We start from the raw sequence: 144,179 nt of genomic DNA, 5'->3' as shown, positions 1-144,179 counted from the left end.
TTTTTTTCTTCGTATGCTGAGTAGTGTATACAGGTTGGTTACATTTCATCATCAATGCCATTCTGTATCATTGTAATTTGTTGTACTTCGGTTTTTAATCACATCTCTTTACCTTTTCTAAATCAATATTCAATCACTGCTCCTTCAGGAGAAAAAAATTGCAATTCATGAAGGCTTGCCTGAAAGAAGAGTATGAGTTTTATCTCGATAATGCACATGCCAGTGTTCATTGAATCATTTAAATCTTTTTCATTGTTTTCAACTTCTGAGTTGCTGGAAATATCATTTTGGAGTTGACTGAGAGCAAGATAGCAAGACTAGAGCAGAAAACCCATTTATAAAACATGTTTGTACGGGGCATCCTATCTCTACAAAATATTTTCCCATTCTTGAAAAGGTTAATAAACCTGATGTTAACTTACCAATCACCAACGCATCCTTTTATTCATAGGTTAAAGCTAGGTTTTTTGGTTCTTGAATAACAGAATCTTTCAATATTCTGAAATGTTATCACTGTCAGAATAGTGATATTTACCTTTCTCCCTGTCTGTTTCCTTTGCATAAACTGATGTTTTCAGCTGTCTAAGGGAGAAAGCTTTTTCCTTCTCTAGAGAAGACAGAGACTGTCTCTTTTAAGTAGTACACTGGTAAAGGATGAGGGCAATGGACATAAGCTTCCCCGGGGGGAATTGTAATTAGACCTTTGACAAAGAAATCTTATTAAAGACAATCAGATATTGGAAATGGTTGCCTCAAAATGTTGTGGAAGATGCTTGAAAATACTCTAAACTTAACTGGGAATGGCCCTGAGCTACCTTATCTGACGTCAAAACTTCTCCTTTTCTGTGGTTAGACCAGATGACTTCCTGAGGTCCCTTTCAACCTAAGTGAGTATGTAACTCTGAAATGCTTACCAAGAAATAAGCAAGATGCTTGTGCTGACTGCGGGCTGTCCTTCTCAGGCTGTACTGCCCCTATTTCAGTCAGCAAATAACTTTACCTGAAAAAATGTTCAACATTTTTCTAAGTCTAGGGCAGTTACCTGTTGCACAGTAAGGCTCTCTAAGTTGATATAAGTGGTCCCTTTCCCCTTAGTCATTGCCACTAATGTGCAAAGTAATGTCAGTGGAACCCAAGTTAGCAACAGAGCTGAGCAGGTCTTTCTGGCATTTTCTGCAAAATTTAGTTCAGTCTCCTAAAAGACAAGAAAAATAAGGAGACTTGAGTCTTTGACTGTGACATTTGAGGCTATTTCACATATGTGGTTCCACATATAAAATTATAAAGCTTCAGGGATCAGTCAAATGAAATATAAAACCCTGTGTATTGGTACACATTTCATTTAAATCTCAAAATAATTAGAAAAATGAAGAAGCTAGGCAGAAATAGTGCAATAATTAATTTATCACTCTACACTGTAAATTCTTGAGGCACAATCAATTATAACCTTTGGGGAGAGGAAAGAGAGCACCTTAGGCTCTGCCCTTGTCTATTTTTTGTGGTTTGGCAGTGTGGAGAAACTGTAGAAAGAAAATCTTGTAAGCTGAGTCCATCAATTTATTTTTAGTTTTCTGCAAAGCATTTGCTAATGGCAAAATGTCCTTGAGGTTACAGAGAGGTTTTACTTGGCATAGCCGAGTCTCTGCATTCCAATTTTATTTTGATTTGCTCTTTGCAATTAATAATAAAGCAGTTTGAGAGGAAACAAAGGGAAGCTGTGAGACTATAGAGGCCAATTTATTAACTCACTCTTGTCTCGCCCCACCTTATAAACAAGAAATATTGTCTAGGGTGCACAGGTTCCATTAAGTTTATCCCACAGATTGTGTCCTATTTCTTTCTACTACAGATTTATTCTCATGTACCTTCCTTGATTTGAAATTATTTAAAAATGCAAAAACTGCAGGAAAATGCTACTAGAATCATCAGACAATGACGAGCCAGTCTTTCCAGAACAAGTGAACTGAAACAGGCTGATTTAGTCTAGCAAGAGAAGACCTGGTTTGCATGGTGAGAGAACATCTAGGTAAATGCTAGGGAACAGGAGCTAAAGGAGAATGGTAGAAGAGGAGCAAGAAGTATTCATTTTTCCATGGGTAAAGTTAGTTTAAGAACTAGAAACATGTTACTAACCTTCATTAAGTCGCAAGCTTTTAATGCATTTACTAAAGGTGAAATAGCCTCATTGATTCCACTAGGAGATGCTGGCCTTGATTCAAGAGGTCTTTCTAATCCATATCCTGAGGAATTACAGCAGGGTGTGGAACAGCGTGTGACATTCCTTGCCCCTCTCCAGAATCTTTTGCAGTCTGAAGAAGTTTCAGTGTGTATGAAACTTTTTTTTCTGCCTTTGATAATTTTTTTTATGGGAAATATTCTTTAAGCAGTAGTATGCCATTCACTACAGGGGACACAAGGTGCAAAATTGTATTTTGTTTTGCAGAAAGCTTTTTGGTATGTTCATTTACCTAAATCAGTCATTATCTCTAATCCTAAGACAATTTCCCATTTTTTCCCAAAAATTTCAAATGACTTCAAAGGTATTTTTATAGCATGGAGAGAATACTTTTTGTTACTCTCACTGAGACTGAGCTTATATAAGTTTCTAAGCTTTTTTCTTGCCTCCTTGTACTTCAGTAGAAAAACATGTTTTCTGTGGATGTACTAGTATAATGACTTCTTACTGTTTTTAAGCTGGTTTTGCATATCACTATTTGTCTTATAGTAGTTTTTCTTGGTGTGTGGCTTGCTATCTTTTGGTTAGTTTATTTGTCCCTCAGGATGCAAATGTGTTTGTGTTCATTGGGTTGAAAACTTGCCATGAACTTGAGCTTTCATCTGCTTTCTAATCCTTAATTAAGCACATTTACATATTGTTAGCAAGGATGATATCTTCCTGTAGAATAGCTGGCAACAGCACTGATTGTGTTGTTATATTTATTTATGAGATATCAGGGTAGATGAAATCATGACTTTGAAACCTTTGTAAATTAGGAAGAATCTCTTTCCAGGCAGAGAAACTGTATTATTCCCATTCTGATTCAAAGAGATATTCAGAAGTAGGTAGGTGTCTGACATCAAAGGTCTGGGGAAAATTACTAGGTGAGCTTGATATGCTTTTTAAAGGACTTTTAAACACATCATGGCAGATTCTCAGCTGGTGTAATTTAGCATCACTCCACGTAAGTGAGGAGAGCAAAAACAGTTTAACCAGCTGACAGTCCCTCAGGTTATGTATTTCTTTCTTGGTTTGCTACTGATTTTGAAGTGATAGGACTCCAAGTGAACTTTTTGTTCAAATTATTCTGTGGAGGGTCAGAGCAGGTCATGAGTAAAATAAGAGTACAGATCAACTCTGAGCTCTTTCCACATGAGTTATACCCTAATCATGGCCTCATGCACTCCCAGAGCTCGATTCCCTGCAGCCACTCTCCTGCTCCTGCCTGACCCTGCTCTAGAATTAAATTATTAGCAGAATCACTGTAGCATATATTGTAGTACTGTGTATAGCAAATAAAAGTTGGAAGTGTGGCATATTCAAGACTAGGAACCATCTCATCTGCCTTAAAGCACTTTCAGGGAGCAGTTCATGCAGTGAAAGAGCCAACATCTACAAAATGCTCCTACTAACAGGACTATGTTTTAATATTAATAACCTGATGAAGTATAAGACAACATACGATGTAGCCGGTCAGCGTGCAAGTGAATTAGCTCGTATTAACAGCCCTGATCAGATTTCCTGAGGAGTACGCTGTGCTTTGTCAGATGACTGCCCTCCTCTGTGTTCAACTAAGCGTTGTGGTTTTTTTGTGGCATATTTTGTTATATTTAAAACATTATTTTTTTTGAAAAAAAGGAAAAAGCAAAAATTTTTTTCTCTTTGCTGCCTGGAAAGCATGTTAAAAATGATTTTGCAGACTTCCATTAAAATTTAAATCTCAGTTATATGAAGTATGAGAAAAGAGTAGTTCTTTTTGGAAAATGACAATTAGCTTCTAGAAATACTTCTTCAAAGCAAGTTCATACTTTAATGATTTCTTTCATATAAATAGTTTATAAAAATTAAATACCTACCTGAATTAGGCCTGTGTTTTCTCTACTTATTGTAAGAAGTATTTCAGTGTGGATTTTTTCCGATGTTTGCAACAAGCAGAGAGTCTGAATCTTAAGTGTGTGGTGAACTATATCCTTCTAGAAATTACATTTTATAGGGGCAGGACATCTCTGTGTACAGACCTCACAACATTAAAGCCAAAATAGCATTCAGAAGCATGACAAAACATGATTTCACCATCTGCTGCTGAATTTTGGAAGGAAAGATATTGAAATACCAGGTTGGTCCTTAAAGTACCAAACCAGTCTGTGCCTTATTTCCCTTCCTTAATCTCTACCCACAGTATTAAAACAAAAGATGATGCAGTCATTGATTTTGCATGAGTTAGATTTTGTTTGGCACCAGTGAAAGAAAAACTAGCTGTTTCTTCCTCTGTAATTTTATTGATTATGCTTTTTTTTTTTAATATATGGTGAACATTTAAACACTGAACAGCTTGTTTCAACCTTTGAAAATTTAAGACAATGAAATATTTTAATACAATAGTCTGTAGTTCTTGCTGAGTGAAAGAAAATGAAAGTGCAAAAGAAAACCATATATTTCCTTTTACTTCTTAGAAATTAATCTTTGCCTTTAGAAAGGCCAATGTTCTGCCACTTTGCTCTTAGAATTTAACAACATTTTCAGTGCTTTATAAAAAATGCAAATAATTGACCCAGGCCTAGTTACTTGATAATTTTTGCATTTTAGAAATATAGCATTCAGGAATAATTTCATTTGCTTTTCCACTTCATAAACTCTGCAATTTGAACTGCAACAGCAAAGATTCACTTCTGTTGCCACTTGAATAAGCTTGTACTTCACATTGAAGTCAAGAGTATGTCTGCATGAGGGCTGAAAGTTGTGTGGTTTACACTAGTGGAAGGATTTATATTCTGCAGTGACTAAAGAGTTTGGAGATCAAAATGAAATCTGTGGAATTACAGAAGAAATGGAGCACAAAAAAAGCTGGCTTGATGCTGCTGCATGGACTATCTTATGAAAATAGCATGCTTCCAAACACATTAAATAGGAACAATCTCAAATTCTATTTCTTTGACCTAGTTTGTCTTTGGATTTTTAGACACCCCTCCCAAAGTCAGTATGAAGCAAAATCAAATTGAGTGGGAACAGACTGAGCAATCATAAGTATTAATTTACCTAGTAGGACTAGTCTACTGATACGGTCTCTTGGTATGTCTTGGGGAGATCTCTTTTGTGGCTTATGACTTCAACTCAGGCTTTATAAAGTGCCCTGACATGAAAGTGGCAGCACCCGATCCACACTTTCATCAATGCTGATCAATGTTGGCATTAATCCACAGGCACTTCTAAAATAAAAGTTCTATCTGCTACAACATTCTTCTGGGTCATTACAGTTAATGGCCATTACTGAGATAGGCAGCAGGAGTAACTCAGAAGGCAAGGACTCATGGCTGAACAAGAGGACAGCTCTCTGTTTTTTGAAACTTCTGTGGTATTTGCGTAGTTACACACTCATGCAGTCTGACTTCAACTGCCTTGAGTACAGTTGTTTGAAGAACTCTCCTGTACAGCTGGATCTCCACCCTTCAGCAGAGAGGAATGATTCTGGGCTAACACCACGGCAGATCACACGATGACTTTCCTAACCCCTTGGTAGATTGGGGACTCGAGCTTGCCTCTCATGAATGCAAAGACATGCTGTAACTGAAGAGCTTGTTCTCCTCATGGATAGGCTCATAGATTTAAAATAAATTGGTGGCTTTATTTTTTCTCAATGCTGATTCCTACATGTACTGGACGATTCCGTGTATGATTTGGAACAACATGTTTTGTGTTCCAGATGAGACTGACTCCCCAGGGAATTCATCAGCACAGCAAACATTGATGTACTTCTCTGTAAGTCTAAGCTAGAGGCGGTGGAGAAATCGCTATAATATCCATGTCCCACTGGAGGGCTCCCCAGCACTGAAGTAATCCTCCTTTTTAATGGCTATCTCAGTTCTAGGGCTGCTTCTTGCCTGCAGCACAATGCAGAGTTGCTCCCTTGCAGGAAAAGAAATAGGTTTAGAGATGCAGGGGGTGCAACATTCAGGCTGGCACTCCTCTGTGTGTATTTTTAATCACAGCCCTCGATACTGTTATCAAGCAAATGATGTGCTAAATGCAACTCAGAATTTAGTGTTGCTCATTATATTTTGAACTTTGTCTTGATTTCTGAGTAAGGTTGGCTAAATATCATCAATGCTTCTTAACTGATTACAGCTGTAGAAAGGTAACACAATTATTCAGGAAGTGTTCCCTGTGTTGCACTTCGATTTTTAATAGATGCCTTTAGCAGAATAGAACTACTCAGAAGTGCTCTAAGAGGAAAGTGACTACCCTTAAAATTGGCTGCTTTGCTCTTTTTCAGTTGTGTTGCTTTTAATTTCCTTTAGAATTTAAATAAAATCATTGCTCAATTTAATTCATGAATGGTTTTAAGTTTCTGTTGAGATTTCAGATACTGTTGAGTCTAGAAGAATCAAATCCTTTAGCCGGATACTCTAATGAGAAAGCTTGAGTGATCTTGCAGGAAAATGCATGCAGGCAATTTAGTGGTCTGTTTTGTGTGCAGCAACGGAATAGCTTTCCACAGTCATCCTTTTCATCTGAAATGATTTAGATATGGTATGACATGCTGGAAAATCCCAGAAACTGTGAATGAACTTTGTGACTGTTTTAACTTTTCAGCTGCTCTTAAAAATATTAATTTTTGGCAATTTCTGGATTTTCTTTACAAATGCATTATTATGTTTTCAGATTGGATTTTGTAGTGACTTACCTCATAATTTAGCTAATGTTCTTAGTTACTTTTGAAATTTTGATTGTTTTTTCATTCATCAGTTGCATATTATTTTAAAAATCTTTTATTTTAAGTTGCATACAAGTATCAACTTCTTTGAGAGACTCCCTTTGCTTGGTGTAGCATGCTAAGTCATCTTTGGTCTTGTCTTTAAGAAGGCAATAATAACATGTTCCCAGTACATTCTTACTGTCAGCTGGTGGAAAAGGACTTCTCCTGGGGCTGTTGTATCTAAATCATGATTCTTTCCTAAGAAATTCACTACTATGATTTGCCTGTAGGTATCCAGAAATAAGCTTTCAAATACATCTTTTCAGACACACTGACAATTTCTTTTAAACCATCAGTGCTACATCTTTTATCTTGCTTTCAAAAGCAACTTTCTGCAGCCTTTTCTTCTCCCCAACCCACTGCAAATGTTGAGGCTTATTCAAGGATTTAAAAAGAATTATCTTCTTTAAATTCATTGTGTGCTACTTGAAGGGGCTTTAAACCATAATTTAAAAAATCTTCACTTGTACCAGGAGTTGCTCAGCTGTGAGGAAAACTATTATTGGTGAAACTTCCCTATTCAGCCAAATTCTTAGCCAAGGCATATTTTGTGAGTTTACATGAATGAATTTTTGTTCATCCTTCTTATATTCTACTGATGTTATTTACTTCTAATTTACCCTGACAAAAGAAAATATACATAGTGAGGTACAGTAAAGCAATGAAAATGTTTAATGTTCCTCATTTGGAAAGTGAAAGCAGTGTAGAGAACATTTCCTAACTATTCTAAGCATGGAGCTATAAAGTTTATATATTAAATAGAAGGAAATAGTAGCACGGTGACTTGTCTGATGAGGATCGCCTGAGGAGACTGGAGCACTTTTTTTGGTTTTTCTACCTATGTGTTTTGTAATTTATGTTCCATCCTAATAGGCCACTAAAAATACAGCAGTTCATGTTGACCCTTTACAGAGCTGATGAAGAGTACCTCCGTGGTCTGAAAACCCTGTTAAAATTCACATGGCAATAAAAGTATCAGGATTCCTTTCCATTGGAGACATTGTAGTGCCAGTGAAGTGTAATGTACAAAACAATGATGAACAGACTGTACAGTTTGTAGCTTCTGAGCTACTTAAAATATTAGATCTATAAATATATTTTAAAAGACCTACCAGCAAATATTTAAAAATAACTGAAAATTCTTCACTGAGGTGGACACACAAATCAAGGAATTTTGCTAAGGCAATTATAGTGTCTTCTGCTGCTGTGCCAAAAGTATTAATATGAAACACAAGACCTCCCACTGTTTGCAGATCTCTATGGTAACCAGAGATTTAAGGTTTAGAACTTGCGGGTGAGCTGAAATGATGATGTAAATAAATACATGGGTTTCAAATCTATCAGAATGACTAATACTACTCTAATGCTGCTACAGTTGTCCAAGAGGATTTACCACTTTCTATAGAAGCTTTGGGATGGCTTGTCTTTGTAAGTATTGCAGAAACATTCAGGCACATGGTTGTTAATGTGCTTACAGACTAAGGACCTGGGGAAAAATATGTACTTCCAAGAGCTTGAATGGTTTCTGTGTATCCCCTCAAGAGTTGATATCACTTAGTTCACAGAGCAGATTGGGGGAAAAAAAGAAGTCTTGTTAGGAGCTAGCCTTGCTTCATCTTTTCTCTAACACAATGAATTTGTTGCCTGTTTTTTCTGAACATCTCATGACACCTCAAGGCAGAAAGAAGTGCTGTGACAGCATTTTACAGAAGGACAGCATAGCACCTTTTCTGGGGTCACAAAGGCAGTGAACAGCACAGACATAAACTGAACCTGGTCTCCCCTCTCCCATCCCTGTATTACTTCCTTTTCCCAGCTGGCAAGCTGAGAATATCATGGATACAATTAAGTAAAGAAATCTTGGTAAGCTGCTTAAATGTTTGTGACTTTTAAGTTTGTACATACTTCTGTGAAATAAGAAGGAATTAAAAAATGTGCATAGTTTCTTGAAGCTATTTATTCTTTAAGTTAAAGTATCTTGATTTCCTTTTTTTAATTTTTAAATAAATTTGGTTGAGTCTTTAATCGTGTAAATTAACATTTCCATGTTTTCTGGATGTAAATCAAATAGTGAGTGTTTGGAACAATGTATCTGAAAAAGTAAAGAACTGAATCATCTCTGAAATTTTTCTTCAATGGTCATTAAAATGAAGCAAACAATACAGCTGTCTTTATCAGATAGTTTAATATACATCTTTTAATGAAAGAATGAAGTTTAAAAATGTAGAGAATTGTTATCTCCAGGTATACTTAGGTGATGTTTAGAACATGTCTTTCATTTCATAGGTACTTTGTAGGCATTTCTGACTTCCTACAAATCAGTTACATCATGTGAACTGAACTGTGAATGTATCCAAAGCTTGTGAGTATTTAAATCTCTGTGTACAGCTTAGGATCACCTATTTCACCAAAACTTTAACCTGCTTTGGAAGACTTGGAAACAGCTTCTTAGAGGGGGTCAAAGTGTGCTCTCAGGTATGTAATGGAGTTCAAACTATGTGTGCAGGCAGTGTCTTACCATGTGGGTGGAGATGTCAAAGCACATTTGCTCCTGCCCTGTAATTCTGAGTTGGGGAGGAGTGTGAAAATAACGTGACCAGGTTGAAATGCTCTGCCTAGAGTTTATCTTGTTCACCAGCATTTTATTGCTTAATAGGTTCTGGTACTTCAAAAGACAAGTTAAATTTTCAGGTTTTTATTAGCATATCATTTTATAAGAAAATGTGCTTCCTTCTCTGTTTATTTTTGACATTGTTCAAGTGGAGAGTTGGTCCAGCTGTAAATTTATCAGCTGTAAACAATACTCTTTGCCTTTGGCCAAATTTTAGTCTCCTAGTATTTTCGCTCTGCCTGGAGTGACTCTCTGTGACCAACAAATCCCTGAGAATAAGAACATATAATGGAAAAGCTGACAAGAACCTTAACAACAGTGAAGCCATGGGCTTTGGTATAAACAGCATAATAGCAAAGTGGATTTGAATGTCATCCTGGAATTTCAGTGTTTTGTTGCTTTTCTTGTCCAATTGCCTGCATAACTATTTCACAACAATATTTACTGGGGTATTCAAAAAATGATGGTTATTTGTCTGCAGGCTCCTGCCATAACCCAGCAGTAAAATGTACATTGGGATGTTAGCTGCTCTTTTATAACAGGAAGTAGCAAAACCAAGCTGGCTATGGGATAAGGTAGTAGCTAAATTATACCTAACCAGGTAGTTCTCTGGTTGTGTTGTGCTGCAATATTGAGGTTTGCCAGCACGAGGTGCTGTCACAGTGCTGAGCTGTATTCTAATAAATCACAGTGAGAAGTGTAAAAAAAAAAAAAAGCATAATCCTCTTTATTCTCTTCCTACTTGACCCCATGCCTTTGTGTAGAATGAAAGAACCTCGGACTAGATATACATGTAACTACCACTCAAAGACAGTCTTAGTTCCAAACCAGGTATCTGGAATTCTCTGTACACACTCTGAACAACCAACCACCTAAGAACAGGGGTCTCAAAACTTCAGAATCTTTTTAGAAGGGAATAAAGATGGAAAAGAGAGGAAAGTAGCTTTGCATGTAGCTATCTCCTTCTGGTCTTCTTCCCCTCCAGGTCAAGGGCTCTGAACATTTTCCTTTGTTGACTGCTTGAGGTTAGGGGAAAATAGTGTTATGAGTGTGGCCTTTCTTTTAAAATATTTGTAGTAGTTCTACTGCTGTTGCCTTTCTCCCCTTCACATCTACTTTAAAGCCCTACCTACAAGCCCTGCAAGGTCCTGAGCATAGACCCTCCTCCAGCCTTGAGAAATGTGGCTCCCAACTGATACCTGTATACCTGGTGCTGTGTGGGCCATCCCATTGTAAAAAAGCCCAAAGTTATTTCGATGACACCAGCAACGGAGCCGTGTATTAATAGACTGGACCTGTCTGATCTTTACAATGTCACCGCCCGTAACAGGAAGGAGGGAGGAAAAAAATCACCTGGACCCCAGATTCTCTCAGTAGCCATCCCAAGGCCCCAGAATCTCTTTTAATCACCCTTGGGCTACGTACTGCACCATGTCACTTCCCACATGGAACAGCAGTAACAGGTAGTAGTCTGATGGCCTCACCAGATTGGGGAGTTTCCTAGCAATATCCCTCACCAAGGCTTCTGGGACGCAGCAGACTTCCTTGTGAGCAGAGTCTGCTGGACATATTGGACCCCCCCATCCCCCTCAGCAGGGAGTCTCCTACAACTATGACTTGCCTTTTCCTCTTCATGGCAGTTGTACCAATCCAGGGGGGGTGTCATTCTGGTCTTGGCCGTTCCTCTGATGTAGGCAAGTCATCATCCACATTTTCCCCTGGTCAGTCTTCTACATCTAGAGCCTCATATCTATTGTGCCGAGGCACCTGGGGAGTCATGGGCAAGGAGTGGGTTCATTTTCTGCCATGCTGGTGGACTTTCTTCCACTCACTAATTTCCCTTTAAGTCCCTGCCTACATCCCAGTGAGGGGAGGATACCAAATCACTTTGATTAGGGGCTTTTTCTTGTGGCTGTGTCCGTTCCTGTTATCCAGGAGCTCAGGGTGTGTTTCCACCAATCTATCTCTTGCTCAGAAATCCTGATGCTCCTTGGCCTCTCTACTTCCTCTGCCACCAGGCTGAGAAGATCTTCCACGTGTTTGCACCTCACACAGCTGTTCCCCTGCTGCCCTCTCTTTACAGTGTGGGCTGGTGGCACTCCCTGCAGCCAGAGACCTGGGCGGCTGCATTTTTTCCTGGAAGCTCAGTCTGGGCTGATGTGTTCCTTCTGGCAGGTGCAGAGGATGCAGCCTCCCACCAGTTGGACACCATAGCTGGGCTCCCTCTCACCAACCAAATTCACCTCCTGAGCATGGAGTATGTGCCCTCTCTGTGTGCCCTGCCTTTGTGAACTTCTCTAGCAAGCTGCTGAGCCCATCCTTATGATGAGGCTTACTCCTGTTCACAGTGCTCCTATGGAGGCCGTTTAAATCTCCCACAGCTGCTTCCAGGACTGCCTCCAACCCCCTACAACAGCTGCCACATAGCAGCTCCTGAGATCAAGAGTCAGGAGCTGCCTGCTCCTCGCTCGCTGTTGGGGAGTTCCCTTTCTCCACAGAGCACGTTTTCTCTCTTGATCTTGATCTAGACACTTACTGTGTCTGCTGCCATCATTCACTGATTGAGCATTGCTACTGGCTTTGCTGCGTTTGCTGCTGGCTTTTGCTTTCTGTAATCTATGTGTCTGTTTCTCCCTACTTCAACCTCCCACCTCTAGTCACATCTCTTTTTTTTCTGATCATTTTTGTCACTCAGTTTTGTGCTCTGCCCTCCAAGCGACTCACTGCACTTCAGAACTTTATGCGAGCAGAGTGTCAAGGAGAGGTAACTGTTGTTGGAAGAAACGATTCTCAAGCTATAATTCTGGAAGTATCAACGGTCCTTAAAGGCTCTCCTGAAGTTATGTAAATATGATGTCTTAAGAACTAAAAAAGAAGAAAAATAGCAACTGAGAGTGCTAGGAGAGAATTCTATGATATTCTCTGATGAAGCCATCTGCAGATGAGCTGGTGAGAGATTTGCTGTGTTGAAAGAAAGGCATTATTCCCTCAGGTGTTCCTTTCTTGAGTTACAGAGCCATAGTGTATGTTGCTGGAAGATACCACCTATGGTGCAAAGACAGATACAGCTCTTCATAGAATCACAGAATCATTCAGCTTGGAAAAGATATTTAAGATCAACAAGTCCATATTTTTGCCAGCTACCTTTGGAAAAGGCAATATTGTGTACTGCCTTATTGCAAATTCATAGAAACCCATAGTATATTAAAACCTCCATTGTGATGATGAAAATGATTAAGCATTTTTCTGGGAAACAGTTAGAACTTTATTGTTTTGATAGCTGAGGGTTCACTTGTTTGCTTTAAAAAGGTTGTCACATAATTAGGCTTCATGGAACTTTTGATAGTTTCTTTTAGTAAGGAAAGAAGAAATTATAAATTATATAGATCCTTGTATGCATATGTAAGTTTATATACGTGCACACATATCTAAGAATGTACGTATGGATGTGTATGCATTTATATATAAAACCAGAGCCATGTAAGTCTGTATTATCTAAATACCTATATGCATGTGTGTATATACACCCAGTTTATACACAGAAGTGCATATATTCCTCATTCATATTATGGTCAAAGTTGCTTTCCTGAAGATTTTGCAAATCTTTTAATGAGATAAATTTGAATCTTTTGAAATTGAAGCTATAAAAATTTAAAATAGAAATTAAGAATTAACTATTTGAGAAGCAACATTGCTTGGAGAATACTCAAGAGAAGTGACTTTTACCATCTCATTAAAGAGATACTCAGACATTTACTGTATTTATACAATAATACAGTATTCAGTAGTCTTATATTTGAGGACTACATGTGAACTGTTATGATTTAATATTTCCCTTAATGTTAACAAATAGTATCTTCTGAAAAAAAATTATTCTCTGTTATTGCTTTATGTGCCTCTTGTAGATCCTGAAAGATCTTTTGGAATTGTAAGCTGCTCAGGATCAAGAGTCTAGTATGTGTTTGATGCATTTCATTTGATAGACTTGAAGGGTGATTTCCTAGTGGGGCTCAGATAATGGACTAAGGAGGCTTTATCTCTTCTTCCTCTATAATACTATGCAGTATGATACATGCTCATAAAACTTAGCTTTAAAAAAGAAGAAGAAATATAAAGATTGAACACTAATCACTTCTGCTCATACTGCATCTGTCTTTCTATTCAAAGCTAAATGGCCTCATTTTTCTAGGTACCCAGCATGAGTCGTTCAGGTAGCTGCGGATGTGAAATCTCCCTCTGTCTAGTTGCTTCACAACATGAAGTTTGGTTATTATTTATCTAGGTATTCAATCTCATGGGTTAAGGAGATAGAAAGGCAGGGGCTGTGAAGTTAATCACTGCAATCTCCTCTAGAGAAACAGCTTGAGAAGTGGTAGGCTCTGCTACACATCTGAAAACAGAAACAAATCTGTGTGCTGGAGAAAGGAAGAGATTAGAGGTGAATGAGTTCAAAAAAACAACGTTGTCTTCCAGAGAAAGTCCTGACAACAGCAAGGGGATGCATATAAAGACTTTTTATTGCTTTCTGCTGTGGCTATAAGCTATTTTTCATATAATCATATCAGGGTAAACACTTAAAGTCTTACAGATTAAAGTAAAGATTTTACATGAAAATCCAGCAGGATTGCTGGGAAAGGAATTGGAAAACAGAGCTCCAAAGCAGTGAGTTCTCTAAAACCAAACTGCAGTAATATGTGCTACCTGCAGGTTCAGACTAGTTCATGTTTTGAAACAAATCAAAATCTGTTTGGAAAGGCCCAGATACATTTCTTTCCAGGAATAAAACACGTACTTGTCCGTTGCAACATTTGGGTAAAGGAGTAACTCCAGATGTAACAACCAGTCACACATCTGCTTTAGTGTAGGTAAACATGGTGTTCATGATTATTCCAGATTTTTGAGATACTTTTTGCAAAAAGATAGGAAGATTAAGTCTGATATGGACAGTTTCTCTGCTGATTTCCTTTTGGATAATGCAAACATTTAATCCTCATGGCTGGATGCTGAAATGTCTATAATTAGCCCAGAGTAGGGAAATTATTTTATTGTTTACCTCTTTGCATCAGATACTTTAGTACATACTTTGCAGCCCCTGTCTTATCTGTCCCACAGAGTAAAGAATTGCTAATATTAATAAAATTATTTATGCATGAGAAAATCCAAAATTATTTTTCTTTTTTGCTTGTACTAATTACTATGTTATGTTAGGCTTCGCATTTCTTTTAAAAAAATTGATTAGATGTCAGCTGCACAAGGGGAAGTTATGTAAAGCTTAGGAAATTTTGTCCTTTTATGCTTTAATTGCATGTTACTGCCTACAGGCTTAATAAGAAACGCCATGGGATGCAGGTGAAAGAGCATTTTGATGATTGTATAAAACTCATTATGGGATATTTTAAAGAGATTGTGGCAACGCATGGGACTTACTAGGGCATGTTTAGGGGGATTAGCAGCATTGGATTGTAGAAGAATGGCGTGGGGAAAAAGATGAAAGGGTTAAAGGACCTAGCTGAGGGTAATCAGGTTGTAGGTCGGTACACATGTCTGACTGAGCCCTATGCTTAATCACCACTGTCTGCCGTATCTTCTTATTAAAACCTATTTTTGCTGTCTGTGTGTGTGAGCTCTCTCCATCCTGAGAGAGTGTGTATATATGGGAGAATTAATTAATTTAAAACTGGACTAACCAGTGAGTAAGAGAAGAGGTCTTAGTACTAGCAGCTGGAGTGGGACAATCAACCTTTAGGGACCCACAGGAGAGACTGTAGGATTGAGAACCAGCTACTGGATAGACTGAGCATCCTGGCCAGCTCTGCTGGAAGGATGCATTTTCCACATGGAAGTACACCAGATGCCCATATTTAAAACTGTGCACACAGACACCCACAGTGCTACATTTTACTGACAGACTTCAGTCCTGATCAGATGGAGAGGAGGGACAGGGATCAGGCTGTCTGTTTGTGTGAATGCTGTGTGATTTTGTCTGCGTTGATCTGTGTGTTGTGTGTGAATATATAGGTATCTATAGATGTACATTATATAATATGCATATGTGCTTATTGGGAATGAATACTCAGCCTCACTGCTGGCTGGGGATAGGGTCACAGCATCTGTCAGGCTATGGAATTTGGCAATTTCTAAGAGAGAGCTCCGCTCTGAGCAAGCAAGGTTCTTTTTTTAAAGAAAAATTCCTTATGTGCAAGCGTATCTTTGGAAGTGCTGTTACTGCCAAACAGGTTTAAACCTCCTGCTTGTAGGGCATGGTTCATTCATATATCCACAAACATTGCTCTATAATCCTTAGAGAATTTCTTTTCTTGAGATAGTGTCACAAGCTATTTTCACAGAATAAGGAGACTTCAATGAACTGACAAGCAGAAGAATCACAAGTCATGAAATGTAAAGAACAGAGGAACTCACTTTATTGAACTTCCTTTTCTGAACAACAACACAAGTAAAACTTCCACTTCTTTATATGTGATATTGTAAGAATGATCACTTTCAATTACAAATTAGTACCATAGTTGGGGAAATGACCAGCTGAGGTTCATTTTCTGGGGTGTGGTGATGGAGTGGGAGGCTGCATGCTAAGTTATAGCATCTAGATTTTTGTTTCCTGGGAGTAAAGGCTGAGTATGTTTCTGTGAAACAGAAAAAAAAAAAATCCCAAACTTGTTTATTTGAAGTGCAATTATACATCTCTTTCTCCATTTGCACCCAGACATTAATATGGCAAATGGTAAATCTGTTCTCAAAAACTGTGACTAGGTTTTCTCAGTGCTTACAGAGTATTTCATGGTTTTAAACATTAGAATTGAAATCACAGCACATAGAAAATATTGACCCAAATTGTTCAATTTGTTGAAGTCATAAAGTAACAAACCTCACATTTATATAACAGAAAGTATTGCAAATCTGAGTCCTCTGCTTTGTTACAGTCATTCAGGAGCTGTAATTCCATATCTGTTTAAGACTCAGAGGGTTCAAAATTCTTTATCTAGCGAGGTAAATTCTCGAAGGAGTGGGTGCCAGTTATTCAGCTAAACTGGCAAGGGAAGACAGTTTGTAACTAACAAGCAAACAAAAAAAGCACTGACAGTTACAAAAAAAAAAGAGCTCTGTCTTTGAATGGGTGAAAAAGTTGTTAATTTGAGTCACAAACAGTGATCATTTAGGTAATCATATTAAATTATGATTAATCTAAGTAATCATAATTATTTAATTATGGCACAGTTAGTCTCAGCCATGAGATATGTCTGATACCTTGCCAGTATAGAGGGAATACTCCCAGACATAGCATCTCTATATATTGTGTGAGCCACTGCATCAAAAACTGGCCCAGAGTCACTAGTGTGTTTGACACAGCTGGAAAGCGATGGAATGAGAAGCAATGGGAACACAAAAAGAAGCTACTCATCTTGCCTCCTAGCCTATGAGGGTTTGCCCTGGTAGTACTTTTTCTAACTTTATGTCTGGTGGAGTTTCAAATTCCTGTGTGCTGTTCTGCTTTTTATTTTCTCCAAATGTGTATGCCACAGCTTAATAGTTCTCCTTATCAGAACAGGTTTTTTTTTCTATTCAAGGTTTTTGTTTTCAATAAAGTAATTATATGTATTTTTTGTATTTACGGGATCTATTTTTCTTATCTGACTAAAACAGAAGGGGTTATTTTCTCTTTAATTCTCTGATATGATGCCTCAATTGGAATTGCATTGCCTTTTTTTGTTTTCCCATCGTATTACATAACAATCTAATTAATTCCCAATTAAAATCTCCAGATCCCTTTTGGGATCAGTGCCTTTCAGGTTCTTCTCACCCAGAGGCTAATAGTTAAATTATTTTTTCCATATTTTTCAGACTCCAGTCCTACACAGTGACTTATGCAATTGCTCAGTTTTATCCTTTGTGACTACTTCCATTGAATCAGGCAGGATTCCTGAGTGCTTTAATTGAAAGCAAACAGACAAATCTGTGTGATATTAGTCTTTTATTAAAATGAATCTTGATTAAAAGAAAAAGTGATGCTATGACACCAGCTTTTAGATATGTTAATCCTTTTATGAACGTGTTCATAATTTGTCTTTGTTAAATGTAGTTAAACATGGTATATCAGTAATTTCTGAATGAAATCATGATGAATCATTTAAATTAGTATACAATGCTATAATACAAGAATATTTTATGTCTCCTAAGGCATTTTTATTTTTCTGAAATGAGACTGTAAAGTTTAGAATTCTAGCAAAAATTCTGCTTATTTTTCTAAGGAAGTTAAAATTTTTTTTTACCTCTTCATGTATTATACAAAACAGCCAGATGCTTTGGGTATTCTGGTTGCCTTTGGAAGGAAAGTAACATTTCCAATTTAGGGTTATAATTTAAACTGAAATATCTAGGTCTAGCATAGTTAGTGTACTTTATTGCTTTCTATCCGATTGAACACATAAGACTGAATTATTTTTACAACTCTTCAGTTTTGGTTTCTCTCATGTTCTGGATTCTCTTGTCTTTTGTATCTCTAGGAACAGTCATTTCCCAGCAGCTTCATAAAGTTTAATATTTTGGCCCTGTTTCCTTTTTAATTCTTTCTTGCTAAAACCTTTTTATATAGCCTGGCTCAACCACAGTTATTGGACATAAAGCAATATTTAATACCTCTGGCCTGTGTTACATGGCAGAATTGACTTTGTTATAGCAATGGTGTCTCTTTTACCCTTCTCTGAATCTCAGAGCTTATGTAAAACTGATTTATAAATAAGTGTGGCTGTTTGAACCCTGATTCAACCAACCATCCTCACTCTGCAAATCTCTAAAGCATGTGTGTATAATAGAATGCTTGCTGAACAGAGAAGGATGAAAGGATGTGCTTATATTTTATTGAGCAATTATATAAGAAAGGTTAGAATAGCTGAAAGTCAACAGATGCAGAAATCTCTTGATATTTTTGGTAGTTCTTGGGAATGTCTGAGCTTTTACTTCTTAAAACAGTTTAGATGAGGGGATGAAGAACAGGCTTTAAGAGGTAAGTGAACAGGTTAGGTAACTAGTCCCGAATCCAGAGATTTACATTTGTATCTTCACTCAGATTATAAAAGTAAGAGATGCAGGCTAAATGTTTTTCTGCTGATCTGTTTGCTTGGTGCATGGGAATTTTCTTTCCATCTCCTCTGTGCCTAGGGAATGGTATAAATGCTACATCTTCTTTTCTCTTTGGAGCATCTCGCTCAAGTTAGACTTTTCTTTTTGCCATTTCTATTTTCCTAACATCCTTATCTAGGTTAACTCTAGCAAGAGACAGTGACAGATTTTCTAGGAAGTGAGGGAGAATCCCCAGTCTGGTAACACTATTTAAGAATACGACAATGAACATATAACACCCATACTATGTCAGAGTGAATATCTGCTATCCAACAATAGCCTAAGGAAGAGTACGTGAAGAAAGTCAGTGTTTGATACTTTTCAGAAAGTTCTCCCAACCTCCAGTTATTTCTCACTGATGAGCTTATAGATTGAGGGTTGTCTTTGCACTTACCAGTCTTTGGTGGATTTCCGACCCCCCCCATGACTTTGTCCTGTCAGGTTTGCACCAACCTAAAGTTATAGCATTGGCAACCCTTAATAGCCAAGAATTCTATACTATGGGGTCACACATGGAAGATATAGGAAAGTGGTTTATTCAGACACCTCCAGTTTAAACTAGCTCTTTTCTTTCTTGACAGAAATCTTGGATTCCTCTCAAGGAGGTTATCACCTCATCTTTTGGTACAATTTTATCACTGTGGGCTGCTGCTGCAATCTTTGTATAAACACACACACATTCTTGCACAACACTTCCCAATTCACACAAATCTCACCATACTTTGGTGGCCAGGAATCAATTTCAATCAACTCTGCCTGTCCTAATCTGTTCGTCTCAGACTGCAAACCTTTTCTGTCAGCTGCTGGATGAATTCTCCTGGGCAGCTGAAGGAGAAATGAGCCAGCTGCTGGTCCTGACCTGTTAAACACTAGGATATGTTGCTGTGATTCAAGCCAATTACTTCCTTCCCTGTGTGGAACTGTCTCTGTTGAGCAGAGAAAATGAAAGTGGAATTTGCTTTTTTTTTTTTTTTTTTATTTATAGAATAACCATTGTAGGGGTGTGTTAGGCCAGACTGACTTGGACCCAGCTGCCTAGTTTTAGATACATTTAGGAACACTGTTGCTGGTCTCTCCCCAGTCAGCAGAGTGAGATAATTTGTTCCAGGGAAGTATGGACCTCTTCCATACTTTGGATCCTGTTCAAGTTGCTCTGTAGAAGCTTGCCTTTTCCCACTGACAATGAAGGGAGCGAGAGGAAATTGGACAACTAACTCGAATATTAGAGTCTGTTAGATAAAATTAGGCATAAGTAAGTGTGGGCAAGGGAGGACATAGGATATTGACCATGACAGTGAATGGGAAGCTATCAAATGCATTAATTATCTGAGCTAGATTACTAGTTACGGGATGTGAGCCTTCTAGTACATTAAGGACCAACGCTGGCTTTTAGCTTCTTCTATAGAAACTCATGACTTTATGTCTAAAATCCTTCAGCTGGTTCTGTTATGCTGTCCAGAAGGGACATATCTTATATATCTTTCTTCTCTGCTCTCAGCAAAGCATCATGCACTCTTTTTTACTGAATTTGCAGGATAAAAATTTCTTTGAAAGCAGAGTTCTATGTATTTGCTGCTCTGCTATTTTGATATTCTCATCTCAATACTGCTTCCTGTATCCTTTTAATAATACATTATAGTGTAATTTGTAGGTTGCACAAAAAAAAGTGAGATCATAGCACAATGACAATTTAGAAATTTAAAGTTTAATTAATATCCATTCATTGTATATTAAGTCTATTGAAAGAGCAGTACACTGGATTGATTGTTCTCTATTGATCTGTGTAGGAGAAAAGGTTTAGGCAAGTACAATTGAGCCTTGTTCTGACTTTTAGCATCATGCCATAAATTATCTGTGCTGTGTGATGCTGCAAATGGTATATGTGCTATTTTTATTGTCACATTTTTACTTTTTATTTAAATCCTCTTGTTGCCCTTTATAATCACTTGACAATTCATAGGAAACCAAAAAGAACATTCAATCCTAAAGGCAGGCTTTTTTTTTTTTTTAAGTGGAATATATTTTTATTAGGTTGAGCTGATCAGAGGTACTAAGAATTAGAACTTTGAAATGAGGTGCATACCTCAAATCAAGAAGGCATTAATTCTGCAGTTTCCTGGTGATGTCAACAGGAGAAGATGTATAAAACTTATCTCTTTGGTAAATATACTTTTAATCTAAATAGCTAGAAACTAGACTCTGCAAGTGTTCCATTGAAAAAGCTTTCCTGTCAAGAGAAAGAATAGTTAGAAAACAGACAGGGAGTAGAAGTTACTTGTTTTAATTTTCTCTTACATAAATTGTAGTAGATGAAAAATATGACTCAAAATCAATCAACAGCAAGCTGTAGATTAGTTCAATTTCTTTATTAAGTTATGCAAACTATTATATCTTTGCTACTAAGCTGTTTGTACTTTGGATCTTCTAAGCCTGACAAAACATGGTTGTATTCTCCAACATTTTTGTCAATATTAATAAACAAATCAATCTGTTCAAATGTGACTGCATTGATACTCTGGACATTTCAACAGCTCCTTCATCACTAATCAAGTGCTACCAACATACCCAGAAAAAAGCTCAAGATTTTTCACCCTACTACTTTGCAGGCAGCTATTTTTATATTTTATTTTGACCTGGACTTGTGGTTCTTACCATTCTTAAAATTCTTACTGAGTGTAAGCCAAAGCTAAAAAGACTTCATATTCATGGAAGGTCAAAGTCTACATGACTCAGTCCAACTTTTTCTCATCTATACACCTAGGATTTGATCACTGAAACAAAGTAACCATCGAGCTGATTCTTCATCAGAAGTAATGTGGTAATTTGGATGATACAATAAAATATGATGAACTATGGAACTCAGTGGAGAGACATCAGACAGTGCTACATCACCCCTGGTCTCTTCAGCTATATGGTTTTGCTGGACCCAAGTTAACTCTTGCAGAGCTTTATACGCAAGGTTTATACCACTAAATTAAGAAATGCCCAAGAACATGTCCAAGCACTGGAGATCCCTTAGAAACTGTTCTACAGAGTAGAAACTGTTTTACAGAGTAGATGGTGTGCTGTTTGCCTGTGCCAATGAGCATGGTCTGAACTAATCTCTGAGCTAGCTACCATTCCCAATAGACAGTTTGCATTCAGCCACAGGACTTCAGAGGCCAAGGAAATTTGAAAATAATGTTGTGGATTGTTCCATGCTAGATTGCCTTAGTGCCAGAGAATCACCACAGGCAATTTTAATTTATATATGTAGATATATGAGTAACCTCTGTGTAAAGCCAGAATTCTGGGTTGCAGGATGCCTCCTGTTTTGGACAAAAAACCTCATTGTTTACATAAATATGTATAGAAAGAGAGTGTCTGTGCCTTTTATTTTCTCTGATCAAGGACTTTTTTCAATGGATTAAAAGGGATAGTATGAAAAGGAGAATGCTAGCAACTGGAGCCAGTGGAGTGTTTAACCTACAGCTACTGGGGCAGGAATGGTGTGAGTCCCAAAAAACAACTGCTGAGGGGATGAGTGTGAATGAGGTGAGTGAGGGGCTCAGCACTGGCAACTGGAGCAGAACTGTGGGTCACAGCCCTTGTACTGGGTGCTGGCTGCTGGGGGTGTGAGTATATGTACCTTCCCCATACTTTGTGTGCATGTGGATTCGCTGGCAAACTTCAAGCTGAACCATATGGTGAGTAGGAGGACCCAGGTCTGGACAAGGGTATCTGTGCTGATGTTTAAGGGAGCATGCGGGTATGAAATGCCTGCAGGATGAATGTGTGAGTGCTGTGTGTGTGCAGTGAGCACCTGGCTGGACCAGCCGGTGATCTGTGGACCCACGGAGTAGGTAAGGGTGGGCTGGGATCTGGGCAAGATTGCCAGGCTGACAGGGGGGTTGTGTCTGTGTTTGAGGGATACTTGAAAGTGTCTGTACTTGTGAACCTGGAGTTGTGTGCATGCTGCACTAGTGACCTTTTGCCTCTGCCAGCCCGAGAGGAGGAGGAGACGTGGCTGTCTGTGCCCATAACTGGTGTGAGTCCTGAATGTGGGCGTTGCTGGAGGCAGTGCCTTGTCTGTGGTTATCTGTGTAACTGGCATGTTAGTGTCCTCTGCGTGCATATGAGATATGTGCTCAGCTTCACTACTGGCTGAATATGCAAAAGAGACAGCAGAAGCTGCATCCCTCAGCCGAGGCAGATAGCCTGGGTCCCTGGGGTACTGGGCTGGGCTCTGTCAGCTGGGCAGGAGGGGTCTTGGACCAGGTTGGCTGGAGGAGTTGACCACACTTAATTGTATGAGTCTAGCCCTTGAGTCATTATGGGGCTAAGTAAGACCTACTGAGTGTAGTTAGGCAAAAGCTAATTATTCTGTATGGAGACACCTGCATTTCCTTCCCTTCTCCTACTTCAGGTTTTAAGTAGAAGGTGAACTAAGATGTGGGCTTTCTCAATGAGGTCTCTTCTGAGTTAAGAAGCAACAAGAATGTGAGCCAAGGTCTGGGTGAACTTCTGTTCCTATCTGATCACGTGCATCATTATTAGCCTTTTTCTTACACAGGCCGTCACAGACAACCTTCAGCAATAGAAGGAAGAATGCTCTTAATTTTCCAAACAGATGAATTAAAACCTTTCTGGGAATTATTGCCTTTGTAAGCCTCATCTCTGGGGTGGTCAGCTGACAGTATGAGCTAACTGGTTGGCAAGCAGCATTCCCAAAGACTTTCTAAAACTGCTTTATGGCTAGTTCTACTCACTGTCCACACTTCAGTCACCCCTACTCTGTTACATTAGCTCTACACTTAAGGAACTGTTAATGTCTCAACGAAGACTAAACCGAGAACTGAATCTGTCAAAACATTATTTTTCCTAAGCACGATGTTTGCTTTGCATCTTCAAACATCTAGTTGCTGCTAGAGATAAGACACATTTCTGTTGTCTCTTACCTTCACATAAAAAGATATTAAATCAGCTGGTTTGTGCATGCTATAGGAAAACATCAGAACAGATCTGTCTGAATTGAATGACAAACTTTAATATCAGACATCTTGCCAAGAAATTACAGGAAGAACTATATTGTTCTTTTTTTTAATGTAAATTTTAATTCTATCTTAAACTGCTTCATATCTATCACCTAAGTGAGAACATGCTGCAGCTGAAAAATCCAGAAAAGAGCATTTAGATGAAACATTTATTGATAGGCATTTGGAGATGGTTTGTGGTACTTAATACTCAATATATAACACACAGGATGCCATCTTATCATATGAAATTGCCAGAAGTAAAAATATGCATAGTAATAAGAAACAGAGGTGTAGTAAGTGAATAATTTCTTTGTCAGACAGTAAACCCATTATTATGATCTTTTACAGAATGATCTACATGTATAGCCATGTCTCTTCATTTTTATTTTTCCCTAAGACAATTCAAGGAATGTTATTTCTTCAAAGCAACATCTGTAATTCCCCCTTAACTGGCAGAGGTTAAGAGTATGCTAAACTGTACTCTGAAAAGAGAAGACAGGAGGAAATGAAAGAAGGAATTTAAATATTATAGCAGTTTAAGCAACTTAAAAGCCTTTGGTTTTATGTCAATGAGAACTGATTAAACTTGCATCAAGGAATTAAAACATTGATGTGACACACTGAGTAGTTGCACACTGCAGCATATATTAATAGTACAGAAAAACCTATACTGTTATAACTGTCAGTGATCTGCACAATAAAGGCAACAACATTTTTGTATTTTCTCCTGTGCTGGCAGAGAATGCGGCATCAGTTTCTTCATTAGTATGCATTGTTGTATGAATTGATTCCCTATTGTAGCTGTAGACTGTCACTGGCAGCCACAGGAGACCTAGGAAATTATACAGTTATGGAAGACGGAATGATTTTTTGTTAAATGTGGCAAATAACAAGGAATCTATGGTTTATTTAGATTGATTTACTTTATGGTAATATTATTCTATTATTATTACAATGACACTTTAATTCAAATCTCTTTTTTTTTGTCTAGTAATTCAGATTTTCAGTCTGCTATCTATTTAAACAATTTATATGTGTTTAGTTCTATCTGAATTTTCTGTTGTTCTAGGTTCATTTTCCTACAAGTCACAAAGCCTTAATTTTTCCCCATGTTTGTGACATTCCTATGGGAATGTTCTTGAGAACTGCATGTTCTGTGCATGCCTGAATCTATTTATTTTGCTTCTAACTTTATTCATCATGAGACAGTCTTTTGATTCTTCCTATGGCATTTATGTTTCAGAATTTGTTAACAAATACAAATATGAATCATCCAGAAAAGAAGAAAAATCCACATGGCATATAAAATGCAGGAAGGCAGTAACAATCCTTACAGGCATATTTTAGCACTTTATGCTGCCACATCATTCTGCTTGTTGAATTTTACTTTTAATCCAACGTTTAAGAATTTTGTCTTATGTTTTCATGAAAGCACTAACCGAAGCCATGGTGAAGTTTGCGTTGTAAACTTCTCAGGACATTTTGTTCAGATATGCATACGTAGGTATGCATCTATATAATCTGTATATCTTAAACAAATGAAAATAGTCCTAAAATACTGTCTTGTTCACATATAAGTTAGTGATGGAACTTTTATATTGTCATTGTGTTTCAATAGGAGGAGCTCTAGGGCCTCAGAGTGACATTCTTGCAATTTAAAATGAACTGTATACTTTTAAGAGCTGATATATAAACATACCTTTGGCAAAAGCAAAGGTATGCATCTCATATATCCAGATCTTAAAAGTATATCAGTTCATTTTCAAATTGCAAGAATAGTCACTCTGAGGCTAGAGCTCTCCTCATATTTGAAACATTTAAAGTAACATTTTCTGAAAAGATAGTGAAAACTGTCACCATACCTCCACCGTCCTTAATTTTCCATACAGTCAGTGTTACTAAAAAGTAGTAGCGCACTACTTCCTATAACTAATCTTTCACGTGGAAATGTGTCCTACTGTGATCGTGCCTCTACAGTCTATGATAGATGTCAAGAATTCCACTACAGTATATTCTGTCAATTGGTATCTGTCAATGTGTCAACTAGAACTTGAAACATGACTGAATGTTCTCCATGGTGTGGGTCTTTATAACACATTAGTAATAGTTTACATTCAGTATTTTCAGCATTCTCAGTCATTACAGTGTGTGTTGTGAATGCATATTAAGAATAATGTGTTATGCTCAGCTAAATTTTAGCATGCTTGTTGACTTGTTCCCCACCCTCAAACACCTTCTAAAAGCTGTTACCTGTTCTTTCTCCAACACGACAAAAGATACAAAATGCCACAACCTATATTTACAAAATTATACAGGTGATATACTGCCTTTTGCTCAGGGGTTTTGTAGTAAGAATACTAAGCCTTTAGCTGGCGGTAGTCACTTTAATTTATTAGCATATGAAGATCATAGGGTACTTCATGCAAATTGGGTTGGTGGTTTCAGTCCTGTTCCCAGAGGACAGATATCCATGTCATAAAACTGCCTTCACAATTGTTACTGGATGTGTTTGTTGAAATTCTGGCATGTACAGAGTGGAGAAAAGAGATATTCTGTGAGTGATTCTGAAAGTGAATGGCTGCAACTTCCTTCTGGAAGTGGTCCCAAAATAAGAGAAATGAGACGCATCGAAGAAAAACATGGGAAATCTATTTACCCATTATTATAGATAGCATAGTTCCTAGATATAGTGCAGTAAGTGTAGAAGAGATGATATATTTTCTGAACAGATTTTCATCACTTCATGAATTTCATTTAAAATAGAATATTTGTGTGAGTTTTTGACTAATTTATTTCAGTGATATCAGCTTTATGGAGGTCATTGTCATTGTGACTGCTGCTGTTTTTAATTGGATTTATCATGCATAGCTCTTTAATAGTGGTTTTATCAGATGACACTGAAAAACAGTGTACTGTTAAGTAATTTAGATGATGCTTATTTTGTTGAATTATATGTACTGTAGACATTCTTATTAAAGGACAAAATGGTAAAAAGAAAGGCATAATCCGAGCACAGATTATGAATATATTTAAGCTCTGTTCCTGGCAAACAAACCTTTCTTTCTACTGTTTCCTGTTTCTTCTGTTGCACTAGTGACAGGGAAGATCCAGAAAAGCAAATATGTTAGAATGAAGGAGCACAGATGTAAAATTTCTTACCAGAGATTCACCATTTCTGACGCCCTTATACTCTATTGTCAGGTACTGCCTGATAATAACCATTGTCGTTATATGTCATCTTTTCAAATATTTTTTTCTAAAGCTTACCAGATTTCTTGCAACATCACGGTCTATTTATAGCATTTATTTTGTATAGTTCCTTCCTTAGATCCAGAAACTAGACGTTCCTGTTATGTCCCCAAAAGAGCCTGACCTTTGAGAACGCCTAACAACTTTTTTCCATTGGAAAAATTAGACACTGTCTCCTTTCCTTATTTTGGAAAGGGAAAATGAGTCATCAGACTTTCCTATAACAACCTAGTGACTACCTCACTCATCCCAAAAATGGGAGAGCTGGCTTTGGTTGCTATGTCTGTCTGAGGAGCTTCACTGGAATGCTTCCTTTCCAGAGATTATGTGTCTTTCCCTTGCTTTGTGCTAGATCTGTGTGATTATGCAAAATCACATTCTATGTTGTGCTCCTTACTTATGGATTACCTACCCTGTAGGCCTCTGTCTTAATGTTCTTTGGTTTATAATAAAGATAGTTATGCAATACTTGCAAGACTGTATTTCAAAATACAGTGTTCATTGAAACACACTGACTAAATAACAGTAAAAAGATTCCAATTCTTGATGAGATCATTGGCCTCAAAATGAGAATTGTCCCTGTTAGGAATGAGTTGATTACTCTCTACCCATCTTGCTTATTAACTGCAAGAAAAACAATGTAGTAGTGTCCTGCTTCTGGAGATCAGTCTGACATCCAGTAGTTACATAAATATTTCTATACCATATATAGAATTTCACTAGGATATTGAATCAAGTTAGAGCTAGTTGGAAAAAAAATAGCCATAAACATGTAATATGGTAATAGTTTCTTCCTGTGACACTGGAACTACTTCTTTTACTTTTCTAACCATGATGAGCTATCATCTGTCATGTTGTTTTGGTGAGTTTTTACTGTATTCTTCAAATTCTAATGAAAATGCATGTATAGCTAACCTGAGAGGTACCTAATCAAGCACTAATACTTTTTTCGGCTTATGTAAGTTTATTGAAATTAGCCTTTAGTATTTCTTATTTATTTATGTCTACTTCAGCAGACAGATGGACCATTGGACCACATGGTCCCATTCACCCTGAAAATGACCTCATCGCTTAGGAGATCTTTAGGAGCAGTCAGTACGCTGTATGTAAGTGTAGGGGGAGTGGCGAGGAACTCTACAATGTGCATGGAAAATGGTAACAAGGCTACATAAACATGGTCGTACTGCCTTGAGAATTACGATATGCTAAAGAAAGTTAGCAATAATATGTTTACAGTAGGATAGCTTTATGTACAGAAAGAGATGTACTAAATTTAGCAAGGTAGACATGAAACAGACGTAGAGGCTTGGAGGGACTTTCACCCAGTTAGTAAAAATATTAAAGGAATTGTTTATTACTTTAATATTAGTAGGTTCATGTACCTTCTTCAGTTTTTTGAGGGGAAATGGTATCCCCTCATTTCGTAAAATCACAGAATCACAGAAGGGTTGAGGTTGGAAGGAACCTTTGGGGGTCATCTTGTTCAACCCCTCTGCTCGAGAAGGGCCACCTAGAGCTGATAAGCTGTGTCCAGATAGCTATTGAATGTCTCTAAGGTCGGACAGTCCATGACCTCCTTGGGCAACCTGTTCCAATGCTTTCCTGATTTCTCTGAGTTTACTATCTGTAATAACACAACATGACTTTTTTTGCTTGCTGCTCTGCATTCTGTTTAAGTGGTTTGAACTGGATTTTCCTTGAATCTTTACAATACCAAACAGTAGTTGAGAAAAGTCTACGAATGTACTATTCAAAATGAAAGAGGGAAATTACAGGAGTGACACATGATACGTATGGACATGAACATTGGGAACTGAAATAAGTTTACTTATAGAATGTTAGAATAAATTGTGTGATAACTTAGAATTAAGTTAAATGGTAACTCATATAGCTTAGCATGGGAAGGCTTTGTATAAGACTTAGCCTAAGTCAACTCATTTTTGCTAGCATGAATGACTAAGGAGGAAAAGAAAGAGAAGTATTGGATGTTCTGCACCACAAGATAAGAGAGACAACTCCAGGAAAAAGACCTTAAAATCTAGGCAGCAGGTGATGCATGAAACCTTGGTACAGATAAGCCAGGATAATTAACATAAGTTAAAGTTTTACAGAGTTACACAAAACAAGGCTGCAGGGCTGAATCAAGCCCTGAGGAAGATATCACCAGCTGCAAACGTTGAAAGTAATAAAGAAGACTGCCTGCCTATAAGTGGGTAAGGAATGTAGTGGGGGGTGAGGAGACTCTAGTCCCTGAAACACCATTGAACCAACAGTTGTGTTGACAGTGAGCAAAGAGCACACGGGGGTCAGGATATTAGATTGTAGGGGTATAATGGCCCAGAAGTTTCTTCATTCGGAGTCCCTCACAGGAGGTTCTCAGCTTGAGCTGAAATAAACTGACTCTGTGGCAGAACCTAGGGTTCAAATTCTGCATTACAGAGAGAAACTTGACAGAGTGAGTGTGTGTATGGAAAAGAGAGCCAAAAGGAGCACCTGTCAGTTCACAGGAGCCACCCACCGTGTACAGACTTTGGTCCTAGCATTTGAAGTCTCAAGTGGTGTGAGTGTGTCTCTCTGTGCACATTCAAACTTTATCTGACCGTTTCCATATACACATGGGAGACTGTGTATTCTTTAGATCAATCCTGCATCAAATCATTAGCTTCTTTCTCTGACCAGCTAGGAACACACGCTTTTCAATTATCTTACTTTTTTTTCCTGTTTCCATTCAGCATTGCCTACTGTGGTTTTCAGCTCTTTAGAAAAATTCTGTAGTCTCTTACTTTGCAGTTGTACCAAAGGTTTATTTGTAAAGTCAGTTGCCACATTTTCAGTTGAGTAACATCTCTTCAGAATTTTCTTAGCACTAAGTGCTGGAGAGATTCAATGCACATCTCTTCAGGTGCTTTGCTTCTAATTAACAGCCCATTTCAAACTGTTCTACCTTTTTTTTATGGGTGAATTGCATTGTGGCTTGCTGACTCAATCATTAAGGGCTCTGGGCTATTAAACACGTCTTGCTTCTTTATGGAATGTTGGATTTTGTGGCTGGGAGGGCAAATGACAGATGGCTTTAAGTTCATTTAAATCATAGCATTACATAAGTTGCTACATCTTATCCAGTATGTTATCTTTCCTGGGTTTGTCACTTCCCTGTCAATCTTTTTTATTATCTCATCAGTTTGTTTCATTTTTGCCTGACATTGTAGATTAAGTACTATTAAAAGAGATCAGTATATTAATCCATTACACTAAATTGAAGGCCTCACATTAAACCTAACCTATACTGTGATTTTCTTGTGCAGTGTTAATCCATAAGCTCTCTTAGGAACTCTGTAAAGCCTATCTTCAACCTATATTCATGATGTAATTTTTCTTTTTTGAATTTTAAAGAGTAGAAAATAACAGTAGGAAAAATAGAAGGAAAGAAAAAAAGTAGTCAACTTGTTTTTACACACACTTCATAAATGAAGTCAAAGTCTATCTTCTTTCTTCATATCAGTGGACTCTCGCAAGCACCGTTGTCAGCACTGTTGTGCTGTGTTGTCATGACACCCTAACACAGTACAGCTCTACTCTTAAAGGAGAGATTAGATTGATTATAAGAGTAAATCTTCTTTGTAAACCTCACTTTATACTGGTTTAGAATGTAACTACCAAAAGAAATCAGATGGATTGTAACTTGTTCTGCCTAGCTCTGAAATGCATATTTTCTTAACTAGCCACCAATTGTATCATTCTTTTATCAAATACCTCTCTGGAAGTTGCTTTCATTGCTCTTTCCCTTGCTGAGTGTTTTGAGGGGAAAAAAAATATTATGAAAATGAGCACTCTGAAAAGATTGTTATTTTGTAGGATGTCCACAGATATGTTTTTCCTGTCCTTCCATATATATATATTCAGTCATTGGAGATACTATGTAATTATCAGAAACATGATTGCATTCGGTAGCCATAAATTTTAATGATGCCTAATTCATATAGTTGAAGAGGGAGAAATGTGAGATAATGAGCTATGTAATAAGATGGCACCATCTGAGTTTGTTACAAAATCCAAGGAAAGCAGGAATCTCCTTTCTGACTCAGTCTGATACACAGACAGGTGAGGTTTATCAGCAGGGGTAGAAGATGAGTTGAAGCATTACCACATAATATAATGAAGGGAGTTAGGAAAGGGAAAAGCGGATTCCTGCAAGAGGAAAAAGTAATGAATAACTACGTTCAGGAAAACACTTACATGAAGATTTATATTGTAGTCATTTAAGTTAGCCATAAGGCAAATTACAGGAATTCTGGGAATTTTCTATGCTAGAAACGGGGCTATAGCAACAGCTGCTTAGAGCTACACAGTACTTGGTAGGGAATAAGTTTGTATTTTTTTGCCTAAAGTGTGTAAAACCAATCAAATACAATCAAATGGAATAGAGAAGTGCCTGTGGAGCACTATTTGAAGACCCACTTACCCAAAAATCTGTATAATATATTCTCAATCCAATAGGCAGAAGAGAAAAGTAAATGGACAACCCTTATCCTCACTCTACAGATTTTCAGCATGTTAGGATCTTTATTTTTTTGTTCAGAACATGGGCAAAGTCTTTCTAATACTCTCTTGGAAATTAAAAGAAGAGAAGGTAGTTGCTGAAATGTATTTGACCTGAATAAATACCTGATTTTTTTTTCTGTAGTCGTGCTCATTAACTAACAGAGAACCCAAATCCTGTATGACGAGTACTAAAAGACAGGCATGTGATGATAGTGTTAGAGAGATCCTGTAGAGTAAGCAAATGGGACCATCTCTGTGTTAAAAGGCTCCCACCACATCATGCTTAAGATCCCACTAATGAAAAGTTTTCTTTCCATATGGAGAGATCTGAAGAACTATCCTGCATTCAGCTCTTTGTGTAAGGGACATTTGGCTTAAATCGGGTAAAATCAGTGGAAAATAGTAACTGAATCAGAAAAAAAATGTGGCTGACTTAACACAGAAGTTTCATCTTTCAGTAGATTTAGTTGTGCATTCAAATACCAGTGTGCCAGTGGATTGCACAGAATTTTTCAGCTTTAGCTTGCAGTACTGTCAACTATTGCAGAGATCAAAATGAGGAATGGAAGGACAATATGTAGCTGTGTCATCCTAGATTACTTGGTCCTATAGTCCGCAACAAGGCATCAGTGTAAGTCTGTAATTTGCAGAAGGTGAACCAGTCAAGTACTGGTCGAGGGTTGTTTAATTTACAAAAATCTGTCTCAGCTTTACCCCAGTTCAACTTTCCTAAATTGCAAAATAAATAAATGCTTTCTGAAATTCATATAAACATTAATTTTTTGTCTTAATAAAACTAATGTGTTTTGGATGAGCGAAAAGCAGTCTTTTTTTTTTTTTAACTTTCTGTATCTTAAGTGCTCTCTGTATTAAGTGCTATGCTTAACTGAATATGTAAAACAAAAGCTGTTTGAACAAAGTATGTAGTTAAGATATAGTTTTCTTTGGAATAGATATTTTTAAATTTCTTTTAAAATTAGGACCTGTCAGAAACTTCATCTTTTTACTGTGTTGCAAATGCCTGAAATGTTATTTTTTTTTTTTTTTACGAAGAGCTCATTTGGGTGATATAGTCTATGTAATTTACCATAGCCAAAGATCTGTATAAACCATGTCTTTCAGAGTGAAGAAAAATTACTTTTCCTGCTCAAAACAGTGTTTCCACAGACAGTGGAGGAGAAATATGAAGTGATGAACAAGTCTTCACAGTTCAATGGATTTTTCCAGAAGTAGAGAAAATTCCATGTTAATGTTATTATTGGTGAAGTTCACAAGGAATATTTTGAGATTATTTTGCACTACTGTAATTTGATCTTCTGGCACATCTGCTACAGATTTGATATATCCAGATGTATTTTAGGGAAGGTCTGAGGAAAATAGATATTGTAGGAGTCAAGAAGATTCCTAAAATTGGTTCTTAAGAGTAGAGCAAGTATACCAGAAAAAACCCGGATGTGTCTGATTCTATGACTCTACGATGAAGTATTTTGGGAAAGCACAGTTTAAAGCTTTGTTCTGAGTTTAGCAAAGGCCTATATGATAGTAAGGTATGTCCCTTCTGGAGCAAAAGCAAGGTTTCAGACCATTATAAAATATAGGCCACACAAGCAAATTTGCTTTGTGATGACTTTTCAGGGAGGTAAACTTTTTTTTGAGCTTAAAACCATTACCCCTTGTCTTATTGCTCCAGGACTGCTAAAAAGCTTTTCCCTCCATCTTTCTTATAAGCCACCTTTAAGTATTTAAAGACTGCAATAAGGTCTTCCCAGAGTCTTCTCATCTCCAGGCTGAACAACCCCAACTCTCTCAGCCTCTCTTCATAGGGAAGCTGTTCTAAGCTTTTGAAAATTCGGGTGGCCCTCTTGTGCACCCACTTCAACAGGTCCATATCTTTTCTGTGCTGAGGGCTCCAGAGTTGGATACAGTATTGCAGGTGCCATAGAATCATAGAATCATTTGGTTGGAAAAGACCTGAGTCCAACCAGACCTGTCCACTACTAAATCAGACCCCTAAGCACCTCATCCATTCATACTTCAAATAACTTCCAGGGATGGTGACTCCACCATCTCCCTGGGCAGTGTTTTGTGCTTCTACAACACAAATATACTGTTTTGTATTGCCAATGGTACAATTTTGTAAGATATGTTCCTGGCACTAAAAAAGGACACTATCCCAAAAATATTATTTATGGCAAAGAGGAGTTAAATCATGTCTCTGTTGTTCAAGGTTCAGTCAAGTTTAAATGAACTCAATGATACAAAATAAAATTTACTGGACGTCCAATCTGGCCTTGAACATCTCCAAGTTAGGGCATCCATGACTTCTTTGGGCAACCTGTTCTAGTGCTTCACTACTCTCATAGGAAAAAAATTCTTCATAGTACCTAATCTAAATCTGCCCTCTTTCAGTATAAAACCTTTGCCCTTCATCCTGTTTCTGCGCTGCCTGATAAAGATCCCCTCTGCAGCTTTCCTGTAGGACCCCTCTAGGTACTAGAAGGATCCTATAAGGTCATGCCAACTTTTGCCATGAACTCTGTGTATTTCTCAGGATCAAAGGGTGAAGCAGAGTGACAGACAAAACCTGCTGTGTTCCATCATGCTCACTGTACATGCCCATGCTGTTCTGGAGAAGAGGGTCTTTTTTCCGCAAAGGGAAGCCTAGACTCAGGAACAGCACCCAAGCAGCTGTACGAGGAGAAGCTGGAGCGCTGCTGGAGCTGTGTGAGCTGAAGGCGAGGAGGGAGCAGAGCCCCTGTAGTGCAACCAGGGGAGATGGGTAGTTGGGCTGTGCCAGCTGCTGAAGAAGGGCTCCATGGAGAGTGGACCCTACTCCTCCCTGCCCCGCGGCACAGCCAGTAAGAGAGATATCCAAATGTGAGAACAGCAAATCACATGTGGAAACAGTCAGTGCTGCTAGAAATGGGAGAGGAACAGCAGAACAGTGAAGCATGCAGCCCAGCCACCCTGCTTACAGCCCCTGCTCCAGCAAGTTGCCCAGATGGTTTGTAGGCTATGGGCAGTGTGCTCCTGTCCTTGGGCTGGCAGAAGGACTGTTTATGGATGCTGGCTCTTTGGTGGGAGGGCAGCAGAGCCGAGCTGGTGGAGGCTGATGGGAGGTCATGGGGAGCCAGTCCTGGTGTGGGCAGGCATCTCCCTTACTGTCCAGTGCTGTATGACTTGATTATATTTACTTTAAATTTGCTTTAAAGTTGTGTTAGCAAGATGTATACTGTCATTATTGATTAACTTACTGGGTGCCAGATTGCTTGAGCAGAAGTCTTGAAACAAAGTAAATTTAAAACAAATAGTTCTTGCAAAATGTGGAGCCAGCAGAAACTGGCTGGGTCTGTCAATAACACTAGTTAGAGGATGAAATGACCAGGTTTTCAGGCCATATATGGAGACTTCAAAGCAAGGTTCAGCTGGAGGATGGCCACCAAGGATCACAAGTGGTCTTCCCCAGGGATCGGTGCTGGGTCCAGCCCTGTTCAATGTCTTTATCAATGACCTGGATGAAGGGATAGAATGCACCCTAAGTAAGTGTGCAGATGACACAAAGCTTGGTGGAAGTGTTGCTCTGCTGGAGTGTAGCGAGGCTCTTCAAAGGGATCTGAACAGGCTGAACTGCTGGGATGAGACTGATGGGATGAGATTTAACAAGGCCAAATGACAGGTCCTGCACTTGGGGCACAACAACCCTATGCAGTGCTACAGACTAGGAGAAGTCTGGCTGGAAAGTTGGCTGGAGGAGAAGGACCTGGAAGTGTTGATTGACAGTCAACTGAGCATGAGCCAGCAGTGTGCCCAGGTGGCCAAGAAGGCAAATGGCATCTTGGCTTGTATCAGAAACTGTGTGACCAGCAGGTCCAGAGAGGTTATTCTCCCTCTGCATTTGGCACTTTTGAGACCACACCTCGAATACTGTGTTCTGTTCTGTTCTTTTCTGGGCCCCTCACCACAAGAAGGATGTTGAGGCTCTGGAGCGAGTCCAGAGAAGAGCAACAAAGCTGGTGAAGGAGTTGGAGAACAAGTCTTATGAGGAGTGGCTGAGGGAGCTGGGGTTGTTTAGCCTTGAGAAGAGGAGGCTGAGGGGAGGCCTTACTGCTCTCTATAACTACCTGAAAGGAGGTTGTAGGGGGGAGGGATCTGGCCTCTTCCCCCACGTGATAGGGGACAGGACAAGGGGGAATGGCCTCAAGGTCCACTAGGGGACATTCAGACTGGACGTTAGGAAAAGATTTTTCACAGAAAGGGTCATTGGGCACTGGAACAAGCTGCGCAGGGAGGTGGTTGAGTCACCATCCCTGGAGGTATTTAAAAGACGATTAGATGAGGTGCTGAGGGGCATGGTTTAGTGTTTGATAGGAATGGTTGGACTCGATGATCCAAGAGATCTTTTCCAACCTAGTGATTTGTGATTCTGTGATATCCCAAGCTCCTTGAAGACTACTGCCTCAAATAACAGGACATGTGCAAGGTGGAGGAGAAATATTATTAGTTCTGGGAAATGTAGTTGATATGTATGATTATTCTGGGAATTCTAATGAGTACATGTTTTCTTGTAAAAAAAAAGGTATGGCTGAGGGATCCTGTTCAGCCTGCTAGGTAAATTAAGCTTGTGCATGTAAGAATTACAAACCACTCCTTCTATGGTAGGTGTAGTCTACCTGAACATGTCTCTGAATGTTGCAGCTGTATGGAACAGATATTTTCACATGGAAGAATTTGGGAGAGAAAGAGGGGGTGAGGATGGACTCAGTCAGATTTTTCAGGAAAAACAGTATGCACTCTGTAAAACAATTTACTACTGAAAAACCTTATAAACAAAAAAATTAAATCTTCCCTCCACAGTAAATTTAACAACAACAACAAAAAAGTACTTTAAATGGCACATTTAAATTCTGTCATCAAATGGGAACAGATCAGATCAGAACCTTCCTTGAAAGTGCATAATAACCAGCTGCTTATATAGAAGGTGGGGGTGGAACAGCCCTGCTTGGTAAGTCATGTCTCAGTGTTTTGCAAAAGGTTTGTGAAATCACAGCTCTCAAGAAAATTTTTTTTTGAAGGACACTTATCTTGATGTTACATTTGACCAGATTTTGCGTCATGTATGGGGGTTGTTATCTTGGTTTTTTAAAATCTTCTTTTATGCTACCGTTTCTTCTTTTTTCTTCCTAGAAGATATTTGTCTTATCCCTCAGTGCTGAAGAGGATGATAAGCTACCAGTATTCTCAAACAGATAATCAGGAACCACAGAGTAACACATTCATCAACTATGCCAATTATACATGTATTTTCCTAATGATTTTTCATCTTTATTGATAATTGGGAAGGAAAGAAAGAGGAGAAGAGTTATTAATTTTGGCCCTAAGTCCTTCTGCAACATGAGGCTTAACAGAAATTGGACAGAAATGGATCTGGAAAGCTTTTGTTGAAAACTATTGGCAGCTGCTCATCGAGGAAAATAATAAACTCTTTAAAACATTTTCATCCATTATCAAAGCCCTTTGTTGACTAGATTCAACACCTGGCTTACACAGATTTCCCAGGGCAACATCTCTGAGAAGTGCTCTTTGGCTCTGGTGTTCTAACTTCAAAACCAAACACTTCAGCCTCCAGGAACTAATGTCTCCCTCCTTCCATTTCTGCGAGGTGGGTTTCCCTTGCCTTCTTATCTTTTTTGTTCAGTTAGAGTCTCTGTTGCCTTACAACTATTTGCTGTTCCCTTTATGCCAGTGGTCACAGTCAACAGATGCCTTTGCTTAATTACAGTGGTTCAGAAGCTGCCCACTTGTATGACTTTTCTGGGCTAGATGCCCTGTGGAACAAAGTTCCCAATCTGAGGACTTTAGATATGAAGATGACAGTTGTGTTGCAAATACATAAGCTAGAGAGCAGGACAGATCTGAATTGGATGGATGCAATGCAAGCAAAAAATAAAGCAGAGGGATGCGAGCCATGGTAGAAAGCTATACTGCCAGTGCACACTCTCATCTGCCAAACCATTTATTTTCCAGTATTAAATTGGTTCTATATCTGTAAGGCCTTTGATCCAAGTTAACCTCAAACCTACACGAGCATCTTTTGTATTTATGCAGTACATTGGAGAAGTAAAATATTACGCATTACCAATTATTTATTTATAGGTCACCTGATCACAGGACTGTTACTTCTTTGCTAAACTAAACTTACAAGAAAGAATTAAGAAAAAAGTCTATAATAGGATTTTAGGTGAATTTAGATGAAAAAGTTATTGATGTTATTTGGTTTTAGATTAAAATGTTTGGGTTGTTTTTGTGGGAATAAGCTTTGTGTAAATGTATCAAACTTTTACACAAAAATTGATTTTTTTATTTTCTGTAAGGAGTTGCAAACATTAAAATCTATTTATGACTCATATGCACCGACATTTATTATTAATCTTATGGCTCACTTTGTTACAGAGTAAAACTAACATTCACTTGTTGATCAGTGATATACATTCAACACATGGTGTATGCCAGCTGATTAATTAACGAGCACAATTAGGTTCTTATTTCTATTTGGGTGCTGGCAGTAGATGATGCTTGACAGTGAGTTTAGGACAGCTGCTTGCTGCCCTGGTGGAACAGCATATCTCAGAGTGTACTTCCAACCAACTGCCTAGAATTTTTTGAAAATTATAAAGAATTGCCTCCTCACACCATGACTGGTGGTTAGCAGTATGGAGTTTTTTTCCCAGACTTGATAATAAAACCCAAGTTGCACATTTATCCTACCTCAGTGAGGCATTTTGGTTACAAGTGAGGTCATGTCTCCCAGAGGCTGTGGAAGAGAAGAAAAGAGAAAGAGTGCAAGAGAGGTGACTTCAGATGGAGGTTCAGCTCTTAGGTGTGAGCGAATTGTTTCCTGGAGATGCTTGCTGTACTCTGTGGGTCAAACAGGTTTTGTCTAAGTTGGTTGGAATGGTTTCAGTTCCTCCTTTACGTGCTTCAGGTACTGAAAATTAAACAGGGATAAAGAATATGTTTCTGAGTCTCTGTACCAACTGTCTTGGGACACAGGTGTTGTGAGAGTGTGTCTGCATCACATCATTGGGTGTGATACTTGCATGGGCCAAGGCAGCTCTGAGCATGAGTTAAGACAATTCACATTCCAGCAAGGTTGCTAGCTCAGCTGCAGCCCTGCACTGCTCCACCTCACCTTCTAGCTCTGTGAGAGCTTTCCTATGAGCCTGGAGCTTCTGTTGGCACATCCTCCATACTGCATTATAGAGACCTCGTAGAGGATCTCCCTCTCATTGCAGGGAAACCAGTGATGAGAGGGAGATCCTCTAAGAGATCTCTATAACGTATTGCTGGAAAACCAGCAATGAGGGGTCTCCCTTCTCTCCTTGACTAAGCCCATCTTTATTCAGACACTTCACACGAGTTTGCATTGCTACGTCAGTAGCAACTTAATCTACCAAGACAGCATAAAATTGGCTTTAGGATCTCTTGTGCTATTAGTCTTTAGGATGTTCCTGCCCATGGCAGGGAGGTTGGAACTAGATGATCTTTAAGGCCCCTTCCAACCCTAAGTATTCTATGATTCTATGATTTATATGACAGTAAAAACATACTGAATTTCAAGACTAATTTCATAATTTGCCAAAGCATGTAGCTGGCTCCAACACTAGGATATTTTGGGTTGGGGTTTTTCTGTTGTTGTTGATTGCTTTTTATTATCTATATTTTTAAGTAGTGGTCAACTGGAGTGGTTGGTACAATTTCAAAATGTTCGATCGATTCTGGATAATTTGTTTGCACAAGTCCTTGTTTTATGCTTGTAAAAGCTCGTATGCATTTGTAAGCCTTTCAAGACAAGGCTTTACCTGATGCAGTGCGAGTGACTATTCTGAAGTTTAGAAAGGGAGTAACTACAGGAGATTATGTATTAGTGTCTTTCCAATGTGCCTTTTTATATGAGGGATTGCTGTTTGATTCAGGTTTATACTAACTAGGTGAAATATCATACCTGCAGGCCCTCATGGCAGACCTGGACTCTCTTTTGGTGGCCCATACAAGTTTAAATACTTGCTTAGATGAGGTCTTCTAGCTTCCTCTCCCCATTTAAAATACATCATTTACTTAGAATGGAGTCACTGCAGTGAGATTTACTTCTGATGCTCTGTTTGATAAAATGAGGATCTTTTCTTTTTCAGAAGGCATATTTATGCCCTCAAAGAGTGGTATTTCAATGTTTACATCTACCTTTTGCCTATTTCATTGCTCCTTTTGGTCAAGGGGAATGATGAACTATGCATCTCTCATAATATGTATTGATCTTCTTAGGCATGATTTAAACATCTATCAATACTATTTTCTGGTCTCTACGTAAGATAAAATGCTGTCCCTTCCCTCCATTTGTAATTCTTATTGTGAAACATGAAATACTCTCACAATTCTTTTCACTCTCTTTAGCAATAATTCCTAAATATCTGTTTATTTTAACAGTTAATCAATTAATAGAAAATCACTGCAATGGATTTAGGCTGTTTTTTTCTGGCGTTAACTTCATTGTGATTGTCCAAGTTCTCCTTTGTTTTGTGTAGTTCCACTACAGCTTGTTTTCTGATTTTCAACAATAGGACTCAGTGCCTTTGATACTGCTAGTTGAATGAACAGACCAGAATAAAATGTTGATACATTTTACTTTCCTGTGACTGGAGAATAGCTTATGATGGATTAACTGTGTTCTAGGTTTTTAATATAATGATGAGCTTTTATTATTCTGTTTCAAAGTCCTAATGTTCAATTATCCTCGACTTTTCTTTGCTGTTGATTTGGAAATCATGCCTGGATGACTGCATTCATAATTGCATTATGTAAATGATGTAAATACCCACAATAGCAAAGAAGTCCTGACCTTGAGCTCTGACCCAGCAGCTCCATGATACTTAATTTCCTTCCTTGTTCCGTGTAGGATGTTGTTCACTTGGATATGTTTTTGCTGGTTTGGAATATTTTTTTAACATGATTAAAATGCCTCTCTATAAATTGAATTTCCCATGTGAACTTTTAAAGCCTCTGGAACTTGATACACTTTTACAACAGAAGAAGAAATGTTTCATGTAGCTTTAAATCCTCCTTGCATAAAGCAGCATTTCATCAGCCACTGCCTACTTTGTTAAGCTCTGCTGGCACAGTGACACCTGAATTGCATTGTCTAACTCTAGCTAGCTGCTTTGTCCTTGCCTCAGGGTAGAAGTTTCAAGAAAGTTGTTATGTTGTTCAGGGACAGAATATATCGCTGAGTGACTGTATTGAGGTAACATTAAAGTTCCTCTCTTTTTTTGGAAAGAACTTTGCATCCCCTTTAAAGTTTATGCCACTCTCTGTTTGTGAGGCTCTTTGTTGTTTAAAAAACTCGGAGTAAATAGCAAACAGTTGAGAATTTTAGTTGATATAACAAAATGAAGGGAGATGAAGGAGTGTTAAACATATCTCAAATTAAATTTAAAGTGAAACTCAGAAAAAAACGAGATTAGGCTTCAAGCTCTGGGGCAAATGAGCATTGATCTCCTGGCTGGCTTAATGTTTCCAGCAAAACTGACAATCAGCAGGTAAGAATGAAAGCAAGCTTGCATGGATCAGGTACATTTTCCACCCCTGTCACTTTAGAATATGCCCATTTCTTTGTCTGATCTGCAGCCATGAAGTGGAAGGTGTGAATATTTTAGAGTAGCATGAAGGGACTGTAATTATGTTCTTGCAAGGGATGTGAACATTATGTTTTTATTATCTTCCCAGGAGTCAAATTTTCTCTAAACATCCTCAGCTGCTATAGCAAAAGTCAATCAAAGACAACTCTCCCCTTCCTTTTCTTTAAAACATGAGACAACTGAGGGAAAGAAATTAAAAAATTACAAGTGCAGGTCTGTTTTATGTTTCTTTTATTTTTTTGAATGGAAGATGTTTACACTAGATGGTTCTGTAATATCAGGCCTGGAGTTTGAAGAGTGAAAAGCAATGATTAGTTAATGAGATAGAGCTATGTGATGTACAAGTGTCTTTGGTGGATTAACTGGGAATGAAACACATTTTAACCAGTATCAGAAGAGAATCCACAGCTTTATACAAAACTGCAGAATTTTAGAATTTGCTAAACTTGTCTTAGTGTTGTTCAATATCTCATGTACTAAATAGACTTGAATCAGTTCAATACCTAATTGGGAGCCACATGGGCATACTTATGTTTTTCACTGCTGGTCAAGTAACACAGCACTCTCAGCTAGTATTAGACAGCATGTCATTGCTGGGAAGTAGAAGTTATTACTTCTAGGTAATATCAGAGAAAGTTTGCATTTGAATAAGAATAAAATTCTTAAGGAACTATCTTGTCTACTGAAAAATTTTAAAAGTAAGTCACCCAGAGCTAAATATCAGTATTTTTGTTTTCTATAAAATAGGAAAGGATGGACAATGATTGTATTTCTGTCTTTGAGGAGTCTGGGACATTAAATCCCTCTGTAAGTGATGTGGACACAGATAAGCTCTGAGAAGACAACATTGCCCAAAGCCCTGGTCTAGGTCGGAACTCTTGGTACTACATGTCTCTTCTCAGCAATTCCTTCCTCTGCTTTTTTTTTTTGATTATTACGTTTTTTTCAGTACTTTACTTTTTTGCATGATAATACAGGCAAGAGAATTGTGTTTGCAGACTGTAAAATTTCTGCATGTTTACCTTATTTATCAATCTAATTATTTTGTTATTCTTTAATCCAGAGGATTTATAGAGGAACCTCAGTTTAAGCACTTTTGTATTACTGTTTGGAGAAACTTCTCTCTTTAAGTGACTGACAAAAAATGTTGAGTCACTAGCTTTCAAACTTCAGTGAAAGTGAAAGTATTCTCTAAAAGAGGTTCAGTGAGAAAGAAGAAAGCAAAAATTGGAAGTCTGTAGAAAACCAGTAAAGCAAAGGGATATAAAAGCTTGCTATCTTTTGGATGTTTTTCTTAGTCTTCTTCTGAAGTGTCAAGTGAGGAGTTATCAAATTTATAATGTAGTACTTTTTCAAACTTAGGTCATTTGTAGGTAAGCTACTCTCACTGTGTACCCCATTGGACACAGAATCACAAGAAGTCCATTAAAATATGAAGGAATATTTTCTTTCTAGATCTCAGACCATGCATTTGTTGAGATTTATTGTATGCCTGAGATGACAGAAAAACCTGGAGCCAGTTTTTATTGCTGATATTTTTCCACCTGCAGTCATGAATAGCACTTGGTTTTACTGTCAAGTACAAGAGCATCAGAGTTCTGATGCTACACTGTGAGGAAGGACAACAAAATATGCGCAGGTGCTCCTCTGCCCAATTCATTGGAAAGTTGCCAAAGGCTCTGGGAAAGCACTTGTTCTAGCTTCCAGCAGAGAGTTTGAAAAGGCTTGCCTGCTTGTGCTTTGACACATGAGGGAGAGGGAAAGATGCAGACCAAATGTGCAGCCAAGTATATGTCTCACCCATTTTTGGACAGTGCTCCTGAAGCTGGTGGCTAGGTTAATTCAAAAGCTTCATCACGTCAGTTTGAGTGTCCATCTAGTTGCATAGTCTTTACTGTAAGAATTTCTTGTAGTATTGAAAAGTAGCCAAACATGTTTCCATTGGGCAACTAGCCTAAATTTGTCGTTTCTTAATCATTGATTCAATTCTATTTCTGTATTAGGAAAAAAAATAAAAGAAGGAAAAAGAAAAGAAAAATAGACTTCAAGGCCTGACTTCAACTCATTTAGGCAATCCGTCCTTCCCTCACGCTGAAAAACTGTGCAAAGCACAACTCAAGATGAAGGTGAGCAGGGTGGATGTTGAAAGCAGGGAGTACTTTTCATAAAATATGACACTTAGGTTCATGGTCTGTATAAAACAGTGTGAGCTCAAAAAAGGATTCAGAGGACATTTTCCCACCATGCAGTGAACATCCTCAAAGCATACCAGCAGGGAGTGTATTCTTTTCCAGTTTTACCACACAGGACAAAAGCAATTCTTCTGTTTAGAGGCTTCACGCTATCGATAATCGTTTTAACTGAAACAGACAAAAATGCCTAAGCCTGTTCTAGGAATCAAAGTGGATTCTGCAGGGTACTCCTTTAACTTCTGTTGCTATGACTTAAATGCATGTTTTGTGCCATCAGTACACTTTTTTTCCCCCTGTTATTCTCTTTACCCCTCAATTCCAAATTCCTGTGCAGCATGAGGAGTCAATGATATCCTTGCTGTGAAGCTATCTAGCAGTAAAATCTATTTTTTTTCACAACTATTCAGATAGAGAGGAGATGAGAAAAAGAAAAAACTTGATGTACAATATTTTTGTGCACCTAATGAATGCAAACAAAGGGAAAAATTCACATAAGCCAAGAGAAAAACGTCAACTATATTCATGTCTAGATTCAGTGCAAGGAGAGAAGATTATTTACTGCTGTGCCATCTGGGTAGTATGACATTGTATGATAAAGTTAATTCTTCTGCTCTCTGCATCATTCAGCAACCATATGCAGCTTCATTGCTTCAGTCACTGTATTACTCATCTTGTGAGGCGAGTGGTCTTTCACACAAGAAATTGATTTCATATTTCATGCATACCTTTTATATTGCTTTACATAGTCTTCAGTTTGTTTTTGTAAAACTGAATTGGCTTGCCTTTAAATTCTCATGCTTATTCTCAGGATGATATGGGAAAATAACACTTACCTAACAAGACTTTGTCTCCCAGCACAAAAATTGTGAACATTTTACTTCTCCCATTGATACAAATAAAAATTCACAGTAACTTTCATCATAACTGTATTTCCATGTGCTTTTTTAGGGTGAGATGTATTCCAGGTAGTGACAGTATTCACATCTCTCCAGCCAAATGAAATCAGCTGAACACCTTCGGATACCTATTAATTTCACTCCATAGAAAGTATCAGGCAGCCTAGGAACTGCTCACCATTTATTTTCTGCCATGCTTCATCTGACTTGAACAACACTGGGATAGAGTATACTCTAAGTGGATTTTAGATGGCCAAAAGGCCTTATGGCTGTGCCAATTTTCACAAAGGAGATTTGTGGGTGAGATGAGTTGCAGGAGCATGGTATGAGATAACAGGAAATTGTGTTGGTCTTGCTAGGAAATGAAGTGGGTGACTTTATGTCAGCAGCTGAGGATTCTGCATCCATGGGACAGGCTGTGGGCATTCAAGTCTGTCTCTAAAGCTTCCTTGCAAGGGCAGGAGTCTTGATTCAATATCTATGGGCTGCTGCACAAATGCAGGCTCCTAGGGAGTCTTGCTAGGAGGGATGATAGCCCACCGTTGGGTCACGTTCTGTCATAAGACCCTTCTTTTTTTTTTTTTTTTTTAACAGAGCCATTAAAAAACATAAAAAAACAGGTAGAATTCCTGTGCTAAAAGGAATGGTTTTATATGGTGCAGATGTGGTGGGATGAACTGCACATAAAATATGTTTCTTCCAAAATTTTAGCACTATTTTCATAGGGCTGTGACTGAGGTATGTTTTTCTAGAATAGAACAGAAGATCCTGAAATATGGTATAGCTGACCCACCCCAAACCAGAAGATGTCAAATGAGAATTTAGTATTTTCTTTCCTTCTGTGTATCACCTGCTACCAGATTATCAAGGAAGAGCAATAGCAGGTAGAATAAAATATTTTGCCCCTTAAAAAAGGTTATTTGGTGCATGATGGAAATAAGTAGAGGGTTGCACCTCTGCCCCGGATCAAATGCCTTCCCAAGAGTAGCAATCAACAGCAAGTTACGTTTGATATAGAAGCAGGTCTCGAATCCCAAGAGAGCTAGTCATGTAGTGTTCTCAGGGAGGCCACGAGCATGTTCTCTGACTATGCCTTGATCAAAAGCTTGTGATTTTGAACCTCTAATTTCCAAAAGGAAGCATTAAAGATAAATAATTTGATATTTTTTTCAATTTGATTTCTTTTACCATATTATTGGTATTTCCTAGCCAAATAATTTGGCTGCATTTGGAAAAAGTTTCTGTCTTTTAATGATTGGTTTAGGAAGACAAACTAGAAAGCACTTACTAGTCAATATACAAGATAAAAGAATTGGCCAAGCCAATGTAGGAAAGAATCAAAGTTCTCAGATAATTTATGCAAAGAAGGAAATAAAACCATACACTTGTCCCATATCCTGACCAAGAAACAAGAAGAATAAAAACTTTCAGTTTTATATAATCATTCAAAGTTGAAATGCTGCCATATAATTTTTTCTTTTGGAAATTAAAAATAAAAAAAAGAGTATTTTTTTCAGGGCAAATTGCCAATCTCTAATGTTTTTGTTTTCAAAGTGTTAAGGCAAGATATTTACATTAATCTATAATAAAGTGGAAATAGGATTTGTCAACAAAAAGTCATAAAACCCCTAAGAAATTAGTGTACTATCACATAATACACAAGGCCATGCTCTACAATAACAGCTTATGCTGAGGTAATACAAACAGTAAAGAGTGTATGAAGAGAACTATATTCTAGGAATAAGGATTTTAAGACTGGAAAGAAAGAGAATTATTAAAAGACACGAAAAACAATTTAAAATGTACTCAGTGACATGATGTCAGAAGAAGTATCTGTAAGAAAAAACTAAATAGAAGAGCTGAGATATTTAGTGCATATTAATAAAAATGACAAGCATCCTAAAAACAGAAAAAATGCAATTTGAGGAGAAGGAAACTGTGATCGAATGAAAGTAAACAAGCTGGAACAAGGAGGAAAGGTCTTTCTATAAATTGCTTTAGTTTGAGAATATGTCCTGCACGAATGAGATGGTTACGCAAGACTGTCAAGAAGAACCATTAAACCTATTACCCATACATTGTTCAGCTACCATATAATCAAAGCATGTTAAAGGATTCTTTCTGATTGCACTGACATTAAAATATATCAACAGATTCAACTACTACTATTGTTTTTAACAGATTCTCAAGTAATATGAGATGAAATATGCTCACTGAGATCAATGTGCTGCTCATCATTGCTGAGGATTGCTCTGTAATGTTGTTTTTAAACAGACTGTTTACTTTGATAGTCATAAAGGAATACCATATAATCAGAAAGCTCTGATTTATCCTCCAAATAGTTGACAGATAACATGGAATTAAGTCTGTCTTTCACTTCTTATCTTATTTTTTTCATTTTTTGTTAATATGACAGTGAATAAACTAACAGATAGATCTTAATTCAAATGCAGCTCAGATCAAACATAAACTGTCTTAGCAAGCTGTCATTTGCTTCCACTAAGCGTTTAGAGTGCTGTATCAAATTAGTCTTGTTGCTTACACTCTCTAGAAGAAAGTGAAAATTAAAAAAAGGATCCTCATTAAAGGGTTGGGGCTATATCAATCTGTATTCTTTTGAATTAATTGTGAAGAGTGAATCCATAGCAAATATCAATGAAGCATTAAAAATTTACAAGAATTTAATCTAAATTACCTTCATAAATAGATTCAAAGCTGAAGATTTTGAAAACCAAATAGAGCAATCTTGTGAGGGAATTGGTGCAAATAATATGATAATGGGAGATCTTGGGAGATAAATAAGTATCAGGAGCAGTGGTTGGTAAGTAATTGATTTTTAGGTTTTGTAGTCAAAGAATTAGTCTGATTGGAAGCAAAAAAATTCTCTCTTTTCAACAGAATGTAAAGGTTAACAGATTTAATCTGGAATACAATAGTTTCTTTTGGTCTGTTTTAATATCTTTGAGATATATTCTAAAACATGGCAAAACAAAGATACATGTCAACTTTACTTATATCTGAACCACACTATGGATTCGTTTTCTCTCTCAGCTGTAATCTCCTTTGACTTGAGCAGGGATTTAAAATTCCCAGCTCGTACGTTGACCATATTTAGACAATAAAGTGTAGGTGAACTGTATCCTATATTTTCATCATATACAGTTAAGTCTGTAGGAACTCCTTCCTATTCTTACTCTAAGATGGGATTAGCTGTTCTGTGGAGGTTACCCTATTTACTTCGATGGCAAGATGTTAAGTGAGACTTCACAACAAGTGATTTTTTAGACTAGACATTCGCTTATCAAGATGAGTATTACATTAATTTTCCTGCTCCAGGTTACATGTATCATATAATCATAGAATAGCTAGGGTGGAAAAGACCTTTTAGATCACTAAGCCAAATCATACCTGTCCACTACTAAATCACATCCTTAAGCACTTAATTTACCCTTCTTTTAAATACCTCTGGGGATGGTGACTCAACCACTTACCTGGGCAACCTATTCCAGTGTTTGACAACACTTTGAGTGAAGAAATTTCTCCTAATGTCCAGTCTGAATCTCCCTTGGTGTAGCTTGAGGCCATTCCCTCTCATCCTATCACCTATCACTTCGTCAAAGAGACCACCTCTCTACAACCTTCTTCCAGATGATTGTAGACACTGATAAGGTCTCTCCTCAGCCTCCTCTTCTTTAGGCTAAACAAACCCAGTTCCCTCAGGCACTCCTCATAAGACTTGTTCTCCAGATCCTTAACCAGCTTAGTTTCCTTTCTTTATGCTCCAGGACCTCAATGTCTTTCTTGTGGTGAGGGGCCCAAAACTGAATGCGCTATTTCAGGTGCAGCCTCATCAATGCTGAGTACAGGGATGGAATCACTTCCCTGGTCCTGCTGGCCAAGCTGTGTCTGATACATGCCAAGATGTCATTGGCCTTCCTGGCTACTTGGGCACACTGCTGGCTCATGTTCAGTAATCACTATTGACAAAATTTCAGTATTTACGTGGGAGAAATAGAATACAAGCCAAATGTTCCAAAAAGCAGGAATACAAAAAGTTCTCTGAACAGTGGGCCCAAACATCATGAAGCAAGGAAAAATTCTGAACCTTGATCTTGCATGGCTGGATGAATACTTTGGTTACTGAGTAACAGCACAAGACTGGAATAATCATAACAGTATCTTAAAGTGCATAATTTGGAAAAAAAATGAAAAAGACTATTGACATTTTTCAGTGAATCAAACCTCCTTGCCCCCAAATGTCTAGATGAACAAGCACAAACTTTTTTGACCAAAGAAAGAGTTATTGCAACCCCCCTGATATTACTTAGAAATATTGCAATGCTAAATCATAATAGATTACCTATTGGCTGATTTTTCCTCTATGTGATCAAATTTTTGCAGGTGATAACCTGCCTCTCAACTCCTCTTTATTCTATTACTTTTGAAAAGTGATTCCACTGTGCATCAGCAAAATATTTCAAAAACTCAGCTCACCAAAAAGCATTACAATTCATTTTTTGCATGATTTTGCTTCATTTGCTCCTGTTGCATATGAACAGTTTGATCAGAACTGATCTGAAAAGATGCCTGCTTGAAAAGACATGGAAATCTGCACAGGCAGAAAAGAATTATCTAAGATAAGCCTCTTGCTTTGAATCAGTTCTCAGAAATTATTTTTTTGCTTTGTATATTGGTGACAATTTGCAAATGGTCAGCTCTTTTATTACATTCGGATGCTTGTTCAAATAAAAATACCATGCCATGGACCGCTAATGTCACTTCCTGCAGTATCTATGGGCTCCTTGGAGTTCTTTTGGCCAAGTACCAAACTAGCTCATATCTGCTCTGCATGTGACTTTTTATTTGATCATATCATAAAGCAGTAAGGCCGTGGAATATATCCATAGCCCTATACACTAACAAAGTGTTTACCCTTTAATGTCTCCCAGTTGCTGTCCTATATCTTTTTCCAGTATTAAAGAAAATGTGTTAGCTTGATGTGATCTTGTGTTTATATTGTGTGTTGGGCCTATCTGATAAGACACATTCCTTCCTGCTTTACTTTTGTAGAATCAATAAAGCAAGTGTTATCTTAAAGGTCTGTTCCTCTATGTATAATACATGCTAGGTCCATTAAATAACTAGCATTAAAATAGTAATAAAAACTGAGGTTGAAGAGCATCTTTGAGGGAAGAGCAGTCAATAATTTCTTTGTTATGCAAATCATAAAATTCCATGGGACTGATGATGTTTAATTCCAGGGACTTTTGGTGTAATTAGAATGAACAGAAAATTTCCCAAATGGAACACTCAACATGTTTATTCTGTCATTCAGAAAGAGGGTGCATGACACTCGTGATCTGATTCTTTATTTCTTACCATTTGTTGCTGTTATTTATGGTAGTTAAAGCAGATGCAAGCAGCAAATGCTGTGACTACATTTTTATTTACATTTTGCACAGTTATAAATCACCAGCTGAGTTAGCATTGAGTGCCACAGGGCAGTAGATAAATGAGACACTGGCTTTGTTACCTAGATAGGAGTGCCTGTTGAGATAAGGCTGAAAATCAATCAAGAAAAATCAATAGTAATATTCTGACAAGATATTAAAATAAAAATGTAATGTTAGCAGTTTTTCCATTGTTTACTCTGTCATGAGATGCTAGGTAAAATTCTCAAAAATGTTTAAATGCCTTTCAAGCCTAAGTACTCTTTCAATCAGAATACAGACATTTAGGCTCAGGCTATTCACATTTGTCAAAGCACTTCACAGTGTATGCGATTTATTCTGTGTCTGTTATAAAAGCATCTGCAGGCATAGTGATTGTCATCAAGAACATGATCTTTGGTTGACAGCAGAACCTTCCATTATACAAACAGCTGTACTATAAAAAATGAGCATTTGCTGAAATAGCTGATTTTGCTTGAAAGAACTGGAAATGATTATGTTAGTGGAGGCATTGACTTGTCAGGATGTTACAGAAAACCCCTGGGACTAAATTATTCCTAGTCCAAATGTAGCTTTAGTTGTGCACATCTTGGTTCCACAAAAGGCAGACTGCTAAGATGCACTGTGCAAGATCCACCACAGGATTGTGGGTCTTGAGGTTTACCTTTGGAATGCCTAGGTGTTACAGACATGGTCCTGCAGAGTCCTACTCCCCATGATAAATGGTTTCCTGTGCACACCCCCTGTAGCACTTTGGAAGGAAATGCACACAGCCAACACCTTGAACAGGGAGTAGCCTGAAGTCAACTTGCTACTTGGAAAGCTTTCCTGAGAGAGGCACTAAACACCAAGCACACGGACAAACCCCCAAAGCCACCTACTGCGTATCTCAATAACAATGCAGAAAGATAAATTTGTCCACTGATGAGCGACAGGTAGGTGATGATGGTACAAATCTTATAATTTTCTTTAAAAACCTTGCCTTTCTGTTGACAGGAACTGTAGCATTCTCCCACTTTGAGAAATTTCTGTGGTCACATGTGTCCTACAGACACATATCAAGAGAACAGGACTTTGATTTGTTTCTCTGTAGCACTTGAGGGGATCAAATCTGCTGCTTCTAGAGACTATAGATGCTTTCTACCCATTGCATGGAAGCTGTGCGAAAGATAATGACCCTATGATGAAGACCTTATCAATCATCTAATGGTCAAGATTGCCAGCTACAGAGGAGAGAAGAAGACCATGAGCTCTATTTTCACAGGAAATGCTGCGTGGGACAGTTATTAGGTAAAATATTTGACTGTAGAAACAACTAATAAGACATTACAGCAGAAATAATCATTAATGCCAGCGCCACATGACAACATAGAAATTAGGCCTTGCTATTTTGTATTCCAACAGGTTGTCATATTTGATTGAGATTTGTAGCTACATGGGTAGAATGTACTTAGAGGTGTGTAAAACTATTCACTTAGTATTATTGGTGTGCTGATTAAATAAATGTCGTGATCCAAACCCACCAAAATACACCTTATATAGATTCTGATAATAAAGGTGTAGTCAGTCAGAAAAGATCACTGAGAGGAATTGTTTTAATTACTTCATTGGTATTTATGATAGGACCAGTGTTTTCAACATTTCCATCAATAATTTGAAAGGAAATATAAAAGTCCCACTGATAAACTTTGAAGAATCAACTGCCAGAGTAGAAAATACTGCACAAACCACAGAATTTTTTGAATTTTGAATTCTTATCTCTGGCCTCCCTAGTAGCACGTACCTTAGTATAGCCACATTCAAATGTAGCCCTTTCAAAATGACAAATGAAGAGTTTAGCCAAAATATGGGGACTGCACTTTGGAAAGGTTTCTAATATAGCCTTTTAAAAGGTCTTCTACTTATCATAATAAATAAAAAACTGAATTTGAGCTTCCAGTATGGAGCTGTGGAGAGAAAAGCCAAAAATCCTGGGAGGCTATGAATTAGGAATTTTTACTTCTGTTTGTTTACTATTGTTTGAGGCAGATGAATAAAAGAGGGCCAGTGATGATGATGCCTGTGCCCTGGGGTCTGCTCAAGATGGGCTGATTAGTTAACATCTATGAAGTTTATTACCTTATGTACAGCAGGTTTGTCCCGAAGAGAGTTTGTTGGAGCAGTAGAAAGCACAGAAAGAGTTAGCTCTCAGCATGGATAAATGGTGTTCAAGCTCATTCCTTGTCCCTCTGTTCTAGAATGTAGTGTATAGATACCCATGCTGTGACCTTAATTAGAGTAGCGAGATCATTTTACTGTACATATTTTCAAAAGGGTGCAGGATAATTCTAGGGAGTTTTTAAAAAGTGTCAAGGAGTTAGGGAGACAGAAATAATACAAAGCAGTGGAACAGTTGAGAAAATTATCTTATTTGGCGTTTTAAAAAAAAGGGTGAGAAAATGACATGATTATAATGCATAAATACCCAGGGAGTGAAAGTAGACAGATATAAAAGATTTTACAAATGAGTGAGAAAAGACACAGCAGGAACCAGTTATTGGAGGTGAAGCCAAACAAAAAGACACAGCAAGAACCAGTTATTGGAGTTGAAGCCAAAGTCGCATTTTTAGTAATGTATGAATTATTGATATTAAGCTGATGAAATAAGGAGTAGACTAATATTCTACCACAGGAAATACTGGATTTTTCACCTTTTCATACCTTCATATCAAGGCTTGTCAAAAAGATATGCTGTAGTCACATGCAAGCTTTTTGTTCAGTCATGGAAAGGACCAGCTGAAGCTTAATCACCAGTCATATGCAGGTAGTTTAAATTAACTGAAAGATCCCAGTTGGACTTTATTTGTATGGATCTATATGCTGAAACATTAATATTAATTGGGAATTATCAGCTGGAGTGAATAAAGTCTGTAAGACTTACTTTGTATTGTCTTACAATTGAATAAAGATGAAACAGAATTATATTCATTAAGTTCTGAAAATAATTTTATGAAGTAAGCAATGTATTATTTGCATTGTGACTGCATTTTTAAACACTAGGTGGGGACTTATTTTGAAAGATATTTAATGTTTTAGGAAAGGACTGCCTTGACCAGTGGCAAGTTCAACAAGACTAAATGCCCCAGTACTCCGCACTGGTGAGACCACACCTCGAATACTGTGTTCAGTTCTGGGCCCCTCACCACAAGAAGGATGTTGGGGCTCTGGAGCGAGTCCAGAGAAGAGCAATAAAGCTGGTGAGGGGGCTGGAGAACAGGCCTTACGAGGAGTGGCTGAGGGAGCTGGGGTTGTTTAGCTTGGAGAAGAGGAGGCTGAGGGGAGACCATGTTGCTACCTGAAAGGAGGTTGTAGGGAGGAGGGCTCTGGCTTCTACTCCCATGTGATAGGGGACAGGTCAAGGGGGAATGGCCTCAAGGTCCACTAGGGGACATTCAAGGCTGGACATCAGGAAAAAATTTTTCACAGAAAGGGTCATTGGGCACTGGAGCAGGCAACCCAGGGAGGTGGTTGAGTCACCTTCCTTGGAGGTATTTAAAACATGGGTGGATGAGGTGCTCAGGGACAGTGTTTAGTCGTTAATAGGAATGGTTGGACTCGATGATCCAAGAGATATTTTCCAACCTAGTGATTCTGTGATATCCTAAGCTCCTCGAAGACCACTGCCTCAAATAACAGGACATGTGCAAGGTGGAGGAGAAATATTATTAGTTCTGGGAAATGTAGTTAATATGTATGATTATTCTGGGAATTCTAATGAATACACATTTTTCTTGTAATAAAAAAGGAATGGCTGAGGGGTTCCTGTTCAGCCTCCTTGGCATATTAAGCTCAAGCATGTAAGAATTACAAGCCACTCCTTCTATGACAGGGGACAGGACAAGGGGAATGCCTCAAGCTATGCCAGGGGAGATTCAGACTAGATATCAGAAAGAAATTTTTCATAGAAAGGGTTATTGGGCACTGGAACAGGCTGCTCGAGGAGGTGGTTAAGCCACCATCTCTGGAGGTGATTAAAAGGCGATTAGATGAGGTACTGAGGGACATGGTTTAGTGGCAGATAGGAATGGTTGGACTTGATGATCCAAGAGGTCTTTTCCAACCTGTTGATCTATGATTCTATGATTCTATGACAGTGATGAAAAAAGGATTTTTCCCATACTGAGCAATGTGAATGTTCTATTGCATGAAACAGGATTGGTAGACCCAGTTCACTGCAGTTTGCATATTGGTTTAAAAAAATGAAATACGTGTGCTTTTTTGGTAATTGTTTCTCAAGAATGAACCAAGGGACCAATGAACTAATGTTCAAAAGTCAATATTCTTAAGATCTGTCAATTGTTCACTAGCAATCAGACAGTCTACTTCTTTTATTAAAATCAATAGCAACATTCTTAGTCTGAGAAGAATGAGATTGCACTAGGTGAATGCATACTGTCAGATTGGTTTTCTTCTTGGTTTACTTCAGGAACAAAGCACAGTGCACCCGTTAATTTAGTCATGGATTCCTAGCAGAGAACTGAGCAGTAGATATGTGGGTATAGAAGAAAGAGTATTTTGTTGTGGGCTATGCATAGTACTTAAGAGTATTGATATGAACCAGTGCCTGAACTTGTCCTAGTAACTGGGATTCAATCTGTGCCATCAGTAACAGGGTCAGTACATATGAACTTTAGACAGTCAAAAATGCAGCCAACAGGGAATGTATTAACTGTACGTGAGGCATGTAGCTGTAATTGGATCTACGGTGAACAGAATGTTGGACAAAACAACCACATGAATTTAATTTATAAAAATAAAACTAGGCCATGAACTTCATATATTTTAAGGTCAGAAGTCACTGTTTGATGTCATGGTTAATATAGGTCAAAAGACTTTAATGAATTAATTAGCATTGACTTTTATGGGACCAAGACCTTTATTGTTTGGCTTTCCCCTGCTACATGTAACTACTGAAATCAGCAGATCAGAAAGAAATTTAAGATATTTTTCAGTTCATTCACTTTGAACTTTTCAATGTTATTTGCAGTCCACTGCATCAATGTCATATGCTGCTATAAAGGGAGCTCAGGTGCCCTTTCTCATTTGAGCTCTGCAAGAACATAATTCCTGTTAGCTCCGGGTAGCTGTGTAACTATGTGAAGATAGAAACGGTAGCAAGCTGATATTTCCACAGAGAAAGAGAGGGAGAGAAAAAGTAATGAAATAGAAGGGGAACAGCATAAACATGTTTGCTCATATTTCTGGGTCAGTCTGCAGACTAGCGGGCTAAATAGGTGCAAAAGAAGATATCCTCTGTTTTAAAAGGTCATTACAGTGGAGATATCAGTATTTGTTTAAAAAAAATCACATTTCAGAAAAAAACATATAGTCTTTAGTACCCTAAAGTGAGAAGATTCTTGCATCCAAGAGCAGTCAAAACCAATTACCTATGTGATGGTATATGGATACAGAGATTATGTTGCAGTGTTTCTTCATAGGAATATTCCCTTTCACTTCACAGATCTGCAAGTACAGGGAAATCTGGACCTGAGCATCTGTACCTGAGTTATATAGTGGAATAATTTTCTAAACAGTTGTGTCTTCCATCCCTTTCCTAATAATTTCTAGCATTTTGCTTTCCCGTCTAACATCTACTGATAATTTTCTTAGATTAATTATTATATCTCAAAGATTTTTTTTTTCTCAGTGATAATTAACTAGTTCAAAATCCATCACTTCACATGCAGTTTAGGATTATTTTCCCCTATAGGCATAATTTTGCATTTTTTCAAGACAGAATTTTATCTGCTATTGACAGTATTCTTTTTAACTCCCTATAAAGTGTCAGTGGACCAAATAGTAAATAGATGATACTCTTGAGAAATTCTGTGCCATACAGGCAAAGTGATAAGTACTAGAGAGAAAAAGTGCTTCAGGAGATTGAACTAGATTTTACAGGAAGCTACGACAAGGACTTTTTTTGTGTATAATTATTCTCGGGCAAACCCTCATATAAGTCACAGTGATTTGTACTAAAAAAAGAAGGTGGTGTTCCACTTTGTGAATTCAAAACATATGACTATTGTCTCAAGATATTAAAAAATAATTTCTGAATTAGCCAATTCTTTTTCCACTTTTATCATCTAAAAATGGGTGGACAGCCCTGTGACATTAGCGAGCAATGTTGCATGTCTTTGGCTTGAGAGGTATGGTCACTTTGAGCTCTATTTTCTTGATGCTAATGCCTGAATTCAAAGACATAACTAAACACAGATTAGGATGGAATGATGCTAATGCCTGAGTTCAAAGACATAACTAAACACAGATTAGAATGGAATACACAAGGGATAATATGCCTGAATCACTTGCTTAGGTAAAATAGAAAGGAACTGACTTTCTCCTAGAAAACAGTGGTAAGTCCATTATTAACCTAGCATATCAGAACTAAGAAATATGCTGCTACTAATGCATGTGAATACACTTAGGTAATATTTCAATATATTTCAAATTTAAATTGAAATATATTTGAAAAGATGTTGTCTCAACCATGTGTGTTTGCTTTGCTGCTCTTGCAAAGGCATTTATTTATTCTTTTTTCCAGAATGGGGCAAATAATCAAGTCACAGTGAAAGAAGGGATCAATCAAGTGCAAAACTAAAACCTGAAACTCGGTAAATAATGGTGGTATTTGCTGAGAAATGTACATATCTGTAAGACACTGACCTAGGAATCTTTCAGATTTAATTTCTTGATTTTGTTAAGAAATACAAAATGTCAAACAATGGGTGTGAAAATAGTTTCTCATCTTCATGGGTTAGTTTTTTCACTAGTCTATAGTCATTGAAACTTTTTAAGGTCCCAGAAGTCTTGCTGTTTTGTTTAACAGCATACAACTCAATGGCTGAAGAGGAGGCTGAAGATGCAGGTAAGAAAAATAACACTTATTCACATATTTTCACATTCTATTCCAAGACACAGATCCTTAGCGAAAAATCTTTTTTCTTGCCTATCACAATGCATTAAGTCTTTTAAAACATGTCAGACATGCCTCAGCATGTGACATAAATAAATCAAAGACATAAAAGACAAAGACATATCAAAGACAAAAGGTGCATGTCAAAATAGAATTTGATCACATGTGTACTGAGTATATTTATTTTCATGTTTTAGTAAAAAAATCAAATGTGCATTTAATGCCACTATATCTCTTTGTCATACACGGTGAATTATGGCATTTTTTCTGTCATACTTTCTCCATTTTACTTCCCTACAAAAAACTCTAGCTGCAGCCCAGACACTACTAAAAAAACCTGTTTTTTCCTGCAGTACTCAGCATAAGGTGCACATCAAAGATGTAGAAGAGAAAGTAACAAGCGTACTGCATAGGCTGGCAATACTCAGCTGGTGGCAGCCTGTTGGGGTAATTTTCAGCTTGTTGCCACAATTGCCTCCAGGCTTCACTATGATCTACGTTAGGGGCCTGGCCCAGGAACAAAGTCAGGATGCTGTGAAATTTGTCTTTAAGGACTATTCCCAACAGTGCCCACTGCAAGGCAAGAACAGCAGAAAGTAGGGTCCGACAGCTTTCCCACTTCTAGGCAGGTACCTGATCAGGTTTCCAGATAAAGTCTTTCTGACCTCTCTCTGATGAAACTGCCTGACACCTACATTTCACTCTGCACTGTAGCTTTCAAGGAGACTTTTTTCTCTGTGATTGTCTAAAATAAAGTAGTTGTGAGACTTGGAACAATGGAACAATGCTCAGGACTAGCACACACAGTTATGTGAAGTTTAGAGCTGACAACAGTCAAGGTGACAGCTCTCACAAAGGGCATTTTGAAGTAAGCCTCTGTAAGGCTCCTCAACAGCTCTAGGGTGCTGAATTTCCTCTGAAACTCCCAGTTGACTGGGAGTTTGCTGTGCTTTCTTTCTAGCTTTTATCTTATCTCTTAAAGTATTGCCCTTCCCTAGTTAGATTCAGGCTACAACACTTTAAAATGAGGGGTTTTCACTTCAAAGTGCTTGGCCACTGAACTAAAGGAAAGCTGTCATCAAGGGCACAAAGCATGTCTAACCATGTCTTATTTAACATTTCACAGTATTATGCTGCTTGGTCTATGCTTAAGCACTGATAGGGAAATAAAGACTTGATCCCATTTTATCTCCTAGGTTAAATCCTCAGAGAGCTGGAGATTAGCTAATTTCCACTATGAGTCAGACAATGATGCTACAATTAACCCTTTTGTGGGTGTCTAAGGAGCTTGATGTGACCTTCCTCTCAAAGGAAGTTGCTTCCCAGAAATAGATGCCTGGTATGCACTTACATTTAGGAGCAAAATTTTTGTTGTGGTTATGAAGATAACAGTGATTTTTCATTGCCTATAGTGATTTAATCCTAGTAGGTGGGTGAATGACTGTGTCTTCTACATTTTTGCTCAATCTCAGGCTTTGAACAGATATCATAGGCATGTATTTTTATCTGCATTGGCTTGATAGATAATGACTTACTCATGTTAGACAGTAAGATGTCTAGAGGATGATTATAATCAATTTAGCATTTGGATTCTGGGTAGGTGTAAATGCCATACAATATTTTTGCACACTTTTATAACTCTAATAACTATTTTTGCTTCACAAAGGAATTTATATGCTTTTCTGTGATTCTCTGCCACAGTTTGGTCAAAAAAGTTCTCTGAGTTCTGGGGCAGAGGGGAAATGGAATTAATTCCCAGTGGAGACTTAAGAGAGTTTTTATAAGAAATACATACCAATGTGAAAAGGAAAATACTGAGCTAGGATGATTTATTGTTGATTCTACTACACTGCTGGTTCAGAAATTGCAATGACTCATTCTAACTCCTTATAGAAGAACTATATAGCTCATAAGTATACAACCTTTGCAAATTCAAAACTAGGTGAAGGTCTATTGATCTTTACAGTGTCAGGGCTGGCTGACCATAGAAATATATAAAAGTTTATAGCTTATGGAGTTCAGAGTACCTTCAAAAATGAGAATTTGGCTTCTAAAATTTCTAAGCTTGAATCTGCATTTTTGGACATATTCTACTGCAGGACCTGGACAAACTCAAGAAGCAGGGCCATGTGAACCTCACGAGGTTCATCAAGTCCACATACAAGGTCCTGCATAGGGGTTAGGGAAACACACAGTATGGGGGGCAATGGAACTGAGAGCAGCCTTTTGAAGAAGGACTTGGGGGTACTGATGGATGAAAAACTGGGCATGAGCTGGCACTGTGTGCTCACAGCCCAGAAGGCCAGCTGCATCCTGGGCTGCATCAAAAGAGGCGTGTCCAACATGTCAAGGGAGATGATCCTGCCTCTCTGCTCTGGTGAGGCCACACGTGGAGTACTGCATCCAGCTCTGGAGATCTCAGCACAGGAAAGACATAGATCTGTTGGATTAGGTCCAAAGAAGGACTACAAAAATGATCAGAGCGATGGAACATTCCTCCTATGAAGAAAGGCTGAGAAAGTTGGGGTTGTTCAGCCTGGAGAAGAGAAGACTCTAGGAAGACTTTACTGTGGCTTTTCAATACTTTAAGGAGGGATAAACTTTATAGTAAGACCCATTGTGACAGAACAAGTAATAGTTTTAAACTAAAAGAGGCTAGGTTCAGACAAGAAATACATTTTTTTATACTGAGGGTTGTGAAACACTGACACAAGTTGCCCAGAGAGGTGGTAGATGATGCTCCATCCCTGGAAACATTCTAGGCCAGGCTGAACGGGGCTCTGATCAACCTTATCTAGCTGAAGATGTCACTACTCATTGCAGGGTTGGACTAGAGAATGTTGAAGTTCCCCTCCAACACAAACCATTATCTGATTCTATGATACCATAGGTAAGTATAGCACTTACAGGATTTTCCATGTCTCTAAGCAGTGCTTCTGAAATTCAAGTATCTCTTTACATGAAGTGTAAATGCTTAACCATTTGCTTCCAAAGCCCATAATCTAGGTCTTGTTACTCAGTATATAGTAAATAGTCACCAATATCTGTGATTTACCAGTGGATAAAACCATGCCTTCATCCACACCACAGAGATTGATTGATTCAGATTCATACTCTGTGGTCCATTTTTCTATGACCAGGTGGGAAAGGTAACTTTACTGTGCTATACACATGCTGCTTCCACTTCAAGACTTTGCAAGATGTTGCACCAGAATTTTGAATCTTGCAAGAAGAGCAAATGGGACATGTGTTGGACAGACTTGTGAATTTGGTAGTGTGCAAGATGACTTTGATATTTTTTTTCCTCTAACGATTTTATTTTCCTGCTTCTGACTTAGTTCTGGGGACATCTGAAGTAATTGTTTCTATTGTCTTGTACTTATATGAATATGAAAGTTCTTGGCAATGACAGCAGTGCACTGTGAACTAATTATCTCATCTATTGCTTTTGATGTTTCATTTCTAACTGCAGTGCTAAAAGGAGAAGAAAATTAAACTAAAATATTCCCTTAAACATGCTTAAAACCCCACTGTTTTTTTTTTTAATGGCATGAAAACTGTACTTCAGAAATACTTCTTTCCTTCTTATGAACTCTACTCATGTCAGTGTAGTTTTCAATTTAAAACACTATGAAATGAAATGACTACCTAGAAATACTAAGCCTATTCTGTGTTCAGTTTGGATAAACACTTGTTTTCTGTTTTCTCTCAGACATTGGCTAACTGCTGAGAGACCTGTTTATCTAAATGTTGTGCAGGAGGTCTAAAAAATTAAACAGTTTATTTTTGTTATGAATGTACTTTCATTTTTAGAAAAGGTAGGTAATCTGTGATATTCATGCATCACTCATTTTTTGAATACAGGTAGTTGAGCTGCAGTAATGAAATAATTTTTTTGCTACTTTTCATTAAAAAGTATTTTATGTATGACAAAAACTGAAATGAAGTCTAGGATTTCAATTATTCAAGTCCTTATAATTTCACTGTCTTCAAGAATTTTTATTGACTTACAATGATAGTCTGCTTCGAGCTTTCAATTATAAAAATTGAGACAAAATAATAATATTAATCTGATGTAAAGAAAAAGGTGTAAATCTTTAAGTTACCTGAACAGGCAATATTGTTGATACATGTAATATTAAAGTATAAACAGCTATAGAGCACTAAATAAAGAACCCATTATAAGAATGCACCCTGTCCCCAAATAAATAATTGCTGAAGCGGTTTCAGAATCATTAATATTAATATCTGAGAAGTCATGGAGAAAGAAAGGAAATGGGGTAAATATAATGCCAGTACTCAGAAAAGAGCAAGTTAAGAATGACAAGCATATCAGTTAAACTAACACCGTTGAAAATTCTGTAACAAATCATCAATTATTTCAAGACATTTGGAAGACAATTGAAAGGATAAGTTACACTCAGGATAAATATGAATTAAAAAATATTTCCAAATCTAACTGATATTATTCTACAGTAGCATAATGGGATTTGCAAACAGGGGAAATTAAATGGATAGCTTCTATTTTGAATTTAATTTCTGGGTACTGTCTGTCATGACATTTCATAAGGAGGCATGCTGGATGCATGAAAAATAGATCAGAAAATTTCAGTAAGAGTGTAATTTGTAATGGATCTATGTAAAATGGAAAGGTTAATTGAGGCTGTTTTGGAAGGAATGTTTCCCAGATTTATTTCTGTTCAAAATTTTCCTCATAGTCTGGATGGAAGAATATAGAGACTCCTTGTTACAGGTATGGAGACAGAAGCCTGGAACCATCTATGGTGCATGGGAGGGCAAGATTAGAATTCAAGTCATTTCAGTGCAGAAGAGGAGGCCCAAAACCACTACAGTTCTTCAGAGATGAGTATAAGCAGAGATGAACAAGGAATAATTAACCACAGAAAGAATGCCAAAACACTGGAGAAATTGCCTGGAGAACTGCAGCATCTGCTCCATTCAGTGCCTTTGAGAACAAGCAGGACTAATATGTACCAGGAACACTCTTCCAGAAGTAGAGACATGCTCAACAAGCTTGTATGTGGTACCAAATCAGGAGGAGCAGTTTATAAACTTGTGGCAGGGCTGCTACTCAGAGATCTCTCTGCGGGCTAGAGGAGTGAGACAACTAGAACTTTATGAAAGTCAACCAAGGTAAGTGAAGTCCTTCATCTGAGCAGCTGAGGAATTATTTTGTAGAAATTATTCTACAATTATTTTGTAGAAAAGGACATAAAGGTCCTAATGGACAGGGTGTTTAAGATAAACTAGTGGAGTGCTCTTGAAGCAAAGAAGTCCAGCCCCATATTTGGCAGCAAGACTGTAGGCAGAAAGTCAAGACAAATGATTATTTCTATCTATTCAACACTTATTAAACTACATTACAGAACAGTTTCCAGTTTGGGACATTCCAGTACAAGAAAGATATTGACATACTGAGGCCTACAAGCTGGTCAGGGGTCTCCAGCACGTGGAGTACATGGAGGGACTGTGAGAGCTGGGTCTTTTAAGCCTTGAGGAAAACAGGCCAAACGGAGACCTTATTGTTACCAGTAGCTTCTTAATGGGGGGCAACAGAGCTAAGGGTTCAGACCCTTCTCAGAGATGCATGGCATTGGACACAAGTTGGAACACAGAAATATATCATTAGACACAGAGAAAATTTCTTATTTTGAGGGTGGTCAAACCTTGGATCAGGTTGCACAGAGGAGTTGTGAAGTCTCCACCTATGGAGATACACAAAACCTTACATGGCCCTGAGCCAACTGCTTAAGTTGCCCTGCTTTGAGCAGGAGGAAGAGGAGGGTCCTGGGCAAGCTGGAGAAATAGGCCTCACACACCTCATGAAGTTCAACAAGGCCAAGTGCAAGGTCCTACACCTGTGTAGGGAAAACATGTGGTTTCATTACAGGGTGGGTGACGTGATTGAGAGCATCCTGTGGAGAAGTACTTGGGGGTGCTGATTGATGAGAAGCTTGACATGAGCTGGCAGTGTGTATTCGCAGCCCAGAATTCCAACCATATTCTGGGCTACATCAAAAGGAGTGTGGCCAGCAGGTTGAGGGAGGTCTACTCCACTCTCGTGAGACTCCTCCTGGAGTACTCCGTTCAGTTCTGGAATCCCCAGAATATGGAGCATATGGAGCTGTTGGAACAGGTCCAGAGGAGGGCTACAAAGATCATTGGAGGACTGGAGGGTCTCCCATATGAGGACAGGCTGAGAGAATTGGGGTTGTTCAGCTTGGAGAAGAGAAGGCTATGGGCAGACATTACACTGACCTTCCAGTACTTGCAAGGGGCACACAAGAAAGCTGGGGAGGGACTTTTTACAGGGGCATGAAGTGATAGGATGAGGGGGAGTGGCTTTAAATTGGAAGGGGGAAGATTTACATTAGATATTAGGAAGAAGTTCTTCGTGGTAAGGATGGTGAGACACAGAAAGAAGTTGCCCAGGGAAGTTGTGGGTGCCCTTCCCTGGAGGTGTTCAAGGCCAGGTTGGATGGGATCTTGGGCAGCCTGATCTAGTGGGAGTTTTCCCTGTCCATGGCAGGGGTGTGGAACTAGATGATCTTTAATGACCCTTCCAACCCAAACTTTACGCTTATGTGATTCTAGAGGGGAGAAATCTAAAACTGCACCAGAAGTATTATATTCTAAAGTATTTTCTTTAAAACTGAGAAAAACAAATGCTTTATTTGAACAAAAGTTGTATTTGTTCCTTGACATATAAATGGTTTAAGAACCTATCCACAGTGGAGAAATCAGCAGATGATATCTTAGCCAAATGTTAACTTAAATAATTGATTGTGTTGTGTATGGCCACACAGTTCATGGTTCAGAGGATTCAGCTTATCATGAATTCACTAACGAATGAATGAACTAAAAGTACCCATCATTTTCTGGGGCTAAGTATTTACACTGACAGTGGCAGTAATTAGGTTCTGGCTAGCTGGCATGGAAAATTCTCACCTTCCTTTATTGTTTATTTTTTAGAGAGCTTCTCTTCCTCCAGTTCTCCATTAACCATCACAATTCTTTCAGAACATAATTTTCCATTTTCCATGTTGTTTCCTTTTGTCTGAATTATCATTCTGTGCCCAGTTTTTTACTATCTTCAATTGATGGTGAGTTCCTTGGAGTAGGTACTGGACTTATGATGTTGAATATTACTGGATTTATGAAAGGGATAAATACGGTCCAAGGTATTTAAGTATGTGCTTATAAAGCATCATGTAAATGCATAACAAAAGATGTGATTAACATCAATAGTATTACTCTTGTCATGGTTAATAATACATGTGATCAATACCAATATAAATATAATTTGTCACTAGTGCTGTAGTTATTCAATGAAGGTGGTTTTGATGATAATAAACATAATGAACAAATAATATTCTCTTTGATTATAGAGAAGACACACTATTAATTTTCCTGTCTCATAATTTACCTGCTGTAGGTAAAATATGAAATGAATTAGTAACTATTAATGAACTTCGAGCTACTCATTTAATGCAAGGAATAATTACTGCTTGCTGGTATTTTTGAATAATTTTGCATTGCAACCTGGAATTGTACGTGTTGGAATAGCAAAGAGAGGCTCACCAAGACCTTGGTTTTTTATTTTCAAGTGTCTCAATGGCTTATTTCTTTAAGATATGTTTTAAAAAATTATGTAGTTTTTATTAATAAGAACTAAAGCCACAAGAGTGAATGCCCTGATTATTATAGGTAGAAAAAGCTTGCATTCGTTTTATAATGTCAAAAACAGTTGGAGCTGGGAAAGCATTAGAAAGAAGTATTACATGTTTTTCATGTTGTTACTTTTTCCAGGGAATCAGTTTGTGGCTGTCACGGAAAGGAGGCTGCTGTGCTAGATGGACTTTTGATTTGCCTAGTGCTGTCATTCATATGAGCATGAGGTCACTTTGGACACATGCCCTAGAAATCAACCAACAGCTGTACCGGAGTGGAGTGTAACGAGTGAGGCACAGAAAATTCCCTAACACAGACTAACTCATGGGCTTATGTAGTGGGCTTTAATTCTGGCAGAACACAGCTATGAATGTGAAAATTCTCAAAGAGAAAGGGGTTAAACTTTGACCTCCTTCAACTGGTGAGAATTTTTTTAAATTAAGTGGTGGTCACCATGTCCTTGGCATGGTGCTAACTGAAAATCTGTGCATAGATCTGTATGACAAGGCTGGAGAAAAATGCAATTTTTGAATCCTCCTAAAGCACAGGCCTGAGATAACTGTTCAGCAGCTCAGCTGTATCTAGATGTTTATAAGAAATAGGACTTTGAGCACCTGGGAAGCATTAATACTAACTAGACAGGATCTTGCCAGGAACTGAACCTTGAATTCTACTTTTACCTCATGAGTGTCTTTTCACTGTTATTCTCAAGAGTTTTGGCTCAGACACTGATGTTATTTTTTAGAATGAGTTAATTAATTAAACAAAATCATCCTAAGTGTATTTTATAATTATCGAACAAAAAAAATGTTCAAATTCTATTTTATAAAATATTTTATAATAATTATTATTTTTTAAAATGCTCTTCATTAATAAAATCAGTGAACAGTAATGTTATTTGAAATGGCCCTAGTGGCTTAAGTTTTTGTCTCATGATGCTTGCATGATGTTTGGTTTGTTATGAAGTTCTAGCTTCTGGAGTTAAAATGCTCTCAGTTTATAATCTATGCAAGTAAAACTGTGGAGTTTTGGTATTCCTTACAGTTACAGAGAAACATCCAAAATATAATCACATAGGAATCTGAAGGATAGTTTTAAAGAAAGAATTTTTAGCATTTTATATTTTATTTTATTTTATTGTTAAGTCTTGTGTCTTTTTTCTTAGGGGACCTGAAGTATACCTGAAGTATTTTCCAGGTAGTTATTTTTGAATGATGAAGATTGATATTACTTCTAACAGAGATTTGGATTCTGAAATAGAATTACATCTGAAAGAACAGAATTTTAAAAAGCAGCAAAGTTAGATATTACAATATAAAGTTGTTTTAATTAAAGTTAACAAATATATCACATTCTACAAATAAATATAAAAGGCTAAAATATCATTTGAAATTATTAGTGAAGGAACAGAATAATCCTGTGGAAGAGGACTTGAAACTTTTAAAGCACAGGTCCACTCCAAAGACAAGATAAAACCAAACATCTGGGAAGTCCCTGAAATATGGATTAGCAGAACAAAGAGGGTTTTTCCTTTACTCTGAACTTGGCTTCCTTTGTGTTCTTAAAGAAAAGAAAAGCCTTTTGCAAGACTTTGGGGCTTTTATACTTGGGCAAGGAAAAGGCTTATGTATTTGGGGACTTGGAAATGATGGTAGCTACAAATAAACATTAATTAGATATTCACTCTGCTTTATTTTGAATGTTTGTGCCAACTCAGAAGTCCCAGTTTGCTATGGTAATTAGGTAGACTTTTGGCATAAACAAGGCTATATCAAGACAGTTTATGTGGGTAATACTTTGCTTGATTTTTCTAGTTCATGATCACTCCCATTTTAATTAATTACTTATTCTTATATGAGTGATAAGAAAGGCATAAAACAACACCTCCATAGCATGTACCTGGGGGGTGGCTTTTGAATAACAGAGGTAAGTTAATGCTAGGTAGACTGAATTTACATACTAAGTGGAGTTTTTATGTACGTGTGCAAAAAGAACTCCTTTTTTATTGTAATATGATTCACAAATATTCCCAAAGGGAAGAAATCTGCTGTTCCCTTGTCTCCTCTTTCATATACATGGTAGTCATTGTATATACAAACATATTCATAAAAAAAATCCTGTTTCTTAGATTAGAAACAGTAATTAATCTCTGCTTAATGTGTCTGTCACAGTGTTAGTAACCATCTGATAGGGAGCACCTGTGCTTTATTGCATTCATTTAGGCTTTTAGGATTTTTTTTGAATACTTATGAAAATTCAGTAAAGATCAGTTGTTACTGAAATATTCAAAAGTGCTACAAAATATGCTTAATTATATTAGTCAATGCTGTATCAGAAATTTGTATTTTGTCCATGGCAAATGGATAGTTCAAGTGTGCTCCCAAACTGAAGCTGACTTGCAGTCAGCTCTACTGAAAATTGTTTGGTATTTTTTTTTCAGTTTTCAGTCTGTAATAAGCATATAATAAAAATCATTACTTTTCATTCTGGTAACACTTGTTATGAACTTGACACTGCAGACCTGAAAAGAGGGGCAGGATGGAGCTTCTCTCTGAAGCCATAGATTTCCAGTCTATCCAGGGGCAAGTTCTGCTGACATCCAGAGAGTCCCTGCAAAGATGTGTCAGGGGTTGCACCCCTGCCTGAGAAGTCCTTGGGAATTAGATGCATAAGTGTGGGAGCCTCACTTCACCCAATGAGACACTTTCTAATTAGCCACAGGAAAGCATGGAGGAAATGCTTATGTTTTAATTTTCTTAATTTCCAAGAAACTAAGCGTATTTTCTGAAACTGCCAGAGGGACCAATCTCCAGTTAGGATTTACCACTTTGAATTTCTTTTAAAGGCAGGGTAGAGACTTGAGGCTTGTACCAATTTATGCTCATAAAATGTTCTAGGAAGGAGTGTCTCTTTTTGTTTTTTTAAAAAAGATTCAGTGGTTATAGTGCTCATTTGACATGGGGAAGAATTTTGTTTAATAGTTGACACAACATACATAGTTCTCAGAGCACTCTAAATGAAGAGTTTATTTTTCTGAAGAAATGCAATGGCAAAAGCCTTCAGCATATGTTGGTAACCAATCCAGGACCATCTCACCTGTGGGGTTAGTGCTTCACTTTCAGAAAAGGAAAAGTATCAGACACATCAGCCGTGGAAGGACCTCTGTAGGTGTTAAGCGTAGACAGTTCATGGTTCTGTGGGATTTTTGGTTTGATTGTTGTTGTTATCTTTTAGTCCAGCTATTTTTTGGTGAGTTGAGCTCAGCAAATCTACAGGAGGGATTAGAAAGCGGGGAAAAACAATTTTTCTCCTAATGGTCCTTATGTTCAGAAAGCATTTGATGACTAAGCATGCAAGAACTCATATTCAGCTCAAATTTACTCACCTTATATTTCTGAAACTGTCTGGCTCACAATGTGCATACCTAGAAGCTGTAATGTACCTAAAATCAACTTTCAGTTTGAAGTACAGATTTACACTGGCTTTAAGTAAATCTGAGATTTTCCAAAATGAAGTGCAGAACTGTGTATTTTTCTTATAATTCTTGCATATTTCTTAAAAAGGTTGAAACAAATGCTTTTCTGTGCTATCTGCATGATATAGACAGCTTGGCATATATAGGTTCATCACATTTTGTCAATGTGAAAAGTACAGGCTAAAGCAAAGTTCTCCCAGCCTCAGAATTGTAGTCTTTATGGTGTTATGGACTATCATTTATATAAAGAGGAAAAGCTTTCCCCTCTGAAACAGGAAAAATCCTTTAGGCAGTCGAGGACTTAGATTTCCTACTTTAAACCCTGGTCTGTCGTGTTACACACAATCAGCCCATTTAGGTACAGATATTTTGAGAGTAATAGATAGTTTTTATTGTAATTAATTGTATCAGTGAAGAAATGCCAGGTACAGTTCCTATACTCTTATATCCTTACTAGGTATATTGTTAACTGCACCAGTTTCTGATATTCAAAAAGACTAGAGGCCACTTGAAATAGTCTCTTTACTGAGGTCATCTTATCTTGAAAAGTTTAGACATTTAATAGTATAATGTGGGCTTGTCTGTAATAGTTACTTAGATGCCAGAGAACAGTCCTAGACTTCTATTTCTGTATGCAATAGCCTCAGCGGACAAAGTTACTTAAGAGGCTTAACTCAGAGAAATCTGTGTAAAGAGGTACTATGATGGATCTCTTCCTATTTGGCCAGCTCAAGGGAGACTCCTTGTTCAATATGCAGTCCACCAGTTGTCATGTCAGTTGACTCTTAATTTCCTTAAAGCTTAATTACCCTTGCTATATTGTATGTAAAATAGTTGAATTGAGGATAATTCCCATGTTGAAGAGCTAAAAGAAGCCGCAAATTAACAGAAGTCTTTTATTCTTGCATTATCTTTTAATCTGTTGTATAAATGTCACAAGCATGATCCACTTTCATTACTAGGAAGACAGGTGATATGACATACTCTTTCTTCAGTTAGAAGCAGCAGCAACAAGCATTGATTGATCAGAATATAGCCCTCGTCATAGAGAGCCGGCATGATTAATAGAAGGACAATGAGGCAAAGACATTAAACACCCCTTGATGAGATGCAACAAAATTCCAATAGTGAAAGAAACCTTTGCCTTTTGCTGCTGGCAGCAATACTCATGTAATATTTCACAAACACAAGAATTGACTCTGAGACTCAATGTTTTGGGGTTTTTTTGACTGAAGCAATACCAAGTATTCTGAATGTTGCTTGCCTTTATCCAGGCTGAAACTAACTGACAGAGTCAGGAATTGTACTACAACACTGTACGGCCAGATTAGGTTCCCTGTCTCAAATATTCTATCTATATTTTTTATTGCAGCTGCTTTCACTTCCATGACAATATAAGCAACAAATTTCATTGTCTTGCTATATTTAAAACCAGTTGGGTCTTGGTCAACTTAACCCCAAGAAAATGTTGTGATTCTTTCTTTGTCCAAGAGATTTTTGGTATCTGGCTGCTGACTGAAGCACCAGGGTTAGAACCAGTGCTACATTACACAGTACCATATTTCTTTCACAAGCCTTTGTACGTGCTTTGTAAATTTAGATGTGTATATAGAGAGGAACACATTCATTTTGCTGCTGAATATAAAACATGAAATATAACCTAAAATACATGCATGAAACAGTAAAAATGAAAATGCTCTGAGGTGATTGATAAATTCCCTGGGTTTCATGTTCCGTATTTACAGGTGTATCTAAATCTGGAATTGTCAACACATGCAAAGTCTGACCAAATGATGACACTACTTCTTGAATCAGAAATTACCAATTATGATCAGTTCATTTAAGCTAAGTAGTGTAACAACTCCAAACTGCTTTTCCAAAATATATAAGTATTTATAGCTCTTCTTTCATCCTAATTGATGTTGGCTCTTACTTTCTCTGCCAAAGAAGTTTTATTAGTCAGTGCAGAACAGGAATTCTATGTGACAATCTCTTTAAGACTATTGCTAGTTCACCACAAAATACCTATTGACCAGAACTTGCCATAGAGAGCTTTCCATCTGTAATCACAATGTTCTGATATATTCTGTGCTGCAAAATCCATCTCTTTTCTGTTGAAATCCGAAAAAGAAATTGAGTGGATACCTTTGACTTCTGTTCCAGAAGGATGCAAAAGTTTTAACTAAAATTGCCTCTCTTTCTAAGACTGTGGAAAAAGTTCTGGGTTTTTTGTTTTGTTTTGTTTTGGTTGGTTGGTTTTTTTTCCCTGCTCAATGAGGTTTCTCTGTCCTTTCTGTGGCACTAACAAGTTCTCATGCTCTTTTGTGCTTACTCTTTAACTGAAAATCCTGTGAGATCTTTTGGTGTCATCCACCCAAAGGCAACAATCATAGCAACTCCAAGCTGCTTCATAGTAATCAGCGTTAGTGTTTTCTAAACTAGGAATGTGTTATTGCTAATAGAGAAAGTCAGAAACAAAACTTTCAAAACCTAAAGTGGGAACTTCCATGTTTCATGCCCAACAACCTAAAAAAAGAACCACAAACAAACAAACAAACAAACAAGCCACCCCTCTCCCGCACGCATTTCTTCAAAAAATACTAATCACTCTGAAAGCTGTGGTTATTGTATGTGCAACAGAATCATAGAATCATAGAATAACCAGGTTGGAAGGGACCCACAGGATCATCGAGTCCAACCATTCCTGTCAAACACTAAACCATGCCCCTTAGCAACTCGTCCACCCGTGCCTTAAACACCTCCAGGGAAGGTGCATCAACCACCTCCCTGGGTAGCCTATTCCAGTGCTCAATGACCCTTTCTGTGAAAAATTTTTTCCTAGCAGGAAATTTTTTTTCCCAGCAATTTAGCGCAGGTTTAACAGAAACCTTATAAAGTATACTCCAATTAATGCTGTGCCTGAGAATCACCATGATTGCTCTTAGTTGTGAATAAAGGTACTGAACTTCCTAAAATCTCTTTGCCAGCTATCAAATTGCATCAGAGCTAGAGCAGACTATGTGACTGGGCTGACCTTTAACAAAACCAAACATTACTCTTTTAAAAGAAGATTTAATCACTCTGTAGAAGTGAAGCAGTTCAGTCCTTGACAAAATGAGGTATTTGGGTGGAAACACTGCCTAGTCATTGACTACAATACATATACGGTACATATGAATTTCAGTATCTGTTGATAGTACGTTTTGAGTATAGAGTGTTATGCTCAAAATCTTGTTATGGACAGAAAAGAAACACACTTTGAATGCAAATGAATTTATTGTTAGTGTACTTGAAATCCTAACACTTTCATCAATGAATCATTATTAGTTCAGATGTAACTCTTAAAAAAGGGTAAAAAAAGAGTAATACAGAAAGCAAAGTTAAGATTTTTACACACACAATACCCATTTTCATAACATCATAGGTTCATAAGAAATTACATAATCACAGCATGGTTGAGGTAGTAAAACACCCCTGAAGTTCACCTAGTCCAACCCCCAGCTCAAAGCAGGCTGAACAACAGCAGATTGCTTGGGGCCATGTCCAGTTGGGTTTTGGAGAACTCCAGTGACGGACAGTCCACAACCTCTCCGAGCAACCCCTGCAAGTGGTTCCCCTCCCTCAGTGTGAAGAAGGTTTTTCTTATGTTTAAGTGCTCTTTTCTGTATTCTGTTTTGTGTCTGTTGTCTGCTGTTATGTAAGTGAGCACCACGGAGAAAGGTCTGGCTCATTCTTCTTTATTCTTCTTATGAGATATTTGAACATACTGATCAGATCCTCCTGTGTCTTCTCCAGGCTGAACATTCCCTGCTCTCTCAGCCTTTCCTGACAGGAGAGGTGCAGCAGCCCCTCCATCATCTTCATCGCCCTTCACTGGACTCAATTCAGTTTCTTTGTCCATGTGCCTCTTGTACTGAGGAGCCCAGAATGGGACCTTATGTGTCAGATATGGTGTTACCAGTTTTATTTGTTTGTTTTTACCCTGATGGTCTGGTCATTCTGACAGTACTCTTCTGGATTCCTAGATGAACTTTTTAATTCTGTGATGTGTGGGAGATGTACAGTCAGCTGTCTGTTCCAATCACATTGTTGGGAGAAGTATTATCATAATGATAATAGCTTGAGATCTTGTTTACTTCCTTGCTAGCGAGCACTACACCTTGCTCTTTTGTCTCTGGACTGTGAGTTCACACTATATCTGAATTTTCTCTATATGTTTTTTCTATATGTTAGATAGTTTTTTTCCCCTTCTCTTTATTACCTCTAAAATTATTTTTTTGCCCAGTTTCATGTCTGAGTGTCTGTAACTGACCATTGCCAAGTTGTTTTCAGCCTTCTAGTTTCTAGATATGCAGTGGCAGCCTATGCTGATTTTCTTGTCACCCTTGCCCTTAACATCTTCGCAGTTCATCTTGTGTCCCCAGTTCAAGGACCCTGTTGCCATACCAGGACCATATACCTCTATACTCCATCATTATCACTGTGTCATAAATATTTCATTCTGCATGGAATAAGCACGTATTATTACTCTCTTTATAAAATTATAATTATACTACACAGAAATTAATAAAAGTAAAATAAATTAGGCCTAGACACCTGTTTATTAGAAAAAAATCTGCTACATCTAAACAAACTAGAAGAGAGATGGAGAGGTCAAAACGATTGCAGACAAAGCAAACTTGACTAACCTCTGCTCTGAGGAGCAGCAAAGTCAGTATAAAGCCTGAGGTCTGTTGCTAGCAGTGACAATACTATATGAACTCCACTTCAGAGGATACATAAGGAATTTCTGCATCGTAGTAGAAAGTTCTAAACAGGGAAAAAAAAGTCTGAAAAGTGGAAAAAAAATAGAACATATGTAAAGCTCATGATTTTTCTCAGCTTGCTGAGAGTGTGAAGTTCTTGCCATGACATTTAGAGAGCAATTGTCCATAATTGAAAGATTAAACTTGATTTTTTTTTTTTTTAGGCAGAATTTGAATGACTGAAAAATCAACGAGACTTGATTAATCAAGTTGGCAATGTCAACAGAAAAGCCTTTTAGGCATCAGTTTTGATGTATATATGAATCACGGGCAGCAGAAAATGAATACAGTGACAGAAAATGTACAAAAGCCATTGTTTTGAAAGTTATACAGCCTGAAGCAGCTATCCCAAAAGGGCCTTTGTCAAATAGCAGTATTCTACAGAGAATTAATTACATGGCTAAGTATGTCAACATATTTATAGGGATGGTCCTTGGTGCATCTGTCCCAGCACACTAAGTGGAAAACTTATCAGAAATATCTCCAGAAGCAATACACAATTCATACGTCTGGAGGCACTGATCTCTATCAATCTGTTTCAAGAGTGCTAAGGCAAGATAAAAGCACCATGGCCACACAGGTAAAGAAAATGAAACCTAACAACTCTTGCAGTCCACAAAATTCTTGCCACCAAGATTATAATCAGAAACATGTTTTAAGGATGGATGAATGGTGCAGCCTTCCATAAGGCCATCTGAGAATTTTTTACTCACTGGCATTTCTTCATGATTAGGCTGACTTCTGTGAGCAACTTTTCTTTGCCATCCGTTGATGAGGCTGACAGTAGAGAAGGTACAACATGGTTCTTTGAAACATGTTGTAGGCTTTTCTAATGACTAATATTTACCCTTAGCTGGTGATACCTTCAAAAATTCATTTTGTGTGCTGCACCTAATCTAGCTTCCTGACAGTTCCAAGCACCTAAATGAGCAGAACTGTTCTCTCCTGAGGCTGAAACTGATCCTTTGTTTACGTGTAACTTGATAAAAGCATTCATCAGAAAACTTAAAGCTGGCTATTTCTTAGGCATATGGAACAAGTTTATCTTGTTTAAAACCTTATTGACAGAAACCAAAATACAACATCTGAGAATGTTTTGGACCTAGTACTCAGTGCTGGAATTGTTTTCCTGATGGGGTAGGAAAGAAGTGTTTATCTATAACTTATCTGAGCTGCTATTGGCTGCATTATATGGGTGGATCATTTCAAATTTAATACTAAATGCCTCCTAAGGCTGTGATTCTAGGTGACTTTTTATTTTTTATAAGCTCAAAATAAGCTCCAAATAGCAACTGAAGTTTTTTTGTAAAAGCCCTAGCAACTCTATTTCCATCTTCTGAATCAGGCTTCTTTACCCTCATAGCATTAAAAAACCTTACTTTATTACTATTTTGGTCAAAAATTACTATAGATTAAGTATTACTGCAGATTTATCTTTGTGTAGAATATTTTTGTCTGGAAAGATTTATCCGTCACCATACTTTTACTGGGTTTTGAAGTGTCATTCTTTTAAAAATATTTTCCTACCTCCAAAAAGCTTAACATTTCAAGTATTGTGAGAATTCCAAGGAAATATTCTCTATTCTACATGTAGGAAGTTATGTTTAAAAAAACTTGGGAATTTTTGTTCTGTTATACCTACAGTCAGCTTTGTCTTCTACTAGGGATAATTTAGCATTTAGAGGGCAATGTCTCAGTCTGTACAAGTACACAGAAAGAAAATCTAACAAGGAATGAAACTTCAGACTCTGACACAGCTGTACTGAATGCCTCTTCTGTTCTGCCAGACCAGTTTAGCTATCTAGCTTTTTCTTCTTCGCAGGCTGAGAAGCCCAGATCTAATTAAATAGCAGAGAAAAATGAGACATGCATTTGATCTCTGGGAGGAGAAAGGGGGATAAATTAGCATTGAAAAGTTTAAACTAAAAAGTAATTTCATCGTATTTATCAGATTGGCATTTGAGGCAATCCTTTTATTTAGGAAGCCATTTTTACAGTTAGTTACAAGATAATCTACCATTTCTCTCCCCACCCCTCCATGCTTCTTCCTTTCAAAAACAGATAGTAAACACTCTTGATGAGCTTTCAGAATTTATCCTACAAGGAAAAAATCAAAAAAGTCTTTCCTAACATCCCATTTTCTTGTCTTTGCCATTTATCGAATATTCTCCCACAAGACACATATCCTTGTCAAGACCTTTTTTATTCAGCTACATTTTCAGTCATTTATCTTCATGAAGTACAACCTGGCCTCTTAAATTTGTCTTTGGCAGAGTGCTTTGGATATTCAGATGATGTATACATAGCTCATTGAAGGACCAAGTCTGAGTTTCATGATTCTTATTGAGAAAGAGAGAATGAGACTAGGAAGAGCTTGAACTGCCCTTCATATAACCACATTGTCATATTCAAAGAATATTTAATATATAAACACAATTAATCTTATTTTGATTACAGTCTGCAGCATTACCTTTACCTATTATACTAGTAGGTGCACAGTGCACTTCACAGTCTCATTTTTAAAGGGTCTGTAATTCCTTACCTGCTTAGTGAGTCTCTGCTCTGACTTAAAGTGCATCAACATGCAAATAAGAACATAAATCTTGAGAGAAGGAAATGCAACAGAAACTCAGCTGTAAATGAACAAAGTTTCATAATCAGTCAAATATGCAGTATTACTCAGTATTTGGTACAAAACAGCGGCTTCCAGTCTTTCTAATCTCAGCATGCTTGGTGTCTTCAGGGCTTTTATTTGACTCATGATCAGAGATGTTAGGAGATACAGTTAAGCAGTGCAAATGAATGCTGTGTGTGGATGCTGTTAGGACTGTGGTAAATCACATTCTTCCAAACTTTTTGATAATATCCCCTTGTAGTGTTAAATATTATCAAATCTTCAGAGCTATGATGGATTGTCTCTGTCTTCCCTTGTATGTTTTTGAACAGGATATTTTGTAGACCTCACAGGTTTTCTTCAGCTCCTTATGCTATGAACACACCAGGATGTTTTGGTGCCTGAAGTAAAATACCTGGGCATTGGTACTAGGCAACTTTGAAAAATGTAGACCTAATTATTTTTCAGGACTTCCAGCTATTCATATTAATTCATTTAGAGGTGGAGGAAGAGCACAAATTCTTCTTCATACAGAGAAAACATGTAAAAACATATTTTTCTTCTTTTGCCCTTGAAAGGTAAAAAGGTTCTATTTTAGTGATATTCTGAGATGGATTATGCAAAAATAATCTAGGAAATGGAGAAAAAGGCCTTTACTCTCTTCCTTTAAGGAAAGGGGAAAGACATATTGTTATCCATTAAAACAGTAAGAATTAGATACCAGTAAGACTGAATTACATATGCAATTGGTGAATTGTGTTGGAAAGCAGTCTGTTATTGAGGAGCATGTGAGACTTTTGAACCAAAGAGAAATACAGACTGGAGGAAAGGCTAGCTATAATGCACATATATCCTTGATTTTGGGAATTTTCCTAAACACTACTATTCAGTTCACGTTAAGCTCCCAAAAGAATGTGAGAAATTGTTCCTGAGAAATTCTATGATGTCTCACTACAAGCCATCTTTTAACGTATGGTTTTACTTTGAATGTATCTTAACTGCTTTTTTTTTTTTCTTTTACATGATGAGGTTGTAAAACCAGTGACTAGAACTGAGACTGAGACAAAATCGTGGCTGTTATCAGGTTAAGAATATACATGTCTCCATTCAGAAAAAAAGGAAAAAGTTATTTATCTGGTGTTAATACATAATTGAAAATTTCACATGAACATGCAAAGATGCTGATAAGATAGTCTTGTGAATGTAGAAGAGGGGTGAGTTGTCACTAATGAGGCTGCTAAGATGTGCAACACTTGTAATGATGTACGTTGTTAGATGATGTTTCAAAATATTTAGGAGGGTGCATACAGAACACTAGAAGACCCCTGTGATCCAACAGCACAGCTTTCCACTGTAAGTGATGAATTGGCATTTCTGCAAATGTGAATCTCTGCTGGAAATCAGAGAATAATAATATAAACCATAAGGTAATCCAACATGAACTATAAATTTTGATTACACTTGTGATAACAGAACACATTTTCAAGGCAATGGGATATCATTCTTCTCACCGTATTCACACTTCACACACCCTTTCAATGGCTGGATATTTGCTATTGGGTTTTCATAATTTGGATAAGCTTTTCACCTACTCATCAGGCTGCTGAATTCTCCATGTGTGTGTCCTATTGTTCTTCCCTTGCTTAAGGAAACTCTAACACTGACATGTCTTCTTAGAAATATTTATATGGTGTACTCTGTCTCCTATTCCTTCCTGGAAAAGAGAATTCAAGGTCTACATGTCTTAGTTCTACAGATCAGCCACTCTATGTAGTTTCTAGTAAATTAAAGAACAGACACAACAGTGTTACATGGGTATGTGGAAGAGTAGAGATTTGCATTGGTAGTTTAGATCATAAAGTAATTAATCTTCCACAGAAAATTTTAAAACAGCAAAATCCCCACGAATCTCTTAAAAAATAGATTATTTATCTTCATGTTATTATTTTACTTATATCTGAGCTAGTGTAAGAGGAATTTGAGATGACCCTCTAAAGCTGAGTCCCAGAAACTCAGACAGAAATTACTACAAAGATGGAGTTTTTAAGAGTTTTTAAGTTTGTTTACATTTGGAGATTATATAGATAGAAAGGTAAATTTGCAGTACAGTTAAATTTGCATTGGAAATGAAGAAAATAATTAATATGAAAACCAATACAAAATTTAATAGTTTTGGTGTTGATTCCCCACCCCTTCCCTCATGTTGATATATCTTTTGGTTTATTAATTTTCCAAGTGGCTTTTCTTGCCTTCCTATGTGCTAAATAGGTAATGATAACTTTTATTATCTTGCTTATCACACAGAATACAGAAGAAAAAATAAAGAAGACACATCTGTAGTACTATTTTGGGCATCTACTGCTTGTCACATAAGGAATAACTTGGTTGAAATGAAATGTTTTCATTATTAATGCTTTACAGTGCTAGGATCTCTTTATTTCATTACCTTATATGAGACTCGCTGAGACCAAATAAATGTGATGCACATATGCTCTTGTACATAAGAGCTCACTTTGCTAACATTGGCTCTTGGTAACTCAGTTTCTTTCTTAGGTGATAATTCAGTAGTGGGAAGGGAAAAATTGATAGAAATGTTACACATTAGAGGATTCTGCACCAATGACAAAGGTGATTTTTTTGTGATTCATGTTGCTGTTGCCAGCACTGTGATGTTACATTATGTAATTTATAGTTTCATTATTTCTGGTGGTCAGGAATGTATTTTGGTGGAAAACGAAGTTTTTGCATATATACATACACAAATGGTAATCAAATTGCAACTTTTCCACTGTGAGAGTTGCTAGAAAATATTTATTTTCAGGCAATTTCATGTCAGTCTGAAAACTATGTCTTGTGTGTTAGCTGCCAGAGGTAGGACACAGGATATAACACAAAACAATGTATGAAATGCAAAGAGTAAATTTATTTTTGTTACCCTGTCAATCAAGGAATCCCCAAATCAGATCTCAATCAGAATGTAGTTTGGTCACAAGTTCTTTTCAAAAGCCTGTAGCCCCTGAAACAAAGAATTCCTCCATAATGACTGCAAGCCTCCCTTTCACAAGTGAGGAAGTCAGGAGATCCACCAATCTCTTGGTGCATTTTGACCCTGGCTTTTAGACGAGTGTGGAGAAATTATGCTCCTGCACTAAAGTTCTCACGAGAAAATTCATCAGAGTGTTTGAACAATGTTTTATGTTGAACTAACTGCAAAGGAAGTAAAGAAGAAACATTTTCATTTTGGGATGAGATTTATTTTTACTAGAAATGACAGAAGTGAAACTTCCATGGTTTCAAATCAAGTAGTGGATATTATGCATAAGAAATGTAATTTCTTCAGTTCTTCCTAAATATTGGTTTAAAATTCAAAGTCAAAATTCTCCCAGTCAAAGTTCTCCCAGACATAATTTCTGAAATTCGTTCAGAAGAAAAACAGTTGGATAGAAAACTTAAGAAAGGAAGATATGTAGGACACAGAAACTGAATTAAAGCAAAGTTTTAACAACTAGTGCAGCCTTATAAAGCTTGTATACAGTCTTTTTCTAACTGATAGTATGTTAAAACTAAACTTGGACCTTTCACTTTATTCTAAAATAAAGATTTCCTTTCCTATTTTAAAACACACTCTTTTCACTGTTGCTGGTAGTATTTATTGAAGGATTTAATCAGGTGGAAGAAAATAAAAAGATGGAAACTAGCTACTGAAATTTCCTATATGCCTATAGAGAGGGGGTCATTTTTCTTAGGAGAGTATGCCAAAATGGATCAGGTGTTTTTGTGAATGGCTACTATACTGAATAGTTCTGAAAAACAAGAAGTCAAATGGGAAGCTCTGTCTAACGGATGAGGTTCTGAATAGCCATTATTTTATGAGTGCAGATTTAATGAGGAGTACAACAATAACATCCCTTAATTAAATGGGCTGATTTTGAAAATTAGAGATCAAACATACAAGCTAAATGGCGTCTAGTTATGTATACATAATTTGCATATTTATTTCTTTCACCCACTACAATTCTATGTCCTCTCCAGCTGATATTTATTGTTTGTTGTTTGGGTTTTTTTCTGTTGTTGTTCTTGCTTGATTAACTGGGAAAATATTTCCTTTCTATGTATATTGATATTTTTAGGGTTTACTTTACATTAGTTTTGAAAAGTCTAAGGGAAATCAGGGCTTTCTTTGGTATGAATTACAAAATAATAATGCAATCATAAAAAAGGAACCTTGTCTTCCCACAGAAATCCGATGAAAAACATTAGAAAGAGGATTCTTTCATTAAGACAATCATAGCAATTCCAAAAGGAAAGGTAATGTCTTAGGAAAGGTAATGCACTTCAGTAATCCATGTAATGTAGCTGGAAAAAAAATACAGATATTCAAGCATGAACTTTTTCTTGATTTGAAGAAAAGCTTGTGTGTCTGTTTTCCTTAACTGTGCCAATTGGTCTGACAAAAGAGGTTGTTTCTTCCTATAAACCTGGCCTTACCTGTATTCTTAATGACGGTTCCTAGCATGCTAATAATTTCCTTCAAATATCCCATGTTTGGCTTAGTACTGTACTGAATTTCTAAGTCAGAGATATGTTCCTTTTGCAAACTGTGGATTTGATACAGAAAGCCTGATGTGTCCCATTGACTACAACTATTAGGTAAGAATATGGATCATAGTCCACCTTGAATTTCTCTTCTGTAAAGGAAATACTACATGTGTTATTGTTAAGTGGCTGAACATCTGTATTCCTTGGGCAATAATATTTGGCAATAACATTGTGTGTTTTCCTGCTTGTTACCAAGGGAAGTACTTAAATACATATCCAAATATCTATTGTAAGATGCAATTTTAACAAATCTTACCATTTAATTGTATTCAGTTTTTGAAAGGTGGCGTATTGTACTGTGAAAGAGTGTACGTCCTTGGCAAATAATATCGGCCTTAAAATAAATGAATTTGAAGAAATAAAACAGAAAGAGGGATCATTAGAAAACCAGCAAGCTGTTGAAAGAACAGTCAGCCAGACACTGTCATAAAGATTTGAAATGCTGCAGTGTTTTCTTTTATGTCAGTTCTCATTCAGAAAGGTCATGATGGTATGGAAGATGAAGAGTTATATTTTATGATCTCTAGCAATTTTAAATAGTGTAAACAAATAAATCCTAGGAATGAAAAAATGTTTATTAGCCTTCAGAGACTTTGTAAGAGTTTAGTTACTGAAGTGCTATGAGCATCATAGGAGGTGATGAGAAGATCAGTAGCTATAACCATACTCTGTAGATTTTAATACCTCAGAGAAATGTTAACACAAATTCTGTGCAGCAATAAAAATAGAAATCTAAAATCAAAGTATTATTACATCACATATTTCCTGAATTACTGAGCAAGGTGGAAAAAAAGTGAGGGCTAACAAATGGGTGACATTCCTGTGTTGAAAAGGACACTTGAAAAACAAATGGGGCCAGACAGTCTGTGGAGGGTGTGGTGATGTTCTATTGGGGTTTAATTTATTTAATTTTCATAGAATCATAGAATAACCAGATTGGAAGAGACCCACCGGATCATCGAGTCCAATCATTCCTATCAAACACTAAACCATGCCCCTTAGCACCTTGTCCACCTGTGCCTTAAACACCTCCAGGGAAGGGGAATCAACCTCTCCCTGGGCAGCCTGTTCCAGTGCCCCTTCACCAGCTTTGTTGCTCTTCTCTGGACTCGTTCCAGAGCCTCAACATCCTTCTTGTGGTGAGGGGCCCAGAAATGAACACAGGATTCAAGGAGTGGTCTCACCAGTGCCGAGTACAGAGGGAGAATAACCTCCCTGGAACTTCTGGCCACGCCATTTCTAATACAAGCCAAGATGCCATTGGCCTTCTTGGCCACCTGGGCACACTGCTGGCTCATATTCAGTCGGCTGTCAACCAACACACCCAGGTCTTTCTCCTCCAGGCAGCTTTCCAGACAGACTTCTCCTAGTCTGTAGCACTGCACAGGGTTGTTGTGCCCCAAGTGCGGGACCCGGCATTTGGTCCTGTTAAACCTCATGCCATTGGACTCAGCCCAGCGGTCCAGCCTGTTCAGATCCCTTTGCAGAGCCTCCCGACCCTCCAGCAGATTGACATTTCCACCCAGCTCAGTGTCATCCGCAAACTTGCTAAGGGTGCACTCAATGCCTTCATCCAGATCATTGATGAAGACATTGAACAGGGCTGGACCCAGCCCTGAGCCCTGGGAAACCCCACTTGTCGCTGGCCTCCAGCTGGATTTCACACCATTTCCCACCACTCTCTGGGCCCGGCCATCCAACCAGTTTTCCACCCAGGAGAGTGTGCGCCTGTCCAGGCCAGAGGCTGACAGTTTCTCAAGCAGAATGCTGTGAGAAACTGTGTCAAAGGCTTTACTGAAATCCAGGAAGACCACATCCACAGCCTTTCCCTCATCCAGCAGCCGAGTCACTTTGTCATAGAAGGCGATCAGGTTAGTTTGGCAAGACCTGCCTTTTGTGAACCTGTGTTGACTGGGCCTGATCACCCAGTTCTCTTGCATGTGCTTCATGGTAGCACTCAAGACCACCTGCTCCATGACTTTCCCTGGCACTGAGGTCAGACTGACAGGCCTGTAGTTCCCTGGATCCTCCCTGCGACCCTTCTTGTAGATGGGCACAACGTCAGCCAGCCTCCAGTCCAGTGGGACTTCCCCAGTCTTCCAGGATCGTTGGAAGATGATGGAAAGGGGTTTGGCCAGCACATCCGCCAGCTCCTTCAATACCCTTGGGTGAATCCCATGTGGCCCCATAGACTTGTGGGTGTCTAGTTTCCACAGCCTTTCTCTAGTAGAATGTAACCCTGGGTAATGCTGGTTGCAGCTTCCTCCTTCTGTCTGTCAGTTCAAACAAAGTTGTCCCTGTTTCAAAATAGTCAACATAGTCTTTAAAAAAAGTCCTTGCTTTGATCATGGGTATACGTTCAAGTAATTGATGAGCTGTAAACATTTTTCTCAAAACCAGGATTAACATTGGCAGATGCCCCTCCCCTGAGCATCTAAAGAATATTTAAGCCCTACATAACTAATTTCCTATGCGTTCTTAATTTGGGCAAACTTTAAAATTATTCATAATATGGAATCACTAAATTCTGATGAGTTTAGAAAGATGATAAGAACCTTTACAATTTATTTCTGGAAACATTTTGAACCAGATGATATTTACTCTTCTATGAAACTAAGGCTACTAAACAAAGCATAACAGGTATATTATGGTACTGTGAGTATAATAAGCAAGCAAATTTTTTGAGATAGGATTTGTTATAAATCAGGTTTGAAAAAAATGGAAAAACATGTCTGTGTTTTTGTTGTAGAGAGTTATTATCCAGAAATAAATTATGAGGGATTAAAAAGATCAGGCCTGTGAACAGATTTACAGTTTTATCTTGAACAAGTAGAAAGTATAGACTGTAAGGCCATACCTACAACACACTGTACTGTTTAGATTTCATATATTGTTTTTAAAGAATGAAAAACTCTTAGCAGATTTTTAATAGTGAGGTTTGTATTGTTTGAGCTTGCAGATTTATTGACATCAAAATGAAAGTGATGAGTTGACCTTGGCTGGCCACCAGGTGCTTTGGTGCCTTGACCAGTGGTGCATCCATATTGGAACTGGCTGGCGTTGCCTCTGTCTGGCATGGGGAAACCTTCTGGCATTTTCTTACAGAAGCCACTTCTGCAGCATCCCTTCCCTGCCCGTCTTGCCACTTCAAATAGTTTGTCTGTGCTTGAAGTTCTTTCATAACACAAAATTATAATGTTTGTGATATCAATCCTCATTTCAGCAGACAGGATTATGCTGTTTTACCTAGAGGATGATGGCTTAAAATCAGGAATAAACACATAAGCTCCTAGAAACAAAGCTCCTGTTTTCATGCAAATTCCTCTAATGTCAAAAGGATTCAAAAAAAAGAAAATTGCAGAAAGCCTGTGATAAAGAGAGAGTTTTATCCGAAGAAAATATTTTTTTAAAGTGTCATCTTACCTCTAGGAAGAATTAATCTGAATATACTTAAAGAATTCAAATAACATAGATATCAGCAGAATATCAATAACATGTAAGTAAGACTATATTCTGTGGATTGTGCAATATCCAATCAGGAAATAGCCAGAGAAATGTAGATTTTTATGCTTTCATATTCAGAAAAATTCTGCAGGTTTGTTAAACTGGTAAAGGGGAAGTGTAGGAAAGAACTCATTACTGGGTAGGTTTAGGACACAGTGGTGTGTTGCAAGGAACCTGATCTGTATTTAGTTAATCACTGTCATGGTTCTCTTTGAGTTCACCTCACATCACTTCTGCTGAATGTCTTAGTCTCCTTTCTAGTTACACTGAACCTGTGTTTTTTTAGGGGAGTATTGATGGCATTTTCAGCTTAATGTCATCATACAATCATGATGGCAGTGGACCCCTGTTCTGAAAATTTTTCAAATTAAATGCTTTAATTTATGGTGAAATTACATTAAAAGTAGTTTGCTCAAGAGTAGAGAGGGGATTTTTTTTTTCTGTAGCCAAAGAGTGTGGTAATATGCCTTGATTAGAGTCTTTTATGCACCCTCAAGGGAGGCTGTGGTTTAGTCATAACATCTCTCCTGTTTGTTCTTCTGTTGAGTACAATACTGTCGAATGCATGATTTGCCTAGTTCAATGTAAACTGGGGGAAACACAAGCCATTATTTTTTTTTTCTCTTGTGCTCTTAGAGACAACTAAATAGAAATACAGTAAGATGCCTTTTGCTGCCTATGCACTTGCATGGGTTTTAATTTGGTCAAGATTTGGTCCAATGTTTTTGGCCATTCCACACTGTTGCCTTATTGATTTGTCTGTATGTGTTCCTGACAACATAGTTCTCTGACTTTCATTCACATGTCAGAAATTGACTATTCCACTGATACCAATAGCAACTCTCCTACGAATTTTAAATTAAGGTGAAAATAAGTCTAATAAAAAAGAACAAAAAAAAGTCTCTTGTGGTTGTGCTGCTCTGTTCAGCCACTCTTGCAGGACAGCAAAATGAGTGCAAGTACATTGGCCTGCTTCCTTCATGCCTATCCTGCAACACTGATGGTCGCAATACTGTGCATGGAAATGGAGCAGTCTTGGACATAAGACCTTTGCCATGAAACTTGTGTCACCTGTAACAAGGACCTTTTGGGAAAAGTCCAAGTGGACCAATTTTCTTCAAGACTTTTGCAGTATACAGATTCTTAGCTATTCTCATTAAGAGGGGTTCATAATTTACTCAGATTATTATATCATGGTTCAAAATCTCACTCATGACTATAACTGATTTATGCATAAATGCTGCACATACCAGTCTTACGCATGATAGCCAAATCATTTGAAACTGCAGCCTCTCTCTCCAGGGCAAAAATAATGTTGGTCTCAGTCCATTGATCCAGCCTGTTCAGATCCCTCTGTAAAGCCTTCCTAGGCTCAAGCAGATCGACACTTCCTCCCAGTTTAGCATCATCTGTGAAGTTACTCAGGGTATGCTCAATCCCTTCATCCAGGTCATTGATAAAGATTTTTAACAGAACTGGTCCCAGCACTGAGCCATGGCCAACACCACTAGGGACGGGCCTTGAACTGGATATAACTCCATTTACCAATGCTCATCGGGCCCAGCTATCCAGCTGGGTTTTAACCCAGGAGAGAGTGTGCCTGTCTAGCCCAATGATGGCCAGTTGCTCAAGCAGAATGCTGTGAAAAATGGTGTCAGATGCTTGCTGAAGTTCAGGTACACTATACACACATCCTTTCCCTTGTCCATTGAGCAAGTAACCTTGTCACAGAAAGACATCAGGTTAGTTTGGCAGGATCTGCCTTTCATAAACTTATGTTCACTGAGCCTTATCATCTGGCTGTCCGGTGTGTGCTGTGTGACAGCACTCAAGATCACCTGCTCCATGACCTTTCCTGACACTGAGGTCAGACTGGTGGGCCTATAGTTCCCTGGATCCTCCCTCTGGCCCTTCTTGTAAATGGGCATAACATACGCCAGCCTTCAGTCAAGTGAAACTTGCCCAGTCAGCCAGGACTGCTAATAAATGATGGAAAGTGGTTTGGTGAGCACCTCTTCCACCTCCCTGTTATCTGCCCAGGTCTAGTCATATCTACTTTGAAGCTCCATTGATGAGCCCTGCTAACTTCTCAGTAAGCACCCTTTTGCCTCCCAGGGACTGGTGTACCCCATCCTTTGTCAGCAAGCACTATGTAGTGCATGCATATCCATGGTCAAAAAACCTGAAATTTTGCTCCCCACACCAGGTTTGGAGCCAGGTGTTTATTTCCTGGCTCTTCTTATTCCTTCCCTTGTCATTCCTTGTTACAGGAATGACAGAGGAGAACACTACCTGTGGACCTGATCCCTTCACCATTCATCCCAAGGCCCTGAAGTCCCTTTTGATTGCCCTCAGGTTTCATGGGTTTTCACTACTGCCTACTTGGAAAATCAATAGTAGATAATAATCCATGGGTGTAACCAGAATAGGAAGTTTTCTTTCTACGTATCTAACCAAGGCCCAGGTAGGCAACGGACTTCCTGACATAATGGATCTGGTCTGCACATTGGAACTTCTGTTCCCTTCAGAAGGGAGTCTCCTATGAAAATGACCCATCTTTTCTTCTTAACAGAAGCTGTTTTGATGGATGGCTTAGGGTGTCTTAATCTAGGGAATGTTAATCTAGGGAATCTAAGGAATGTTAATCTAGGGAATTTTGTGAGGGAACATGGGAAGTTGACGTTGAAACAGTGGAGAAACATCTGCTGTGCTTGACAGGAAACAGCTGTCATTCCCCTCCATCTCATAAATCTCTCTGCTCAGCTGAAAGGAGGGAGGATGAGGAATCCTCTGTTGCACAAGACATGCCTGCCTGTTGGGTCTGAGACGGGGAGCATAAGGTGTTCTTCCAGTTGTCAATCTCCCTCTCACAACCCCTGATGGTCCTTAGCCTACTTGCCTCCTTCCTGAGCTCCATCACCAAACAGACGAGTTCCTCCACTTAAGTACACATCCCCCAGGGAAATACACCTTCTGGTGATTCAAGACTTGCTAGTACTGCCTATAAGATCAAGACAGTCATGAAAGTCACCAGAACATGATGCACACTTTTTTAATCTATTCAGAAGTTTGTTACAGGACAGATATACTAAGGTTCCCAGCCCTGTGATGACCTTAGAAATTGCTAGTTGTAGCTCAAATACAAGAAAAGCCACGAGCCATCAGCACATACATCTCACTCATTTCTATCTCTCAGAATTTCTTTTAAGACCTACGCCTCCTCCTGAATTTCTGGGAGCTGTCCAGGGATTTTGCTTCTGTATGTACCTACAGAGCTGTCACAGTAGAGTGAAAACAGAGCACATGTAAGTATAAAATTAGTGCCTTTGTTATAGAAATGAAAGCACAGTAAAATTCTTGGTGCATCTGCTATGAAGTCTGCAGAGGGAAAGAATCCTTAATGTTAAAATTTATGTGTTCGTATACATGGGTTCTGTTTCTTGCCACAATGCCTTATATACAAAAATAAAATGGGTACCTAAGATTAATACTTGCAAGTAATGCAATCTGAAGAACTCTAAACCTGATTCATGAAGAATTATAGTTATGGTTTGTAGGCACTTTTAAATAACTTATGTCCTGCACCTCATATATTTGATCTGTAGACTTAATGTTGCTTTCTGCTTTAATCATATTTCTCCTTGCAAACACAAATTAGTTAAAGTTTTGCAAATAAGTAATCCAATAGGCTTTGGGGAGGTTCCAAGTGACAACACGAGTTGAGAAATTGTTCTTTTCTAAAATAATTGTTCATAATTAATACAATATTTTTTTCCTCATTGAGGACAAACAAACTGTCTTCTGTTGTTTCCTGAAGCCTCCTGCTAGGCTCAGAACATGCACTTCAGAGTTTTGAAATGTCCAGATGCATTCCTTCAGCCTCTTTCCCTCCTGGTGCAGAGATGGGAGAAATCTAGCTATTCCATTTCTTCTAGTGAAGACTTGCCTGAAAAAGTGAGGTAGAAACAGCTTCTGGGAGAGATGCTGGGATGGGAAACAGAGACAAGAAAGATGGAGAGAAGGGATAAAGAACTCGGAGTAAATAAGGAAAATGGAAGCCATCAAGCTGTATCAGCAAGAATCCCCTGATGGGCCAATTACTTCATCTCAGCAGCAAGAGACAGACATTTTCTGTGGATCCCGGGCTAGTAATGCTTTAATGTTGCTGAAACTTGTTGTCAGGTGACTGCACACAGCACAGCTGTGTTCAGAGATACGATTTCTGCCTAACAGTGACTGAAAACCACTCATCCATGGAAGATGTGGTACAGAAACAGACCAGGCAAGCCTTCTTTGACAGGCAAAGTAGTCTGCAACAGATGAACAAGTTCTGATTCCTGTATTTGCTGGGAGGCTGGGGTAAGGGACAAAAACTTATGTCTGTGCTAGCAAATAAATGAGTCCAGGGCCTCCTTGTCTAGCTCTGAGGCCAAATGCAAATAGCATGACACATTATGGCAACTGCACAACAAAGATCAAAGCAGAGCAAGGTGGCTAAACCTAAACCTGCTAAAGGAACAATCCTCATCTTCTGCTGTCCTTGAACTGTACCTAACATTGTCTGGGGAGGGGATAGTGTATTCTCCCATGCATGGACATACATCAACAGTAGAAAACTTATTTTATCTTGCTAGGTTGTTAAACCTGTTACACCTAGGTTGTTTGTAACCTGTATTTAAAGTGAAGAAATCACTTATATACAGGATGCATGTAGATAGTATTATATTTATTTATATCTGATTGTTTCAATGAAGGGAGTCTTTTGCCTAATCAAAAGCAACTTTCATGCAATATTAGAGAAAGACATGTGAAGCTTTAAGAAGAATATGCCCTCCTGGCTCATAAATCTACACTATTGACTACTAGGTCCAATGCAGTTGCTAGATGCAGTTCTGCAACCTGTGTTCAGTTGAAGCAGTTTGTGCAACTTATTTTACAAGGTAGGAGAACTAAATGTTTGAATGCGTAGTTGTTATCTTACTTGATTATAATACTTAAATGTGAGTCACGGTAAAGAAACTGTTCATTGCTGCCTTCCAAACTCTTTAGTTAGAAAGCAAATTTCTGTAAACAATGGTTACTAAATGGCTAGGCAATATTTCAAAAGGATCTCAGAGACTGCAGAACACTGCAACAAGAGACTTGTCTTTTTTTATGTACCTTTCTTTGTTCAGAAAGAAAACTTTTGTTTTGACCTAATATTGAAAGCTTTATGAACATTTGTATTGAAAGAAACAGATTTTACAAAGCCTGTAGAGTGCTTTTGGAAAATTCAGGATAACATGGTGTGCTGGAAAATACTTTGTTTAAAATGTTTTAGTTATTTCATAAATATTTAGAAAAAGAATAGCTTCTGAGGTATGTTTACTTGCAATATTTATAGTTTAACAGACAGTTTCTGTAAAAAGTTGGATAGTTAGTTTATAAATAAAGTCACCTGATATTATTCTTGGTTTGTAAAGTTAGAAAACTCAGTTGAACCTGTTTATTTAACGGTATAATTAATTATACAACAAAGTGAAACAGTTTAACTAACATAAAGAGAAAAAGTTGTTTCTCCAAAAATTATTAAGAAGAGGAATTATTGTTTTATATGTTTAAACTAAGCTATTTGATCAAGAGTGAGAAATAGGCATGTTTGCAACTATGAAGCTGAACTATCACTACCTACACAAAGATTATCTTAGGAAAGCACTGATTATAACAAAAGCCATTTCTGAATTGTAAATACCATGTGGCAAGTCACAGCTTGTGTGTAGACTGCGTATTAAAAACCAGAAAGTGGTATTAGTTCTAATTCATTAAGGTCAGGGCCACCTACAGCTCCCTCTTGACTGCTATCTTGCTTCATTAGCCATACAGTAGCCCAGTTTTGAAGGCACAGTGCCATCTCGTCCTTGGAAATCCTTAGAGTTTGTGGTTATGGCCCTCCTCTTGAGCACAGAATTTGGGAGCCTGACCAAGGTCTTGCAGTTCTTGGGCCAGTAATCTTGGCTATTATGTAAAATACAGAGAATGCTGATTTTACCATCTTTTCAAAAAATACTTAAAGAGCGTAATATATTCATTTGACTACATAGACAGATGTTTATATCTTTTTTTTTCCTTCTAAACCGCTATTCATACCCCACGTTTTACTCATAGAAGAAGACAGACAGTCACCTAGAGCAGTCTGTTTTGCCTGTAGAGGGACTCTGCTTCCTGCACAGGAATATCTAATTTAGTTGATCTCAGTTGTCTTCTCTGGCTTCCGTAAGTTTTATCTACATGTTGTGACAGAAAACCTCTTCTTAGATGTCATCTCAAGGTGGGTAGGTGGGTAGCACAGTCACACCCTGATTATGTCTTGGGATGAGACCTGGTGATAGTCCCTTTTAGTCAACTCATTGAATAGAATCAGGCACATAGATAACACAGGAGTCCTGGTGAGCTCCGTTAGGTCTCATTCACTGCACTCCTCTGTCACCTTAGATACAGTCAGGTGTCATCACTGTCCATTGACTATACAGGGATCTTAGAATGCAAACCTCAAAAATAGCAGCTCTGGAATCAGATATATATCTTCTATGTCCCAGAAATTAGAGTATCCTTAAACTGTTACATGTTAATTCAATTATTTTAATTTTCTTCTCTCTGTTGCATGTAATCTTTGCACAAGTCTCTGTTTTGGATGTTGGACCTCTGTGTGTCTTTCAGAGCTATCCAGGCATATTAAGGTACAACCAGGCTTGAACCTGGTACTTATACTAATATCATGGGCTCTGTTTATGATATATACTTGGTGAAAACAAAACAACTAGAAAGAGATTTGCACTGTCAATGGATGTGTTGAATATCTCAGACATGGTTCAGCAAAGCTCACTCTGCCATGCAATGAAAGTTCTAGGCAGCCAAAGAATGTTTCTACCCTGAGATGATTCTCCTATAGAAAATTATGCCAGTTGGCAAGGAAATGAAACACTGCTGATCAAAACCAGGATCGGGATTCAATGCAGTGTTCACCATTTCCACAGCAGCCATGTGGGTTTTTTAACTTTCATGGCACTGGACCAAGCTCATAATAGGCTCAGTGTAGCTTTAACCATAGTTTAATTATGAGTGAAATGGTCTCTTTTTCTCATTTTGGTGGGCTTAAGATATACCGGTGCCACTAACTGAAATCTGTAAAGGATAGAAAGCTTTTCAGGACACAAATGAAAAGCAACACAATCCAGTGAGGAACCTGTCTTTTCACTTCTGTAGCCAGAAACCCAATACTTCACTAAGATTCTATTTTTATTTTATTGCTTAAATATGCAGTGTCAGTGCTTACATAATGTTTTTAACTTTTTATCTTCACAATGGGGATTTCATGCCTTGTGTGTAATTGAAATGTGCAAAATTACTGTGAAATCTTACTGAAGCATATGCTGAATTTAATATGCGTAGTATTTTTATTTTTTTACTGAGAAAGAAAATGAAAAACACTTGGTCGTGTTAGTATGAAACACTTAGGTTTCACAATAAAAACAATAACATATTATCTGTTCCTCATTTATGGAGGATTATCGGTATTCTTTAATGTTTGAACTATAAAAAGCTTTGCCATATCTTTCAGTATTCTGATTAAGTGTTATCATGGCTGACATTACTACTAAATCTGAAATACCAGCTTTGACTTTCCAACCCAACACCTCAGAAATTGGTGTGAACATGTCCATGCACAATGCCGCAGCATAGATCATGTATACCCTGGGTAGAAATCTGGATGTAGCTTCAAATATGGGTGCAACCCAACCCCTAATTTGGTTATGACTACACTCAAATGCTGTCAGATCCTATTCTTTTTGCATGGTTGCTGTGTTTGAAGTCCTTTTGGGATGCTGCATCTGCTGTTCATTGTGTTCCAGGAAGGGCAGCAGATTTCAGAGTGGAGCTGAGGACAGTGATATATGGCATCAGGAGGACTAGCTGTAAGGTGTGGCATGTCAAAACAGTTTGAAATACACAGGAAAAAGTGCTGTGAAGGGAATTATGGAGATGGATGACACTAAATGGAAGAAAATAAGTTGGTTCTTTAGGAAAGAGTTTGGGAAATGTGAGAAGGTAACACAAAATCTACCTGAAGGAAAAGATTAAGAAAAAGAAATTGGGGTGAAAAAGGAAACCAAATTTGTATACCTTATGTATCATTGAGGGTCTGCTGCTAGACATTTTGGAGTTAATGAATGTTATTTAACTGGGTCTTTAATAAGAAAGTATAGAATTCAGGTAAGACTTTTCCTTGGAATCCTTAGTGTTTGTTTCAGACTGCTCGCAAATAAGCAGCTATGTATATTAAAATTTGATGGAATTACTGGTAGGACATGAATTTTGAGTAGCAAATATGAAGGTTTCCAGGAAGTGTACTTGATTTAGTTTTAGTTAGATGGAAAAGGAATCAGAGAAATATAAAGTAGTTTTGGAATTAAAAAGCCTGAAAGGTGAAGTTTAGTCTTAATTTCCTTTGATTCAGGGGCAAGACTGTTTGCTCAAATTAAAATGACTTTTTTTTATATTTCCAATTTTGGATTTATATAATTTATATTTCAGTTGTACACAATGTTTCCAAGTAAATTAGGTTATTTAACTTGGAGATTGCAGACATTTAATTCATGATTTATTTAGATTGCCTTATGCATGCATAATAAGTATTACATCTTTATTGTGCTAAAATGAGGACTACGCTGTTCACTGAGGGCTTCATTTTAATGAAGTTCAGTGGTACATTTTGGAAAGCATTCAGAACATTGGGGAAAAGGATAGTATGTCATAAGGTAAAAACAAGCAAGTTCTCATAGGAGTCTTACTTATAAATAGATGCGTTGTGCATGGCTGATTCTTTTGAGGTTTACTTGTGTTTTCTAGCTACACAATGTGCTGCCATTCAGGCTGGATGTAAGGAGACTTTTTTTTTGTAAGATTAGCACAAAGTTATCCTTTTCAATTTTTTCTTTAAAAAATCAAAGAAGATACGACTAACTCTGTCATGAGAACTGATGGAACTACAATTATGCCGTTTTCCATGCATCTTTTTGACTGTTGCTGTATAATTGTCTGCAGTATTCTGCTGTACCCCTGGATCACTAAGAGAAAGAATCCAGCCAATAGCATAGGAACAATATTACCCTTATAGCTTTAATATTTTAATTATTTCAAAGTCATAATAGATACATTGATTGTTCTGTGTTACTGTGAATGGATCAGGTCCTTCCATTTTTGCTGAGAAACTGTTTTGAATATCTTAATTATACAGTGACTTTGAAATTTCAAAACCAGTCATAGACTCTTAGAATAGTATGGGTTGGAAGGGACCATTGAAGTTTACGTAGTACAACCCCAGTGCTTTTGGCAGGAGCATCTTCCACTTAATTAGGTTGCTTACTGCCCTCTCCAGCCTGACCTTGAACACTTCCAATAATGGGGCAATAACAACTTCTCTCGGCACCCTTTGTCAGTGTCATTGTAAAAAATTTCTTCCTTATGTCCTGCCTAAATCTACCCTCTTTCAGCATAAAACTGTTGCCCCTTGGCCTGTCACTACAGGCCCTGGTAAAATGTTTGTCCTCATCTTTCTGTCAGCCCCCTTTATATATAGTCTGCAGGACAGATTGGATGACCATATGATGGAGCAATTCCTCCACCTTTGAGCAGGTGCCAGGCAGCATTGCAGTTGTCTACCAAAAGGTGATTAATGACTTTGGATGAATCTGAAGCTTTGTTGGAACTGAATCTTCCAACCAGAAAATGTCTATTTCAAGAAAGGAAGAGGCTGAACAAACAATTTAACTTTTTTTTTCTTATTTTGCTAACACTGAAGTTTTTTTTTTGATTCTGTATTTTTCGTTTATTTCATTTTAGTTAGTGTATTACATGGTATATGTTGCGTTGTACATGTTTTTGACATTAAAAATGAAAAATTTCAATGAGTATCTCTGGATATTTTTCCATAGACTACTTTAGTCTTTATTCCACAACAATTTATGAAGAGATTTTTTTTCCTTACTACATTAGGATTTTTACCTTCTGATCATTTAAATGAATTCTCAGCTCACAGAATTTTTGAGCCTCATGTCTACCAGGCTGTATGTAATTTCAGTTAAGACAGGTCTTTGTACAATGTTTATACTCTTGAGTCTTGTCTTTCTTACTCCCTATTTTGCTATTGATGCTCAGTGAACTTGTGTAATTGTCATTTTTCCCCTCCTGGACTTTCATAGTAAAGGCAGCCAACTTGAATATGTATATACCTGTATGTGTATGTGTACACACAACTCTAGCCCTCTGACAGATAGTATGTGTGTGTGTGCATGTGTTTATGTTCATAGTTTGTTCCTTGCAGTCAATCACCTGCAGGCCATGAGCTGGTCTTGGGTTAAATTAGGGATATATTTTCTCGTTCTTGTCTTTATGTTACTCTGTTCTTATAAAAGATTCAACAACAAGGCTCCCATCATGGTATTAAGGCAGTACTTACTTCGTTTTGTTTTCTTAACGTAAGAGTTTAGCATAAATAGATCAGATGATAACGTCATAAAAAGTTGAATGATTCAGCATGTTCTTTTGAAATACTTCTGCATTTCTGCAAAACTCTTTTTCCTTTTTTTAGGCATCTAGCATGGACCCATACTTCTGAGATACATAGTGCAGTATTTGCAGTCTTCTTGGATTTTGCTGTATCAACAGAGGAATCCCACAAAAGCTAAAGAATAGAATTTTTGTTTCTTTCCTCTGAATGTTTTAACTTGCAAAAAATCCTCTCGTGAAAGAAAAACTTTAAACATCTGCTTCTTTATCTAGGAGAATCTTGCCATGTTTTGTTTGTAGAACACACAGCGTTGTTCCTCGGGGCATGAGATTTGTTCTTTAAGATCTGCTCCTGTCCTACTGTCCTTCTTGAGGCTTTTCTGGGAGGCACAGGAGTGGGGCTACTCCATGCATTGGGATAAGTTGGGACTTCAGGGTGACCCCAGCATAGGCAGTGCCCCCACTGAAGAGATACTTTCCAGCAGGGATTGAGTAGAGTAAGCTGGATATGGGTGGTGACAGAAAGTTGCACTGACACTCTTTGGATGACAAGTAGTGCACCAGGACCAGAGTCCATTCAGGGTCTCCAATCTAAAGTAAAAAGAGAGCAGGCAAGAGACAAGTATGGGTACTATGAGGTTTGTGGAATCTGGTGTTGTCTTGGTGCATGAAAAGACAACTTCTCAAGAAGAGACACTGAAATGTGCCTTAAAGTGGCCAGTCCCTGCATGGCAGGGTATGTGGAAGAATTTGGACAGGTTCCTAGGCTATTTATCACCTCCTGTAACCTGTGACTTTACATGCGAATAGGCAAGCAACCCTGGCAAACTGAGGTGCCACCTGATAGAAGGGTGCCTTGCCTATCCTAATGAAAAAGTGGAGCAGCTTCTACCACTGTAGTGGGGCCTGGCCTGTGCCCATCAATCCACAGCTCAGTACTTTCAGAGGACTCTAGTTAAGGCAGGGACCCAAACAACAACTGTAGTAATTGCCCCAGTAGTAAATAAGAAAGAATGTACAAGAATAACAATAGGTCCATACCATCAATTTAGTAAGCGGGGAGCAAAAATAGGAAAAGTTTGATCAAGAAGCTGGTGCTTCCACAAAGAAATTGGAGGAAGGAGTGAAAGAATTCAGATAGTGGAAACTACCGAGTCTCAGACCTCATGGGAACATTGAGACATGTAGAAAGATCACAGCCGCCAGCCAGTTTGGTGGATTACTGCCTGGTTGCTCTGATACTGGGATAATGGATCTGACAGTCAGCAATTGGAAGGTAAGGAAGCCAAATGACTAGGATCGCTTGTTATAAACTGTGGAATTGAGAGAAGCATTTGAAAAGAGACAGCAACTTGCAATCTCTTGTTTGAAGGCAAGACAGCCATCCAAGGAAGATCTTGTGAACTCCTCAGGATAGTAATCTACTGCGGTAGAAGACATCTATTGTGTGAGAGAATTGGCAGTGATGGAAGTTATCTAGACAATGATAAGGTCTCCAAAGATCCAGAGGATATCCTGTGCATATGGGCCATGTGGAGGAAGGTGATTCAAAGTGTCCAAGCATCACATTCTTATAACTGGACAGTGATGTATTGCCCAGATATGGATGCATTAACTGTGAAGAGAGTGTCTCCTTGGCTCCAAAACTTTGAAGAAAATCTATCCCTCCTCATCCCTATGGGCCAGCCTTGGCTCTTGGGGGCATCCCAAGAAATCAATCCCCTTCCACCCTTGTAAGAAGGAAAAGGAGCCCCAGGTGCATGCCACCTTGTGCACTCTGTTTCTTCCTGTGTGACCACAGGGCGGAAATGAGGAAGTGGGATGGTGAACCCAACTTTAAGCTGGAAAACTGTGTACATGATCTAAGAGAGAAGACAGCTGTTAAGAAGGGGCCACCCAAGGAGGCTGTCAGCTTAGTTGCCATAGAGACACAAGATGACAATCAACAACCTCCCAGACAGAGAACTGTAGGTCAGAGACCCATCTAGGAGGTAGGGACAGACAAAGGGCTGGAGACCCATGCTTCTGCAAGGTTCCTGGACCAGGGACTGACAGCTCTGGGATGAGCCAAAATGGAGTCCTGGGCCAAGGCAGGGTGGCACAGGTCCCAGGGGAGGCTGCAAAGGGATGATGAAGCCTGTGAATGTCCCAGGGCCTTAACACTGATAGGAACAGAATCTGAGTTCTTATTTCAAGGATGGCATGTATCCCTGGAGTTAAATCCCCAGTTTACTATGTGGGGTTCAGCTTCTATTAGAGGAATCTGCATGTGAATTAAAAGGATGTTTGCTGGTAGAAAGATAAGATCTGATCTATTAAGATATCAGATAATGAAATCTAAAGCTGTTTTAAAATTTGCATTTAAGAGATTTCACACCAGGTGTTCCATAATCTCCTTTTGGGAAATAAAACTTTATTGAACCCTGGCAAGGGGTGCAGTCATTGATTTTATTAAGATTAATCTAAAACTCAAAAATTACCTGCCTCATAACTTTCCTGCAGAATGCTGAAGAGATTACCAACCACTTTTTTTTCTTCTTAACATGTATTTTCAGCTCTCTTACTTCAGATAAATATAGGTATCCAGGCAGTTATCTATAACCACTTCATATAGCAATCTTCTTTTAATTTTGACTTATCTCAAGATTTATTTTTCCTTCAGTGATTCATTTCTGTGTAAGGGAAAATATATTATTTTTTATAACTTTAGCTATCTAAAAGTTAAAGGTCTAGATTAGTCACTTGGACACTTTCTAGAGTCAGTGGGGAGGAATAAACATCTGAAAAGTTATTTGATTCCATTAGTTTTAGGCATCAGAGCTACGACCAGATGAATCATCCTTGACATCACATCTTACTACACTAATTGTGAATAGCTTACATGATAATTCTCAGAAAAAAACAGATAAACATATAATATCTGTAGCATAATAGATTGTCTAGGCCCTGTGGCATTGTGAATTGGCAAAGGCAAGCTTGTTTCTGCAAAATAAACCTGTTTTTTGCAAAAGGGATTGATTGGCAAAGGGAGCAGCTGGCAACAGAAAACTGCGTCTAGTAAAACAGTTTGCGTAGTCATCTCACATTCTTATCAACTAAATGGCACCTGAGGTGAGACTGAGGCCTTACAGACTGATGTTGCTTCAGTTAAGAGCGGAAATAGCCCCAAAATCACGTACCGAACTCCCCACCTCAAAGGCATGGTGAACGGCTGAGTCGCCGCTTCTGATGATACAAGTGACATTGCCAAAGACCAATCAATGCATACTAATTGATTTAGTCCCATTCCACCAAGAGACCACAGAAAGTTTTCAAAATGTATAAAACTGATATCTGAAAACCCCTTTTGGGGGGAACTAAAAATGGCCACCTTACCTGATGGACAGGCTGACAGGTCTGGACCTCTCTTCCTTCAACAAGAACAAAAGTCTTGGTAAGAAATGCATGCCTCTGTTAGATGTTTTACTAACTTGAGGGTCTTTTATTGCTTTTTATATATATAAATATGTGTGTGTATATATATGCTAAGTATTAACTGGTTATAACAGTTTAAGCGTTAATGCAGCAAGTGATTTTATCAAGGCAATCCCAAATTTGTTTTAATCTGTCAGTTGAACTGAATTACTTACTGCCTCCAGCATTGTGAGAATGTCTCTCTGATGGACTTTGCTGCAAACAGCTGCCCAGTTTGGACTGTGAAGCACACGTATTAACCCTGTGTGTACCAGTCTCAAAGGAGACCCTCACAGGTGAATGGATTCTGACTTGTGGCATGTAGAAGCACATACAGAATGACACAGAATCCTTTAGTCACAAACTGTTGTCCAAATCAGAGACTATAAATGGATCCAGCCACAACTGGGCTCCTCACCATGGGGCTGTTGAGAAGTTTGTTGTGAAGTTTGCAATATAGGTATTTAAAATGCATTCCTCCATATCTACTTACGTGTCTGATACATTCTTGTATCCATTTATTACATAACATACTTTTCTAAGGCATACCCTTCCTTTTTTTTTGGAATTATTTTTGGGTTTTTGTTTGCTTATTTGTGAAAAAACATCCTTTTTGTGATTCTACATATTCATACCTGAGGTGCATGAGGAAAAAGTAGTGTGTATGCTACGAGTATAACTGGGGTTTTAGCTAAGTTCTCTTGAAGCTTTTTTAATTCTCTTCCCAAATAAATTTCCCACCAGGATAACCTACAAAATTGTGTAAGAGCACTCTCAAATCAAAACAGACAAGGCAAATGGGAAAATGCACTTCGGTAAGAATAGCTGGACATATGTTGTATTAAGAAATATGATAAAATGATATGCATTGTTAAAGAAAACTGCATTATCTTCCTTTATATTCTTCCACTGTACTCTATCATTGTCACTTTCAAACTAGAAATCATCCTTTGGTGGTTCTGATTCATGTATCATGATTTGTTTGTTCTTGCTATAAACTAGCTTTTAGCTATAAAACTAATGGATCCAAGTGTACATTTAAGTACATAAATCATCATGCCTAAATGCAGATTTCTAACGTTAAACATAAAATACAGAATCGTTTACTTTAAAATATATTTTAAAAGCCAGATTCAAAGGTTATGATACATTTCAGTTTTTCTAAAGCTGGTATTTTAAAATGACGTCTTTTGGGCGTAGGTAGACCTCTCACATACACTTTGTTGTGCATAAATATGAACTGAAGTTTATGCATGATAATACTTTCAAGAGACCAGAATGTTTGTAATTCATGGCTATCACAATCCATTCAAGTATAGCAAAGTTTTGTGCTTACTTGATAGTTTAGTGTTGTTGCTTTTGCATTTAATGAAAGTTGAGATGGGTGTTTGTTTATTTTGTAGTTTTATATAACAAGGCATCCATAATTCAGTCTAGGAAAGCTGAGATGCTTCCCTTTTAATTTCTTTGTTCTGAATACAATGGTACTGAGTATACACAATTCCAAATATAATGTATTTGGGTCATCAGTAGTTAGACACCAAAGAAACATCTGCTGAGCCAACTTCTCTGGCTTTTCCAGTTTAGTGGTGTCATACTCTCTGGTTTTCATAAGGCGGAGATAGATGCGCAAGTTAGGATCTCTTGCAGTCTAGATAAGGTCTTCCATTACATCTTGAGACTCTGAATCTAATGTAGATAAATAATTGGAATGGGACTCTGCATTGCTACTAAGCATGCAGGGGTGGAGCATTTTGACTCCCACATTACTATCACCCCAAAAACCGAACTAAGCTAGAAAAGGAAAGCAGCTCACATGATATTGCACAACAGCTTTTGAAGGTGCTTTCTTTAGGACTTTGATTTGATCCACTTGACAAAGTGGCAATAAACACTGAACAAAGATATTTTTCTGTTTCTTTCCAGTCTCTTGGTGTTGCTTCATTTTTGCATGCCCACTGCACCTCAGAGACGTCTTCTGGGTAGCAAATCTTCCCTTTCATATATTACTTAACTATTTGGCTAGTTACAAGCTCTTTACTTGTTAACCAGCAAGGCAGTTCTGGTCCTCCTACCACCCTCCTCAGTTATCAGTGTGTCAGTTAATGACTTGATTTCTGCTTTTCAGTCTCTTGCAAAAACAACAATAGCATTGTGGCTTTCAGAGCTGCTACTACTGCAGTAGCTATATTTTTCCCAGGAAGAGATATGTAAGATGGAGGGAAGGAGAAAAGAAATCTTGCGTTTACACTGTATTGCTTTTTTATACACATTCAGCATAGATAATGAAGTATGTATTGCAACCATTCTTATTGAACAGTCAGTCTGACCAAGAGTGAAATAGAAATTGGAAAATATCACAATTTAGAATTATGTCAAGCCATTTTGTTTACATGAAATGATTAATTGTCAAATATTTTTTGTCTTAAAAAGTTACATTTATCTATTTTGATATCTTCTATCAAATTATTAAAACATTTAGTATGAAGATATTAATTTCTGAGTCATAATTTCTCCCTGATTATTAAATTTGAAGTCATTTATTTATTCAAACCATTTTTTTAATCCATGTACAGTATATCCACATAAACGCCCTTCAGGATTAATTAGATGACAGTTTCTCCAAGCACTCATTTTTTGAGTTCTATTTTTTATGTCCTACTGAAGATTGCCTATGCCTAGGTTTGTTCCATCTAATTTCAGGCACTTATCTGATGTACTTGTTGAGAATGTGGTATGCAATTAACCATATAATCTTCCCATGTCTCAAAAAAAGAAGCATCTAAAAATGAAGAATACAATCTCACAGTGCTGAATAACCTCCTGTAATTATCTGATTTTCCATTTGAAAGAACTGCCAAGCTAACTGAGTTGCTAATTTTGAAACCTCAACCCTTATCCAGGTCAATAAACATTTGTTTTTGTTGTCACTTTCTTCAGCAAGAGAACTAAGGTGTTTGGTAATAAAGGAAATAAATATATCTTGAAAGATTTGTGTTATTTCCATAGTTAAGAACATTGTAAAGACTCCAGAAATTGTTTAATTTTATGAATTTTGTACATTTCATCTTAGTTGCTCAAAAAGATCCCAGTTTTTTAATATATTAAATATGATTTAAATATAGAAATCTCTAATTCTGGTGAATGAAAGTTAAGTTATGTCTTCAAGGTGGGTATCTCTAGACATGTGTGAAAAAGAAAGGTCTATCAGTAGTTGCAGAGCCTGGCTGGCTGGGTTATACAAGTGGGCCATATCACAACATTCTTGAGAACCTGCATTTTCTGTTCAAGCTTTGTATTTAATTACATAGAAAATGACTTTGAATCACATTGATTTTTTTTTTAATGAAAAGCTGTTCTTTATGCTTTAATACATTATAAAGAAAAGAAACTGAGAAAAAGGAAGGGACATTATTTATGCTCTGTAACAGTCATATTTCCATTTTAATCCTGGTAACTAGATGTTACCAGAGATAAAAGAAGTTGTAATTCTGGAAAATTATCCATTTTCTTTGAGAATACTTATTGCTTATCTCTCTATCAAAGGAAAAATAACAAGAGGTAGTGACTTTATCTTCCTCATATTAAAAAAAAGAAGTGTTTTGCAAAAATATTGAAAAAATTCATTCTATGATATAATGATAAAAATCCTCTTTAAACTCTACTAGTTGAATTTATCAGCTGTATATTCCTAATATCCTTACATCTTTGCCTTTATAGAATCTATTATCAGCTCAAGTTTGTGGATTGCCATTAAAAACCACAATTTGTCATCTTCAACCATTATAAATAAGTCTTGTATTATTTTTCCTTTTTTTTCCCTTTAAATGGAGACTTGTAAAATTTACCTTGATCCCTTATTAGTTATCTGTCCACTTCTGCAATAATGAATATAATTTCATTCCCTCCCTTTGCCTTTTCACCTGTTCTGTACCTGCTCTGTTCCATTATTCTCAGGCTCTTGAATTGATCATTGATCCACATTTAGCTGATTATTGTTAACTTGTTTTATCTCTAGTTTCTACTAGCAATGATAATAATGAAAAATAAACAAATTAATATTTAGTAAGAATCCCTTTTGTTGTAACATAGTCCAAAATCTCACAAAAACTGTAAAGCTCCTCATCTGTTGAAGACATTGAGGAGGTACCCTTTTACAGTATTTGTGGTTCTCCTGACAACAATATGAAATACAATACAGTAGCAAATATTTCTGTAATTTTGCTGCGTGAAATTAATTAGCTTCCTCTGTCCTTACGTGAACACAAATGACAGTCTTAGTATGTGGTATGAAGGTTTTAAGAAGTGGTTCAATTGTATTACTCTACATCTAAGTGGTTCTATTCTCTCGCACTATATCGACAGAGAAAAATCTTATTACAGTTACAGAGGTGTGTGTGTCTCTTGTGTTAATAACCCAATTTACTTATTCTGTCCTTAATTGGTTAAGATAAGAAACCTTGTAATGGCAGAATAATTTAAGTGATTCCATTAATCTCTTTTGAAGGAACCATTGATTTTTAATGCTATTACTTCCTAAACTCATTTTACCAAGGTTTTATTTACCATTAGCTTCTAATCCTTGCATGTTAATGCATTTATTAACCCCTGGAGTCCTGTGAGAGTCTGTGTTAACAAAAACAATGAACAAAACTAAAACTGTTTGGGTTAGATTTTACATGCTCTGTGAAAACATAGTTCAGCGACATTCATTTTTAATATTTGTGAAATTAAAGAACCTCTGTGTTTCAGGGACATAGATATAAAGGAGACTGCAGAGGACTACAGAGAAAGATTTTACTTCCCATTTTTCTTCCCATTTCTCTTCTCTGTTTTGATGTAGTAATCAACCAGAGGGAGTTGCAAACAATTCTTCTTTTTTCCCCCAGTCAGATTTAGAACAAGAACTTGTGGTCTGGCATGCAGCCAGACTGAGGGTTAAAAGTGTCTAAGTGGTAAATTCAACTCTCCTCCAGTCATCACACTAATCCCTCAGCCTGTGCAATTTCCCTGTAAGAGGTAAAAGTATTGAACTGATAACTTTCAGTGAGATACCTGATCTGGTAGCCCTCAGAAGGGGTGGACTGCTATTACAGGTTCTTACCATCAGTTATATTTTTCATTAGATTTCATTAGATAACAAGTTCCGCATGTTCCATGGTCAGTAAATATTTTTCACTAGTTACATAGCAGTACCATGGACCTTGCTAGCTCAGTTTTATTTTGAACACTGTTATTATTTTCCTTGGAGGCAGAGCCCACCTGACTGCAGCCCACGGTGTAGCCCACTAGACCAGGATCATGACAAGGTCTTTTTGGGAGCTGTCAAAATGTACATTAATAATGTACATTTTATGCATTCTATGATTAATATATTCACTTATTTTCCTCTCTTTTTTTTTCTGATCTGCTTTCCTTGCCCAAATCCTGCCACATAGCAACCATTTGTTTCCTTCTGGCAAATGACATTAAATGCTTGGTGATCAACTGCCAATTGCTGAAGATAGTTCGAGAACTATGGAAGAAAATGCAGGCTCTCTCCACAGGTCTCTCAGCCGTTATTCTCTGGAAGTACGTTGCTTTAAGCTGATGTAAGAAAGTAGTATTTTTTTGCCAAACACTCAACATGAGGGAAGGGATGAGAGAGCTTTGCCTGGACAGCTTTAAGGGATAGAGGGTGGTATGTGTTGTCAGCGATCTTTATGTACTTTAAAAATTAAAGTCTTTTTGGCAATGCTGATAAAAATGTCCATCTGACATTAGTACTAATCATATTTTTTTATTTATATATTATTATTTATCATCCTTTTGATCATAACAATTTATTAAATCTCCTTCTTTAAAATGACTCATTATTAAAATAGTATACAAGGAAGTAATATATTTGCCTGGGAAGTAATGGAATGGAAGATGTTGTTCAGTGCCTCACTCTTTGCATGCTTTATGCTTTGGCTCTGTTTTAAAATGGACTGGTGGGCCTTAGTGGAGATAAAAAGTTCACTGCCATGAAGGGTTATGGAAGTAAATAAACACAGTCTTTCTTGAGTCTGTGTCTCATATTGTGAACTTTTCATAGTTGGCTGGACTCAATGACTGCATTTCAGTAGAAGACATAGAAAGAATGACTGATCTTTAGTTTCAACACTTTTGGGGCCTGGATAAGTAATATTGTAGCATTTTAGCTGAAGGTAAGATGGAACACAGTTATCCAACTTGTTCAGGAAAATGTTGCAATCACACATCTCGTATAAAAGTTGGAAATTGTTATTACTTGCTTCCACACTTTTGAATGAAAATGGCACAAATGGATATATTTTGTACTGAAATCAGGGAGCTCACACAGCAGTTTACTCTCTTCAAGAGATGTCTGATCCTAAAATTTACATATTTGTAAGAGACCTTCTATGAAGATTAGCTTATCCAAATGGTAGCATCTTGTACATGCATAAAACTTTCAATATCTAAGTAATTATACAGGCAAAACCATAGGTGACATAGAAGCTTATCTTAAAACAAAAGTCTTAAATTAGATAAACTATATCTTAAATGTGATTATTTCTCTTCATTGCTTTGGAACAGATCTTAGCTAATAAATTTAGACAGATATGAGCACTTAATAGATAGGATGTATCCCACCCTTCATGTACAGAAGGTATCTTTTGGATATTGTTCTTGATCATGAAAATTAACAGTCCAAGTGCTGAAAGATATTTAAATAGTAATAGATGACAATTGGAAGCAGAAATTTGGAAGTAGATGCTAGAGTCATGGTGTTCAAAGACATTTGTAGAATTTCATTAGACATTTTTCACACTCACAGAGTAGCTGGGTAAAATGGTAGGAATTAATGTACTCAATGCACAGACACCACATGGTCAAACAGCTCAACATCTGGAACAAAGACAGGTCCATACAAGGTCAGGGAGCAGTGTAGATTTTGCCTGCATTAGAGAAATTTCAAAGACTTAACTCAAGTAGCTTAAAACATGGGCACATTGAATTGGTTTACCTTAAAATTAGCCTTGCTTAAAAATGAATTCTTTAATGATATCTACTTTTCTTTACATAAGTTTGTGGATAAAAGTGTACAACTGACAGACAATTATCAGCTGTTGTTTACTGAACTGGGGTACATGCCTGTTTAGTTTAAATTTAGATATTCAATACTACCTTGTTTTTCAGGGAGATTTAAATCATGCACACAGATTTCCTGTAATTTAGTGATTCCCATCTGACATGAAAATTTCCTAAATTTTCACAATTTAGTTGCATCTCTGAAACCTACAAAATTAGCTCCTCTACTGGTTTTAGTAGAAGAATATTTTCAAATTAATTAGGTGGATTTTGAAGGTAGTCTTGAACTGATAATACAGCTAAGACTAAATCTATGCTAAATAAAAATAAGGGTGGTCCACACTGCCTAGTTCTTAATGCAATCCCTAAATTGCTCCAAAAAGCCTTCTCAAAAAGCAAACTGTTCTAGAAGGAGTAAAATCCTAAACAATGTAAAGCAAGTCAGTGCCCATTAGCCTTTACTTCTCTTATCCACCAGTAAAAACCTAGCTTATGACTCTACAGATGGTACTGACTGACTTAACTAAGTTGTCTCTTAAACTAATTTGCCTTAAATTGGTGGCTGGCTGGACTGAGCTGATATTAACTCATTTTTTTGCTTCAATGGAAGAATAACTGTTAGAATTCAATCTTCCTTGGCAGCTCAGAGACTATGAAATCTGTAAAATTTTGACTGTTTTTGATTGACTCATTTATTTCTGTTTAAAAGGATCATTCATAGTGTAAGTTGTCTTGTTTCAACTGTTTTTTTAATATCATGTTCTGAGGATTTATTTGACAGTTTTCAAATCTAGTGCCAAATTAATATGATTTATTTCAAGCATCAGCCTCATAGTTCATGAATTTGGGGCTGTTCTTGCTAACTTTTCAATACAATCATTCCTTGAAAATTACCAGACTGTGTAATAGCCAATAAAAATCATATAGCAACAAAAAACATAATCATCTGGATTCAGGGCTTCTTGTTGTTTGTGCTCAGTTGGCTCACTGTAGGAAGCCACAGTGTCATGAGGTAAGAAATACTTCAGAAGTTCTTAAAAACAATGAAAGACATTTGCAAAAACTTTTGCTTCAATAGAAAACACAGTATGAACTCCTGGTATAAATGACTGGTAGATTTTCAAGTTCTTCAAAATTAAACACACTCTGATATCTGACACACATTGCTCTGAGGTACTGTGAATGTTCTTGGCAGACAATAGAGTTCAGGGCTACTGGGTCAGCTGATGACATTGAAGTAAACTCTATATCACCCATTCTGAAAGACACAATATCAGAGAATATTCAGAATGCCCAGCATTTTTGCACAAAAATAGCACTGAAGTGGAGAAAAAAAATAAAATAACTGTCTTTTTAAAATTCAAATTAGCACTTCTAAATCCGATAACCATATTTCTGGGATGCATAATTAATTTAAGAAAAACGATGTGAAAGCCAGGTGTTAGATTTTGAAGACACATTCCACACTAATCTGCTTTCTTTTTAGTATTGTGGGAATTTCACTTAAAATTTTCATTGTTGGTTTCTTAGAGGGAAGCAGTTACTTGGCTTTCAGAATTATCAAGTCATTGGACTGATGCACTTCATCAGGCAACAAAAATAAGGAAAAAACTAAAAACATTTGCAGTTCTAGCTCTGTAATAAAAAAAATTGGACAACCATTTGTTTTATTTCTTTTTAAAAGTATCTATATATATAAGTAAATTAGACCCCACTCGTACTTTACAGTGCACATTTAAGTGTTGAAAACTGGGCACCTCAGAATTATGATGACACGTATGACTATGACAAATTAAAATAATATAGAAAAAGGTATGCAACAAGGAAATTCTGCCAGTAGGTCTTTCATATCTTGGCAGTCATATGTAAGCCAATAACAGCAGAACAAAGACATTATACCTTCTCATTCCTGCAACCTCAGTTATAGAGGAAAGAATATGTTACAGGTCACTGCACAATCATGGCACTAGTCCAATGTACAGGTCAATAAGGCATAACCCCAATTTATCAACAACATGATCTCTGCTTAGTACATCCCAAAGTCTATATGATGACAAGAAATTCAATAGAATTCTAGAAGGGAGCTGTGGTGCTGCAGCATGTGGTGATCAATCTCTGCCTGCTGTTAAAATGACTGTTGAACTAGAGCTTCAAAAAAGCCAAAATTAGTAGGCTACAGAAAAAAATGCTAGAAACTTTTCATTAGCTATGCTTTGCTAGAATAACTCAAATAAATTTATTCATGACTATAATACAAACAACCTGATTAGAAACGCGATTTTTTTGTATGTGTCTGTGTGTGTGAAAGTGTTATGCTGTAGATATCTTGAATAAATTAATGACATTATATCAGGCTAGAAATATATGATATCACATAGCTTATCTGCTTAACTCCAGTTTATTTGCTTCATTTTGTCCAGCCTGGACAAACATAATTGCCTCCATCTGGGGAGACTTTCGTATATAATGATAGATATGCAACTAGATCAGTATTATGCTGACATGTTAGAAATGATTTACAATTGTGTGGTAGGAGAAATTAGGCTATAATGGACACAACCTAAGTACAATTAAGATAAAATCAAGTAAAATAAATTTGGTGCATCAAGAACTTCTAATTTTTCATATAGTTACTACGACTGCACATGAAACATTCGCAAAAAATGTGTGTACAACAATTAATGTTGGGTCCTTTTTTGTGTCTTACAAGGAAAATGAGCTCATTTACAAACTCACATATTTTTACCAAGACAAAAGGAGGCAAGTCAAGATAGCCAGCCTTGCTTATTGTTGTGAATGTATGTTAGCCGTGTGAACTTCGTTTTTTACGGAATTAAAATACGGAGATCTATAACCCTTTTTATTTCAAAAGTATATTTTCTAGACAGAAGGGTGAATTGGGCATCCCAGATGCACAGTTGCATCCTGTTGTACTTGATAATATTAAGTCCAACTTTATTTTACTGTGTGGCTGTAATTGTGAGATGGAGTGGCTATTTCTTTTGCTGCTTCAGTTACTTATATAAATATGTATTTAGACACATTTTAGAAAGCCAAACATATTCTCACTAAAATTTTGAAAAAATCTGAGCAATTTTCTGGCTGTGATTTAGCTCAATAGGTGAAAAGCTAGTGACTGCTATGCATAACCTTCCTTTCTTAGGTTAATACCATGAAGATGAAGCAAACAACTTGTTGAGTCTTGCTGCAGATTATAGCTTCTGATTTTCATGAATGAGTGGAATATACAGTTTTTGGCACATATATCACAGTGAACTAATGAAATTTGTATCTCAATGCATCAATAGTCCTTAATATCCTGAATCAAAAAACTATCTGAAATACTGTGACGTCTTCTATAGGCCTTTGGATCCTGCACAACCAAAATTTTTAAACATCCCTAGCTAGAGGGCAGCAAGAAATTTTGCTATTTTATTTTATAGGACCAAAGTCACAAAATTCTTTGTGCTTTAAATGATGGCATGATTTAGCTGTATACGACTAGAATTGTTACAGCTGTGTTTTACAATGCTTCTAACAATCATCTGATACTTAATTTACACTATCTATCCTTGTAAATCTTAATTAAATGCCTTCTAAGTTTCTAAATTTAACCAGTCATCTATCATGTCTCAATACTAGTAACTCGGTCCATGAAACCCTCCTCCCTGTTAACATGCAGCACATACTACCAATGAATTTAATGCTGTGCTCACCTTCATGATCATCGGTAATATTCAAAAGGTGGAGTAATTCTGGCAGCATAATATTCTCTATCAGGAAAAGCTAGGTTATTGCATCCCTTCTCACCCCTGCATATTGTCTAGTATTTGTGTTCTTTTATCTGGTTGACTTGTACATTCACGATGCTTTAAACAATTAATACAAGTTATGATTTAAGAAAGTAGGTTGCTGGCCAAGAATTTATAGTCATGATATATAGGACCTATAGTTGCCTGATTGTATCAGTCATGAAAGATAATTAAACAATTAACAAATTGGTTATGGAGATAGGAAAAATAAGCTTAAGAATGTGAGGATTTAAAAAAAAAGGGAAGAAGATAATAAGAAGAAAGTTTGGGAGTGAAAAATTATGAGTTAGGAAAATAAACTGCTATTTTTCACATTATCTTCGCAGTCATACATATGAAAAAACAGATGTAGGGTGTGTGTCATGGAAAATGGTAACAAATATTACCCTTGAATGTAAATTCTTAACATGTGACAACACCAGTCCACTTCAAAAACCTCAAGGGTGTAAAGTTAGTATTGTCAACCGTATATAAAGGGTTAAAGAGCCCACAGAGTGACCTTGAGCAGTCTCCAGCACTAGGATGTTGTGAATAGCCTTTAAGGAACTGGCAGGTAACAGCTGTGAGGAGCTGCAAGATCAGTACAGTCAGTACCAGGTGCAACAACTAGGAATAAGATCTAACTAGACAAAGTTACTTCTGCATTACTTATAATGTTTTTTCATATTAAATTTCTTCAGTCAGTTCACAGCTATAATAACTTCATATTATCATCCTCTTTCTCCAGGAACTGTTTGACAATTTCAGTGGAAGTGACTCCAAACTAGTTCACTCTCCTGAACATCGCTTAATGATTTATTCAGATAGCTTGTGATAAGCAGGTGCAGTTTATTGAATTCCACAGCCATAGTTTCATAAATGCTTTTCTAATCATGCTTCAGGTGTTGTTTAATTTTTAGAGAGCCTAACTCTTTCCCCTTGAATCAATTTGTGTACATATCCTGCCATTGTTAGAGCAGGATTGAAGTCTGAACTCTTTGATATTAAATCTTTTTTACTCTGCAGTGTTAGGATTGTAATGTTTGTGCAGATGCTCTGCTACCATACCCAGGTTTGGCAGCTCTCCAGCTGTCACTTACTTGCAGGAGTCAGTGGCAGATTTCCATGCAACTTCTTTATTTTTCAGGTTCATATAGACAGTATACCACTTTCCTACTTAAATGCTGTATGACAGCCAGATTTGGAACATATGCTTGCATGTTCCTGAGATCAATGATGTTAATCCAAACACTTACACCATTAAAATATACTACTCTTTCTTGTGCCTCTACATAACCTTCTGGGAGGAGGGTCTTTTAGCCCACCGGATTGCTTTGCTCATCAAAGCAAGGAGCTTTATTACCACTGGAGCAAGGAGGACATCACCTCAGAAAGCTGAGATACCCAAAACGTCTAGCAATGAGGAAAAAGTCTAGTATGATATCCAAAATTCTTCTGTTTATATCGGATGCCCATCTTAAGTAGAAATGATAAGGTTTGGTTTTCCTTGGGAGATGTTCTGTATTATAGATAAAAAGACCCTCTTTTACTGTGGAGAGCAATGAAAATGAACAAAGACCTTAGGCCTACCTAGGGCTCTTCTAAAAGTCAGAGGAAATAGAGTGGTAGAAGTCATCAGAAAGTCATCAGCTCTGTTTGTGCAACTAATCTTATTATGGGCAGAGTGCCATGTGCAGTCCGTACAGTGACTGCACATGTTCTGAGGGAAAATTACAATGTAGGCAAAGTGGTACCCTGGCAGACAATGATCAGGAATGGTCTGGAGGAGGGAAATGGCCAAGGAACATTCCAAACTTGTCCATTTGACATGATGATTAGCACTTTCAATACAGGCTGGGGGAAGAGGTGATTGGAGAGCAGCCCTGTGGAGAAGGACTTGGGGATGCTCATTAATAAGAGGCTTGACACAAGCCAGCAATGTGCACGTGCAGCCGAGAAGGCCAACAGTATCTTGGGCTACATCAAAAGAAGCGTTGCTGGCAACTCGAGAAACGTGATTCTCTCCCTCTACTCTGCTCTCTTGAGACTCTATCTGGAATACCATGTCCAGTTCTGGAATCCCCAACATAAGAGATAAGGAACTCTTGGAATGGGTCTAGAGGAGGACTACAAAGATGACAAGAGGGCTGGAGCATCTCTGCTATGAGGAGAGGCTGACAGAGTTGGGGCTATTCAGCCTGGAGAAAACAAGGCTTTGGGGAGATCTTATAGCAGCCTTCCTGTACCTGAAGGTGGCTAACAAGGAAGGTGGAGAAGGACTTTTAACAAGGGCACGTAGTGATAGGAAAAGGGGGAATGGCTTTAAATTGGAAGGGGGAAGATTTAGATTAGGCATTAGGACACAATTCTTCACGGTGAAGGTGGTGAGGCACTGGAACAAGTTGCCCGGAGAAGTTGTTGGTGCCCTCTCCCTGGAAGTGTTCAAGGCCAGGTTGGTTGGGGCCTTGAGAAGCCTGGTCTAGTTGGAGGTGTCCCAGCCCATGGCAGGGGGCTTGGATCTAGGTGATCTTTAAGGTCCTTTGCAACCTAAAGCATTCTCTGATTCTAAGATTTGTAGTTTGGTGAAGCAAAAGGATTTAGCTGCATGAATGCACTGCATGCCAGCTGAAATCTAGCTTACATCCAGAGTGGTTTCTGATTTAATTTATCTGCTGGTGAAGGTGCAGTTATTTAGTCCACTCGTCTACCCCAAGACAAAAATCTGACTAGAAAGAATCTTGTTAGTGAGCTGAACTCTCTGACAGAAGTCTGAAGCAATTCAGAAGATGATGATAGGTTCATCAATTATGCATCTTCTTGTGCCATATTATGGTAAACTGCACTTGTATTCAGATAAATAATTCAGAAAATGTTTGTAATATAAGACATAGTCATTGTTTGAGAAATGGTGGTTGGGCATTGTCAATTTGTAAGACCAGGTTCAAGTTTTTTTTCCCTCAAACTATATACATGAGACATCAAAAGGAGCAAAGGGATTGTTTCTAAAACATCTTTGCTTTGGGAATTTTTATGTTCTGTACCTAGAGCCAGCTTTAACTCCTTCCAAAACACTTATTTCTCATTAACGTTTCTTATACTGTCCCTTTCCTATTATCTTTGTAGCATCCTCTCTTTTACCATATATCAAAGTTGCAATGTACAATAAGCATAATTAAATTTGTTACTGTAAAAACAAAACACCGTCCAAATTATTTTTTTCAGCATTTGGCTAGTGCTATGGATAAAATTATAGACTTAATACAATTTCTATGATACACTTCATAGCTGTGCTTACTTTTCCATAACATTTATGGTACAACATTTTATCTGATTTTAATTATCTGGTACTAAGACTAACATATCAGCAGTAGATAAACTTTTTTGGGGAAACTTTTAACAGCTTAAGTTTGCATGTAGATTAAGATTTACAGGCATGGTAGCTATCCAGGGGAGCAAATGGTGAAGAATATTTTTAACCCTTGAAGTTCAGAGCACAGATTGCAAAAATCTATTAATTTTATTTTGAGCATTTCACAGGATATAAAATGGACCTGAAGCAGAACAAGTTCTCTGACTCGGTTCTAATGTTTTCTAGATGTTCTTTACCTGATCCTGAATATGCAGTTATAATTCCTAGTATCTGAAGTATATTCCCTGTGAGTGTGTACTGAAGAAACTGTTCTTCTTCATCCTGGACAAGAAAAATTTTCAGGGTATGCAATTCCCCAGAACCTTTAACAAGTACTAAAAGGATGAACCCGGGCTCTTCACAGTGTGAACAGTGGGAGAGCAAGAGACACTGGGCATAAACTGAAACACAGAGGATTCAGGAAGTGTATAAATAGAAACTTTTCCAACACAGTGACAGAAAATAACAGTTTGTTCACTTCTTATCCTTAAAAGTTTTCTCATGGTCTTACTTGTTAAAGGCCTCAGAAATGTGGTTTAACTGTATAGTTGACCTTGCTTGGAGTAGGAGATTGAAGTGGATCTCTCCTGTGGTATTTTGTGGGTAAATAAAGTCACTGAATATCTTTCTGGGCTACCATTGAAGAGCAACTCAGTCAGCCTATTACTCTTGGTAAATGCTACATATTGTTTCTTGCAGACACCTGATCACGTCACACAATGTGAAAGTAACAAGTGATTTCACAACCAAGAGATGCATTTTCTAATGTGCATCACTCTGCAAGTTACTAGACAATGACCATTTATAGAGCCTGAAATACATATAGCAATGATTTTGGTGGCATATAGTTGTTACAGCAATGATAATGGAGGTGAAGAGGTAGCTAAATAAAGGAGACATTTTTCTAAGCATCCTTCCTTTGTAACTCCAAGGCTGGATGTAAGTTAAATTTCCAAATGGATGTGTATTTTCACATTCTAACAATGTGTATGGCTACAAAGGTTCTTGGATGCATTTACACTGTCACTCTTTTTTTGTCAAACTGCCACCTAAAAATATTTAAAGAGATTCAAAGTTTTGTGCTTTGGTACTTTATTTTTCATCAGAAGTTGCATATTAAAAAAACACCCAAAAAACCAAAAACCCCAAACAACAAAATAACAACCAACCTTGCTTGGAAAGCAGTTGATAAGTATTTAACATAAGTATCTCTGAAATATCATAATTTCCATAAAAACTCAGATAGCAGATAGTATTCTGGAAATATCCATGATATGTTTGATGATATATTTTGTCCTCAAGCATAAGAAAGTTCATGAAATGTCATAGCAATGCTCATGAAGTATTTCATGAAACACACATGAGAAATGTCTCTGAAATTGTCACGTAAGATTTATGATATTTTAATGAAATGTTAAGCAACATATGAAAAAAAAGTACATTGAGATACAACTACAGGAAACACTAGGTGAAACAAAATATCTATTTGTGGAAAGTTTGCGAATTGCTCATAGAATCACAGAATAGTTGAGATTGTAAGGGACCTCTGCAGGTCATATCGCCTAACATTTCTGCTCAAGCAGAATCACCTAGAACAGGTTGGCCAGAAGCAAGTTCAGGTGATTTTTGAATGTCTCCAATGATAGAGACTCTACAGTCTTCCTGAGAATCCTGTGCCAGTGCTCAGTCTCTCTTACAGTGAAAAGGTACTTCTTGGTGTTCAGAGGGAACCTCCTGTATTTCAGTTGGTGCCCATTGCCCCTGGTTTTGTCACTGGACATCACTGATCCATCCTCTTCACATTCTCTCTGCAGGTACTTATTTACATTGAAAAGATCTCCCCTGAGCCTTCTCTCCTCTAGGATGAACAGTCCCAACATTCCCAGCCTCTCTTCATAGGAAAAATACTCCAGAGCCCTAATCACATTTGTTGCCCTTCTTGAACTGTCTGTAGTATGTCCATGTCTCTCTTGTACTAGGGAGTTCATAAGAGGACACAGCACTCCAGGTGTGGCCTCACAGTGGTGAATAAAGGGGAAGAATCACCACCCTCATTCTACTGGCAGTGCTCTGCCTAATGCAGCCCAAGATAACCTTTGCTGCAAGGGCACATTGCTGGCACATGTTCAAATTACTGTCTACCAGTAACCCGTTACCATAATTCCTTGTCTTCCTGGCCTGTCATTGCTAAAGATCTTGTATCCTTCCATTGCAGGACTGTAGTCATGCAAGACATTCCAGTTCTTAAACATGAAAACAGTTCAATGACAGGAAAGTATTTGCGACATTTTGTTATGAATATCTATGAAATTGTTCATGAGCTATCACATGGAATATACGTGAAATATATAATAATACACTATGCAACAAAACCTCATAGTCGGTTGAATAAAGTGTAATTTTAAAATTGCTAAAATAACTCAAGTCCTCAGAATAGGAACACTCTGAGTCAGTGCCTTTGGCATCTGTCATTTGGAGGGAGAAGAGTTTTTTGACACCTTACAGTGTTTTAAGAACCTTCCCTACTGCATCTCCCATGGTTCACAGGGAAGTTCACTTTTCCTCTTGGGTATTTTTAAGTATGTGTTGTATAGTCACGGCACAAAGCAACTAACATTCATAATGAGGCAGCAGCATCATCCCCTTAGTCTCCCAAATATACCCCTTACAGTCACTTAATGTCAGTTTAGGTAGGAGATAAAGAGTTTCTTCATGTAATCCAAGTGGAAATTAATAAAGTTAATTAGAATTAATACTGAAGAGGGCAATTCATCCTACCTGAATATTTATTTTAGTCTGGGATGTTACTCCTAATTGGTTATAGAAGGAAGTCAGTTAATTATTGGTCTATTGAGCTGAAATCAGAGTAAATCAGTCATAACCAATGATGAACTCATGTATAATTAAAGGCTTCATAGGTCAAGTAAGTAAAGAAAAAAAATATTATTCAAAATTAAAAGGAAATTTCATAAGCAGTAACATCCATAATGCCTGGGAAAAAATATTTGTAAAGTTAAATAAAAGAGCTATCAACTGACATCCTGAATCCTTTCAAAATAAACTTTGAATAACATTGGTGAAACCAGGGGTCAGCTATGACTGTGCAACATGGTCAACCAGCTTCTGTATGAAGAGAGGCAGTAGAAATAAGCATGTGGGTTCTGTCTGTTATCTTGTGTGATGTGGAAATAAAAGATCCATACAAATTTATCCACAGCCTCTGAGAAACTGCAGCCTTCAAAATCTACACAGACAGTCAGGACAGGAAAAGGTGCTAGGTACTGCTGGGGAGTTTTGGTTGGTTTATTCTGATGTTTATAATGATGTTCATAGCTATGAATGATGGTCACGGTTCTGTAAATAGATAGAGGAGGTTTCGTGTTGACCTGCAGTTCTGAAGTGAGATCTGCACAGAGCTCCACAATGGTATTTTTCTTGATATTCTACATCCGTTGCCACAGAAATGTGGCAATGGGTTTCCCCCTAGAAATGAGCCTCTAGAAACTCATGAACAGAGGCCAAAATTCTATGGGAAAGTAAATAGAAAAAGAGTTGATTTCAAGTCAACACTCGTTGAATAGAATGTTTTATCCAGCACCAGGAGAGCTAAGCCTTCATTTACTGCTGTGATTGAATCATATTCTGATCCATGGACACAGCTTAGCAACTTGTTGATCTACGTATCACTTCTCATTTACTTGCTGCTATCAAGCAACTATTGATAATACTGCCAAACCTCTGTGTTTGAACTTACACACATTAACTCACGTTAAGATGGGAATATTTTGGCACTAGTCTCAGTTTTTCTATTGAAAGATAAAAATGAGGATCTATATTGGAAAAAAAGAGAAAACGAAGTACAGTGGAGTAGGAAGCAAAGAACAGTGAAAACTTGAGCATTCAACTTGCCACTGGAGGACTATGACCCATTAAAATACACAGTGAAGGGTAGAATTCATGTGAGAAATATGGACATTGGAAGTGCAAATATCAGTATCTGAATATTTTATCTATATTTCTTCCACAGGGAAGCACTTGGGATCTCTGATTTATCTCATTCAAACTCAGATGTGATTAAAAGGATCATACGGATTGTGTCCTAAAAACGTCCATTCCTTTCCATTAACCAAGAAGAAAAAAAATCAGGGATAGATGCAAACATCTTAGATTACTAATATCTGAACCTCAGTCTGAGGCCTTTGAAACAGCTGTACAGAATATTGTGGAGAGAGTAGCCTCATGCAGTACTGAATTTGAATTGAGCAATCTGCCATAGAAATTGTTGTGGAATGTTTGTTCCATTCTGACTAGAATACCACAGCTCAGCACAAAATATTTTCCTTAAATAAAAGGGAGGTATCCTAATAACTCCTTAAACCCACATAGTTACTTTTCCACACAGATCTCCATCTACCTTACAAAGCTTGTTTGTCCTTGTAACACTCTCAAGAGGTGCAGAAGAATTATTCCTACTTGAAAAACTGGAGATTAAGGACATATCTAGGACCCAGGATGGCGTATTTCAAATTTTGGCTTTAATAGCTAGGTTGGACTTGTACTTGGGACATTTGGAAAATTACAATGGAAAAACTTCAGCTGTGAGATTAAGCATGTATATAAGCTAAATACGTAGCACCAGTTTTCCTAGGTAGTGCACAACACTTTAGGAACAAGGCTATAATAAAATGATACAAAGAAGTCTCAAGATTATAAAGTTTGTAAATTTTCTCTGAGGAGAAATGAAAGAGAGATGGACTGGTGGTCAAATTCAGCTTTATGTCTCTGCAAGACTGGCTTATTACTGTAATAAAGGGGTTTCAAGTTGCTTTCTAACTGTTGATAGCTGCTGTCCTGAGAACATGGAGTATCTGGCAATAGAGCACGCACTGTTAACCTGAAAACTACTTTCCTGTAGAAGAGTTCAGATCTGCCACAATTTTCAAGTTGTGTGTTATTAGGTTTACAATAGAAAAGGTATGTAAATATTGTCTCGAGGGCGTTATTTAGAAGAGGCTTTAATTCTGTTGCTGAATAGTAAGGGTCAGGGGTTAAGCAACACCAACTGGGTTATATCTACACCGCCCAGGGCTGCAGTATATTTGCTTTGCAGACAACACATTTCATTCTCTAACTCTTGAGGCCTTTAGATTTGCACAGAAATTTTTCATGTGAAATAAGTCTATAGTCAGGGAGAGAAATTAGAATAGGACAGATGAAGGGATTATCTACTGCTCAAAATTTATTCACTATCATTAACATAGAACTCAAATATTTGTGATCATGGTTATGGAGTGCTTTCATGATAAAGAAGATAGGATGAAGACAAAATTACTGTAGGAGGTCACAACAAATGATCCTGCATTGTGTTTCCAATATTAACCAAAAGTAAATATCTAGGAAAGTGTATAAAAGTGGTACAAATGTGGTTAAAATTTCTCAGCATATTCTTCCAATATTTAGAAACTTGTAGGTCAAGGAATTTCTGGACAAGAAATCCTTATGTGTTATAATTATAATTGCCAGTGAAATATTCTTCCATTAGCTTGTATAGTCTCCACTTGAATTTGCCAACTCATTTAGCGCTTGTAATATTTTGTGGCATAAAATTGAACAGATTACGTACACCATATGTGAAGATTGACTTTTTCTTGTTTTGAATGTGACTACTAACTTTGTTCGACAGCCTGTGGTGCTTTCATTCAAAGAAAGAATGAATAATCAATCTCTACTTACCTCTTTGCACCACTCAGTACTTTATTGACTCCTATTACACCTCCATAATTTTTTACAATTTTTTTTCCATACTAAAACACCTAGGCTACTTATATGAAGCACTGAGAGGAACTGAACTTGACTGCTAATTCTATGAGAGTTTACTGTTTACTGCAGGGCAGATTTGACAGGCTGAAGCACTCTTATCTCAGTTATGAAAACTGAAGCACTGAAGGTGTCACTTTTTCCTAAATGTCATTTGCACTCTCTGTCTGGGCAGTGATAAATAGATGAGCCCAGATCATTTTCCATCAAGATAGGTCAGAACCTTTTGTCATGTAACAGATAGCAGAGTTATTGCCAACCTGAATATAAATGGTAGAAATATTGCTGAGCTCACTGGATTCAGTTTCAGTCACAGCCGAATCTTCATTCAACTGTTTAATTCCAAAGGTAACTCTCTCCCAGCACTCTAATGTTACATTTGTAGTAATCAGGTGGAGTGAAGATTAGACAGCATTGAAGTGTTGTGGTTATAATTGGCACCCAGTTTTATACTACTGGCTGAAATTAGACTGTACGTCATCCATATTCCATAGCATATTTGTTCTCCCAGATCAAGAAAACAGCTGGAGAGCACTGTGAGTTCCAGTCCACCCATGCCAGGATTTCCTTCCAGTGGAAACCAGAACATGGTAAAGAGATATAGCCAGGTTTTAAGCTGGCACTGTGGGTAACCCCACAGTATAGGAACAACAATAGTAACCTGTGTCTGAGGACTGAAAAGGAGTGGGAAGACAACCGTATTAAAGAATTAATATATCAGTTGAATTGAGGTTCAGTTTCTCATTATCTTTTGATAAGAAGCAGAGGGATCTCAGAACACTTTCAGATAAGTTGTTTCTTTCTGCTGGGACAAGGTTTTATTAATGGCACATATTGCAAATCAGATTGGGAAGATAAAAACATACTTTTGTCTTCTGTACAAGGGAGATCGATGAGTTGTGATCTTAAATTAGTGCTAAATCCATGTTCTGATTAAAGTCCAGTTTGTATGCCTTAATAAAAATAAATTAGGCTTGCAAATAGCTTTTGGGTATTTGTTGCCACGAAAGCTGCATGTGCTGACAGGATAAATATTACTGTGTTTGCAAAGTATTCAGGTATCACTAATATGAGTTAATAGAAGGTAATATAAATAATATAATGCTATTATATAATCTTTTTAAAATCAATATTTTTGAAATGATGATTTATACTGATAAATGGTGACCACGTCTGATGATAACCAAAATAATTTTGAGTTTAATGGTATCAGAGGAGTGAAATACATGATTGAACTGCACTTAAAGGACTCAAGTAGCCTGAATTTATGGCTGCCTAAAGCTTAGTGGAAAGTGTTATTTCTAAAATACAAGCTTGCTGATACTGGCTAACAGTTGTAGAATTGAGACAGTCTCAATGAATCAATGATGGGTTTTTTTTAGATTATTACTTAGAATTCAAGCCATGACAGTAGGAACTAAAATCCATTTTCTTCTGGGATCATCCTGTTTCTCTGTATTGAAGGGGCCACAATATATACAAACTCAATAAGGAAGCCAAAGGACATGAAAGAGCTTGGAAAGTATTTTTACCAAGTATAAGAAAATGTCTTCCAGGCTGGTAAAGCCATATATTTGTGACTTGCTTCATGACGTGTGCTGCTTAGTATGGTTACCTATTCAGTTGAGGGCTGCTGTATTTCAGTTTTTCATTTTAAGAGAGTAAATACCTTATGGTAGAAAACGTAGCTTGTCTTTTCAGCTGGGTCCTTAGTCTGTGTTGCAAAACCAATTTATTCCACCAACCAGTCACCCCTATATGCACTAGTTAAAGGATCTAACTGAAGAAATCTATGTTCTAACAGGTGATATGTTTCAAAAACGTTTGGAGGAATTACATTAAGTTTTAAAACAGAGGCACTTCGGAGTATCTGGACATAAATTTTAGATAGCTGAGAACTGTATTGAGAGATACTCTCACCCAGTCACCTCGGAACTATTACTTCTTCAATAGATTTTACAGTTTTTATATGTGGACTTCCTGCAAAAACTTCTGCGTGAGTCATGGGCATAAACTGCAAATGGCCTGAGATTGCCTGGAAAAGACATCAGAGTGTCTATAATTATAAGGTATTAGAATCTCTGTGGTAGCTTCTGCTTTCACAGAAAAGTAATTAAAAGTTCTAAAAGGATGAGAAGAAGTTGAGAAATACTGTATACATCTCAGGCTGCAATTTCAGAATCCTGAGAGGGTGTTATTATCATTTAAGTCTTTAACATCAGAAATTCAGTAATAGCTGTAAACTGTGATATAACTTTCATTCTCAAATGTTAAGAAATTGCTGTCCAATGAATGTATGATGATTTTATCTCAGTGCAGTATGCATCACATTTTTCAAGCTTTCCAACACAATCTACAGCATTGTTAAATTCAGCTTAAATGTAAGTAATGCAATGATTATGGTGGGATATATATAACAACACTTAATCAAGCACTAGAAAACCATAAATCACTGTATTGTGACTGCAATGTAAGCAATAATGAATGCATAAGCAAGAACAGAATGAGCCTAACTTTTGAACAGTCAGGCTTCTTTAATTTGAAAATCACTTAAGCACATGCAAAATTCTTTTTTCAAAATTTTTTCAAAAATTCTGTTTGATGACATGTTTGATCTGATACCAGGTTTCTTGAGATGGAAAATTCAACACCATATTGCAATTTGCTTTTCTTCAGGAAGTATAGTGTATTATTTGGCTTAGTCCAGAAGAGAGGAAATTACAGCTTCTACCTTTTCTTTTTTCAATAAAGAACTCACACAGCACGTACAGTGTTCCAAGAGAGAAAATATAAAAGAGGAATCTTTTCTAAAGATATTATATCATCAAAAGAAATTAAGAATATGCTCATATATGTTTCCAGAACTAATAATCTTTGTATTTAACATTTTTGGTGAAAACTGAATCCCATATTCAGATGATGGGAATTTAAGAAGCACAGGCATTCTTTAGTTTGAATGTGGTATTATCTGATCAATCAATAGAGATTATATACAGATTTGATTTTGTGTTTATATTTTCATCTAGTTTAAAGAAGAAATCCATATGGTACTATCTGTACAAAAGAGTCATTAGATGCTATCTTTCATCTTAAGTATATAGAAGCACCAGAGTTATTTTCTGATTACAGCGTCCTGAAATTCAGTCACTTTTCGTCCAAGAAAGGTTTTAAGTGACTGCTTAAGGGAATTCTTGAAAAATGATTCTTTTCTCAACTGGGGCCAAGCTGCCTTATAATCACTATCTGGACAATCCTTGCAATATTTGCATGCAGTGAATAACCGAGTAATGTTATGAGCATGCTATAGTTAATGAAACTGTGGCAGACCTCTTGTGAGTTAAAGGCAGATTTTCAAATTGCCTTATTTCCTTAAAGTGCTTAACATAAATTATTAGCTTTTCAAAACACCTCATGTTTTTTGAGAACACTTGTACATACACTGAGAGTAAAGGGCAACATTGAAGAAGTGATCCCAAATCATCATACTCTGGCGCTTAAAGGAAGTTCCTTAATTGCATTTTAGTGCCTCAACACTAAGTACCTAGAAAAACAGGGTGAATTCAACCAACTAAGTTAAAGTCATGGCTACGGTATGTTGAACTTGGCTGGGTGCCAGATGCTCACCAAGCCACTCAGGAGGAGAGGGAAGGTAGGAAATAAGATGGAAAAGACCTCATGGGGCAAGTTAGAAAAGGAAAAGCAAAAGCCACACACAGAAGCACAAGAAATCAGAAGATGTATTCTCTACTTCTTATCAACAAGTGATATCCAGCCACTTTCTGGGAAGTAGGACTTCAGTACATGTAATGGTTGCTTTGGAAGACAAATGTAATAATGAACATCCCCCCTCACTCCAGCCCTTTCTCTTAGCTTTTATTGCTGAGCACACATCTTATGCTATGGAATATCCCTTTGGTCAGCTTGGGTTAGCTGTCCTGGCTCTGTCCCCTCCCAAGATATTGCCCACTGCCAGTCTACTGGCCTTTGAGGCTGAGGCAGAGGGGGAACATTGGATAGACAGCCTGATGCTGTACAAAGATTGTACAGTAGCAGCCAAAACAGGTATGTTACCAACAACTTTCTAGCTGCCAATACAAAGCAGGGCACTATGAGGGCTGCTGTGTCTAAAACTTTGAATCGCAGAATCATAGAATCATAGAATCACAGCATCATAGAATGGTCTGGGTTGGAAGAGGCCTTAAAGATCACCTGGTTCCAAGCACCCTGCCATGGGCAGGGACACCTGCAACTAGATCAGGCTGCTCAACTCCTCATCCAAGCTGGCCTTGAACACTTCCAGGGAGAGGGCACCAAAAACTTCTCTGGGAAACATGTTCCAGTGCCTCACCTCCCTCATAGTGAAGAATTGCCTCCTAATTTATTGTCTAAATCTTCCCCTCTCCAATTTGTAGTCATTCCCTCTCATCCTATCACTACATGCCTTTGTATAAAGTCCCTCCCCAGCTTTCTTGTAGGCCCCTTTCAGATACTGGAAGGCTGTTATAAGCTCTCCTTGGAGCCTTCTCTTCTCCAGGTTGAACAGCCCCAACTCTCTTATCTTGTCCTCATAGCAGAGATGCTCCAGCCTTCATCTTTATAGCCCTCCTCTGGACCCCTTCCAACATTTCCATATCTTTCTTATGTTGAGGATTCCCCACCTGGACACAATACTCCAGGTGGGGTCTCATAAGAGAGGAACAGAGGAGCAGAATCACCTCCTGTGACCTAATGGTCATGCTTCTTTTGATGCAGCCCAGGATACGATTGGCCTTCTGGGCTGCGAGTGTGTATTGCCAGCTCATGTTGATCTTCTCATAAAAAAGAACCTCCGAGTCCTTCTTTGCTGAGCTGCTCTCAGTTACATCATCCCCCATCCTGTACTGAAACCGCACATTGCCCCGATACTGGTGCAGGACCTAGCACTTGAGGTTCACACAGGCCCACTTCTACATCTCAGCTCCACTTAACTCCATCTCTGCCAGATCCAGTACAATGGTACCCAGATATACTGTTATGAGTATTGCCTGCAAAAGGCAGTTTAGAAGAAACTAAGACATTTTTCTCCTGGATAGCATAAGAAGCTAAGTGGCCCATCCCAAGTAAGCAGTGTGGGTGAGATTGCCCTACGTTTTTGCACTCTGTGCTGTTTAGTCCTACCTAGAAAGCTTTGCATTTTCAAATGCCATCACTTGCCCTACAGACAATGTTTTGGTTATGCAGTACATTTGCATCTTCATGTTTCCTGAAAATGTTACTGGCCTGCAGGAGACTCCTCAAATTGTTTCAAACAACATCCAATCTCTCTTTTTCTCAACTAGTTTTGTTTTATGGTAACAAAAGCATGATATGAAACCAAGAGCCCCAAAGTTGCCGACAATATGTTGTGGGGGTAGCCATAAGTACAGTGGACACAAGCCTGTGTAGCCTTTCTTGACTTGGGATCCCTCAGTGGAAATATTCAGCAGCATATATGTAGCATTAGTAAACACATTGAAGAATTGTATGGAGGGGATGCAATGCAGTTTCTTTCTAGTTCAGGACAAAAATCAGATACATATTATATTTAATTATTACATTCAATGCTGAATTTATTGTAGAAATAAATAAACAGAATTTATTGTGAATTTTTTGAGGATTTTTCTGCATGAACTGATAAAAATATTTTGATAATAATTATGTTTTACACTGTGCATTTATGTGAAAATGTTTTTAGAGGGTACTTAGTTTGTTGGAAAGATGTTCACATAGGAACATGTCTGTTAGAGTACAAACCTGTCTGCTATCAGTCCAACTGAAGAAGGTCCTTTTTTATTTAAAACAGTCACCAAACCAACACCTTCATACCTTCAGCAGCCAATCCAAATAGTTTTTTGTGCACTTCTGTTCTTTGATAGTAAGCTAAGCTGTTACTGCAAATTACTAAAGACTACATTTGAAATAATGATGGAGAGAAAACTCATTAAATATAATATGTTAAAAACAATGAACCAATATCTTCTATGGTAAGAAAACCATTAAATATTTTGTCTCATATGAATAAATGCAAGCTAGTAAGTTCTTGACAAATTTGAGTGAAGTATGTAAATAAATCTAATATATTTCTAAAGCATTTTCTTGAATAAATTGAAACATTTTTACCCAAAGTGTCCTAGCCGCAGAATGACATAACAAGGGACCTTTACTGATTTTTAACCATGGTTCACTATTTTTCTCAAAAAAAAAAATCTAGGTTATTATTTCTATGTAATGATCACATTATTGATTTCATTTTGCATGCATCCATTGTCAGTTAGATGCTTGCCAGTCATACAGAAAATGTCAGTACTTTCCACAGGAAACCGGACATGATTCAGACTGACTATTGTAGGTAAGGATTTTTGGAAACAAAGTAAGTCTTTGGCTTGCACTAAGTAAATGATACGAGGTGTCTATTGCTTTGCATGCTTGAAATATCAACCATTCATGTTATTTATACAGCAACACGTGATAAAATGGAATATAATATGTAGTTCTTTCCAAAACAATTACTGTTATGGCATTAATTTGCAGTTTTACATAAAGATTATATACAAGAATTCATTGTAAATAAAGATAAATAAAAAAGTATCACAATTTCTGTGCTCTAAACTCAAATTTTTAGTCTTGCTTCTTTCATCGCTCTAAGTTTATTATCTGCTTAATTTAGAATAAATTTATGGGAAAAAAACACAGACATTTTAAATACAATGCATTAACGCCTTATAGAGGGTTAGCAGTAGTTCTTCTCTGACAGGTATTACCTGGTGAATAGACTACATCATATATTCAGGAGAGATATAAATAAATGGAGAACAAGATCTTACTCATTAACAAAATGATGTAATAAGACTCAACAGAGGAAACCTGGAAAATGGTATTCTAAAAGGCAGAACCTGAGTCAAATTTTTGAGATTAGTGAAAAGGAGATTTTCCTTGCTCAAGTTCTGTCATTTATAATGTGTTTACATGAAAGTAAGTCCTTTAGACTCCCTTTGACAGAGCACTAGTATAAAGATAGAAATAGATCAGATAACACGACTATTTGATGTTTTCTTCTGGGCGCTATCAAGATTTTAACAGTTTGTAATATTCCACTTGTTTTTTATGGCATCACGGTTAAACATATCTGAATATAATTTATAATAATTAATTAAGATTTAAATATAAAGTAAATTATATAGCATGCCTAAGGGCTAGAATTTATAGAGAAACATCCATTCATGAAATTCCGATTGTAGTTGAAAGGAAAAGTCTGTTTCAACTCAAAGGTAAAGTCTTAAATGGATTAAACATTAATTCAGTTTTTATTTAGAATTATCATAATTATTTTACTTTATGAAATATATTGTGTTGGTACTTAGTCATGTTTATTATTTGTTAATGGGCAATAGATTTCTTTTTAAACCTAAAAAAGTGTACAGCTAGAAAATGTATTTTAGAACTTGTTGTCTTTCAGGGTTAGATAGCCAGTCTTCAGGCCAATCTACTGCTTGCCATGATATAAAATTCTCAAAAAAACTCCGAACAGTATTTAGTGTTAAATGCTTGGCATTTTACCACACAATGACTATCATCACTGTTTAATAACATCTGACAAATAAGCTGTTGCCCTCAGAGGTAGGCTTTTAAATCAGACCTTAACCACTTTCATGAAAAGCTTGAAAGGTAATCACTGAAATTATATTTTTTTTCCTTGCATTTTTATGCTTCTCTCTGGAGTCTTTAGAGATTTGCCTGTTACAATCTATCTACTATCTGTTGTGAAACACAGGCAGCAAGATAATACAAGCAATTAGAAAAGCATTGCTCACTCCTGAGGAAGCGTTACTGCCTTAAATGAATTTTTCCAAAGGGAATATACAATAGTGTTTCAGTGACATTTTGCTGTTCCTTTATGTTCCCAAAGATAACTTTTGTTTCTTACATATCCTGTCTAATCAGTGACTCACAGGTAGCTGCAGAATACTGCTAATCTAGTAATTATAATCCCTTGATAGTAAGTAATATTAAATCTCAAACCTACAGAAAAAAAGGTCAGTCTGTGATCCCTTCACCCACACTGTCAAAACAGCATACCTTAAAAATTATACTTGGTTAGGTTTTATGTTATGTCTCTTAAACATTTCAGAATCTGTAGTCTGCAACTAGACTCACCACAGTGTTGTGCACTAAGGGTGAGAACAACATACATAGATCTCATCCAGATGTAGGCCTATGTATCTCCCATTTACCATGCTGTGCTGCACGTATATTTCCATCCTTAACCCTGTGTGATGGTCCTAGCTGGTTGCCCTAGCCTGTGACTCACTATTTACTTCTAATATGTGGAGATAGAACATGGGCTTTCATAAGGCAAAGTTATGGGGTGAAGTCTATCACTTTGCTCTATGGTCTGCCAAGGGCTTTGTAAACCACTAGTAAGGGATCTACAAAGTGTTTACTTAAAATAATAATGAAAAAAAATAGAGAAAAAGCACCACCCTCATATATACAACATCAGTGCTCTTTTAGCCATTGGATGAGTGCCCCTCCCTGATAGGAAGCTTAATCCCATCCCATGCAGGCAAGGAAAGATTTTGAATGAATGTCTTTAATTAAAAAACTAAGAACAAAACAGTCGTTAAAGCAACTCCCTTGTCAACAACACCCATCCCTCACCCCCCACACCTCCCAAACTATCAGATTCCTACACTAGCCCTAACCCCCTCCTCCTGCCCCAGTTCTGCCTGCAAAAGCCCTGTGCTTGCCTCTGTGTTCTGGCAGTGACCTCTGGCAGTGCTTTTTCCCTTGATTTCCCAGCCTGGTGTCCTGTTGGGACACACTGCCTTGGGTTGCTGGCAGGATTGTCCCTGCATCCTGCCAGAGAGCCTCAGGATTCTTCCTGATGGGGTTGGAATGCTCTCTGCTCAGGATATCCATGGAGGTCTTGGGGACAGTGGAGTCAGCAGCCAGCACCTTCTTGGGGTAGCAGAGGGAGCTTCTCTGGTGCTGGGGAAGGGAGCCACTGGTGTCAGTGGGGTCCCTGGGCAAAAGGACGCTGCTGGGATTCTGCTAGATGATCCCCACTGCCCCCAGGGAGCAATCCAAAGACTTTCCAGTCTATTCCAGCAGTGCCTGCTGGGAGGGCACCCTGTTCCTAGGTGGAATCCCCATGGTGTCCCTGATGGCTTGGACCTGGAGGGCAGTGGGTGGCTGGGAGTAATGTCTCAGTGTTGGGGGATGTTTTGGCCTGGGAGGCTGCTCTCATGCATGGGAATATCAGTGCCCCCTGAGATGTCCTAGGTTGGTGGGTTGTCCTCGTCCATCAGGACATCAGTGCCCCCTGAGATATCCTAGGCTTGTGCGTTGTCCTGTTCCATTGGGACATCGGTGCCTATAGAGATATTCAAGGCTGGGAGGCTGTCCTCTTCCATAGGGACATCAGTGGTAATGGAAATATCCCAGGCTGATATGGTATCCGCATCCACGGTCACAGCAGCGCCCCGGGGGTTGCCACTGCCCAGCGGTGCCCCCAAGGCCTTAGCCTGATGGTGGTAGAATCATAGAATCATAGAATCATAGAATAACCAGGTTGGAAGAGACCCACCGGATCATCGAGTCCAACCATTCCTATCAAACACTAAACCATGCCCCTCAGCACCTCGTCCACCCGTGCCTTAAACACCTCCAGGGAAGGTGAATTAACCACCTCCCTGGGCAGCCTGTTCCAATGCCCAATGACCCTTTCTGTGAAGAATTTTTTCCTAATGTCCAGCCTAAACCTCCCCTGGTGGAGCTTGAGGCCATTCCCTCTTGTCCTGTCCCCTGTCACTTGGGAGAAGAGGCCAGCACCCTCCTCTCTACAACCTCCTTTCAGGTAGTTGTAGAGAGCAATGAGGTCTCCCCTCAAGTTTTCTCTCTAATAAAACAAAGACAATAACAGATCATCTTTTGCATTCTTATTTGATCTCTGTTTTGCCTTCTGTAATCATGCTCGAGATCTGCAGCACAATGAGCAGCAGCTGCCCAAGGGGGGCTCATGGATCTGCCCCAGCCTGAGGCAACCAGCAGCACTGGAGGGCCCAGAGGACAGTGCCTGGTGTAGCAGCAAGGTGGTGGTTCACGGCAAAGGTGGCTGCCAGAGGCAGGGCTCTGCTCATCCACTCATGGAGGAGGTGGAGGGGTTGAAGATGCTGCTGCTGGAAGCAGCCTGCAGATCTGCATGGATGAATGGGAGCTGTGCTGGTCTAGGGGCTGCAGGAAGTCTCCTGGGGCCCCAACATAAGCATGCTCTGCTGTGGGGCAGTGGGAACATGCAGCAGGGAGCATCCTTACCTTTCATCTGTTTTTTAATATGTCTGTGTCTAGTTATATTATGGCTCTGGAAAACTGGAGAATTCAGTTCACAGCTTTGTGTATTTTTCTTGTCTTTTTTCCACAATCTGCAAAAAAAAAATATTTGCAAAGTAAAGAGAACATGTAACTCATTTTGTTTTCTTTTTTTATTAAAAGCCTAGGTCCTCTTTACATGAAGATATTGAGAAATTCTGTTGAGGAACAGAAGTGTTTGGGGTTTATCAGTGACTTATTTCTTGGAGCTAAAGTTGGAGAAAAAAGTGAGTATTCTTGCCTTTATACCCAGTCCTACAGAACATACTACATTCAAAATGAAATGCAGCAAAGAAAGACTGCAAGAAGAAGAATGTATAATTCCCATGCAGGCTACTTCCAGATTTGTTATTTTGTTTTTGTTTCAATTTATGTACTATTTTCCTTGTAACTTGTCTTACAACTTTTCTTACAGTTTAAAGGGACACTGTTATCAGTTTTCAGGCAAGTAAAAATGTATTTTTTGTTTTCCTGTTATTGTGTTTGTTAGTTTAACAAAGTAGCAGTTTTACATGTGATATTGATTACCAAAGGCTCAATTACAACAACAAAAAAGCAACATTCGTACCAGAAGAGTGAGAATTTTCTAGCTTAAAAAGAATGCAAATCAGTTTACAAAATCAGGTGGCATGGCCAGCCCAAGTCAAAGTTCTCAAGCACATTTTTCCCTCTGTTTTAATAATATGCATATAGAAAAGGTCTTGGCCACCAGAATCTGTAGAATGAAGTAGGAACCTACATAACATACCATAAAAACTATATCAGCTTACTCCTATTGCCACTCTGTTTTCTTTACAAAATAAACAAAATATAAATTTATTAAAATTTATAGATTTATACAATGTTTCATGGAAAAAGAGAAACATTATCTGTGTTTGCAGCTAACACACTCCCCAAGATAGAGGGTACCAGTGATATTTCTCCCCTCTGAGCCTCTTACCTTACTGACAGCTTCAATACCTAGCCGGGCAAACTAGCAAGGAAATCGGTGTCTAGAGACTACTTCATATTGCTTGCTACCTTTATAGAGATGATAGCTCCTTAAACAAGTCTATGGGTGTTACCTGCAGCAAATGTCTCCTGCCAAATCTATGCCACAATCTAAGCAGTTGAAATCAGAATGAGTTCAGCTGATGAAAAATGCAAAAGGGTAGATCATGAAGAGCATCAATTAATAAAGGACTAAAAGAAACTTGTGCCATTTGATCTGTAGAAACAAAATATTTCCAACAGCACATATGTAGAGAACCTCTCACAATTATGCAGGCCTTACTCAAGGATATTTGTATTTAACTAGAACTTTAACATCAAAAACTCAGGTGTACTTTACCAGGCATTGAATGATGGGAGGTTTGTCTAAATTGTCCTTTCCTTTAGATTTATTTTTTCTTCATTGCCAAAAAAGGGTTGCTTCAAGGATATGGTTTGGCATTGGTTAAAAAAGGAGAAAACCTTTTATATGTATATTTGGAACTAGATGGTGGAACCAATGGAATAAAGAGTTTTATATGCCATCTTATAAAAAGAGTTAAGGAAATTTGAAGTAACAGTGGACATTTAAGTTAGATATCTGCAGTTTGAATACACCAGAAACACTGATCAGTGGCAGTCTCTAGGGTATAATCCAGTAAGTATGAATTTAATTAAGTATATTGAGAATGTTTTTAAAAAAAAACATGAGTTTATAGTCAGTATTTGATTTTTTGTTTAAAATATGTAACAAAAATCTGATGAGAGAAAGTCATGGACATAATATGTCTAGGCATTAATTTACAAGTGCATTTTCAAAGTACTCCACAGGCTGTTAGCTGAGCAATTCCCATTAGGCAAATGAAAGCTTATTTCCTGCTTTCAAATTCTGGGTGCAAGAAAGCTTTTTGAAATATACCCACAAAGTTGGCGATTACATTACAGTGATGACCTACTGGTTTGGAACTCTAAGAGAGAGAAAATATTTTAAATAAATCAGCAGAGGGAATGAATGACTACAGATGAGTGCTAAAGCAATTCTGTTCACTTTGTAAAGCAATGACCCAGAGGAGGAGATGTGCAGCAGAGAGCTAAAATTTCCTGATACAAAAAACGGAAGTACAGTGCAGAATTACTTGGACAGAATAATTGCCTGGACTGACAAAGTTCAATACTGAGAAATGCTAACTTCCGTAGCTAGAGGGAGTTTCATGCTAACAATAAGAAAACATAACTTAAATGACCAAACAAAAGGGAATTCTGAGAAATTTCTGAGAAAATTATTAAAAAGAATAAACAAACATTTTAATTTTTTTTCCCTATATAAAATCGCATGCATCAATGTGTGGTGTGGACTGCCCTCCATGTACTGAGAATAAAATTGCATGAATATGGCTGGTTTAGCTCTAATTTCTTCTGGGAGTTCCGAGGGTGATGGCCTAAAATTCACTGCATTCCCAGTCCCTGTGTGCACATTGCTATTGTGTCCCTGGGGAGTCTCATTCTGTCTTGTTGCAGGAAAAGCAGGAATATAGCAAATCTTAATGCCAGACATTGCAGGGTAAGATGGTTTTATTTTTAAGAAAAACTGATTTCACTCATTCACACCTATGCTCTCCCACCCATATATGCACCAAGATGCTTGTATGCAGGCTGCCTGTCCAGGACTCCCTTCAGTGGGCTGGAGGAGAAAGGATGTCAGCTATCAAGTCTTCCTCACATCTCGTAATTCTCACTTAATTCAGCAGCCATATTATTTTAGGTATCCTCTATCATACCTTTTAAGAGTTGATAGTGTTTGTTTTCTCTGTTCTGTATGAGCTGTATAAGTTATCGGGATTTACTCGCTGTACTTTGTGCAGAGGGATCTAGACAGGTTAGAATGCTGAGGAATCACCCACTGTATGGAGTTTAACAAGGGAAGTGCTGTATTTCACACCTGGGGGACAGCTGGGGAGCGAGAGGCTGGAGAACAGCCCTGTGGAAAGGGATCTGGGGATTCTGGTTAACAGCAAGTTGAACACGAGACAACAGTGTGACCTGGCAGCCAAGAGCGCCAACAGTGTCTTGGGGTGCTTCAAGCACTGCATTCTTATCCATTTGAGGGAGATGGTTGTACTGCTCTACCCCACAGTGATGAGGCCTCACCTTGACTACTGTGTGCAGTTTTGGATGCCATAGTATAAAAACGATCAAAAGCTACTGGAGAGTGTCCAGAGGAGGGCCACAAATTTGGTGAAGGGTTTAGAGGGGAAACCCTCGGAGGAGCAGCTAGAGTAATTTGGTATGAATTTTGGTGTTGCCCTATGCAGGGACAGGAGTTAGACTCAAGGATCCTTGTGGGTCCAACTCATAACCATTCTACAATTCTAATAGTTCTTAGATCCTTGATGAAATTGCTTAACTACTGTGTATAGCTAAGCCAGGGGACCTCTATTTATGAATACTATTATTATATTTAGTTTTATTTATTTTACTTTAAATATTTTATTATATTTATTTTCTTCTGTAAAATAAGCTAGAATATTTAATTCTGCAGCTAACAAATTACTCTCCACCAGCAAATGTAGTAAACGAATGGAAAGGACAGATAAGAAAGCAAAGCTGAATTTAACCTGAAGTGTAGTAAAAGTGATGTTTTTCACTGATCATCTCCTATGCATAAGAACATTTTCTCCTTCTTGTGTTTTTTTTCTAAAACAATGTGAAGAATTCCAGTTTATGATTTTTTAGCCTTTTTTTATTTTTTAACTAGACACCTTATTTGTAGTGTGGCTAGCACACATCTGTGAGGTGGAAAAGCCAACACCGAGGAATTGTAAATGAGAGTTAGCTGTAGAAAATGTTCCCCGGTCAACGAGAAAGGTTGGTGTGTGTCAGCCAGGTTTCACTCTTGACTCAAAATGTCGTTAATGCTGACATGCTGGAACTGATTCTGTGCTGTATAAAGTCTCACATACTGCAGCATTTTCTACAGCAAGAGGTGACACTATGATTCTGTAGTTTACAGCAAATCTCCAGGGCTAAGATGAAACCCTGACTCTATTTCTGCTCTCCTGTTATTTGCTTGACCAATTCCCTGACCAGCTAGAGAACTCTTTGTTTATGCTGCTGTTTCATTTGTTTCTCTGAGGTGAGCTTTAAGGAAAAAGCAGCAAGGTGATTTCAGCTCCTCTGCACAATATCTTAAGATCTGTTGTTCATATAGGGCATACCTAATATAGCAAATGGAATAAAATCCTACCTTGCATGGATTGACAAACTGGGTGGTAAATTAATATCTATGAAGGGAAAACGAAATTCAATGCCTTTAAGGGCCTTCTTGCAGTCTGTTAATGTCACAGAAAGAAACAGTTGTGATTGTTACAACCATGACAGCCTGATGACAGAAAAAGTTTGCTGATGGAGGTAAGAGGTTTTGTTTGACCAGTTTAGGCAAAATGAAAAAGGAGAATCAAGCTCTCGGGCATATACGACCTTCAAAAGTTAAGTGTATACACTGTGGAAAGAAAGAAAAACTCCTCGTTGTTTTAAGGTATTTCTATGTACCAAAGAATGGTTATTTTCCTGGTTTGTGAGAAACATGGGCATCAGAAATCTGTTTTTAGTGGTGTCTTAGGAGACTCACCTACTGATATAACTATCAATATAATTTGCACAGATTTGTTTCATGTGCTATTCCTTTTGAAAACATAGAATATACTGGGAAAAATATTTGCAGTTTTAGCCTTCGCTAGAAGAAACACAACAGTCCTCGTTTTAGTTCTCTGTCTCTATCTCTACTCTGAGTGTATCATGAAGATTTGTGGAATAAAGCCTTCCTCACTTCTACTCTTTTGCTTTCTCTGTGGTTGCCTCCAAAATACTATTTTGACAACACAGCTAGGTTACCTAGAAGACATTTATGCAGTTATATATAGCAGTTGACATTTACATGCCTAGTTTCCTTCTTAGATCTCAAAGGGAACTATAAACATATGTAAACTCTCCCATTGTGTTTTTATACACAGAGGAAGTATGAAGAGGCAGAACTGAGAACAGAGCAAAGCCTTCTTATCTCTAGACATGAGCTTGTCATTTTAGACCAATTATATTGTCTAGTTTTGCTTTTATGGAGAAGGAAACATACACTAGAGGCTCTAGTGTGTAATGTGCAAAATTGCATGTAGTGATTAGCTCATTAAGAACTTCTTTGCAGAAATAGCCCATTTAAAATCTCTTACTGCCATGTACAATCTGCTTAGAGAGTTTCTGATCGGTGTTCTTCCTGAACAAATAAGAAAGGAGGTTGTTTTCATGTCTTGGTTTCTGACTAAATTGCTGATAGCAGTCAAAAAACGTTTCAGGGGAAAAAAAAATTTGCTGAGATAAGTATAAAGGAAGTTCATATCTCCTAGACTAATTCTATAACCTTTTGGGTGTTGATCTGTATATATTTATGAGTGAAGTTGTGATTTATGCTTCAAGTGAAAAGGAAGGTGATAAAGATGAATTAGATCATCCAGTCTATTTGATCATCAAGTAGGCTACAGTGCCAATTCTTCGATAGAGAACAAAATTATGTTAAAATGTCAAGAGCCGAATTAACAGGGAACAGAAGAGAAAGAAAAAATTATAAAGGAGATGATTTTAGGGGACTAAATAACAAAAAAAAAAATCTTTAAACTGTCAACAAAAAATAGCTTATTGTGAAATAGAGCCTCCTAATTCAGTTTTAGGAGCTTAAATATCAGTGTTGTAGAATTGCATCAGAAAAAGTAGTTCCAGATGTAGGCAATTAACCACAGTTACAATCAGGAGCAGATAATCAGGAGACTGCATATTAAACTCTTCCTTAATATAAAATGAGAGTTTGAATTAATGCTTGATGTGAGTAGAGCTACTGCTCACATAGATGTCTCCAGTAGTATACATTGTTGTTTTGTGTTTTCATAGACCTTTTTCATCATCTGCAGAGTGAGATTAATCCATGTCTCTTTCAGAAAGAATTATGAGTTTTATAAAAGAAATAAAAAGTTGTATTTTTATCTTATTGCACCATTTTATTCTGGCATTTATTATAGATCTTTTGTGGTGCTGCCCAGAAAGTTTTCTCTCTCAGGAAAAAATGAAGAAAATAAAAACAAAAAATAAATTTTAAAATATTTCATGTTTTAAGAAGAATTTTTGAGAGGTCTGAAGTATTTTGATCTGCAAAGGAAAGTAAAAGTGAAAAAATCATATCAGATTTGGTTCCCAATCTCATATATCCAAATTCCTGAATATTGAAAAGGCAGGGAATAATTACTTTTCTTTATTCTCTGAGGATTAAAGATCTAGCTGTGTTTCAAACAGGCTTAATAGGTGTGACTGAAAGAGTATGTTTAAAATTCTTGAACAGAAAAAACTGGGCTGTATTTGTTAGTGGAGAAAAGAAAGACTGAGAGGAAAACTTTCCTTTTTTATTCCAGCATTAGTAATAAAGACTGTTCTAATATTAGAATTCTCAGAAAAACACAAAACCCAACACCAGACAGCTTACAAGCTCTCGTTTTTCTCATAGCAACCACAAAAATTTAGTCCCACATCTGGAAAATTAAACTACCCTTTTTAATGAGTGCAATGTATTCCTGTATTTGGCATTATGGCTGCATGACTGTAAAAGTGCCTCCTGGGCAGAGTGCCCCCAAATACCTATTATAACTTTGTGTTTCAGAGGCAAAATAATGTGGTTTACATTGCTATGCAAGCTGAAAATACTGGGTTTTAGATATGTTATTTGACACTTCATGGCAAGAAAGTATTACTAATTAAACAGTCTTGTTTTATAACATTTGTGAACTTCATACAACTTTGAGAAAATAGTGTCAACACTAAATGTTAACAGTCCAAAGTTAGAGGCTAGGTACTTATTTATTCACAAAGCTCTTGGGCTTTCACAATCTTTTGGATCAATTTTGTTCCCTATTTCATAGAATCATAGAATCATTAGGTTGGAAAAGACCCACTGGATCATCTCGTCCAACCATTCCTATCAATCACTGAACCATGCCCCTCAGCACCTCATCCACCCTTCCTTTATACACCTCCAGAGAAGGTGACTCAACCACCTCCCTGGGCAGACTGCTTAAACTTGTTTGATAATTTTGTAATTTTTTTATATCTTTACATTATAAACTTTAGAAATTTTCAAGACAAAATTAATAATTTCTGTGCTGTGTTTTTCTTTTAATACTTGATGTTGATGCTGTGTGAAATGAGTTAATATCAAGTTGATAAGTTAAAGCACAGTAAATGCCTTAGAAGGGAGATGACTGAACTGCTTTGATGGAATCTTTGGTAAAAACATACAAGGAATACACAAGGAAGAGAAAGAAAAAGAGGTCAGTGAAAAAGTAAATGAGAAACAGCAGAGGAAAGGAGATGGTAGAAGAAGATCAGGGGTGCATTTAATGCAGACAGACATTACAAAGAAAGCAAACTCCAAAGAATTCTGTCACAGAAGTAGAGAACCTTCAAGTCACCTATGACACACACCACTTCCATCTATCTGTGGCAGGAATATCATCTATAAGACTAACTTTAAACAAATGTCTTCTTTTAATATTGCATTTCTAGGGCACCCATTGTGTATGTAAATTCCTGCTTGTAAAATCAGTCCTTTAATTCCTGTCCTATCTATTGACTTTCCCCCAGAACTCATTTTTTGCAAGTCCAGAAATGCATATTGTAACCTTTTCTTTGTGGGGAGGAGAATTTCAAAGCAGGAGGTGCAGTCTCATGTGCATCTGCTTATCTACTGACTTTTCTGACTTTTTACCTTTTGGTTCAAAATAAGTCATGCAAATCAACACAAGCAGGAAGAATAGTGATGCAGAGAGGAGCCTTATTATTGCCACACTTGGTAAGCAGACAGATTTTGTTTTCACTTTTCAATTTCTTATATTTATAATGGCAGCAGAATATGGAGTTCTGTTTCCTATGAAAAAAGGAGCTGCGTGGCACAGAAATACATTTTAAAAACACATTTTAATGCACCTAAATGTTCTTGTATCCTGATCTCCAAAGTAGGAATTTGAGAATATTATTAAACTATGAAAGGATATTTAGAATGAGCTCCTTAGTGTTCATTCAAAAGTCCTCAGTCACATGTACAAACCAGACTGTTCCCTTCAGCAACTGTTTTTCCAGATTTAGTGAAGGTTTCTGTATCAATTGTTTGCTTGCTCTTCTGTCTTGCTTATACAATTTTCCGTTCACTACAAACATATTCACATCTTCAAAATAACAGATTCTAGTATAGTTCTCTCAAAAACCTCATTATTGTGTTTGAAAGTCAGAGCAGAATTTGGTCTTTGGCAAATAAGGTCATGATATTTAATTTTTTCCTATCAGGGCAAAAGCAGCATCGATGAATAAAGATAAAGGAGCAGGTTTTCAGTGGGAAACTATTTCTTCTATATGATATTTGGGTTTTTTTATGAGGATCTCTGTGTAAAACTGGTCTAAATATGCTTTAAGGGTAATAACTGCTATTTTGTATAAACAAAGACCAGCATCTTCCACAGACTTTGCAGGCAGCTTGTACTTAGATAAACTCAAGTCAGCACAGAAGATGATGCCATTTTTTCATGTCACACTTTATCTGCATTTAAGCTTGAACAGAAAGAAGGAAGAGAAATCCAGTCAAGTGAGATCTGGCTTATGGCACTAGCTGCTGGAAGTAGGTATTGTATTGCTTGTCTCCCATTGCTGCTGGAAATTTATGTCTTGAACCATGAAAGCTGAGGCACATGTTTCCTCTAGGGCTTGGAAGAGGAACTGAAAAAATAATGAAAACATTTGCTTAGGATGCACACAAACACAGTAGGTAGGTCGTGTATCTTGGAGATATACTCAAGAACAGAAACAGTCTTTTAGACATCCAGGAGAACAGCACCCATTTAATTTCAAGTATGAGTTAGTCACTTTGTCATTCAGTTCAGCACAACAAAGTGAAGTGAAGGGTCATTCTCATTCAATTTCTTGGCACAGGTACAGAGCATAATTTAATGGCTTGTGGTAACCACATGTGAAGTTAGCTGCAGAGGGCCTCATAGATTTTCCTTTTATAGTTATTCTGTAGAAAACGGTAGATAATTTCCAAAGAAAATATGTCAGTACAGCTGTTATGCTGTTGATAACTTGTCTTTCATCTGTAAAATCGCTTTTAGACTTGGTACCTGCCTTGAACATGAGCACTGCATCTTTCCTGCGCTGCTGGATTCATTTGAAAGATACCCTGCTGCTGTAGCTTGGAAGGAGTGCTGTTGAATTTTAAGGGCTTTTTTGGATTATGCTATGATCGCCAAGGACAGGCATCAGTGGTAGTATATCTGCATAACAGTTTTCAGAAATAGTAGTAGAAAGAAAATGTTGTAAAAGTGAGGATAAAGGGAACTTTCTTAGCACTAGCCAACCTTACATACCATTCAGTAGTCAGCTGACCCTTCTTTAATGTCTGTTCTAATACTACCCACCCAACTGCAATATTTTTAATAGAAACATGCTCAGCTCATATCTCCAAAATAAGCAGGTATCCATCACACTTAATAAATTTGCAGAGACATATGTGGCAAAACACGTATTCAGATCTCTGTGCCCCTGGCTCCATGTTTACTGCTTGAACTTAAAAGGAAGGTCTGTTATCTCAAGTCAGAAAACATGCTTTAAGATTTTATGCACACTTTTTTAATACTGTTTTACAGTGATGTTTATCTCTAAAGAACCACAGGATCTTAATTCGGAGGGGCACTTATTGCCGCCTTAAAACTATACTGCAATCTCTAATTGATCAATGCTGTTTCCAAGGTGTAAATGCTGATTAAGGGGAAAAAAAAAATAAGAGAGAGATGCCAACAATGGAATAATGATTTCAACTAAGACATGGTCACTGCCATGTTTGCATGAGGGTTTCATGCTGTGCATTAAATAAATGCTGCAGATTTTTTTCATAATTACTGTCATATATATTGAAAAAAAGTATTTATATAAATAGAGTAATATTTTTATTTTTTACTTATTCATCCTCATTTCTAGCAGGCAAAAACATACTTTTAGCTGTGTTTTTTCTTCTACTCATCTTGAGAAACTGAAGTTCTGATTCTTTGTATGTCCTGCAGGTCATGAGTTAGTTAAAAAATATCTGACCTATACTAACTCCTTGTTTGTGGTCCCCAAGCTGTCAGCAGAACTCCCTGCAGCATTCTCCGTTGCCTGAAAGAGGGAGGAGGCATGGAGAGCAGTAAGATGATATTTATGTGAGCTGTATCTTTATAGAGCAGAGAATAGGTTTATTTTCAAAAAAAAATCTCTTTGCCTAGATAATGATTCAGAGCTCAAAACAGCAGGAGAAATAACATATGCCTATTTTTGCATCTGAATGTTCACTTTTCTCAAGCAAAGTTTTAAAGACATAAGGCACATAATTTGCCTTCTCTGTTTATTTGGAAATGAATGCATTATAGTTTAAGGAAGGGAACTAATTCTGTAGTTGCACATGTAGGACTTACAGATGTTTATGTTTGAACCTGTAGAGATATGAATACATAAATCCAGTACCTTTCTTAACTTTTTGAACGCTTTGTTCTCCCAAGGGGACATTTCCCAATGTTTAGAGAAGCTGTGGTTTCCCTTTGGGAGACATTTTTACCTAACCTACAAATGACTGTATTTTATTTTGGTCTACCAACAGTATGCTATTGGTCTCAAAAAACTAGTGTGAATACATCTGTTTCTTACCTTGATGACAGATTTTTGTCTGTTAGTTTTGTTTTTCTTTTAAATGAAGAATGCTGCTCTTCTGTGGCAAGTTTAGTTGGGCAATCACAGAATCATAAAATCATAGAACCAGTAGGTTGGAAAAGACCCATTGGATCATCGAGTCCAAACATTCCTATCAATCACTAAACCATGCCCCTCAGCACCTCATCCACCCATCCCTTAAACACCTTCAGGGAAGGTGACTCAACCACCTCCCTGGGCAGCCTGTTCCAGCACCCAATGACCCTTTCTGTGAAAAATTTTTTCCTAATGTCCAGCCTGAACCTCCCCTGGTAGAGCTTGAGGCCATTCTCTCTCATTCTGTCCCCTGTCACTTGGGAGAAGAGGCCAGCACCCTCCTCTCTACAACCTCCTTTCAGGTAGTTGTAGAGAGCAATGAGGTCTCCCCTCAGCCTCCTGTTCTCCAGGCTAAACAACCCCAGCTCTCTCAGCGGCTCCTCATAAGACTTGTTCTCCAACCCCTTCACCAGCTTCGTTGCTCTTCTCTGGACTCACTCCAGAGCCTCATCAACATGTGGTGAGGGGCCCAGAACTGAACACAGTATAACGTGTATAAGTAAGACAATAACCTCTTACTTTTATTTGCTGTATAGTTCTGGAGCATGAAGTCAAGGATTTACCAATCCAGTATAGGTCAAACAAACAAACAAAACCAAAAGCAAACACATCCTGATACCAAAAACTACAGAGCTAAAACATTCAGAAAAAATATTAAGGTCTTTGGATGTAAGGAGGATAGCTGATATGTAAAGACAATGCAAATGCAGCCATCAAAAAGAATTCCTTTTTATTTTGTCATATTTTAAAATACTTTTTCATTAGTACTTTATCTGGCTTTTCTTGTCCAAAGTCTTCAGACTCACAGTAAAAGATCAGGAATTGATAATGTGTAGAATGGCATTTGCATCTCCACACTGAAGATTTACCTGTAGCTTAAGTATGAATATAATGTTCTAAATGGCAACCCCAGTAAGACAATTCTGACACGACAGTCACTGCATTAGATTTTATACTCCCTTTTGACTTGGTTGTTGCATAAGTATTATACAGTCCAGCAGAGTAAAAGCATCTCCAATGTAGCAGTTTATATACATTATGCAGGCATGAATTATTGCTAGCGCAGCATGCCTTTCTTCTGCATCAGTGCTCTTCTGATTATCTGAGGACTACTGTTAGTGTACCCTGTAAGTTTTTATCATACATTTTTATTGTGCAGTTTGTGTTGTATAAATGTAAATTGTCAAAATGGAGGTCTTGGCAGCAGTATTTAAGAGCTGAAGTGATGGAATAAGCTGGTATAACTGGCAGAGGGGAGGTGTTGCTTTTAGCAATGGAAATACTAAGTGTTTTCCTGAAACTGCGCAGAACAGAGGTTCTCATATTGTTGTCCTTGAATCACTATTGGTCTTAAAGACATTCACTTCTTATATCCATCGATTCGTATTTCATGTTATCTCTTGTTATATATAAATCCTACTAAACTGCACTCAAAGATGGCTAAATGCACTCAGCACTTTCATAATATCAGCTTACTTGGCCACACTCATGTTATCTCATCCACATAACTGAAACCAAGAAGGAAGCCATCCTGCCAGCTGTTTCCTAAAAGGTATTCCTCCTTAAGAGGGTGATTAATCTCATACAGCATTCACCATGCATAACACAGATGACTGTTAGCTGTGTTCTATTTATAAACAATGAGGAGAGATAAGTCTCTTAGATGTACCTTAAGTAGGGCTCTATTGGCTTCCAGAAGTGCTTTTTTTGCTCTCCATTGTCTCAAAAGAGGCTTTGGTATTTAATTTACCCTGGACACTGTTTTTTTAAGCAGTTACAGTTAGGTGAGATGAAATCCAACATGAGGTAGCACAGAGTGCTGTGTAATGAGTACAATCCACTGTGACATGAATTCACTTTGCCAATGTGCTCTGCTTGACCAAATCAAAAGCAGCAATTAGAAACAGAAGCAATTAAGACAAACTACCAGAGCAGCAAGACTAAGGGAATATTTTCAACATTTCTAAGAAAAACTTGTACTTAAGAAGACCTGTACTTAATACATAGATCCACCTTCTTATTCTCAGGCTTCTGATAGACTCCTGGGAATCTCATATGACAGCTAAAACCAGTTGCACTTGAAAGAAAGATTTACCTTTGCATTACCATTGTAGTCATATTTTGAATTGATAGTCTTAGTTCACATACCTAATTTTTGCCTTTCTTGCTTCTGTTATGTTCGTCTTCCCTAGTCTCATACAACATTCTTTCCTATAATATAACATGCTAAATACAGTTTAAAAGACATTTTGAGGGGAATATTCATGACTTACAGCTTGTTTCTACTTTATTTTAATGACCCAAGTATCTCTGGTTTATTTGCCAACGTGGACATACTGAAAATAAGGCACACTGATTTATTCCATGTTTCTGCTTGGAGACAGGAACAATGACTAAGCTCATTTGCATGAGAGAGTCCCTCATGCTTCCAGCATGGTTGTTTGCAGGATTGGGTTCATTTCTTGAATTTACATCTCAAACTTAGTAAAGATATTCAGATATTCAGATATTCATTATTTGTGTACTTTAAAAAAATGCTTAAATACTTTATTAGTAAAAGAAGTTCAAACCAATGATACTTCAAATACAAATCCCTTGAGCTATTATGTAAGTGTCATATATTGCACAAAATTTAAATTAAGGAATAGCAATAGTAAAAAGGAGTTAGGCATGGAACAAAGAAATTTCTATGCTAATTTAAATTTGGTTTGCTGTGTTTAGATCTGTTAAGTATCTTTTGAAAATCATAGACTCATAGAATAGTTTGGGTTGATTCAGCTAGTTCCATCCCCCCTGCCATGGTCAGGGACACCTGCCATAAAACCAAGCTGCTCAAAATGAGTTCATCTCCTTATTAGTCCAGTGTTGACTTAATGGCTTTAACTTGACTGCCTGTGTAAAATTCAGCTTTATGTTCTATTTGACACAAGTAACTGCTTTATTTCTAAATGAGTGCACTGGATGAATACTTTATTAGCATGACACAAATCATTTGAATTTTGTGAATTGTGAATTTCTGTATTTTATACCATCTCTGTTGTTTCTTGTCTGTTTAACAGTCGTAAATTGTCACAGAAGATTCAGATGGCAAATATTTAACCAGAAGAATATATTTCCCTTCTTTTTGGCCTTCCCATAATGGTATTTTATCTTTGTGCATACATGTGGATGAGTAGTTGTTTTATGTGTGCATTATATGCTATGCATATTCTTCTGTATAATAAAAAATATTTATGATATATATAAATAATTATAAACTATTTATGAAATAAATAGATATGTGTGACAGTTAGTTGCTCCTTAAATCAAACCTGGGTGAATCTTAGCTTGATGAATGACATACATTTCTTTATCTGGTTAAGTTAAAAGTAGTTTTCTAAGCTTTCTATGGCTGTGTTAAAAAAATGCCTGATGAGATTTCTAAATGTAACACTTCTATGAGCAAACCACCATCTACCCTCTTTATAGTCAAAGGAGAGGAAATGTATTTAACTGGCTTGTGGATGTGTGTATTTTTATTAAATTTAAAGGATTCTGGTGTGATTAAATGATTTGCATCCTACACAACCAGGTTATAGAACAAAGCTCAGGGTGTTTTTGACTCCATAGAACTCAGTTTCTGCCTCTTTACAAAATAATTCTGGCTTCTTCCTCAGGTGTGATGGTCTTGCCAGGCAGATTTACAAGACAGGATTGGCAAAAGGAATATTGACATAATATCTCCCTACCTTCTTTTTCCAAACCTGTTTATCCAAAATGTGTATTGCCCTACTCCTATATCAATTTTTTATTCAGATCATTAAGATACCTGCAGAAGAACCATTTCTGCAAAGTAAAAGGAAAGTGCAAAAATACAGCTATTGGACTTAGGTTCTGGTCACAGATCTTTTACTGTTGGTAATTATCTTAACTACATCTTTTAACAGAGTTTTACACTGTAAAATATGATTTCAAAATATTGGTGAATTAAGTTAATCAGTAGAACAAAAGTTTACCTTTATTCCATTTCACCCATAGAAACAATTTATAGTATGAGAGTCATAAATGTAACTACTATAAGCTGGCACAGGTATAAGATGCAGGAAGCTATTTTAAAGATCTATTTACTTTTACTATTTTTTTTTTTTAATTTCTGAGGCAGTCTTAGATGAAATAAGATTTTCGTTTGAGAATGACATTATTCTTTGGAATAGGTTAATGCAAATTATATCTTCTGTAATTAGGTAATTCCTTATTTCTGTGTATTGTCGCTCCTTCGTATTTGACTCTAACCATTTTATTTTTCATGATGAAATTAAACTGATTGAATAGTTCTTTCCACTTTTTCAATTTGCCATACCTAGGCTTAGGTGGTTCCTCTAAACTGCACACAGCCTTGCTTCTTGTTAACTGTACTTACAATTCATGACACTTTCAACCATGAAGTAGGAAAGAAGAGACATTTAGTATCAACTTGATTTGAGCACTTATATATAAAAGCCTTTAGCTTTGATTTCAGTGACAATAATGTCAATTGCTGCTTTGTATAAACCTTGTTGTACACCAAAACTGGAGAATTTCAGTGGTATCTTTTGCATGTATGTGAAATTATAAAGAGAGTACAGGAGTGTACACCACATTTTGTTGAATTAAGTTTACACAGGAGCTGATAATAAACCCATAGACACTTAAAATGTGAATTCACTAACACATAGACACAAATATTCAAATCTTAAACAGACTTTAATTCCCAGCATTGGCTACTATTATACGAATTTAAGTCAATTCTTGGACTTATTCTTAGCAGGTGAACTGCTGGAGGAATATGAACGCCTCTAAGGTTAGCTAATTTCTTTATTCTAATGAATTGCCTTATTTCTGTGTTTATTCTACAGGCTTGTGAAGATAGTCTTTACAGAAGGAACAGTATCAAATGTTAATATCTTACAATAATTAAGAACATTACTGCAATTAAGAATATTACTGGGCAGAAATTGTTTGAATTGCAAAGTACAAATATTTTAGAAAAGTTGTTTTCCCAGCATGAGATTGTTGGATAGCTGATTGCTTTTAAAAATAATGTTCCAAACGTATGGAAGGGGGATTAATGGAAAAGACTAAACATATGTTACAGTTGAGATGCTGTTGGATGCCAGTTTGTTACACACATCTGATTTTTAGCATCCATTCTTACAATTAAATGTAACTGTAACTGAATATACCTTTAAAACTGTGCAAAGGAATTGTAACATCATTTGATACTGCATTCTACAGCTTTCTTTTTAATAGTGTGTTCTTTAAAACCTGAAATCATAGAATCATAGAATCATAGAATCACCAGGTTGGAAAAGACCTCTTGGATCATCATGTCCAACCATCTGCCACTAAACAAAATAACTCTTATTTTTCCCCTTACTGTGCTTTCTGCTGGGCAGTCAATATCTTCATGAGCCTCTACCTTAAACAGACAGGAAGCAAAAATTTTAGGTTGTTTTTTTTTTGTTGGT

This window comes from Phaenicophaeus curvirostris, chromosome 1, assembly GCF_032191515.1.
Source record: "Phaenicophaeus curvirostris isolate KB17595 chromosome 1, BPBGC_Pcur_1.0, whole genome shotgun sequence".
In the NCBI taxonomy this organism is placed as follows: Eukaryota; Metazoa; Chordata; class Aves; order Cuculiformes; family Cuculidae; genus Phaenicophaeus; species Phaenicophaeus curvirostris.
The sequence above is the reverse complement of the archived record's forward strand: the minus strand, read 5'-3'. Positions refer to the sequence as shown.